The 144179-nt window shown below is 34.7% G+C and overlaps 1 protein-coding gene across 5 annotated transcripts; it reads left to right on the top strand.

The window, feature by feature from the left end:
- The first annotated feature begins 25458 nt into the window (after positions 1 to 25458).
- LOC105212329 (uncharacterized) lies at positions 25459 to 121989 on the top strand. 5 transcript variants are annotated; one of them, XM_054229416.1, is made up of 24 exons: positions 25460 to 25732; positions 34435 to 36497; positions 39874 to 40078; positions 42663 to 42785; positions 42851 to 43180; positions 43243 to 44023; positions 79021 to 79973; positions 82491 to 82713; positions 83578 to 83844; positions 84266 to 84795; positions 84894 to 85031; positions 85140 to 85274; positions 86700 to 86891; positions 89608 to 89730; positions 91160 to 91570; positions 91640 to 91980; positions 93253 to 96323; positions 96939 to 97061; positions 101550 to 101721; positions 107426 to 107606; positions 107677 to 107844; positions 108377 to 108508; positions 115470 to 115591; positions 116057 to 121989. In XM_054229416.1, exons 2-23 carry the CDS (start codon positions 36388 to 36390, stop codon positions 115542 to 115544), a joined length of 8784 nt encoding a protein of 2927 aa, XP_054085391.1. In that variant the 5' UTR covers positions 25460 to 25732; positions 34435 to 36387; the 3' UTR covers positions 115545 to 115591; positions 116057 to 121989. The 5 variants fall into 5 exon arrangements, 3 of the variants coding, with proteins under 3 accessions (XP_054085400.1, XP_054085391.1, XP_011182531.3); XR_008470969.1 differs by lacking the exons at positions 101550 to 101721; positions 115470 to 115591 and adding an exon at positions 97631 to 97802 and having other exon boundaries at positions 25462 to 25732; positions 108377 to 109373; XM_011184229.3 differs by lacking the exons at positions 101550 to 101721; positions 115470 to 115591 and adding an exon at positions 97631 to 97802 and having other exon boundaries at positions 25462 to 25732.
- Positions 121990 to 144179: the final 22190 nt, after the last annotated feature.

Here is a 144179-nt window from a genome sequence, read left to right as displayed (position 1 = left end):
TGATTCACACCACTCCTTTGTCAAATATGGCAACGCTTCTTGGTGTTTAAGGCTCCCTTTTCCAACACCCGCTTTTATTTCTGTATAAAGTTTTTTATGTTTTTTAAGCGATATTTTCACCTTCTTCGTACTTAAAAATAACACTTTTTATGCTTTTTTGTAACAAAAGAAATTCAGTAGCACAGAAAATATTAACAAACATTTCAATATAAGTAATTAGAAGAGAGTAATTAGAAGAGGTTTTTATATTTCAATATAAATAATTTTTGTTTTCTAGTAATTTGCTTTGTTATTTTCTTTTTCGTATTTTTCTAAACTTTTAATTAACCATTTGCACATCACAAGTCACAAATTTGCTTAAATCTATTGCATTAAATTGTTAAATCCAAAGCCCTAGCGCCTAAAACCGCACTTCACAACAATTGATTTTTATACAGAATTGTTCTGTGCACGTATGTGTGTATATGCGTCGCATTTTTTCAATCCCATTTAATGTATACTTTTGCGGCGTGTTTCCCGACTCAAAGTCAATGCAGCACATCAAAGTTACACAATAATCCCAAGTAGACGGCACTTTTGCGAAATATATTTAGAATTTCGGTACACCTATAGGGAGCTCTATTCCAACTTATTAAATGAATTATGTTTCATTGCTTATTTTTGTTTTACATTTAATTAGGCCCAAAACGTTAGAGCATCGGTTTTTTCGAATACTTTATGTACTATTTGCAATTACTCACTGATGCTGTGTCTGCGTCGAGATGCTAAGCCTACATTTATGAATTCTTCATGACTTTTCATTAGACTTTTGCCGTGTGGAGATTGCGTATAGTGAGAGTAAAAGCGTTGGCGTCGGTAAGTTGGGGGTGGCTGCAAACACACACATGCAGACAAATTGGTTGGGAGAGACTTGTGAGTGCGCTGTAGAAGTAAGATACCAATGCCGGTTGGCTAAATTAATATAAATATTAGATTAAAATATATATTTTCTTATCAAAGTTTCAGCGACAATACGCATCTCTATAAATTTCACATACGAATTTAACACAAAAATGAAAAAATCGTCATTTATTTTTTACGAATCGATGTTTACATTATTGGGGGTTGTTTGTGGCAGAGATATGTATATAAGGGTTGGGGGACTTGAGCCGTTTATGGGCCCTTCATGGCTAAATGTCATATTTGACAGTTGCAATTCCACCTTCCACATTCTTCGCGCACTGCGCATGACAGGAGAAAATAATAAAATCTATTACAATTAAACATAAAGCGTTTTAACTGCCCTCTATTGGAATTCGCAATAAATTCATGCAGGTTCGTGTATTCGTTAGTGATGTAGCTTTCAAATAAAGCTATAAAATCATTGGCAAGTTTGACCGCAACCGTGCTTTATGGAATTGTCTAATTTAAGTGTTCTAAAGTTCATAATGCCTAAGACAGACATATTGTTTCAATCACTGATACAAATAAATTCAAGAAATATATATTTATGAATAACAGGCAGAAAAATGTGTCCTGACTTAGTTATAACTTCAAGCAAACTTAAAATATTATTGTTTGTCCATTATAATTATCACTTCTCAACATATTTTTCCATAATTCTTTTAAAATTTGTTTTTTGATTTTATTTTTTTGAATTTAAATTATTTTCTGTATGTTTACTTTATGTTTTTTTTTTGGCTTTTTTTGAGCTATTGTCAAATTGTGCGGGATCCAACGAAAACAAACCTTTTTTACGGCCGGGTGTTCATGCAATATCGAATGTATGCTGGTGGGAGAAATGCATAGGCATGCCTCTATCTGAAGGTATGTTACATGGCGGTCTTGCATTATCAGTTCATGTACGGCATCGATGTTTTCTGGCACAACGACTGTTTTTGGACGACCTTCACGGAATTCGTCTTTGAGCGAGCGTCGGCCACGATTGAATTCGTTGTACCAGTTTTTCACAGTGCTATAGGATGGTGCTTCATAGCCATACAAAGATTTTAGTTCATCGATGCACTCTTGTCGCGATAATCCACGTCGAAAGTTGTGAAATATGATCGCACGAAAATGTTCACGAGTTAATTCCATCTTTTGGCCGAGATGATTTTTTAATTCCCTGTAAATACGATTAAATGACAAAATGTTCTGAGTAATGTTATGCTAAAAAATGTCAAACTTTCCAATGGAAATGTCAGATTGCACCTGGCAACACTTAGTGTTGCCTAGGCCAGAAATAATATATAGCAGCCCTCGGAAGTAGTGTGTACCTTTCCTTTATCTAATTAATGCTTTTTGTCTGTGGCGCAACCGTAGAAATTTAGTATTTAACAGCTCTGTGTTTTTCTGAGTGGAAATTTCAACAGAAAGTATTTATTCGGGCAAAATCAATTTACAATTTCTCATAAAACATATTTTGAAATTCCATCTGATATGTTCACTTTAAAATACATATGTATGTATATGAATAAAAATCCAATAAAGATAACAGAATGAAATCTGCACTCTGCAGATCTGGCAACGCACATATATGTATGTGATTGGCGTTGAAACCGTTTAGCTGGTTATAGCCGAATCGATGATAGCGCGCCGCTCCTCTCTTTCCCTCGCAGTTCGGCGTTAGTTGGAGATCCCAAGTGTAACCAGGTCACTCTCCACCTGGTCCCTCCCACGGAGTGGAGGCCTTCCCTTTCCTCGGCTTCCTCCGGCGGGTACTGCATCGAACACTTTCAGAGCAGGAGTGTTTTCGTCCATTCAGACAACATGACCTAGCCAGCGTAGCCGTTGTCTTTTTTCATAAAATCGAGCATTACCTCTGTCGGCCAGCTTCTCGAGTTCTTCGCACATATGTATATACATTGTCGAAATTGGACTATAACTTTTCCAGGTCCCAGATACCGAACATGTGGGCCTCATATTTTGTTTGCCGAAAATATCAGTGAGTTAGTTATTTTATAAAAAATTAGATAGTTTTTTCTCTAATATTATGAGGCTGTGCGAATAATGCGTAAAATCGGGTCATTTCCTTTGCTCCCATATACCTAATATAAGGATTTGTACACATCCGGTAGCTTATTTAGCATTTAGCTTATTTCATATCTTCGCTTAAAAATGAATTATGTTGAATGCCGGCTCACCTCAGCTGAAATGTAATTTATTTAAAAAAAATAACGGTTGAATTTATGAATCAAATTTCCATTTGTTTACCGCTTTTCTATAATATTCTCATCTTTTAAGGAATCTTCAAGCATTATTAGATCCAGGATGGTCAAAATAAATATGGAAAAAGTTTTTATTTGCCATTTTGTACATCGATAGAATTTAAATTTTTGGTTTGTTTACACTTTTATCTGTCAAAATGGGGTTTCTCGCTATTGCCAACAATTTTTTTTTTTGGGAAAAAACAAACTAAAGCGATGAACTTGCAATGCCTCTAGTTCAATATACAAGCTATGCTAGTTTATGATAAGCCAACATAAATATGTTGGCTAAGTCTTTCATACAAAATAAGCTAAAAGCTTAATTTGCTAGTCAATTTAAACACGCCTAATATATGTATGTATGTATGCATGCTTACTTTTCAACTGCGGATAATGATCTTATTGAGTTTGCAGATTTTCCCACACGAAAACTATTCACCAGTCGTTCCACTACAAGAGCTTTGGTGGTTCAGAGCAAACCAACGGTCAAAGAGGATTCATTATTTTGCACTGAACCATATGCTTACTTGTGGTATTATCCTTTCAACAAAAGGAAAGCAGAGATTAAAGCATTAAATTACTAATCGATTTGCTCTCTTTCCATTATTTAATGCGAGCAATTAACAAACAATACCAAGTTTGTTAAAACTTAATTAAACAGGATAACTGCATGAATGTTCATGTTCATGTTCATATTCGTAGGAAAAACTTTTTTCTTTAAATTTGTTTGTAAAATTATTCTAGGTGCATTATCTTAATGAATTATTAAAAATTTTAATACATTTATTTAACTTTAAGCCTAAAATGCCTCGTGGTTCTAGTTTATCAGCCGAGGAACAAGGCATAATCATAGGAATACACGAAAGCGGTTCCAAAATGGCTCAAGACCAAAGCGACATCGGAACTGTATCTCAAAATTTCTTAAAACTCTCACTAATTATGGTATACTGCGACGCAGCGGTCGAAAAACAACATTAATGAGCGGTGCGAAAGGATGATTCGACGGCTAGCAGTTGCGGACTTGATAAGCAACGATCACATATGATCCTAGTAAAGACAGAAAATCACAATAAAAATAATTCTTCCAATTATACATAAAAATCAGTTTCTCAAACACACATGGCACCTAAACCAACGCTAAATAAAAGCACAATAAAACACATGTGAGGTTTTCAAATAAATACCAATTCTGGGCCGATGAGTGATAGAAACAGTCTTTAGTGACGAAAAAAAATTAAATTTGGTCGGCCCAGTTCATTGCAAGAAATATTGGAGAGATTCGCACCAGGAACGACGGTCCTGCTACAAGATATATTGAAAGGGTTCCTTGATTTCATGGGCTGCATTTTGTTGCAGTGGAAAGCCATCTATCTACATGTTATATATACACTCAAATGAATACTAATATCTATGTAGATCTCTTGGACAGCGGGTTACTAAAATTTGCTGGCAATATTTATGGCATATAACTGGACATATCAGCAGGATAACGCTGCAATCCACACGAAGAACATCTTTAACGACCGGAAAATTCCGGTATTACAATGTGCAGCATTGAGTTTGAACCTAAATCCTATTGAGGATCTTTGGATCTTTGCTCCTGTTTTCCAAAACGGAAAGCAGTTTGAGACAGTATGTCACCTTAAATTAGCCACAAAGCAAGAATTTGCCAATATTTACATAACTATTCTACAGTCAGTAGTTAATTCTCTGATTAAGCGGCTTAATTTGGTTTTAAAATATAAAGACAATTCTTCTGACTATTAAAATAAACATTTCTTTCAATTAAACTCAAATGTATAGGATTTACCGGTAAAAAAATAATGTGCACATATAAATATTGACTATTAGCCTTTACTTCAATTCTGTTTTACAGTTTAAAATTTTTTTTGAAATTTGTTAATTTTTTTTTTTTTTTTTTATCGTATAAATTAATAATAACAAACCTGCATACCCAGAAATATTTCGGAATTTTGTAATCTTTTATTTTTTTGCAATAAGTTCATGCACATATAATTCTTTGTATGAGGTATGAGCGTTCAAAATTCATATTAAAAGCCAGTAATTAATTTCATACCAAATATCGCTCTTACTGTGAATATTTCGCAGAAAATTGGTACTCAAATTTACTGAAAATTTGACAATGGTAAAATATGCTTATAACCGGAAAATAACAACGAAAAACCAAACTGTTTAGGTGTATAAATTAGCTCATTCGGTGCGAAACATTATCAGATTTAAGTATTATGAAAATTAGCTAACAAAAGCAGCAGCATTGTATTATGACAGTGGTGTGTCAAAAGAGCCCAAATGTGAATGCTCCTTTAAAAAGGCAAATCCTAAAATGAAACTCACAGCGTTAACTTCTATTGAACTTGAACTTAGCTGATAGTATATGAATCTGCTTGTAGAGTTTGACTTCTTCGAAGCATACTTGCGTTTTTCTAAATGTCTTTAAATATATATTTTTCGTTAATCAATCAGTAAATAAAAAACAACAACATATATATTTAACTACTTACTTACTTATTTAAACAGTTTGCCGCATAATTGTGGTTTGTCAACATAAATATCAATGCATAAACATATCAGTAATACTTACAACAACAGTTCAACATTTATTAAATGCAAAACACATACACTCCTGAAAACGAAGTAGTTAATATGCAATCAAATCTACCAGTGTGTGTGTGTGTATATGATAATAGAAACATTTATGTATATAATATATTTCTATTTGTTTTGTATAAGTGGCAAAGTATTCACTACAACTTCCCATCATTTAGTCTATGTATGCTACATTCACAAGGAGTCGGACTTCTGTTTGCTAAATGAGAACGGTATCGGGGATAACGCTATATATGTATAAGTACATATAAACGAGGGTAAAAAATCGATGAAAAAGCTCATTGACGTCAGCCGAGTGCATGAAGCGGGAACAGAAGCAGAATATAGCAAGCAACACTTCATAGATTGAGGAACCGCAAGAGATACATATCGTAATCAGTTAAAAACAAAAACAAATGCTAACAAAGCACGTGACTATTTGTGTGGTTAACTAGCTAAAAGCGCAACAACAGCAACAATAGTAGTAAGTGTGTACGCGTAAATACTACAATTACAAGTAAAAATGTTAGCTTTTCATTCAGGAGGTTGAATATTGTGCTTATGCGTAAATCCACTATTATAATTATAAACAAGTAAGTAAGGGCTAAGTTCGGGTGTAACCGAACATTTTATACTCTCGCAATTTATTGATGTAATTTTATTAAGATAACACACAATTTGAACCATATATAATATTTGGCATAAAGTCCACTAGAGTAAAAAAAAAGTATCAAATATTGTATATGAGGGCTTTTGTAATTATTAATCCGATTTTGCTCATTTTCACCACCAAGGTTCACTATATCGACGACTATACGCTCACTTAATTTGGCTAAGATATTTCAAATATTAACCGATATATGCGGTATAAACCCCACCGTATTTTTGAAAAACCTATAATTAGATACATGGTTAATATACATTAAAATATCTGTGAGATTTATCGATATTTTCCGCAAAAAGATACGCTTAGGCACTGAGTTCTTCGTGTTCGATATACGGCGCCTTGAAAAGTTATAGTCCGATTTCGCTAATTTTCCCACAAGTGATGTCACAGCTCAAATATTATTTGTCATTTGTTTCTAATATATATTACTAGCAGTCCTCTCCGGCTTCGCACGGGTTTAAACAAAGATTTTAAAAGTTATAGGTGTTTACACACTTATACATACTCTCCCATACATATATATGTACTTTCCCGTTTCTTGCGTGGGTTCATATAAAAAAAGTCAAATGAGGAAAATTCGAACATGAAATTATATTTTATTTGCAATGAGCTAAAACTTGATTACGACCTCTAGGTGTCCGATGTCTTTCTCTCTGATTATGAAAGCGTTGGGAACGCTCAGAGTTCGACTCCATAGTGCGAGCTAGTATATTTCTAATATTTTGTTCTTCAAGCAGCTGCACACGCTCCATACTCGACCCTTAAGCGCGTACTTGGGAGGTTTTGAAATTTTGATCAGCAAGCAGCTGCGAGCGCTTTTTACTCGACTCTCTGGCACGCGATTGCGTTGCGAAGAGAATGTCTTGCAAGACGATTTTCAATTTCAGAATAAGATTCTCCATCACGGAGTATTTTCAATACCCTCACCTGGGAACTATTTCCAAAAAGTTGAGATTCTAGCAATAAATATAGCCTATGTTACTCGGGACGAATGTAGCTTTCCAATGGTGAAAGAATTTTTGAAATCGGCACATTAGTTTTTGAGTTTATCCATTACAAACATACATACAAATCTTTCCTCTTTATAATAGTAGTATAGATAATGTGAAGGAATCAGATGGAATTCAAAATTGAGTTATATGGAAAGTATGGGTGGATCTGAACGGATTTCGCACATATTTCAGGGTGTCAAGAAAATATTATATACCAAATTTGATAATATTGGTCGAGTAGGTCCTGAGATATGGTTTTTGATCCATAAGGAGGCGATGCCACGCTCATTTTCCTTTTAATTTTAAATCTGAGAGCAGCTTCCTTCTGCAATTTCTTTTGTACAATTTAGTTTTTCTGGCGTTTTTCGCACTTTAAAAATTTTCCACATAACCTTTGTATGGGCGTAGTTATAATCCGATTTCATCTATAATGTAATGTGTAATGGGATACATAAGGGAAACGAATGTGGAAAGTTTGGTTTAAATGGCTTCATTAGTTTATGAGATATAAACAAAAACCCTATTTGGGGCGGGGCCACGCCCACATTACAAAAAGAGTTACATTCAAATACTCCCCTCCCTAGTGTGATACTCTGTACCAAATAACCTCCTCCAAGGAACACGTGTTTCATCAAAATATCTTCATTATACTCTCGCAACAAAAGTTGCTAAAGAGAGTATTATAGTTTTGTCCACATAACGGTTGTTTGTAAGTCCTAAAACTAAACGAGTTAGATATAGGGTTATATATACCAAAGTGATCAGGGTGACGAGTTCAAATCCGGATGTCTGTCTGTCCGTCCGTCCGTGCAAGCTGTAACTTGAGTAAAAATTGAGATATCTTAATGAAACTTGGAACACGTATTCCTTGGCACCATAAGAAGGTTAAGTTCTAAATGGGCGGAATCGGACCACTGCCACGTCCACAAAATGGCGATAACCAAAAACACATAAAGAGCTATAACTAAGCCATAAATAAAGTTATGAAAATAAAATTTGGAACATGGGATCGCATTAGAGAGGGGCACATTTTAATGTAATTTTTTTGGAAAAGTGGGCGTGACCATGCCCCCAAATTGGTTTTTTATATATATCTTGCAAACCAAGAAAGCTATATAAACCAAACTTTCTGCAGTCGTTTCTTTTAGCCGTTTCCTTATACAGTCCAAAAATGAAAGAAATCGGATAATAACCACGCCCACCTCCCATACAAAGGTTAAGTTGAAAATTACTAAAAGTGCGTTAACTCACTAACGAGAAACGTCAGAAACACCAAATTTTACATAAGAAATGGCACAAGGAAGCTGCACTGAGATTTTTTAACAAAATGGAAAATAGGCGTGGCATCGCCCACTTATGGGTCAAAACCCATATCTCAAGAACTACTCTACTGATTTCAATGAAAATCGCTATATAACACATTCTTGACACCCTGATGACACAGGTGGAATATGGACGAAATCGGTTCACAACTAAGCCTACTTCCCATATAACTCAATTTTGAATCCTTCTGATTCTTTCACTTTATAATGTATACATAAGGAGCCGATAAAGATAGCGAAATAAAACTTTACACAAATACTGTATTTGAGCTGTGACATCACTTGTGGAAAAATTGTCAAAATCGGACCATGACTTTTCAAGGCCCCTGATATTAAACATGAAGAACTCAGTGCCTAAGGGTAATTTTACTATTATCTATAAAAGGTGTATTGTTTAAACACATGAATATGTACATATATAAAGATGATATTCGTTTACAAAAAATATTTGTAAAGTTATAGTATTTTTTGTCTTATTAAATTTATTAATCAATAGTCAAGTTAGATTATTTTGTTATGCACTTTACTTTATCCGCATTACTCATAGGTCATGTGAGCGAAAGCAATGCTTATTTACGCTTGTGCTATACTCGTATGCTATTGCATGTAAAACAATGCAATTTTCGTAAGATGTGAATAAAATATTTAATTAATGTTTCCTGCATACTTTTACATTTCGTTAAAAGCTCTGCATGATGCATCATAAAGTAATCAGTTCATTTCATTTTGGATTTTGTTAATAAAACTCTCAGCAAGAAGCCCTGCTACAAAAAGCATAAACATATTCCGTTATGTAAATGTATTTGAAAAATTAAGAGATGATAATTAGTTTTTCCATCTTATATTTAATAATAATATGTTTTTTACAATTTATATTACATATATATTTTCCCGTAGTTCCTAGGTGGATAGGTCCTCAATAAACAAATTATAATTAATTTTATTCATAGCTAGGAATTAAATTTCTCTCCAAGAATAACCACTTCTCTGTGCTTCTGCTTCGATTTTCCGGTCTCCAGGCTGGTCTCCCGCGTCTACGGCTTCTTGAGGATTCCAATCTAGCGCTATTCTACGAGTGTCATCGTGAGGCTTTCGCAAAGTGTGGCCGATCCATTTCCATTAACGAGGTCGAATTTTGATATGGAACGGTAGCTGTTCGGTAACGGTCTAGAGGTTAGCTTTACTAATAAGGTAAGTCCAGAATATCCGCATAATTTTTCGAAGACATTGATTAAGAAAGAAGTGCAGTGATTGTAAAACATTCGCTGCCATATTCCACGTCTCGCAGCCATATAACACAACAGATTTCACGCTTGAATAGAATATTTTTTGCTTCGTAGGTATATGTGTCGATCTCCAGACTTTATCCAACATGCCGAAGGCAGCGCGACCTTTGGACATACGATTTCGTATATCAGCTGCTGATCCACCATTTTTAGTTATAATGCTACCTAACTAGCAAACCTAAAAACATCGACTTCTTCGTGATATATGCCAGCAATCTGTAGGTTTGGCGTTTCGGTTGTGTTGATGCACCGGAGTTTTGTCTTCGCTATATTGATTTTAAGTTCAGTTTGTGCGGCGAGAGCACTAACAGCTTCAAATATTAAGGAAATGTGCGAATATTTATGGGACAACAGACAGATATCATCCGCATAATCTAAATCTTCTAGACAACCGATATTCCTCTGTTAGTTGCATACGCTTGACGCATCACCAAATCCAATACCAAATTGAATAAAAGCGGAGATAGCGAAGATTTTTACAATTTAAAGAAGAATAATTTAAGTTCCTACAAAACAATATTACAAGAAAAGCTGATATTGTAACTTCAATAGTGATTTCGAATATTCACGCTTTACAGTTATTCTCTCCAAAAATTATTTCTGTCTAATTCTGATGGATTCGTGGCCCCTGCTTAACTAGTTTCAAGGTTTTCGTAGATACTAGCTAAGTATGTATGATACTAGCTATGTATGTATTTATTCTAATGTTACCGAAAGTGGCGGCTACAGAACCGTGTTTAAAATAATTTTCGCAGTTGCATATATCTGCCGTAGTAAGTAAAATGATGTTTCCATTTCTATTAATAGCAACTGAAACAGAAAACTGGGAACTCTTCCCGACTTTAATTAACTCAACATAAACTCATGTAAACATTTCCTACGAACAGTAATAATAAGCTTTAACGTATTTTTTCTGCAAATCGCCATCGCACGAAAATTGGCGAATAATAATTCAATAAAATGCGTGCGTGCAATAATCGTCAACAACACATCAGCGGGATAGGCCACATCAATCTATTTGCGTTTCAACTGTTTAGTACGAAAGTTGCATCGCGTGGACCAGACGTGCTAGCCGGCATGCCGGCGCTTAGAGAGAGAGCGCGGGAAGAGGTGTATGAATGCGTATGAGGACATTTGCGTGTGCACTCTCAATGATAGTGTTGATTCGTTGTCAAGGTCATAAATCTAATTGTTATTTCATATTTAAATAACATTTGTTTAGTCATAACAATTCTATATGTTTACCAACACGTACGAAAAACTGGTATAAATCAAATATACTGGTATAATAAATTAGAGATCAAATAGTAAGCTCTCTTGCATTTAATTCATCAGAATAAAAATAACAAATATTGCTTTCACAAGTAGATTTTCGACAGCAAAGTAGAGCAGAGAGAAAAGGATAAGTCGGAAGATAAAGAATAAGTAGAGCAGTGGGGAAAGGAAAAGGCATTATGTTATCTTCATTGTGGTGAATAAGAAAATTCATATCATAATTAAAGTATAGGATATCCGACGATTCTATATTAATTACCGATAAAATGTTGAGAATTGTTGTCGGATATTTTAGCGGTTAATTACATTCATTATCATTCTTATTCTCGGAGCCAACTTGTCCAATAATAAATTGACAACTCTCAGCTCAGCCTATTCTTAGTCCAGTTATGTTTTATAGGAAGTGCATATGAATGTATATTTATTTATTTATTTATTTTTTTTTTCAATAAAAACTATGTTTTATAATCACATAGCCTCAGATTTCTGCGAACGATTCAATGAATCATATCCTGCGACTATCGACGTATTTGAAATTGTACTAATTCTCTACATGTATGCCAAAACATGCGTTAGTTTTAGCGAAGCTTTTAAAAGCATTTGCACTAACTGTATACGTATTATGAGTACGAGGAAGTGCAGTGTCCGAAGCTTAATGCATTAAACGATTTGTAACAACAAAAGAAAAGAAAAACAAAGCATAGATGAAGCGGTGGCATGAGGAGTCGCACTTCATATTTAGCATATTATTTGTACATAAAAAACAGCATAGAACATAGTGTAGTAACCAAAAGCAACTACACTTACTATGTACACACATACATACAAAAACAAATAAGGAAGGGCTAAGTTTGCGTGTAACCGAACATTTTACACTCTCGCAATTTATTTATTTTGGCCCACATATTCGTCATATATATGGTATAAAGTCCATTGAAAGTTGGAAACCCTAATATTAGGTATATGAGAGTTAGGTAAAGTTATGACCAGATTTCACGCATTTTAGGCACGTAAATATATTATTATATGAAAAAAAACCCTCTTAATTTCTTCAAAATACCTAAGAGACTTACCTATATTTTCGGTAAAAAAAAGTTATTCGAAGCTCTGAGGTCCTCATGTTCGCTTTATGGAGCCTTGAAAACTTGTGGTCCGATTTCGACGATTTTTAGAAGAGCGATGCCACACTGTAAATGTAGTATTTATGGAAAGTTCTGTTCCGGTATGTTCATTAGTGCTTACTTTATATATTGTAAAGTAAACGATTCAGATCGACTTCAAAGTTCCGGTATATAGGAAGTAGGCGTGGTTGTGAACTGATTTGGCATATTTTCACAACATATCATTGGGATGCAAGGAAAATATCGGATTTGAACTCCACTCTTCACCCTGATCACTTTGGTATATATAACCCTATATTTAACTCGTTTAGTTTTGGGTGTTACAAACAACCGTTATGTGAACAAAGCTATTATACTCTCTTAGCAACTTTGTTGCGAGAGTATAAATATCTATAATATCTATAATATTCAAACTATTTTGAAATAATTTCTGTAGAATCGACAGTTGAGTAGAAAATGTTTACAAATATTTTTGAAAATATAAATACAGTATACTCTCGAAAAGTAAATTCTCAGAAAGTAAATAATCGCGGAAAAGTTAATCACCTTTAAGATTACACATGCACCTCGAAAAAGTAAATTTTTTAATTTACTTTTCAGAGAGTGTGATAAAAAATTCGAAACGAAGCAAGCAGCGTTTTTTACGATGTTGCAAAAACACTTACTCTCTTGTTTATCGCTCTTTTTAGTAAATAAACTCTCCTACTTGATCCACTGGTTTAAAAATGAAAACGATGCAAATCAGGTGTCAGACTTTTTGAATTGTCGTACAAAAATGGTCAGAAAATATATTGCAAAAGAAAAAAAAAAACAAAAGAATATTCAAGATTTTTTCTCTTCATAGTAAATACATATGTATGTATGTAAATGTAAATATGTTTTTCATGTAAATCCATATGTTTTATTGAAGCAAATAAATGAATGAATTTTTTAAGTTTAGAAATGCATTTAATATTATAAAAACAGATAATTTATGTATATATTTGGAAAAGTAAATTACTCAAAATACCAATCGATTTACTTTTCGAGAGTATACTGTATTTAATACATTTTGAATATCTTTAATAAATTGCAAATCAAACTCAAAACGTATTTTACTAAATTTATAAAAGGTGTATTGTTTAAATACATGAATATGTACATATAAAGGGTGATTTTTTAAGAGCTTGATAACTTTTTTTACGCATAAAATTTGCAAAATCTCATCGGTTCTTTATTTGAAACGTTAGATTGGTTCATGACATTTACTTTTTGAAGATAATTTCATTTAAATGTTGACCGCGGCTGCGTCTTAGGTGGTCCATTCGGAAAGTCCAATTTTGGGCAACTTTTTCGAGCATTTCGGCCGGAATAGCCCGAATTTCTTCGGAAATGTTGTCTTCCAAAGCTGGAATAGTTGCTGGCTTATTTCTGTAGACTTTAGACTTGACGTAGCCCCACAAAAAATAGTCTAAAGGCGTTAAATCGCATGATCTTGGTGGCCAACTTACGGGTCCATTTCTTGAGATGAATTGTTCTCCGAAGTTTTCCCTCAAAATGGCCATAGAATCGCGAGCTGTGTGGCATGTAGCGCCATCTTGTTGAAACCACATGTCAACCAAGTTCAGTTCTTCCATTTTTGGCAACAAAAAGTTTGTTAGCATCGAACGATAGCGATCGCCATTCACCGTAACGTTGCGTCCAACAGCATCTTTGAAAAAATACGGTCCAATGATTCCACCAGCGTACAAACCACACCAAACAGTGCATTTTTCGGGATGCATGGGCAGTTCTTGAACGGCTTCTGGTTGCTCTTCACCCCAAATGCGGCAATTTTGCTTATTTACGTAGCCATTCAACCAGAAATGAGCCTCATCGCTGAACAAAATTTGTCGATAAAAAAGCGGATTTTCTGCCAACTTTTCTAGGGCCCATTCACTGAAAATTCGACGTTGTGGCAGATCGTTCGGCTTCAGTTCTTGCACGAGCTGTATTTTATACGGTTTTACACCAAGATCTTTGCGTAAAATCTTCCATGTGGTCGAATAACACAAACCCAATTGCTGCGAACGGCGACGAATCGACATTTCACGGTCTTCAGCCACACTCTCAGAAACAGACGCAATATTCTCTTCTGTACGCACTGTACGCATTCGTGTGGTTGGTTTAATGTCCAATAAAGTAAACTGAGTGCGAAACTTGGTCACAATCGCATTAATTGTTTGCTCACTTGGTCGATTATGTAGACCATAAATCGGACGTAAAGCGCGAAACACATTTCGAACCGAACACTGATTTTGGTAATAAAATTCAATGATTTGCAAGCGTTGCTCGTTAGTAAGTCTATTCATGATGAAATGTCAAAGCATACTGAGCATCTTTCTCTTTGACACCATGTCTGAAATCCCACGTGATCTGTCAAATACTAATGCATGAAAATCCTAACCTCGAAAAAATCACCCGTTACATATCGCTCATTTACTTGAATAGTGTCACAACTGAAAAAACACGATTTTTGAGTTGAGTATGCAGAAATGTGCGCAATTTCATCGTCCATATTCCATAAAAATTTCATTTCGATGCGCAGAAAAATAAGCGGTGAAATAAGAACGTGCCGTTATTAAACTTGTTATGTTGCAATATTTTTTAACCACAATAACGACACTTCTCAGTTGTGCCAGAATTAGTCATACTTTTTTTACGAAACAACGACATATTTTGTGTTACAACACATATTGTCATAGGGTGAAGTTGGTTTTCTTTTCAGAAAGAACGACATATTTTGTGTTGGAACGATATTGGTGAAAATTGATTAAATTTGTCATATTGCTTTTTTTCAGTTTCAAAAACGACACATTTGACTCAAGACGGCGAAATTGATTTATATTTTTCACAAATAACGACATAATTCAAAATAGGTCACATTTATGCCCAAGGAAAAGCATTAGTACACTCTATTTGGTCCATTTCTGCTCAACATTGTAATTAATATATCACAGGCCACTAGATTTGTCAATAAACTGATGGCAGTTTTCTATATTTGCTAATTAAGAGACAATTGAAAACTTTATACCGCTCTCCTGAAAAATCGACTTTTTTGAGTTGTGACACGATTCAAGTAAATGAGCGATATAATGATTGATATTCGTTTACAAAAAAAGAAACGTTTCAAAATATTTTTTCTTTTTAACTACAATAACCCAAGCGTTACAAATTGTCGGAAAATCTAATAAGTGAGATTATTTCGATATGAGCTTTACTCTATAATCATCATTACTCATACGACGTGTGGTCCGAGTACAATATGCTATTGCATGTAAATTCATGCAATTTTTGCAAGAAGTTAATAAAATATTTAATTAATTCTTCCTGTATACTTTTACAAGTATTTAATAACGAGTTCAGCATGATGCATCAAAAAGCAATTAGTTTTGTGAAATAACATTATCTCGGAATTTGTTAATAAGACTCTCAGTGAGCAGTTGTGCTTATTCAATAATTATATTATTTTAAGGAAAATTTAAGTTCCCACAAAACAATATTACAAGCAATGCTAATATTTATCGAATATTTACGCCTCGCTCTGAGTACCACTTCTGTTTGATGCTGACATATTCGATGTTCTTCCTGAACTAATTTCAAGTATTTTCCTGAGGTTTTCATGAATACTAGCTAAGCAAAGGCAAATATTTTTAGTCCATTGCTGCTGAAAGTGGTTTTGGAATGACATGTGTTTGAAAATATCTTTGGCATTTATCTTTGCCAGAGACAAGTAAAATTATTTTGAAAATTGCCTATAAGCTGGAGAGAGTTCGCACTAACTTACTTCTGAGTTTATCACAACATATTTCCACTGAAGATATGCTCTTCTCTTTTCTTATTTTCGCACAGCTGGATCAATTTCATATTAAACGTATATTTGGAACCTATAGGAGCTTACAATGTGATTCATGTGAATAACAATTGTCGTATACGGTTATACGCCAGCACTTCTGTAAGCAAGGTCAACTTCTTTCAATAAGTTTTGTGTGCCAACAGAATGCCGTGTCATGTCAACATTCACAGAAGTGGAGTTAAATATTATTATTATCCGGTTTCAACTGAGCATGTAGTCTTTTACCAAGCTTTGAGATAAAATTAACTTTATATTTTACGTGCAACTGCAAACGTAATTCATTTTTCCAATTAATAAATGAGTTGAATTGTCTATCCAAAATTTTCGCTGAAAGCTTTAACTTTATTGAACATAAATAATTTGTAAATATTTCCTACTAACATGTACATCGCCATTGCGCTTAAAATGGCGAATAATAATTCAATAAAGTGCGTGAATGCAACAAGCGTCAACAACATATCAGCGGGATAGCCCACATCAATTAATTTGTGTTTCAACTATTTAGTATTTACAGCGCGTTGTGCCTGTGTGATTAACGAAAGTTCATAGCTGGCTGGCCGGCATGCCGGCATGCCGGTGCTTACAGAGAGTGCTACGGGAAGAGTTGTATGAAAATGAAAATGTTATGCGTGTGCGTTCTCAATGATAGTGTTTATTCGTTATCAAGGTCATAAATTTAATTGTTATGTGATATTTAAATAACATTTGCTTAATCATAACTAATTTGTATATGTGTATGTATGTGTATGTGTTGTTAAACTCACGATTTGCAGAAATTGACCGTGAAATTCAACAAGAAGTAGTATTAATAGTTATAACGTAATTGTTGTTGTTAATTTTAACTTGTACTAATACCACTTTTCTTATATTGTACCAAAGAAAGTAAAATAATTTGTTGTTGTATTCATGTCAAGTTCAGACTAAAAAATTAAATGACATAACTAAGCCATAAATAAAGTTATAAATGTAAAATTTGGTTTATAGGATAGCACGAGGAAGGAGCATATTTGGATGTAATTTATTTGGGGAAGTGGGCGTGGCTGCGCCCCCTAATAGGTTTTTTGTATATATCTCGCAAACCAATAAAGCTATATAAACCAAACTTTCTGCAGTTGGTTCCCTTGCATACCCCACCATACACCATGAAATTAGTTGAAGTCGGATAATAACCACACCCACCTCCCAAACAAAGGTTAGGTTGAAAATCACTAAAAGTGCGTTAACTCACTAACGAAAAACGTCAGAAACACTAAATTTTACAGAAGAAATAGCAGAAAGAAGCTGCACTCAGATTGAAAATGGGCGTGGCTTCGCCCACTTATGGGTCAAACATCATATCTCAGGAAGTACTCGCGAGATTTCAATGAAATTCGGTATATACTATTTTCTTGACACCCTGATGACATGGATGAAAATCATTCGAAATCGGTTCACAGCCACTCCTACTCCCCATATAACTCAATTTTGAATTCCATATCATTCCTTCACTTTATAATATATACATAAGAAACCAATGAAGATAGCGGAATAAAACTTTACACAAATACTGCATATCATCTGTGGCTTGACTTGTGAAAGAAATGTCAAAATCGGACCAAAACTTTTCAATACCAATCAGCGAAAATATCGGTAAATCTCTGAGATATCTTAATTTAATTCAGAGGAAATTTTTTTCATCTAATAGTATGTCTCTGTACTAGAAATGGATAAAATCGGGTCATAACTTGCCCCAGCTCTCATATACCTAATTATAGGATTTTCAAAAATACGAAAATAATAACTTATAAATCGATTATAATAATAATAATAAACCGAAACGATTGCCCTCCTCCCGCCCAACCGACGCGTGGGGCGCAGTCGGCATACGAGCGGAATATGCCGAGTCTAGAAAGGCAACAGATTTTTAAGCGTCCAGTTCTCAAACTGCTCAGCAACAGAAATAAACATTTCAACAGCTGAGATTTAAAAATGTATAAAAACAAGAAATTAAAAATTTCTGAATATTACTTATTAAGAGAAGACAAAATAGTTTTTTTGATGCTAAATATTGAGTCAGATGGATCAAATGTGCTGGAATGAGAATTAAAATCCTGACATATTCGGCGGAATGGTTCATTTAACTAAAAATTTGTTCTAGAAAATTTTAGAAGTAATGGTCTAAACTGGCTAGATGAACGAAATGGGACATTAAACTTAATATCAGACAAAAGGAATGAACTACAAACTAAACCATTCAGAAGTTTTACTAGGAATATTATACCTAGCATTTCTCTGCGACTAGTGAGTGTGGGAAGATTTATAAGTTTTAAGCTACTAGTATACGGGGTATAATTCAATCTTGAATCCCAATGTAAGTGACCTAAAGCAAAAAGTAGAAATTGTTTTTGAACGGACTCAAGCTTATCAGAATGGGATTGATAGCAAGGATTCCATACCACAGAACCATACTCCAATATAGGCCTTACCAATGTTGTAAAAAGAATTTTAGTAATATACGGATCACTAAATTCTGTAGATCAACGTTTAACAAAGCTAAGAGCACCTTTAGCTTTTAAGACAATTGAATTTACATGAGAATTAAAATTTAGTTTAAGGTTCATAGTAACTCCTAAATCAACAAAGCTAAAAACTTACTCTAAAATATATATGTGAAATATCTTTGCCAAATGAAATGAGCATATAACCTTAGATATAATGTATGTCGATGATGAAAATGAGTGAAATCAGTTGAGGAATTACCTCAGCCTATATACTATATATGATGATTTTCGTTTTCCTATTGGACTTTATACCGAATATATGAGTCAAGTTGTGTGTTATCTTAATAAAAATATAGCAATAAAATGCGAGAGTATAAAATGTTCGGCTAAACCCGAACTTAGCCTTTCCTTACTTGTTAATTCATCTCTGCTATTCAGATATGGTTTTCACAAAAAAATATTTTTGCAGCAGAATATAATGTACAGAAGAAAATTCGTTCCGGTTACCTAGACAAAACTGTTTTGTTAGCATCGCATCTATCCTAAGATAATTTTAATATGCTCATAAAGAAGATTCTTATAAAAGCATAGTAATTTTCGATAAAATATTGAGAATTGTTGTTAGACAATTTAGCGATTAATTACATATTTTCATTCCAATTTTCGGAGCCAACTTTTAAGCAATAATTTGATAACTTTAGATTGAGATAAAAAAATCAGCTATCAAAATAAAAATATATTTATTTTTTACAATGAAAACTCACAATCGCCTCAGATTTCTGCGAACGATTCCATGAATAATATCCTCTGACTATCGACATATTTGTAAAGTGGCAGAAATTCTAATAATTCTTTATTTACATTTGATTAATCTTCACACGTGTATGCCAACACCGGCGTTAGTTTTAACGAAGCTTTTAAAAGTATTTGCACTAACTGTATTATGCGTACGAGCAATTGCAGCGCCTAGAGCTTAATGCATTAAACGATTTGCAGCAACAAACGAAAAGGAAAACAAAAAAAAAACAACAAAACAAAGCATGGAAAGGCGTTGGCATGAAGCGTCGCACTTCATATTTAGCATATTGTTTATAAATAGAAAATACGACAGCGTAGACAGTAGTAAACTAAAACAACTACACCTGCTATGTAAAAAATAATAGAAGAAATGTAGCGTAAATTTATTTTTGTGCCGGGAGTCGCGACACGAAAAAATAAAAAATCCACCGTACGTTGCGTATAATTATAAGCAGTTAATGTGGTTTACTAACAAACAACGACAAAAGCAACAACAGCAGCAACATCAACGGTGGCAATCGCAGCGAGGTGAGAAATTAAAAAGTAACCGAGTGTATAAAGGGGAAAATGAAAAAATGGGAAAATGTCCACAAAGTGTATAATGCAGTAGTAACAATAATAACAACAACAAGTAAAGGTGTTGCTGTAAGCGATAAGCATGCACAAAGTGGCCATTTTCACCGCCTATCCTACCAATACCAACACATACGCGACTCTACAACCATATGATATACTATGTATGTATGTACATATAAGCATTGCGTTCAACTTTGCTGGCGCGTGGAGTGGAGTGAAGTAGAGTGGCCGCATTTCATTTGGTATGGGCGCAGCAGTAGTTATATTGCGCAGGTTCCCAACTCATACTGGCGCGCACCAGCAGGCGCAGGCACAATGGTAGCAGAGAGCGCCAATGCCAAAGTGCCACCCACAACGCCATGTGTTCTATGAAAATTATATATGTCAATATGTAGGTATATATGTATGTGAATGTGTTTTCACTTATAAATGAACACAAAGTGGAGCAAAGGGGGCGCCAGGAAGCATGGTGGCGGCTACATTTGAGTAGAAAGCCTTAGTGCACAGCTGCTCTTATGCTCGCGCTTATATTCACCACAGCACATCGTCCATTCAACACACACACGCACATACGTACGTACATTGTGTGGCTCCCAATTCAGGAATATTAAAGTCGGCGAGAGTTAACTACTACCGAGCGACAACAGCTCAAATGGCCAGGCAATGAAGAGTCGTCGCACAGTAGTCGTTGTCGTGTAGTGGTGCGTCGTCGTTGTGCGCTCGTCTAGCGTTCAAGAAATTAACTAACAAGGAACACACAGGAGCAACTGCTCTCTACATTAACAAAAGAACTCATATATATATATATATACATATATATATGTACATATATAAACACACATACACGTAAAGCAATACCAAAGCAACACACAAACGTGCGCTACACGCACACACACACATACGCATAGAGTTGATGAACTTAGTGGGAAGAAAGTGCAGAAGAGCGCTGAAAAAATGAAGAAAATGAAAAATATAATCGAAAAAGTATGAAAAATGATTATTAATGAGAATATTATTAATTTAAAATAATTGTTTCATGAATTGTGTGCTTTTTGTTGTTTCAAATACATACAATTGTATACGAATTTGTGGTGTAGTGCATAAATTGTTGGTGAAAGCTGTGACGTAGCCATTTTACGCACACCCCCTACTACAAAAAAAAAATACAATATATGTACATATATGTAGTGAATACATAGAAACATGTCAGACAAAGACAAATACCCTATAGCGTAATTACATATTTTCCAGAAAAAAAAAACGTCACACTGTGTTAAAATAAATGAAAAACAGTATTAAACATAAGCTGAAAGCACAGTTCTTGAAAAAATTTTTCGGTACATACACGCGCACCAAACGTGTCCATGAAATCTTTTGCCTACTTCTTGGGAACAAAGGCACTTACGAAGGTGATACGACAGTATATGGTGGTTTAAATACAAATAAAAGTTGTGTAAAAAACAGAATTTCAAAAAAAAAATTGTCAGCCACAAAAATCTCAACTTAAAAGAAAAAATTATAAATTATAAAAAAAATTAGATTTTCAAATGAATATCAATATAGGTCATAGCTATAACGAGGCAAAAACAACATATATATATGAACAAAGTAGTGAAATGAAAATATCTGGTTGTATGTTGATGAGTTGATGTGTTGGATGTTGAAAAGACGAGCGCAGTTAGAAAGGCATGCGAGCAAGCGAGTGGAGTCGACAACTTTGTGCGAGCAACGCATGCAACGATGGGTATAAAAATATTATACGTACTACGAGCGAACGAATTAGCGTACAAAAGGAAAAGGAATTAGAAAGAGAATAGCGCGAAAAGCGTTTAAAGATACAATGAAAGCATAATGGTTTAAGGAATATTAAAAATATGAGAAAATGTGTTATAAGAAAATAAAATAGTTGAAACTGTGTTAATATTACTAAGGAAGTGTCAAGCAAACTAAAAAAATATTACAAAAAATTTAAAAAATATAAAAATATTAAAACATATAAAATCATATGTGATATGTGAAATAAAAACAAAAAAGCAAGAGAATTAAAAAAATAAAAACAATTAAATATCTTGGCATTTTTTTTAAGAATTTTATTTCTTTGATTTTTTTCTTTACGGTCATTTATTTACTATAACTACAACACCCGTTTGAAGCCCATTTTCTTTGCAAAAAAAAATAAAGCCAATACACTCGCATTTGCCCTACTGCCAACAGCTTCACATAAATTATTCCGCTCTATATATTAATTCCACGAACTCAACACTCAGCGTCTGCTCTCCAACTGTCGCTCTCCCACACGCTCCAAAGCCACCACAGCTCAGTATGTGTCAGAAAATAGTGGTAACAATCCTACACATACACACACTCGTACGCACATGCTCCTCTTTAACATCTGTGTCCTTATCGCACGCAGCTCATGGAGTACTCACACAAACACCCAAGCATAAGGTGTACAATATGAACTCAGTTGCCATCACCTTCAACATTGTGTCAGTCAACAATGAGCTACAGCTCCACTCGTGGCTCATCGGTAGCTTCAACATCACCACAACCTTTAAGTGATTTGAAATTGTCGTTTGGCGCCGACAAAATCTCATTCGGTTAACGAATCAAAACACATATGTACGTACATATATACATACATACGAATGCAGTGGATAGAGTATAAAAGCGTTGTGATGAGCAGTGAAATGGCCAGTTAATCGCACATCAGATCACACAAACGTGTGTAGGGTTTCTGAAACGCGGAAAACAAATTCTGTGCTCGTGAAAAGTGTTTATACAGTTTATATATTTTTGGGATTCAGATATTAACAACAAGCTACAACATATAATATTAGATAAATAATAATTTTTCGAGCAGATTTAGCACAATTGCATCAAAAGATAAGTTATGAGAAATTAATATTTAGAGAAAATATTGCATTTTATTATTTCCAAGCGCGGCTTAGAAGCATACATTTAGGCTGAATTTGTTATTTTCACACTTTTCAGATATTTAGCTGCATTATTTTTTTTTTGTAAATTATTATTAAACTTAATTAAAAGATTTCTTAATTGAAAAAAAAATTAATTAAAGTTTGAGTATTTATTTCTCAAAGAAAAACATTTTTGAAACAAATTGAAGAGGCATCGAATATTAGGACAGCTTTTATATACCGCAAGTGCAGGTTGGTGTCTAAAAAATTTGTTGTAAAAACATAAATAATTAATATTTCAATTTTTGAAATATCTCACCAGTGTTTTTCTTAATAAAACACAGTAATTCTCTGAAAAACCAAAAAAATAAATCGCAAGGAGTACCAAAGTTTAGAAGTGAAGGTAAAAGGAATAAACTTTTATGTATAAATAAAAAATAGTATATCCGAAATATTTTTATGTATCAAAGCATATGATGCAAAAATTAAATAAATAAACATAATAAAACTATACTAACTCTTATATGTATAGACAGTTATGTGAAAAAAAATAAAAACACATCTTGTTTTATAAAATGTTCACTCAATTGTGTTAATACAAATTTCTAATTATTATAATTTTTTTTGAAAGTACAAGCCTGTTTTAAACTGAATGATATCGCTTGGACCTAGATACAAAAATGTTTTGTCAAACGCAACAGGTTTGTGAGTTTCAAAAATTCTTAATAAATAGCCAAAGCTTACCATTGTTATTTGAACTTTTTTCCAGGGACCGTAATCATTATAAGTTTTATTATAAAAATCACAAAATAATGATTATATATTGATTTTTATGATTTTCTTCACAGTTAATGATTAATTTTGAGTAATTTGTAAAAAATCATATATAATCATCATTTTTGAGCAAAAAAACAGCAAAAAATAAAAATCATAAATAATCATTATATTTGATTTTTATATTTTTTGCTCGAAATAAAACTCACTTTTGGATTACATGTTTGTTATTAAGTTTTTTGGTACTATTTTTTCATGTCCTTTTAGAACATAGCTGAAGGATCAAATTTAAGATATGATTTTGCCAAAGCCTAAATGAGTCAAAAACCATATCTCAGGAACTACTGGACCAATTTCAATGAAATTTGGTCCATGATATTTTGATGCCATTCCAATATTTTCATGTCATTCTAAAAGGACATGAAAAAATAGTACCAAAAAACTTAATAACAAACATGTAATCCAAAAGTGAGTTTTATTTCGAGCAAAAAATATAAAAATCAAATATAATGATTATTATTTTTTTTGCTCAAAAATAATGATTATATATGAATTTTATTTTTTTGCTCAAAAATGATGATTATTTATGATTGTTTACAAATTACTCAAAATTAATCATTAACTGTGAAGAAAATCATACAAATCTGTATTTAAAAAATCATTGTGGAAATGGATAGATCGTCCAAAAAGGATTACAATGACGTTATCCTTTTGTTTGTGTGACGATTCTAAGTGATTGATTTTTTTACTTAAAAATCGGAACGATAATCATTATTTACGGTCCCTGCTTTTTTCAATTGGAATTATATTCGGGGATCACGCCACCGAATTTAACGGTCTTATGTACTTAGGTAGCTGTGATTGGTTCAGTCTAATTGCATTATTAATTAAATTAAATAAGTTTACTTTTTTTTGTCCAACAAAAGAATTTTACGCCTTTTCTATTTAGGTCAAAGCACATTTTTTCAGCAAAATTCTGACTTGTTGCACATCCTTTCATCATATTTGATTTGTTTTGAAGACATAAATAGATTTTTCATAATACATCGAACTATATTTATTTACACAAACTGCTTCCTGTCGCGTATTTCAATATATAAATAGGGGAACCCACAAAATTTGAAGTAAATTTCCTAATTTTCTTTATGATTTATTCTAAATAAAATGCTTTAATAATGTTATCGAGTTTTCGAATCGCGGAGCTAACGCTTTCCTATATTTTTCAAATGACTGACTTTGTTGTACAAAGTATTTCTAATTTCGAATTTTTATAATTTTAATGTTAACTGGCAAACTTCATGATTTATAAGAATTTGATTATTTTTTTTTTACACTTTGTCTTTATTAATTTTCACATAACTGTATATTAATATAAAAAAATACTCATTTATAAATATGTATGTATGCAGAAATTATGTAAAGTCATCGACCGTTTAAAATAATAAAAATATATCTGTGCATAAAAGTAGACGAGCTAAAAGATATGCTAACATTTAACAAATATTTATAAACAGATACATATGTAGTTGTGTGTGAGTAAAATTCTTATTATTTTTATATATAGTGTTGGTGTATGAAATTAATCGACATAGAAAGATTTTAAATAAATGTATGTATATAGATACATACATACTGCATACAAATATTGCACAAATAGATGAAAAATTTCAATATAATTAATGTTTAAACAGACTTATTGGCATAATATTTACTAAATGTACATACCTACCGCTCCCGCTACACACATAGATAAATAAATATATATGTACATATTAGATATATTTGCTAATTTTACAATTTAAAGTCTTAACTAACAACGAATGAATACACAACGCCGTCTTAATGGACCTAATATATGTAAGTACATGTAATTGAAGGTATTTAAGAAAACCAAATGTTTTAATGTGCAATATAAATACATTCAGATATGCAATTATATTTATTAGTTTATGTAGAACTACTCATTTCTTCGAAAAACTTCTGGCTTAAAAAAATGTTGACCAATCTTAACGAAATTGTCTTAAAATATTTCCAAAATAGTCAAACACGAAACACCAACATTGACTCTCATCAAGTCATGCGACCTTAACATACTTAGTAACTCGAGTAAGAAATTAAAAAAAAACTTACTAAATTGGACGCACTTATATTACTTTCTAATAGTTATATTTCCGATCTCTAACTTTCACTAACCACATGTAACAAATATGCAGCTTAGATTTTAGATTCGGAAAAATATTTATTTTATAGTATATCTTTAACTGAGACATTTAAGACGTAAATTTACTCAATTTATTTGATGTTTCAATTGTTCTATTCAGCTCAAACAGTTAGCAGTTAAGTGTTAACATTTAAACGAATTGTGTAGATATTTTTTTTTTAATTTTGTTTTGAATAAAATACATAAAAATGTAAGCAAAGTATCGAACTACTTTTGTTAAATATGGTAGATTTTTTACAGGGATCATATTTATGAGAAAATCGAATAAATCAAGTTTTATTTATTTGAAGCAGTTTTATTAAAAATTTTCTCTATCTGATATTATACCATCCTTTGGATTACATTTCAATTTGATGAAATGCTGGTTGATTTTACAAAATTTTTGATCAATTTATTGGTAATTAAATACTAATTGAACAACTAGTTAATCATACTGCTTTGTTGGTAAATTGAGTTTAAATAATGATTTAATTTGCTGACATTTTCTTAATAGAGAAGTCACTTTGAACAATTTTTCCAAAGTAAAGTATAAAGTGTCACATCGGCTTAATCGATTATATTGAATTTCGATAAAAACATTGTGACGTGATTTTTTTTTTTTGACAAACATGATGTGAAAATTAAAAAAAAAATAAAAAAAATTACATCCAAATATGCCCCTTCATAGTGCGATCCTTTGTACCAAATTCTACTCTCATAGCTTTATTTATGGCGCTTTATGTGTTTCCGGTTTTCGCCATTTTGGAGGCGTGGCAGTGGTCCGATTTTGCCCATCTTCGAAAGCAAACTTCCTATCGTGCCAAGAAACAAGTGTGCCAAGTTCCATCAATATATCTTATTTTTTACTCAAATTACAGCTTGCACAGACGGACGGACAGACAGGCATCCGAATTTAAACTCCACTCTTCACCCTGATCACTTTGGTATATATATGTACCCCTACATCTAACTCGTTTAATTTTGGGTGTTACAAACAACCGTTATGTGAACAAAACTATAACACTCTCTTAGCAACTTTGTTACTAGCTACTTTGTTGCGAGAGTATAATAATAATAACTACATGCAACACATTGGCGAGAAAATGCACTACAATGAACTTTTCCTAGAAGCTTGTCAAGTTCAGGTGTTAATTTGATGCTAAAATATTTATACAATTATCTCTCTATTTGATAAATGTTATCAAAGGCAACTGTAAATGCAAGCTCATACTTAGCTTAGGATATTAGTATTATTTAGAGAGCTGAGTATATACCCCGACAACGGAACAGCGACACTAGTCGTAAGCTCACTGACCGTGCGCTCGAGACTAGTACACTGGGCTACTTAATAAAAAGCACTCACGTCTTAATATCATCGCATTGGGAACAAGTCGAAGTGCTGCTGTCTTCTTGGGTTTTTCTAACTAGGCGGGTGGCGTACGCTGTTCAATTGTCAGTACTTAAGCATGTTTTCGCAAGGTTCTTCTGACCAGATTTATATTGATTTATAAAATGGGAAGCACAATTATCAAGTTTTATTAATACAACACTTAATTTGATCCATATATTCTAATTTTCATCACGAGCCATACTATTTCCAAGACTATACACTCTCACATATCTAATGTAGTAATAGTGCAATCTTCATAGGTTTTTGATTTATATAACGTTAGGTGAACAAATCAGATGAAATTCAAAATTGTGTTATATAGGTAGAAGGCGTGGTTGTGAATCGAAGTCAAATAGTTCCCGAGATATGGTTGTCTCATAAGTGGGCGGTATATTTTTTTCAAGTCAATAGTATAGTTATAGCACTTTATAACTCTTCGGCTAATAGCATTTTGTGAGCGTGACAATGGCCGTTAGGAGAAAAAACTATGACAATGCGTGCAACAAGTAGCGAGAGTATAAAAACTTTTCCTGAAAAGTTTGGTTAATCCGTTAATAAGCTCCTTAAAACTCAACTGCAACGCCCATATAGGCATTAAGCTAGAAATGCTTAATTCCTAAGAAAATCTGGTAGCCAACCAATTCATCGCTAATCGTATGAAGGAGTACAGTGCAGCTGTGGTTGCGCAGAGGCTTTGTTTTACAAAGATTTTGCTAATTGCGGTGCCAAACCTTGCGGATGTATTTCTGTATTCTGATGTATCAGAAGAAACCAAAGTCGCAATTGCAAGAATACGCGCTGCGTAAAGTATTTAGCAAAGATATGAATAAATAATTATACATGAATTCCGAAGTATTCCTTAAACCACTAGGTTCTCGGAAATTCTCTCCTGATGCTTCCAGTATTTTACAGTAGCGGCTGCCAAGCTGTTTAATCAAATGAGTTATTTTTGTTTATTATAATCACGAATTCATCAAACAGCTGTTTTCATAATTTGGTCAGTATATAATATATAACAGGTTAATTTTTTGTTTTGTTGTTTATAACTATGCTTATTTTAGTGGAAATATGTGGATAACGTAACAAACAATAGGATGTCTTCGTCACTTTCCGTCATGGAGGCTATCAACAGCAACTCCAGCAGATAAGCTTATGCATATACAAAAATTAAATAGGTACATAGTTGAACTAGTATATACAAGTATATACAAGTATATAAGCCAATGAGTGTTGGGTGCTTTCAAATAGGTTTTATCATGCTCATTTGGCATCGGAAATTGGGAACGTCACCAGTGTTTTACTGTTTATCATGAGTCAAAGGAAGTCAGCTGATAACTTCTGCTTAACTACAAATCATTTGAAGTTCTAGCTAATGAAAGAAATTCAGCACTTTAAAAATTGTACTGAACTCCTCTGGGGTTCAAACGGCTGGACGTCGCATAAGCATACAACCAATTGATTCATAGACAATCTCATTTGTCTATTGTCATTATACATTTTGGCTACAAGATGGTGTATCAACAGATCTCATGCCACCAAAGAAGTCAGCACGTGCGCCCTAGCGTTAATGTCGTCACTGTCACAACGGGGAACAATGGAGGCTTGCATTCGATGATAACGACTGCGCTTACAAGTAGCTACTTGTATCTGTGTATGTTATGTTACATGGAAATGACGCGAGCCAAAGCAGTAAAACGACGCCTGATGCTTTGTCATTTTATTTGTATGCATTTTCTCAAAGAGTACTTTGAACTTGCGCTTGAAAATAACCGTATCGGTTTTGTATCTAATAAATTTGTTATGTTGTTGCATAGTTGTTGCAGTCAATGACCGCTGTCGTCATATCGTGGGACTTTGTAGACAAATTCTTATATTCTTATATTGGTATATTTATATTTATTTTATGTTTTTATGTTTTTATGTTTTCATGATTTCATTTGATTTTATTATTTGAAATACTTAGCGCACAATTGGTAGCAAAATATTTAAATAAACATATGTATGGTTGGCTTATTTGAAAGTATAGTATATATACATATACAGTAGTTTTCCGAAATAACGAATATTCGTTTTATCGAAAACCGCTTATAACGAACAAGCAAATTTGTTACATTGAGTACCCTAAATAACGAACATCGAGAATTTGTAAGTACTCAGTTTAACGAACAACATGAAGAAGACATATGAAGAAAGAGGAAAAAATCAAATAACATCGAACCAGTCCATTTTGGAAGAATTTAGCTGATTTGGATTGTTTTGTAATGGATTTTCATTTTTTAACAAATAATTAATAAAACAATTCATTAAACTGCAATTTACGGATATTTATCTAATTTTTATTGAAAAACATACCTCTATGTGAGTACTCGAATTAACGAAAAATTCGATTTAGCGAACAGGCCTGACAATTAATATGTTCGATATTTTGGAAAACTACTGTATATGTCCATATGCTGGGCTTCAGACAACATAAACTATTTAAAGTTAACTAAATATACTGCAATGAAAATATAGTATAATTTCTATTTATGCAACGTTAAACAAATGACATTAACGTTACTCATACGCACTGTTGTACACCGCAATGACTAATTTGCTTTACTTTGGCTCATGTTTTCAAGATATTTTAATGGACATAAAAGTAGTGTTTCTTATGATGTTTGAACTTCAACACTTTTGGGATTGGATGTACTATAACAATTCTGCATTTTGTTAGAAAAGACATCATCAAAATATGGTTTGGTCCCCTGTCACGTTTCTACTCTGTACATCAAAATGCAAATCTCATAAATTTCCAATATTAATATTTATAAAAATTTGAATCTTATCCAAAATACAAACCAACATTGTGGCACATAGATGGTTTACATGCCTTTCATTTTCTTGGAAAGTGAGGGCAGATGCCAAAGCTGAATAATTTCATATGAAGCTTCACTTTATTTAGCATTATCTATGCATGAGCTCAAAAATGCCAAGCGCTATATTCAGCGACATTTTCTACGCTACAATATATAAACCTTTGACGGCCAACAATTATCGCCACATTTGCCGCTATCAGTGGGCCGTTGCGATACATCACGCACCACTCCACCATTACCTCTGTAAACTTGCTGGTATTGTCATTGACATTTCCAAAACGCTATTAATTCAGCAGTTTGTAGTTTTGTAAATGCATGTGCAAATGTATGTCGGTATTTGAATGTGGGTTGGCTTATTTGCACGTAGCCCGGGACTTGAGGTGAAGGCTATTGCTGTTGCACTTTGACCTTTTTCCACGCGAAACTGAAATGTACCATATTAGGTCGCGATTGTTGTTGATGGTTTTGCAAAAGTATTTTTTAGTTTAGAATGAAAAAGATAATAAAGAAGTTAATATGTTTTGAAAAGAAAGATTTTTTGTTTATGGAATTTTTTATAAATTCATTAGAATGCATTTGAAAGTAAATACATATTTTATAAATGGAAAAAATATACGCCACTTTATTTGAATTTTACCACAAACATACTTAAGTACTTACACACATATGTATGTACTCCTCCGCTAATATTTACAAGTCTGCAAAAGTAAACCTATGATTTTATTCCATTGCAGACGAACCAGTAGTGCATTTGCCCTGTGAAGTCAACCAAAGGCGACTTTCATATTCATATGAACTCTTCTAACCTAACACGTTTTTCTACAATAATAATAAACACAACAAGGAGGGTTTCATACAAATACAAGCACATAGATATGTATATATGTAGATAATATAGCATAAACTCTGAAACGGTGATTACAGTGTTGATGGGGGTAATGGTTAGGTTGTGATAGTACTTTTCTCTCTACTCCTCCTGTTATCTCTTTACTCTCTTTCTTTCATTGTTCTCGTAACGTGCGCTTTTCACCACAATTTAATTTCAACATACTAGTGAAGTGAACAAACAAATAGAAAACAAAAAAACATAGCGAAATAACGGGAAATATTCCCGTGTTCAAATTCAAAACGCCTTGAGAAATAGCTGAGCGTGTTGTATTTACTCTCACAACACATTGTTCAGCTATCAGCCTTCTTAGAAACACATGCCTCTTTCTATGCACGTATGAGTGCGCTAGCAACAAATAAAAAATGGAAAATATGAAGATAAATGTAATGAAAGAAAAAGTAATACAGCACATAACATAACTATTTATGGCAGCACAATCAAAGAACGTAAATTGAAAAGCTACTAATTTAAATTGTTTCTATTATTAGCGCAATATTATTGCAAATAAATAAATGCATACGCACACATTATATGTACAATATATACTTACAATATTATATTATGTACATATGTTGCAAGTGTGCTTAGTAATTGGCGCAATTGCAATGCTACTTATGTATGTGAGTGCATAAACTTGTTTGTATGTACAAAGGCATTGCATACTTTTACTCATTTGTATGTATGTATATAAGTATTGTATATTTATTTATGTAAATATGCACTTGATCAAATGCTCCTTCAGGCATACGGTTGTAAATACTTATCTACTTTATTTAAAGCAAGCAACAGGGGGACTCTAAGCATTTCTTTATATTTTTGTTTTATTTATTAGGTCACATGTTGTGTATTGGGGTCAAGTACATTACATTATATTATATACCGACATATAGGCATTGAAGTACTTTGAAAAAAAAAATTAACAACTATCCTTTCTAAAGTTTTCATTCATTTCATTTGGAATTCATTTTGCAGCATTATAACAGCAATTAATAGCATAGTTCTATAGTTTTGCTAGTAATATCATTGCTGCCGCATTTTGCTAATCAAGTTCCATAGAAAACATCTTAAAATTGTTTACTAAATTTTAAAACAAAATCAAAAAACACAAAAACACTACAATTTCAAAGTATAATATCTTCAAAAAGAAGTATTCACTTATTGGTCGTCCTTTTGGTGTTTGTATTCCGCTCATATAATCACCAATGCCTATAACGTACTAGTTTACGTAGATAAAGTAAAAATATGTATATACCGCCGGAAATATGCAGCAATATTATTTGTGTGAGTGACATACTTCCTGAGATCCATCCGTTAATACGGAAATCCGGAGTTTCTCACTTACTTTATGTCTATCACATAAATTTGCATATTATATAACCAAATTGGATTGCATATCAAAAGGATATCGACCTCAGTTCACTACGCCAATGCACCACAATTGAATGCAGGACTAAATTATGTTGTGCAACATTGCAACGCTAGTGGCAACTGCAGCCAAGCGGCAAACATGGGACATTTTTGTAACCGTTAAAAGTAACATGCGAGTTATACTCATAAAAACGTGCATTAGGGATGTGCTTAAAAAACTAAACAATTTTGAAATTTTAAAATCCTTATATATAAGTAAGTAATCATATGTTTATATTCCCCACTTTTATATACAGTATGCAGAATCCGTATTCGTACACCCTACATTTTGAGCGAAAACAAAAAATTTCAAACCACTCATGAAAACAAAAACTAAATTTGGATGAAAATTTGACTGCAGAATTCCAAATGTATTGATTTTTATGTAAAAGTAAATAATATTTCCACAAAAAATAAAAATATAGCATAAACACATGCAAAATGCGTATTTGTACACCCCTAACGATACCTATAATCCATAGCATAAATTAAATGTATACTTAGTGGAATATTCTTTTTGTTTAAAAACTTAAAAACTTCGTATAATCGACGATGCATTGATTTTCAAAACTTTTTCACAAGTTTTGGGGACAACTTCTTGCAATTCTCTTACAATGCTTTTTTATCGGTAATGCTTTTACCGATTTCGGCGATTTTTAAAATGGGGCTGCCACACTATAAACATAGTATTTGTGCAAAATTCTGCACCGATATCTTCACTAGTGCTTACTTTATATATTGTTATGTAAACGATTCAGATCGTCTTCAAAGTTCTGATATATAGGAAGTAGACGTGATTGTGAAGCGAGTTGGCCTATTTTCACAACATATCATTGGGATGTAAGGAAACTATTACAAACCAAGTTTCATTAAAATCGGTCGAGTAGTTCCTGAGATATGGTTTTTGACCCATAAGTGGGCGACGCCACGCCTATTTTCCATTTTGTTAAAAAATCTGAGTGCTGCTTCCATCTGCCATTTCTTGTGTGAAATTTAGTGTTTCTGACGTTTTTCGTTAGTGAGTTAACCCACTTTTAGTAATTTTCAACCTAACCTTTGTATGGGAGGTGGGCGTGGTTATTATCCGATTTCTTTCATTTTTGGACTATATTAAGAAGTGGCTAAAAAAACGACTACAGGTTTATATAGCTTTATTGGTTTCCGGGATATGTACAAAAAACCTATTTGGGGCGGGGCCACACCCACTTCCCCAAAAAAATTACATCCAAATATGCCCCTTCATAGTGCGATCCTTCATACCAAATTTTATTTCCATAGCTTTAGTTATGGCACTTTATGTGTTTTCAGTTTTCTCCATTTTGTGGGCGTGGCAGTGGTCCTCATTTTCGAAAGCAACCTTCCTATGGGGCCAAGAAATAAGTGTGCCAAGTTTCATCAAGATATCTTAATTTTTACTCAAGTTACAGCTTGCACAGACGGACGGACAGACAGACAGACATTCGGATTTGAACTCCACTCTTCACCCTGATCACTTTGGTATACATAACCCTATATCTAACTCGTTTAGTTTTGGGTGTTACAAACAACCGTTATGTGAACAAAACTATAATACTCTCTAGCAACTTTGTTGCGAGAGTATAATTAAAGAATTCAGTTCCTAATTAAAGTTAGAGCCAACTGTTAAGGGAAGCTGTGCTCAGTACAGTATCACTCAAATTAATTACTCAAAACACTGCATTTCGCTTAAGATTAGAATTGAGATTTAACATAAAATTCAATATGTTTTATATACATAGTTTAAATTGATATATCTTTAAAACAAAAACAATTAACTTAAGCCTTGTATCATTACAGTGTCAGCTATTCTACAAGCAAGGTGCCAATGAAACCCCGAAATGAATTAAACGTAAAGGTGAAGAAGTTAAGTTGCACAAAAGCCAAAGGAGAACACGCTTACACGACAAATTCCAACAACAAAACATACAAGTAGTTGTACAATACCGAGCTTACGCACTGATGATTAAGCAAGAACAAATCCAGATACTGCTCTTAAATTAACAACAACAACTACAAAACAAGCAAAGTAAGAACAACAGCAAAGTACACGGCGAAACACCATAACTGTTATTGGGACCCATTGTTAAAGAGTTAAGTTACACGGAGCCACAATAACGGCAACAAGATTCAATTTGCAAAAGTTCGCACATACACAGCCATATAGAGACACACGCAAATACAGATACGCAAACACGAGCAGCTTAGAACAATAGTAATACCCCAAGCTGATGAACTGAGAGTGTTATGAAGATTTTGCAATAAAAATTGCGATTTGCTACGGGACAACCAACAACAGCAACTGTAGCAACCGCATACTGATTCAGCATACAACAACAATAGCGGGCAGCAACTAGCAGTCAACGTGGCACACTGACATGTTCATCAAGAGAGTGAAGTGATATACATCAACAACAGCAACAGCACTTATACAAAAATATTATTGTGGTATTTTGAAAGAATTAATTGACAAAGGACATAATTCAACGAATTACAACAAATACCAAAAACCAAAAGCCGAAAACAAGTATAACAGAAACAAACTAGAATCAACAAAGATACCCAAAAATAGTAGCATAACACAAAATCATTTCAACAAGGCAAATTAGCAAACCCAAGCAACAAAATATACGCAAAAAAAAATTTAAAAAAATATACATATAAAAACCTATAAATATATTAAATATGATCTTATCTTGGGCTGTGATGACCAGCAAACGCAAGACACAATAAAACCCAGTAACAGCGACTGCACCACGCAAATTAAATATAATTGGCCACACTGCTGTCTAGCCAGTGACACAGCGAAGCGTACGAAGTTAGATGGCAAAATAAAGCACAATAAATGAAAAGCAGCAACTTGTAAAGGCAAACGGTGGTTTTCTACAGAAAATACATATATGTATCATATATATAAATATATTTTTATTCATAATAATTAGACTACGAGGACGGTTGAAGGTATTACGGCGTAGAAGAAGTAAGAACTAGGCGAAAACTGCAAAAGCTTTAAAATATTAATAAATAATAAAGACAAATATATGTATACATATGTATTATTAATGAACAAAATTAACTACAAAATAACCAATTAATTATTTAATAATTGAAAAATCAAATACAAAACATTTAAATACACTTAAAATAATCAGAAAGAAATCTTAAACAAAGAACATAAAATAATAACTTCATAAAAAAATTTCAAACAGCACTTGCTCACCTTCAAATAACACACGACTAACGGTATAAAGCAGTAATAAAATTGAAGTTAATACAAATAAAAATTAAAATAAAATTTAATATTTAAACAGATTATAAAAAATTTAAAAATATATGCAACACTACAAGTAAGCCAGTGAGTGAATGACGTCATTGGTCACCACAACAAAACGAACTACTGCTACAACAAACTACAAACTAATTCTATACGTGCAAGTATAAGCCAACACTAAACAAAGCATAAACAAATTAATCAAAACGAAATAGCGGGACAGCGGATATTGTAAACTAAATCAACGAAATTATTTCTATATGAATTTTTTTTCACATTTCAAAGCCTTATTGAACTTTAAGCTTTAAGCTATATTAGAAGCTCTAAATAACTTACAATTTGCGAATTTGCTTATAGCCTAGCGAGTTTTGTATACGGTCCTTACGCTACGCAACATACATACAAACCAAAAAAGAAACGTACATACAAACAAACAATATATATTGAGAGTTGATTTCGAAACGTCGTAGTAGTTAAGAAAAATGGATGATATGCCAGATCTGTCGCATCTAACGCCACATGAGCGTATGCAAATCGAAAATGTACTCATGCGACAAAAGCAGGAGGAGGAGGCGCACAATGAGATAATGCGGTTAGTAACAAGTGACTATAAATGTGTAAATGTGTGTTTCTTTGTTGATAGATAAATACTTTGAAGATAGATCAATCTTTATTCACAAAAAATATAGTATTTGTTGAGATACTATTCTTAAGGACGTAATAAGGCATCCGGTAGATCTTATAACCTACCAATTTTCATTCAACCTTTGCATATTTTATTCATGTTCTATTTTTTATTGTTAGATGTTAGTAAGTAGTATTTAAAAAAACAAAAACATATACTATGCTAAAAGAAAAAGTAACCAAATCAATAAAACTTAAATTTTGTGCCAAATTTAAATTTTTGGTTAAGTATTAACTTTTAAATAGGTAAACAATTTGAATGAAACGTTTTCGATTTATTAATATGAAATGGGGCCCCCGTTCTTGTTTTTCAAAAGTTTTAGCCAATTTGTCATAGAATTGGCCAACTTTACGGTACCGGAACGTTTATCTTCGCCCATTCATCATCAACGATGAACAGCTGTCATACTGCTTTGTTCAGCTAAAAAATGTTGCGGAAAGTATGTCCCATAAATCCTCTATCGAATTCCGATCTAGACTTAATGACGGACACCGAAGTTAGATAATATTACGCGTCTCCAAAAAGGCTTTACGTGCAAAAGCGCATTATCCTGCTGGAAAACCCAGTTATCGCCATGATATGCCACAGCAATCGTGATAAATTCACTGTCCAGCAATTCCAAATGGGAGACTTCTCTTTGGCGCTAAGAGCAGCCCACGTCATTAGAGATCCACCGCCATGTTTGCGCTTATAGTAAGTATGGCGAGGGTGCAGTAAATCCCTCCAATACTTATGATCCATCTAAATTTAATGTTTCCTCATCACTAAATATCAAATTTTGAAACTCTACTTCTTAGAATTTGTATTTTTCGAAAAATATACCTGCGCTTTTGTGGAGATTATAAACGCGGGTTTAGACACTTTGGATTCATATTTAAATTTAAATTTGTTGTACACGTTGACTTGGCACTTATAGTCCAAATTACGCTTTAATTTGGAACAACTCATCATGTCCTGAGTTGCCAACTTGCGAATATGCCAATTGGTACGTTCATTTACCGCAGATTTTGGTCCAGTATGCTTACGTTTTTTGTATTCCTCGGAATTTGCACATTACATAATGCACAGCAGTATTTACATAATATTTTAAACCATCTTTGTTCCTATCTCAGTCTTGAACTGTTCCTCAGACGAAATTCGGTTCCATGTCACATTTTTAACTAAAATGAAGGTTAGTTGTTATTTTTATATAAACATTTTTATTTTAAAATTATTGCTTACATCCTCGTTAGTTTTTTTTATAGTCGAGACGTTGACACCGCGACAGGCAAAAAAAAAACAACCATTTTGCACATACACATATTTGAAGCGACACGATCTGCATAGTGCACTAATACTAACTGTATTATGAGCAAGGTGTTGTCGTTGATTTTTTGTGCGGCAAACAGAAATAAAGCATTAATAAACATAACTGCGTACTCAGTATTAAGCTATTGTCTTTTTTCTTTTGAAAATTACAAAAAAAGTTTTGCACAAATATCAATTTTTCTGAGGTATATATAATACTCTAGCTGACACTTCCTTATTATATAAATAGTACAACTTTGTTAAAGTTCAGTGATAAAAATCTATAAGAATGTTGAATCCAACGCATAGTTTGTCGAATTATAAACGAAATAGTTGCTGTAGCGAACCGTACAAATTATACTAGTTGTTCCAATAGGCTGTTAACAGTAGGCATGCTATCTTGTACTGTGATATCCTCTGAAGCATGCGCAATTTTATTATCAAATCAATACCACACATTTAACCCTTTCATGCCTAACGTTGCCTATAGGCAACATTGTACTCGCCGGCTTCTAATTTTCGTTATTTAAGTGTTATACAAGCTTACAGTTACATTTTTTGTTATGAGCTGTGCACGTATTCATTCAGTAGTCGTTCTCCACAGAGTAGAATTGTTAAAATCGGTTTTGCGAAAAAAGTTATACTAAAATGGTTATACAAAAAATGTTCAAAAACATAAAAAATATTGTTTTATTTTAAAACAAAGCGAACTAAAATAACTAAATAAGTAAAGATAAGAGAGTTATTTAAAAAATAAATTTCATGAGAAAAGGTTTAGTTTATTTATAATAATTCAATTTGTGCCTATAAGCAACATCCTGTAACTAATGAACCAGGATACATAGGACTTTGAAATTTGTATCATTTCATATTTGAGTTAAGACTAATATATATCTATCCTAAAAAATGTTAGCTCCGCCCATTTTAATTTAGGCATGAGAGGGTTAATGAGGCACATCATTAATCTCATGTACCTAATTAAAAGCACTGACTTTGTTGTTGATTTCTTATGAATTATTATGTGGCAAGTGTACAGTTCTCGAAGATATCGTACAGAGAAATGCCGAATCGAAGACTCCCAATTGCGCACACCATAAATCCGTTAAATACACCTGTTTTGCTGCCAGACAGAAGTATGTCTTGAATTCGTCGCAATTTTTGAAGTATCACAAAGAAAAATGCAAAACTTAATTCATCGAGCTATCAGATATTTGTATTTTCATATTCTCCATATAAGCGCTACCGCTTTATTCATTCACTTCGAAGATGCTTTTCTACTACAATTTCAATTCTCGATAATGATCTGCTAATGCAGTTGTTGGTCTCAATTGCAGCGAAAATCACAAGGCATGTGTGCTCAGTCTACTGCGTTGCAGCGCTGCCTAACATCGTACTAATTAGCTGGCTTGAATTCGCTAATTGCAACAACATTTTCAAGGACACGAATGGTGTGTAGGAAATGTGAACACAACGCGCATTTACAAAATGCTATTGAACATCGCTCGCAGAGAGCAGCAGTGAGTTGCCAATCTGCCGGTCTTTTGTTATGTAAACAGTTAGTTTTCTATGTAATGTAAAAAAGTGTGCTTCCAGCTATTGCACTTTGAAGTCAAGCCTTTGGACATTTTTGATTTACTAATCAATTTTGAGGTGTTTACAGTTATCCTCGAACTGTTATCGAATTCCCAAAACGAAGATAATTTTTATCTCGTCTGGTGTATTCAATAATTGCTTTCTGGACTTAGGAAAGCATTTTTTCAATGAAAATTTTGAAAAATAACCAACGTATATAGTCACACTTATTGGATCGACAGACAACTCGCTCAGAATGATCGCAAACGTTGCGCGCAGTACGCATGCGTATGTCATTAGACCGAAGCTAGGTAGTTGAAACTACGCAACCGCACACATATTGAACTAATTTTTATACCAAAGAATGCGATTTACTTTCATAACGTAATTAATAAAACTATGTACATTTAAAATATGTTTTCAGACGCAAACAAGATGAGGTCGTCTCATTAGAAATGCAAATACGTCAACGCTCCGAGGAGCAGAAGAAATCAGGCATCGAATTGGGTGCAATTTGCCACATATGCCTTCAAACGAAATTCGCCGATGGTATCGGACATATTTGCCATTATTGCAACATCGTCTGCTGTGCGCGTTGTGGCGGAAAAGTGACACTGCGCAGCAACAAGGTAAGTGCGTGTAATCGGATAACTGTACCGTTGTTTAATTAATACTCTGGCACCGGCACTGCCACTGACGGTGAATGACAGGAAGCGAAGCAAAAGTCCAATTAGCAGTACGACTACGAAGTTTATGAATAGGTTAATGCTAGTTGCGCAAAATTATATGAAACATGAGTGCATAAATACGCAGGTGGTTTATTATGCAGCATATGTGGGTATGCATGTGAATATGCTTATGCACATATGACAGGCTGATAAGTTTTAAAAGCAAATTTGACAGGCAGGTATTTGCAGGTATTGCAACGTGTTACAATATGCGCACTTGATTTTGGAAAGTGCATTTAAACTGTTTAATTTATTTTTTTTTTAAGATTCACTTTCAAGGCATAGAGGTGTTTTTTGGTTATTATTATAAAAAAAAATAAAAGACCTCAAATTGGGGAAAATACAGTTTTTGAATACTCCAAGTTGAAGTTGTTAGATTGGCATAGAATATATAAAAAAATTTTGAAGAAACACAATTCTTCGTTTGAACGATTGTCGATATTTCTAGATTATCTATTAATTTGTGACGAAAGATCATAGGACTGGCTTGAATAAAAATGAAATCTTAAATATGTCACCAACAAGTCTAAACTAATAATATAATTAAATTGATTGCAAATAATATGCTTCAAGGACATACATATATATTTAAGTACGAATTAGTTGTCAAGCGGTAATATATAGCGCACACGCTTATAATGGCATACTGCGGACACATACTCATACATACAATTATATGCACATACCACATGTAATTCTCGTCTGTTTATGATTGCTTTCTTTTCGACATTGCCATTGTCTTAGCGAAAAGTATTAGCACTTACATGACCTTGATTTTAACTTAATTTATGTGCTGGACATAACGCATGTGATGCCGCGATGTCTTGCGTATGTGGGTCAGATGAGAGTGCGATAGGCGAGTTAAAAAATACATATGTATATGTATATGCTTTATTGTGGATAACTGGTTTTGGCAATATATCGAGTTCTAAACAGCATAAACACACAACATAAAGTGGTGCCTGTATGCATATACATGCTTTGAAGGGAACATGGTGTTACATGGCGTATGAGTAACACATTTTTTCAAACTCTTCACTATACATTTATGTGTGGTTATCAGTTATTTTACTGTAAAAATAATGTTTTAATGATAACCTAACGACGACATACTGGCTGCCATTATGATTTCACGCTAAGCAATGTAACAGCATTTCGTGTAAATATTTATTTAAATAAAACAGTTTGCGGAATTTCTCAGTATTATAACATTGCATTTAGCTGTAATTTTAGTTAACAGTGTCCTGAAACCGTTGTATTCGTTACGAAGAAATGTTATGGTATTTTGTTGTTTTTTTCTGTTACTGATTTTGTATTTCGCCACTAGCCATCGAAAATAAAAGTTAAATTTGAATTGTTATTCGCGTGTGCTCGCTGAGTTGGATTTTCCACTGTTTTTCGGAACCCATAAATCAGCTATAAATTGACTCACATTCATATTTTTCAGAAATCATGCCATGTATTTCCTACTTTTTCATGCAAGACAGCTACATATATGTATATTACTTCGTTTGACTTTTTGTTGCTTTGGCCCTAATCGAATACAACTTCGTTCCCCGAAGCGAATATTTTCCAAACATTAGTTTTTAGTTCAGTTTCTTTAGAAAGTCAACATTTTACAATCTCTATTTTTTGCAATTTTTTTGCTGATGAAGATTAATATAATATGTCGATGTAGGCATCTGTTCTTTATATATATATTTTAAGTCGCATTTCGGGCGGCGAAAGCACTCACAGCATACATAGTACAACTGACAGATAACGACCACATAATACGATTCTAAACCCCAAGATATTCCTCTGTTCGCCGCACACGCTTCATGCATCACCAAATACCATACTGAATTCAGTAAAAGCGGTGATAGCACACTCATTTGCCTGACACCAGTTCGAACTTCGATGTCACTTTACGTGACAGCAGCTCCTGAGCACAGCCGTTTTATAAGTTTATTTAATATTTCCAGAATTCGCTTCTATGCTAGGGCTCTCCAAATCGCATCATGTTTGAGAGTGTGGAACGCTTTCTCAAAACCGATAAAGCACAGATGGAGAGGAGTTCGCCACTATTCTATATGTCTAACTAATTTTCGGGATTATATTATTTTTAATAAAATTTTCAAAACCAAACATGTTTAATAAAATTGTATAACTTTATGTGTGAACTCGAATGTGTTGACTTGGATTTCTTTTAGTTCTTTTCACAATAATGTATATGATGACAGCTATTTGGGAAAGAATTAATGAAGTTGTTAAGAAATAGGGTTTAAAAGGTGATAAAGCAATAACGACCAAAAATAACTGTTGTGGATTAAAGAAACAAAATAAGTTTTCTTATGTTGTTTATTCTACAAACTCCATTCAAATTCAAAGAGCAACGAGAGCATCGGTATTTCAATATTAAGTTAGTTGTGACATTTTAATTAAAGAAACACGACTATCCTATAGAGAATAAATTAAAATAATATTTTTAATATTTTAACTTTAGGTAATATGGGTTTGTATACTCTGCCGCAAGAAGCAGGAACTACTTTCAAAGACTGGACAATGGATGAACAAGGGACAGCAACAGGATAGCTTCCTGCGACGCATCGAGCCCGATGGCAGTAGTGTAAGTGCAACAATAAGAATAAAACATATTAATTTAGACAACTTAAATATATATTGTTTGAATAGGATATTTCGCAGCAGGCAATAGTCGACACGCATGACACGCTGGACAAACGCCCGAAATTGGAGCGAACGCGCAGCGCTGCCGAGAAAGAGAATCTGCCCATGCAACGAACGGGCAGTGTGCTGCGCCGGCAATATTCCCAACAAGAGACGCCCACAAATCGGCGCATGTCGGTCACCGACAGCGGCGCCGATGTGAGCCCTGGACAACAACAGCGTCAACGGCCCATGCATCAGCAACAGATGCAACAACAATACGGAGCGCAAGGTGAACAACAGCAAGCGGGTGGCGGGCAGCGTCCATATCCAGACGATGATCCACGCTACTATCAGGTATGGTATAGGAAAATCATGAAGTGAATTATTTAATTATTTATGAAATGGTAACCGAACAGGGTGAATTGGACGGCTTGATGCGACAGCATCCACATTTGGCGCATCCAAGCCAATTGCAAAAACAGCAGCAGCAAGAACAAAGCTATCATCAGCCGCAGTTGCATCAACCGCCTCTGCAACAACAACAACAGCCACATGCACAGCACTCGCAATATCAACATCAGCAGCAACATCAGCAACAGCAACAGCAACAGCAAAAACTGCAACAACCAGCCGTATCACAACAACAACAACAACAGGCGTATCATGGCGCACAGCAACGTAATTTACCACCACAGAACCAACAACATCCGCCGCCACATTCGGTGCAACAACAGCAACAACAATTTCAACAGTCACAAGCGCTGCGTTCGCATATGCAATCGCATCAACAGTTGCCCACACAGGCGTCGGCTGGTATGACACAACAACAGCAACAACAGCCGTTGCAACAACAAAGACTTCCATATCAGCACTCATACAATCCACAAACGGCACAACTGCCGACGCCGCCGTTGAGTGGCGGCCCAAACGCCGGAGGCGGCGGCGGCGGCGGCGTCGTCGGATCATATCAGAAACCGGCGCCACTGTCGCGCAATCTCACCATTAGCGGTGGTCACGCCATGGATATGGCAAGCTATCCGCAACAGAAACAACTTCAACAACAACCACAGCAACAACGACGCCCATTAGTCGGAGCACAGTATGGTGCACCGCAACAGCAGCGATCCTTCAGCAGCTCTGAAGAGGAAATCCAAGCTCACATGCTGGCGCCACACGCCGCCGAATATGATTACGATGGTAAGTCGACTCGTTTTGTCCAATTTGCGTATGTTCTTTTACCCTCACTCTCTGTCTTTCCCTCTACAAAATACACTTGCCACTATTTACTTACTATAATGAAACATTTGTGAACTAAAACAATTGCTCGCACTCACTACTAATTGAGTATTTGATTAAACTTTTAATGATATATTTTAATTTTATGTTTAACAATTTTTTTATTAAAATTGCTTAAATGAAAATCTCGTGTAACATATTAAGATAAGTATTAAATTGCAGAAATTTCTAATTCGGTTCAGCGGTATTTTTGAACTCGCTGCAAAAGTCCCTAATAACCGCCTCACTGGTTTGTTATCTCTTTCGTTGGGCGTAACTGCTACCATTTACAAATGCAAATGCAAATTTCGATTTAAAAAGGAAATATTTTTTTATTTATTTTTAGTATATTCTTCACATGAAAATCATTTCGTTTGTTTTTCAGCACAGATTGTACACTTATACTTAATAACACGAATAGATTGCTAAGGATTAAGTTAAGTTAAGATACTAGTACTATTAGTATTGTACTATATTGTATTCTTATTAATATATATTAGATATGTATATATTTATCCTGTTAGTATATATCTATAGTGTCAAGTTTTAAAAACACATAAAAAGCTCGCTTATTTTGAGGTTGTCGTTAGTTTAAGATTTAAGTTTTAATCCTAAATTAGCAGTAGTAGTAGTATAGTTAAAAATCGTCTTTACCCTGCAACAAAAGTTGCTAAGAAAGTATTATAGTTTTTTTGTATGTCATATCACAATGATCAGAGTGACGAGACGAGTCAAAATCCGAATGTCTGTCTGTCCGTCCGTCCGTGCAACGGATAACTTGAGTAAAACTTGAGATTGAACTAACGAAACTTTGTACACATATTCCTTTGGACCGTGAGAGGGTTGCTTTCGAAAATGGGCAACCACTGCCACGCCCACAAAATAGCGAAAACAAAAAACACAAAGAATCGTCCTAGTAAGGGCCATATTTGGATGTAATTTTTTTGTAGAAGTGGGCATGGTCCCGCCCCCAAATACGGTTTTTGTATATATCTCGCAAACCAATAAAGCTATATAAACCAAACTTTCTGCAGTCGGTTACCTTACGTACCCCACCATACTCTATGAAAGTAGTTGAAATTAGATAATAATCACGCCCACCTTCCATACATAGGTTAGGTTGAAAATTACTACTACTACTAAAAACGTCAGAACCATCAAATTTGACAAAATGGAAGTGGCGTCGCCCACTTATGGGTCAAAAATCATATCTCCGAAACTACTCGACCAATTTCAATGAAATTCGTTTTGTAATATTTTCCTAGCATCCCAGTGATATGTTGTGGAAATAGGCCAAATCGGTTCACAACCACGCCTACTTCCCATATACCAGAACTCTGAAGTCGGTCTGAATTGTTTACTTTACAATATATAACTTACACTAGTGAAGATATCGGAACAGAACTTTGCACAGATACTACATTTATAGTGTGGCATTGCCCTTCCAAAAATCGTCGAAATCGGACCATAAATTTTCAAGGCCCCATATATCGATCAATCTAATTTTTTTTTACCGAAAATATAGGTAAGTCTCTCAGATATTTTGAAGAAATTCGGAGGGAATATCTTTCTTTTAATAATATGTCTCCGTGCCTAAAATACCTTAAATCGGGTCATAATTTCACCTAACTCCCATATACTTAATATTAGGGTTTTCAAACCTTCAATGGACCTTATACCATATATATGACGAATATGTGGGTAAAATTGTATATTATTAATATAAATAAAGTTAAATAAATAAATTGCGAGAGCATAAAATGTTCACTTACACCCGAACTTAGCCCTTCCTTACTTGTTTATAAATCACTTGTCATTTTACGGTTAATAAGCTTCGCATTGGAAATATTGCCGCCTTCGGAATATTTTGCATATGAAGGCTAATATTTATTTAATTATGTGGGATGGAACAATTCTGGCTGCTTGAGGGTCTAGTAAGTTGCATTATTGCTCTTCAATATGGCTGGAAAAGTGCATCACTGGAGAAAATGTAATTAAACAACGAATTTTATTCATTACGAATTGCTGATGACAATTAACCACATATATTTGCTTTGATAAATTGAAATCAATATATGACTAATATATGGTAGTCTTCGGCATTGTAAGGTATTTTGAAATTTTTATACTCTCGCAACCTGTTGCTCAGAGTATTATAGTTTTGTTCACATAACGGTTGTTTGTGTCACCAAGAAATAAAAGAGTTAGATATGGGGTTAAATATATATAAATGATCAGTATGACGAGTGGATTTGAAATCCGGATGTCTGTCCGTCCGTCTGTCCGTCTGTCCGTGCAAGCGATAACTTGGGTAAAAATTAAGATATCTTAATGAAACTAGGAACACACATTCCTTGGCACCCTGAAGAGGTTGCTTTCAAAAATGGGCAAAATCGGTCCACTGCCACGCCCACAAAATGGCGGAAACCGAAAACCTATACAGTGTCATAACTAAGCCATAAATAAAGTTATAAAAATAAAATTTGGAACATAGGATCGCATTAGTGCATGTAATTTTTTTTGAAAAGTGGGTGTGACCCCGCCCCCAAATATATTTTTTGTATATAACTCGCAAACCAATCAAGCTATATAAACCAAACTTTCTGTAGTCGATTCTCTTACGTATCCCACCACACACCATGAAAATAGTTGAAATCGGATAATAACCACGCCCACCTCCCATACAAAGGTTAGGCTGAAAATTACTAAAAGTGGGTTAACTCACTAACGAAAAACGTCAGAAATACTAAATTTCACATAAGAAATGGCAGGAGGAAGCTGCACTCAGATTTTTTTACAAAATGGAAAAAGGGTGTGGCGTCGCCCACTTATGGGTCAAAAACCATATCTCAGGAACTACTCGACCGATTTCAATGAAACTTGGTTTGTAATAGTTTCCTTACCTCCCAATAATATGTTGTGAAAATTGGCCAAATCGTTTCATAGCCACGCCTACTTCCTATATACCAGAACTTTGAAGACGATCTGGATCGTTTACTTTACAATATATAAAGTAAGCACTAGCGAAGATATCCATTCTAAAAATCGCCAAAATCGGACCATAGGTTTTCAAGGCCCCATATATCGAACATGAGGACCTCGGTGCTTCTAACCTAATATTATAGTTTCCAACTTTCAATGGACTTTATACAATATATATGACGAATATGTGGGTCAAATTGTGTATTATATAATATTAATTAAGTTAAATAAATAAATTGCGAGAGTATAAAATGTTCGGTTACACCCGAACTTAGTCCTTCCTTACTTGTTAGCTTTCTTAATTTTCCCCAGAATATTTGAATTGTTCGTGATCTGGGGATGTTAATGCAGCTAAGAAACTAATTCACACAAAATAGTTCAAAAATGTCCATGAAATGGTATGATGGCTTACACAAACGTATAAGTCTATAAGTGTTATCTGCGAGCAAGGTGCACTGTAGTTATGTATCTCTTCAATATGTGAACATATACGATAAGAGTTTCAAAGTCGTGTAGACTGCTGTTAGGAGTCCCCCTTCTTGCCGCTGTTAAGTTGTACATATACATACATTATTGGGTTATTGGTTGTTGGTAGCTGCTGCCCTCCTTGCTGACCTGAAAACACAATTTGCAAGCGCATAACAACAACGAAATGCAACAAAACAACTGGGACAAAAACAAATGGAAATTGTATGTTAACCACAACTACAATTATGACCACCGCAAAGCTAGAAGACGCTTCTTTCTCTCATTTTGGGGCAATTTCCCGTAACAACACAGGCACACCGACCCATACATCGTAACAAACGAAAAATGTAGAAACTTTCGTTTTTGACATAACAGTAACACAACAACAGCGTTAGGCCGCGTCAACTGCAGGCACAGCAGCAGCAACGTACAATATGCATGCCGTTACATTGCTAACATGCGATCGTGTGTTTTTCTGTGTGTGTGTGTCTATCCGTGCATTGTGAGCACAATACTACCAGATTATTAATTTTTTTGTGGTTATATGCATTCTTAATCAATTTTTTGTATCGAATACTGAAACATGGTGTCGCTTTTTTGCTTTTTTAATTATTTGCCTTTTTATTTTAGGCATTTCCTTAGCTTTTGGGGAGTGCCAATTTTTTGTTTCTCTCCACTTGGCGGCGCCATCGCCATCAATGCGGCTTACACAATTTTAGCGGGTAACATTTACTTTTGCAGCCCATAAGATTTATTACGCTAATTAGAGAGCAGAAGCGAAGCGGTCGTGCATAAAAAACGCTCACACACACAAGCACACACGCATTTATGTATACATTTGTGTATAACTTTGTAATTTGTAATTGTTTGAAGGCGACTGCAACAGCGTCCAGCACTTGTTCTTGAACTTGAAACCAATGTGACTGTAACTTTTCGCAGTTGCTGTTTGGCTTTGTATTTAACGTAGTTCCCGGAAGTTGCATTAATGATTGCAGTGAAACACCTACACTCCAAGTGTAGATGTATATAGCACATATGTATGGAAATGATATGCATGTGCGCATTTGCTTTACCGTTAGTATGTGGCTTGTAATAAAAGTTATTTAATGACTATTTATGACAATGATAATTATTGTAGCACTGCTAACGAAAGTCAGACGTCCAACACATATGCAATGCATTGCGAACTTATTATCGAGTTTCTGCAGTTGTTTCCCCGTATGATAAAACTCTGCGCAAATTAGCGTAATTTTGCGCTCTCTCATATTGCATGGAACTGTGATGAACTGGTGTTCTAATAGAAAAAATATGAAACTAGCGGTGTAAAACTTTTAAGTGGCGTTAACCACGGGAGTTGTTTCTTTATTGAAAAAACATGTTCGTTTGAAAAACGGCTTTACAGAGTTGAAAAATGGTTTTATGGTTTCAACTATTACATTATCGAGATAAAAGAATTAAATAGGCACAGAGTATGGTGACCACAGAAAAAAATGTAAAAATTAATTATAACTCGACAATGGAGCTGTCAGAAATAATTATCTCTGATAAAGCCTTTAATATTTTTAAAAGCAAAACTTTTACTTTTAATTTGAAAACACGCTTTCATTTTCAGAAATAAGCTCACACCTAACCCATCCCATGCCCAACCGTGCCACCGCAGTCGCCCTTAGCGAAACTTTTTATATACGATTTTTTGTTAAGCATGCCAATCGTAATCACGACAGTTAGCAGTTAAAATGTTGGCTGAATGTTGCCTTCTAGAGGCGTTAAATCCCATTATATTGACGGTAATTTTACTGGGCCATTTCTGGAAATTAACGAGTCGCCTTCATGTTTAGATGTGAAGCATGCGCCGGCACCGTTTTGTTGGAAATGCCGCATCGATTTGATCAAATTCCGGGAAAAAAGTGGGTCAACATCATGTTATAACACTCACAGTTGATGGTATCGGCATTTCCTGTCTCATTTCGAAAGAAATATGGCCAGATGCTGCCACCATGCCGTCAATTTTTGGGGTTGCAATTGCGTTTCCTGAACCACACGAGGATTTGACGCAATCCAATAGAGACTATTTGATTTGTTGACGAAGCCATTAAGTCAGAAATGAAGAGCCCTTAGAGTAGCCAATGGAGAATATGAGTTTGCATAATATTATTGGACAATTTCCAAGCGTTGCCCAATTTTTTTTTTCAATATTCATTCATTTACTGAATCTGCTCTTTAAAGCCTAACAATAAGTTATAAAATCTTAAATCTTAGTAAAACTAGAAAAGCTCAACCAGGTACTTGAGTTGTTTTGTTGAAACGTTGCTCTTTAGTATGCAGGCATATCTCTTCTTTTTAGACGTGATTGATTACAGGATTATACTAAAACATTAGCCAACGGGTTTGGGTGATCACGGAGTTTAGATATATATTTCAATCTGCTGTCCTTTACTCCTTTCTTTATCATAGGGATACTAAGATCTTTATGGATATTATCATTGCGCATGTACCATGGTGAGCACGTAATTGTTCTAAGCATTTTCGTACCATAGTGACGTCAAGTAATAAAATACTTACTGAACTTCTTCTTCTTGACTGGCGTAGACACCGCTTACGCGGTTATAGCCGAGTCCACAACAGCGCGCCACGCATCTCTCCTTTTGGCAGTTTCCTTCTCCACCTGGTCCTTCCATCGGAGTGGAGGCCCCACTCTTCCTCGGCTTCCACCAGCGGGTACTGCATCGAAAAGTTTCAGAGCTGGGGCACTTTCGTCGATTCGAACAACATGACCTAGCCAGCGTAGCCGCTGTCTTTTTATTCGCTGGACTATGTCTATGTCATCGAACAACACATGCAGCTCAACATTCCATCTTCTGCGGTATTCGCCGTTGCCAATGTTTAAGGGACTATAAATCTTCCGCAAAGCCTTTCTCTCGAAAACTCCTAGTGCCGTCTCATCGGATGTTGACACCGTCCACGCTTCTGCACCATAAAGTAGGACGGGAATGCTGAGGGACTTGTAGAGTTTAGTTTTTGTTCGTCGAGAGAAGACTTTACTTTTCAATTGCCTACTCAGTCCATAGTAGCACCTGTTGGCAAGAGTGATTCTGCGTTGAATTTCAAGACTGACATTAGTATCGGTGTTGATGCTGGTGCCTAGGTATACGAAATTATCTACAACTTCAAAGTTATGACTGTCAAAAGTGACGTGGGAGGCAAGACGCGAATGCGCTGACTGTTTTTTTTTTTGATGACAGGAGATATTTCATCTTATCCTCGTTCACCACCACCAGGCCCATACGATTCGCTTCCTTATCCAAAAGCAGAACTAACGTCGCGGGCGTTGTGTTCAATGATATCGATAACATCGGCGTACAACAGCTGATGTACACTCTCATAGAAAATTGTACCTTCTCTATTTAGCTCTGCAGCTTATTTTTTCTCCAGCATCAGCTTAAAGAAGTCACCTTGCCTGAAACCTCGTTTGGTATCGAACGGCTCGGAGAGGCCCTTCCCGATCCTGACGGAGCTTTTGGTGTTGCTCACCGTCAGCTTCTTAATTCTCCCAGCGAATATTTCAATTGTTGGTGATCTGGGGATGTTAAATGCAGCTAAGAAACTAGCTCACACTAGACAGAAAATAGTTCAAAAATGTTCATGAAATGGTATTGTAGCTTACACAAACGTACAAACGTGTTATCTGCGAGCAAGGTGCATTGTAGTTCTGTATGTCTTCACTATGTGAACATATACGATAAGAGTTTCAAAGTCGTATAGACTGTTGCTAGGCCTTGTTCTTGCCGCTGTTCAGTTGTACATATTTTTACTATACGGTATTGTTGTTGTTTGGTTGCGTTTTCATTATGTTTTCTTTTTGTTGGTTGTTTGGCCGTACATTACTGGGTTATTGGTTGTTGGTAGCTGCTGCCCTCCTTGCTGACCTGAAAACACAATTTGCAATCGCATAACAACAACGAAATGCAACAAAACGACTCGGACAAAAACAAATGCAAATTGTATGTTAACCACAAGAACAATTATGACCACAGCAATGCTAGAAGACGCCACTTTCTCTCATTTTGGCGCAATTTCCCGTAACAACACAGGCACACCGACCTATGCACCTTTACAAACTTTCTTTTTTGACATAACAATAACACAGCAACAGCGTTAGGCCTCGTCAGCCTCGTACAATATGCATGCCGTTACATTGTTGAAATGCGAACGTGTGTGCTCGTGTATAGGGAGTACACAATATTTCGAGATTATTAATTTTAGTTGTTGTTATATGCATTCTTAAGCGATATTTTTTTATCTAATACTGAAACATGTTTCCGTTATTTTCCTTTTCATTTTATTTGCTTTTTTCTTTAAGCATTTCCTTTGTTTTCAGGTTGTGCCAATTTTTGGTTCTTTTCTCTTGGCGGCGCCATCGCCATCAATGCGACTTACACAATTTTAGCGGGTAACATTAATTTTGCAGCGTTTCCCATAAGATTTATTACGCTAATTAGAGAGCAGAAGCAAAGCGGTCGTGCATAAAAAACGCTCACACACGCGCGTATACATTTGCGTAGAATATTTGTAATTATTTGGAGGCGACTGCAACAGCGTCCAGCGTCTAATTTTCACTTGAAGCCAATGCAATTGCAACTTTTCACAGTTGCTATTAGTAACAGTATTCAATACGGTTCGCTGAAATCGCATTAGTTACGCCATTACAGTGAAACACCTACACAATTAGCGTACATATATGTATATATGTATGTACCGTTAGTAAGTGACTTGTAATAAAAGTTATTTAATGACTATTTATGACAATGACAATTGGTGTGACACTGCTAACGGTACTCACGCGTACCGCTCACATATGCGCTATATTGCGAACTTATTTTCGAGTTTCTGCAGTTGTTTGATAAAACTCAGCGCAAATTAACATAATTTTCCCATCTCTCATGTTTCGTGGAATAATAACGAACTGTGATGCTGATAAAAAAGTCTAACATGAGCGGTGCAAAACTTTTAAGTGGCGTTAACCACTGGAGTTGTTTCTTTATTAAAAAAACATGTTCGTTTGAAAAACGGCTTTCCAGAGTTGAAAAATGGTTTTATGGTTTCAACTATTACATTATCGAGATAAAAGAATTAAATAGGCACAGAGTATGGTGACCACAGAAAAAAATATGTTTGAAAAATTAATTAAAACTCGACAATGGAACTGTCAGAAATAATTATCCCTGATAAAGACTTTAATACTTTCAAAAGCAAAAGTTTTGCCTTTAATTCGTAAAAGCTCTTTCATTTTTTATTTTAACTTTAATAGGTTTAACATTGTTAATAAAATTACTGAGTTTTCCATTAGTTTCACACGACTAGTTGCAGTTTTGCCAACAAATGAGGGGTTCACGCGTTTTAAGCCACATTCGTAGCTTTGTGGATTTCACATGAAACATTGTCACTTCAGAAATAAGATAGAAGCTAACCCATCCCATGTTATATACAGTTTTTTTAATCATGTCTATTAAAATCACGACCCACCTAGAGATAGGTGTACACAGTACATATTTATGCATAACAAATTTTCAGTTAGCTGATATGTACATATGCAGAAATTTACAAAGAATTTATAATAATATAACATTTAACATGGAAATCGGGGATACAATTGCGTTTCCTCAACAACGCCAGGCTTTGATTCACACCATAATTTTTTTTTTTGTTGATGAAGCCATTAAGCCAGAAACGAAGAGGCCTTACAGTAGCCACAAGAGAACGTGAATTTGCGTATGCGGACATTTCCAATGAGTCAAAGCCATTTTTAATTTTCGTCTGCACTTTTTAACAAATTTCTCTCTCGAACCAATTTATCGAAATAATTGAGTGCTATATCTATCGTCAAAACATATGAGACCAGTTCTTAAAAAATCTTCTTTTAGAAATAGTATATGGGTGATCCTACGATAAGAGGTTTCCATTGCATAGAGAATACGGCCAATGAGAAACGTTGGTCCCATTTATTTATCTTCTCACATAAGAGCAAGTCACTTTATATATATTTTATTTTCGACGACAAGGGTAAATACATCGGCCAGGGGAGAGACGTAAAGTTTATGGTAGATAATTATTTTATCAAAAGCAAAAAATAAATTTAAAATAGTACGAGTATTACAAATTAGAGGTACTTTCTTTCCCAGATGAATAAACCCAAAAATTAAAATAACAAATCAATATATTCACTCTTTATCCTAAATAAATGAAACAAATCCATATTAATATTATAAATGCGAAAGTAACTCTGTCTGTCTGTTATTCTTTCACGCCTAAACGGCTGATGGTGATAGATGATAACCTAGAAATGGTCATAGGCTATAAATAATCACGCCATCGTTCTTAGGGGGTAGGCAGTAGGCAGATAACTAAATTGAGTTAGTGATTTTTAGTCGCTTTTGTTGGGACTTTTGCTCTATCACGAACAAACGGCTGAACGGATTTTGATGAAATTTAATTAGGAGATATTAATGATTAACAATTTGTTTTACTTCTAATTTACAGTTACATAAATATAATATAAACATGAATTGCTGTTCGTTAGTCTCGCAAAAAGTCGAGAACGGCCAAACCGATCTGGCTAATTTTAGTCTTGAAATATTCGTGGAAGGCCAGGAAAAGATTATAGAGTGAGTAAATATGGAAAAATTGCGAGGAAGATAATAATAAGAGAATTTTATTCGAGTTGACAAGAAAAATATAAAAAGAGAAAAAAAAATTATATTTTTAAGGTTGTCATTGTTGCTTTGTTAAAATATTTTTGTTATTGTTCAATTGTATAAGGTTGTGTCGATAGCCCAAAACAATTTGTAACAAATAAGGAAAGGCTAAGTTCGGGTCCAACCGAATATTTTATACTCTCGCAATTTATTGATGTAATTTTATTAAGATAACACACAATTTGGCCTATATATTCGGCATAAAGTCCAATAGAAAATCATCATATATAGTATATGAGGGCTGATGTAATTCAAGAACCAATTTCACTCATTTTCGGGAATAGGGACATCTAGGCACCTGTTAGTAGGCAAACAAACGGCACATTCGGCCTTGAAATTACTCCTAAATTGCTCATGAACGAAACGCCAGTCGGCAAAAAAGATCTTGATTGTCGATGAACGTTTATAGTGATTTACGCTAGACTCTTCCAATTATTCCTGGATCAACCGTTACTAACGGGCTAATCGCATGCATAAAATCATTTAATTTGTGATGACACATAAAGAATCGCCAACTAACGACTAACATATGAGTGCTTTTACAACAGTATCAAATTGGGATTGTAGAATCAGTTGGAAATGGTAGGGTCGCAGTTGACACCTCGATAGATTAATAGCATTTCCAACAGATTTCTGTCACTTCATTGACTCGAAAGAGAAGTTTTCCTGACATGAAACCTCGATATGATAACCATAAATGACTGATTGAATGACCTATATTGGTGGTAAAAAAAATATATCGATGAACTTAATGCGACAATTTAGAATTTCGGTCCAAGAGAGTTGACACAGCTACAAACCAGGATGACGTAGTCAATTATCCCAAACTATTTAAAATTGCTTGAACTATCAACACTCACTTTGCAATTAAAAGTAGTGTGAGTAGTCATCATGCTGCGTAACATAAATCGACCTCGAGTAATCAACATCGTCGCCGAAGCCAAGATTGGACCAACTGAATTTAATGTATACCTAGCCACAAAAACGTGTGGCCGGGTCTGCTAGTATTAAATATATTATAAAATCTTAAGATCTTTCAAAATGTTTTTGACTGACTTTTTAAAGTAGTAATATATCCTCCATTCGAACAACATGACCCAGCCAGCGTAGCCGCTGTCTTTTTATTCGCTGGACTATGTCTATGTCGTCGAACAACACATACAGCTCATCATTCCATCTTCTGCGGTATTCGCTTTTGCCAATGTTCAAGGGACCATAAATCTTCTACAAAACCTTTTTTTCGAAAACTCCTAGTGCAGTCTCATCGGATGTTGACATCATCCATGCTTCTGCACCATAAAGCAGAACGCGGATGATATGGGACTTGTAGAGTTTGGTTTTTGTTCATCGAGAGACATTTAAATGTCCACTTAGTCCAAAGTAGTACCTGTGCACCCTAAGAGCGATTCTACGCTGTATTGCGAGGCTAATACTTTTGGTGTTGTTGATGGCTGGAGGTAGGGAAGGGGTCATGTTCAGAAGTTCAAGAAAGAAAGTATCAAGACTCAAGCAGCACACGACTTCCGGTCCAGATGGCATGATGAATAGTAACTCCCCTGGTCTCTAACTCTCTCCCCTGGCAGTTATTTTTCCAGGGGAAATACGACAGGGGAGAGACGTTTTCATGAAAAATTTAATAGTTTTAATTGACTGACTTAATTTTTGGGCTAATTATTTATTTGACATTAATTATCACAGTATCAGTAATTTAGGACAATAAAGGAAAATAATCAGTTTGCGAATCCAGTACACCACACAATCGGGCCGCAATAACTAAAAAACTACAGCGCTCAAACGGATTTCGTGATTAGTATTATTAACTTCAATCTGATATATGCTCTTGAGCACTTTTTTCAATGCGACCGACTTTGAATTTATGTCGTACATCGGGACAAAAGTTAATTTTAACAAGTAAGGAAGGGCTAAGTTCGGGTGTAACCGAATATTTTATACTCTCGCAATTTATTTATTTAACTTTATTTATATTATATAATACACAATTTGACCCACATATTCGTCACATATATTTTATGAAGTCCATTGAAAGTTGGAAACCATAATATTAGGTTAGAAGCACCGAGGTCCTCAAGTTCGATATTTGAGGCCTTAAAAACCTATGGTCCGATTTCGGCGATTTTTAGAATGGGGCTGCCACACTATTAACATAGTATTTGTGCAAAGTTCTGCACCAATATCTTCACTAGTACTTACTTTATATATTGTGAAGTAAACAATTCAGATCATCTTCTAAGTTCTGTTATATAGGAAGTAGGCGTGGTTGCGAAGCGATTTGGCCTTTTTTCACAACATGTCATTGGGATGTAAGGAAACTATTACAAACCAAGTTTCATTGAAATCGGTCGAGTAGTTCCTGAGATATGGTTTTTGACCCATAAGTGGGCGACGCCACGTCCATTTCCCATTTTGTAAAAAAATCTCAGTGTAGCTTCTATCTGCCATTTTTTATGCGAAATTTAGTGTTTCTGACGTTTTTCGTTAGTGAGTTAACCAACTTTTAGTAATTTTCAACCTAACCTTTGTATGGGAGGTGGGCGTGGTTATTATCAAATTTTTTTCATTTTTGGACTGTATTAAGGAGTGGCTAATTAAAACGACTGCAGAAAGTTTGGTTTATATAGCGTTATTGGTTTGCAAGATATGTAAAAAAAACATATTTGGGGGCGGTGCCACGCCCACCTACCCAAAAAAATTACATCCAAATATGCCCCTTCATAGTGCGATCCTTCATACCGAATTTTATTTCCATAGCATTATTTATGGCTTAGTTATAGCACTTTATGTGTTTTCGGTTTTCGCCATTTTGTTGGCGTGGCAGTGGTCCGATTTTGCCCATTTTCGAAAGCAAACTTAGGCACTGAGTTCTTCATGTTTGATATCAGGGGCCTTGAAAAGTCATGGTCCGATTTTGACAATTTTTCCACAAGTGATGTCACTGCTCAAATACAGTATTTGTGTAAAGTTTTATTTCGCTATCTTTATCGGCTCCTTATGTATACATTATAAAGTGAAAGAATCAGAAGGATTCAAAATTGAGTTATATGGGAAGTAGGCGTAGTAGGCGTGAACCGATTTCGCCCATATTCCACCCGTGTCATCAGGGTGTCAAGAAAGTGTTATATACCGAATTTCATTGAAATCGGTCGAATAGTTCTTGAGATATGGTTTTTGACCCATAAGTGGGCGACGCCACGCCCATTTTCCATTTTGTAAAAAAATCTTAGTGCGGTTTCCTTCTGCCATTTTATGTAAAATTTGGTGTTTCTGACGGTTTTCGTTAGTGAGTTAACGCACTTTTAGTAATTTTCAACCTAACCTTTGTATGGGAGGTGAGCGTGGTTATTATCCGATTTCTTTCATTTTTGGACTGTATTAAGGAGTGGCTAAAGAAAACGACTGCAGAAAGTTTGGTTTATATAGCTTTATTGGTTTGCGAGTTATATAACGGGTGATTTTTTTGAGGTTAGGATTTTCATGCATTAGTATTTGACAGATCACGTGGGATTTCAGACATGGTGTCAAAGAGAAAGATGCTCAGTATGCTTTGACATTTCATCATGAATAGACTTACTAACGAGCAACGCTTGCAAATCATTGAATTTTATTACCAAAATCAGTGTTCGGTTCGAAATGTGAAATCCGCTTTTTTATCGACAAATTTTGTTCAGCGATGAGGCTCATTTCTGGTTGAATGGCTACGTAAATAAGCAAAATTGCCGCATTTGGGGTGAAGAGCAACCAGAAGCCGTTCAAGAACTGCCCATGCATCCCGAAAAATGCACTGTTTGGTGTGGTTTGTACGCTGGTGGAATCATTGGACCGTATTTTTTCAAAGATGCTGTTGGACGCAACGTTACGGTGAATGGCGATCGCTATCGTTCGATGCTAACAAACTTTTTGTTGCCAAAAATGGAAGAACTGAACTTGGTTGACATGTGGTTTCAACAAGATGGCGCTACATGCCACACAGCTCGCGATTCTATGGCCATTTTGAGGGAAAACTTCGGAGAACAATTCATCTCAAGAAATGGACCCGTAAGTTGGCCACCAAGATCATGCGATTTAACGCCTTTAGACTATTTTTTGTGGGGCTACGTCAAGTCTAAAGTCTACAGAAATAAGCCAGCAACTATTCCAGCTTTGGAAGACAACATTTCCGAAGAAATTCGGGCTATTCCGGCCGAAATGCTCGAAAAAGTTGCCCAAAATTGGACTTTCCGAATGGACCACCTAAGACGCAGCCGCGGTCAACATTTAAATGAAGTTATCTTCAAAAAGTAAATGTCATGAACCAATCTAACGTTTCAAATAAAGAACCGATGAGATTTTGCAAATTTTATGCGTTTTTTTTTTTAAAAAAGTTATCAAGCTCTTAAAAAATCACCCTTTACAAAAAATCTATTTGCGGCGGGATCACGCCCACTTTTCAAAAACAATTACATCCAAATGTGCCCCTCCCTGATGGGATCCTATGTTTCAAATTTCATAACTTTATTTATGGCTTAGTTATGACACTGTATGAGTTTTCGGTTTTCGCCATTTTGTGGGCGTGGCAGTGGACCGATTTTGCCCATTTTCGAAAGCAACCTCCTCAGGGTGCCAAGGAACATGTGTTCCAAGTTTCATTAAGATATCTTAATTTTTACTCAAGTTATCGCTTGCATCCCGATTTCAAATCCACTCGTCATCCTGATCATTTATATATATATAACCCCATATCTAATTCTTATATTTCTTGGTGACACAAACAACCGTTATGTGAACAAAACTATTATACTCTGTGCAACAGGTTGCGAGAGTATAAAAATGAATTAATTTTGTTTTTTATTTAACAATATATAATTTTAATTATTTTAATTCGGATTGAATTTAGTTTAGGTTTAATATCTCATACAATAAATATATATATTGTCCGAGAGTGAAATAAAAAGTAGTAAGGGGACAAGCCAGGGGAGATACTTTTTTAGACTTTGTAAGGAATTTCAGGAAATTCAGAAAATTGTGTTAATTATGCCGTAAATAGTAATGTTATTTAATATACTCCATTAATATGATGTAATTCATTAAAAAAATTGCAACATAAAGGATAAAAACAATACTTTAAGCTGATTGCCGCACAAGTTACCTCTTATCAAAGAATCACCCATATACAAGTTGGCATAGTATAGGCTGTTTTAGGTATGATACGATTACTTCCTTTTCCAATTTGCGCCAAGATAAGGTCCTACCACTGATGTCACAACTCAACACAGCAACTGTGGTGAATTTAAAATCGCACCTAACTCAAACACCCTCAAATCACTTACTCACTCATTCAATACAGAAAAGCATGTGACTTAATGAATTCGACTCATTCGCGTAGCATGTGTTGTGGCAGTTGCACGGTGCATGTGGCGCGCGTATGCCATTGCCGGCCACCAAGCCCCGCATGACAGACAAGTCCTCTGTGAAAATCACGCTGAAGTCTCGTAGTGAGCTCGCTGGCTAGCTAGGACTACGGTTGACCAACCGAAGTTGGCCAAACATTATTGTGATTGAACGCCCATTAAAATGAGTGTGGGGACGGCGAATTGGAATACGCTCGTGTGTGGCGCAGTGAGAGCAGAGAACAGGTTACGGCGAATTACAAAGAGAAAAATCTAAATAAATATTTTCATTGTCATTGGAAAGCAAATGCTTTTGTGCGAGTATTCTACGCTCACTGGTTCGCTACTATTTTTTTTATTCTGGTATATGCAGTATCACTTACTCAAGCAGTAACTATGCATTTTAGCACATCTAAACATACAAACACAAACATACGCTGGTTGTAGTTATGTACAACGTGATGTGTATGAGGTGAAGTCTTCCTTTTATCTGTGGAATGCTACGCATTGGCTTTGTATTCTAAAAAGCATGTCCTCAGTTGTTGGCTTTGTTGCATTTTTGCTTAAGAAACATATGAGGTAGTGTGTGTAAGCATAAAATGGGTTTTACAATGTGTCTTTTGTTTTTGTTTCGCTGCACCATTTCGACATATCAGTCAATCAAACTGCCACAACGCGTGTGATTGGCGTGCCCCTGCTGTATATTGACGTTTAAGTGTACATATTGATAATGTAAGAACCCATTTAATAAGTAAATTGTGGAAATGGCGCAATAATAAAGATGAATTGCGAAAATATGACATAAAGTTCGTTAACTTAGCACTCAAAAATATGCTCAAAATTGTTTTTTTTTTTGTGAAGAAAATCAGTGATTTCTGATTTCTGAATTGTAATTGTGGTGTTACTATTGAGCTTACAAATTCCTGTTCTTATCTTAGAAGCCTTTCTAAAAACTGATTTAGTTAGTAGTCATGAAGTAAAGTTTTCAAAAGTAATTTTTCCTGACTACGGACGGTACCACTATTCCGATATAAAATAATTTTTAAAATTAAAATTGATAAAATAATATCAAATACTCAAAGGTTAAAAATTGTTAATGATTTTTTCAGTAGTTTTCACTAGAATCATCATAATCCACAAAAAAAATCGAGTTAGAGATACTTCCGAGTTACGGAAGGTAATTTGTATGAAATGTAACCTATATTGCCCATTCAAGAGTTTGAGTTATGGAGGACTTTAAGTTATATAAGTTCGAGTTATGGAAGTTCAACTGTATTTCGACGATATTTTTTTCAATTTTATTAGATACTATATGCAACATAAAGTTATGAATCCACACAGCGGAGCGGATATGATGATTTTATTAACATTTTTGTTTTGATGTCATGTAAATTAAAATGCATTTTTGGACCGAACAAGTGACGTTGTTATTGCTTCAAACTCTTTCATATCTTTATATGACTTATTTACAATACTTATACTAAAGAAAATTACAAAAAGAAAGAGTTCCTTTTCACCAATCACTTTTTGTTCGATACAAGTATAACTTTCACAATTCACTTTGATACGCCATCGACTGTAAAGCACATTCTTCTTTTTTCTGCAAGCTGACCCACATTACACGCTCGATAAGGGTACTATTTCAATTAGCACATAAAGATGTCAACAACTATGAAGCCAATGGCCAATAGCCAAATGTCGCTGCATACGCACACCATAAAAACAACAACAATGAACGCAACATTTAAGAAATATTTAGTAGCAAAAAGCCAAATAGCAGACAACTCATTCACAATAGAGTCAATTTCCAGCGAAATAGCCTAGAAACGGAACAGACACGAAACAGAAACAGCAGCTGTACATACCTACACGTGCAAGCCATTTGGTATGTCTTTGTTGTTTTTGTTGCTATGTTTGGCCGAAATAATTCACAAGAAAACGAAGCGCTTATTTGTATTACCAACACATGTAAAGGTTTCTTTTTGTATGAATGAGTTTATGTGTGTGTGTGTGTGTGTGTGTGCGAGCTTGTGTTAGCGTGACTATATTTTTAGTTGAGGCATCTCGTGGAAACATTGCCGTGGAATGTTACTGGAAGTGAATAAGAATATGCTGCTACAACTTTTAGCAAAATCGAAATGAAATTAGTTTCCGATGAACTTCAAAACGGTATAAACATTTAGGGCGAGCGTAAAATGTGTGCATCCAACACTCAAGTGTTGAAGGGGGCTGAGTGTTACAGTATAACATCATTGGGAGGAAAATAATATAATTTCAGTGAAAAAGTAACACAAAATCGCAAAATAAACAGTCAAACATAAAGCAAATTTTGTGGCGAGCGCTGTGTGCCAAATGTACAGCGTGGCGTATGAGTAACTTATATATTACCTTTATATCGAGTATTTCGTTTCGCTGCAATATGTGCGCGTTGCGCGTGGCAAATATTTTGCCTCAAATGTGCTAAATAATGCTAACTAATGCATAAATATTTTTGTGTGTGTTTTTTTAATGAATATAATTGTTGTTGTAGCCATGTGCATTTATGCAAAAATGCTAAAAAATATGTATATTAAAGTGTTCCAGCTAAATGTCCTTGAGTTGACGGGCATTCAGGAGGTGGCTCATAGCAAGCATCACCACAAATGAAATGAGCAGGCCTAGCGTTACCTTTTACGCACAGAAAGGTGTAAAACTAAATGTATCCACATACTTGTATACATGTCGCAAATTAATGGAAAATGAAATTATGTGCGTGAAAATGTTTTATAGGCAAAACTAGAAAAAAAATTATTTAAATTCAAATGTAAAAATAATACTATTAATAATCGCAAATATGATAAACACAAGCAATTCAGCAACAAACAATAAGCAATAAAAAAGTAACAATAAATCATCACACAATGGCATTAACTAAGGCGGCGTATATACGAAATGAAAAAATCAACACAATTATTTAATGAGAAATAGGTAAAATATGTAAGCAGCTTAACCCACAAAAGTCGAATAACATATGTGCAGCACATGTGTCGCGTTTTCAAAATAATATAAAAATAAAAAAAAATAAATTTGTTTAAATCAAATTCATTTGAAATAGTGTGCAAAAGTATAGTGTAATGCTCGCCGTGTAAAATACTCCGACAATAGAAATAGCAGCTGTCACGCCAAACGCAAGGAAAATCAATGAAAGCAATCAATTTTGCGCGTGGTTTTGTTAGTTTCACTATTTTTTCAATTCTACTTCATTTTAATTGTGTGGCTGCTGAGTTCGTTGCGCTAGGGTGCTGAACGATAGGCGTTTACAAACACATAAACGGTCAACCCATTTAAACTTGAAACAAATAATTAAACAATTATCTTTGTTTTTTTTTTTAATACTATACCGTTATAATAGCTTACGAACTTAATAGCTAAACTCCAACTCTTTCGTTTTCCATTGAACTTCGTACCACAATATTTGCTGCGGCATTGCCATATGCTTAGTGTCGTTCACAGCGCAAATGTACTTTATTCCTCCCCCTGAGTAGGGCTAGTAGAAGTTGCTGATTTTTATTTTCTTCTTCTTTATACTGTGCTTCTGTATGTACAAACTCACTTTCTGCCACTTCGTTATTTTCGGTTGCACCATTTACGTCCTACGCCAGCTGGCATACCCACACATACACACACACACACACACATACGTGTGTTGAAACGACAGTGACTTGTAAAAATAACTCGCATGCTCAATATATATATATAATTTATAGTATATATATATAAATATATATATACTAATAATATAATATAGATATATATATACTAATTCGCGTCTCAGAGTTGTGTTCGTATTGCACGCTTGACTGCTTTGTGTTTCTTCCTAAGGTCATCCGCTTTCTCTAACCAACCACTTTGCACCGCCCACCATTGGCACATGCCACATGTCGCCGCATTTAGAAACGACAAAACGTGGAAAAAATGTTAGCTCCTCCGTATGTGTTTGTTTCATATAAATATTTGGCGTCCACTTTATATATAGGGGTGTGTGTGTGTGTGTGTTGGAAACCAGCATTTAATTTGAGTTAGAGTTACTTACTGTTGGTGGTTATTTTTAACATTCGAAACCTTAATCATATTCCACTTATATATTTGAGTAATTTTAAAATGATGTAGAGTGTACATAGTAGTACATAGATTTTTTGCTTACTATCTCTGTATATGGTTGAACGTACGGAGAATTATAAGAAACTTAAATTCCTATTCAAGTTACCCTGAAAGGCTTATTATTTGAACTTATGCTTATGCTTGGAGGACCCAATTAATTGTAGAATACCTTTGAGTTATTCGTAGGCTTCTCCAAAAAAAATTCTACCGAAAAGCACTATTTTGCAATACTCGCAGCTCTTCATACATATTTAGTTACATTACTGAATATCATTCACGAGACTTACAGTGCTAATTTTAGCGGTTTGTGGTTTCCATATGTATTATATTGACCTTGATGTAAATCAGATTTGAAAAGCGGAAAAAGCGAAAAAAGCGAAAGTGTCCCTCATTTATGAGGACCCCCCATTCTCGATTTCAAATTTTGACGACTTTCAATGGGCTGGTAAATGAACATAAATTATTTTTCAGGGTTGTAACTTTACATACATTTACGAGGGCTATATATATTTCTGGCCTAATAAAGAAAATAGGAATATTTATCAACGAAAATGGTTTTATTGTTTTTCAAAATATTCTCCATCAAGATTTATACACTTTTGCATGCGCTCAAACCAATTTTCGAAGCACTTTTTTTGAGCCTTGTTTTGAGCGATTGTCAAATTGTGCGGGATCCAACGAGAACAAACCTTTTTTACGGCCAGGTGTTCATGCAATATCGAATGTATGCTGGTGGGAGAAATGCATAGGCATGCCTCTATCTGAAGGTATGTTACATGGCGGTCTTGCATTATCAGTTCATGTACGGCATCGATGTTTTCTGGCACAACGACTGTTTTTGGACGACCTTCACGGAATTCGTCTTTGAGCGAGCGTCGGCCACGATTGAATTCGTTGTACGGTTTTTCACAGTGCTATAGGATGGTGCTTCATAGCCATACAAAGATTTTAGTTCATCGATGCACTCTTGTCGCGAAAGTTGTGAAAAATGATCGCACGAAAATGTTCACGAGTTAATTCCATTTTTTGGCCGAGATGAATTTTTTAATTCCCTGTAAATAAAACAATTCACTATTAAATGACAAAACGTCATGTCAAACTTTCCAATGGAAATGTCAGATTGCACCTGGTAACACTTAGTGTTGCTTAGGCCAGAAATATATATAGCAGCCCTCGTTGTTTGTTGTTAGTGTTGTTGCTGTGATCAAACAAAAGCCCTTCCTTTCGCCAGCGCATGTGATTTCCGCTCACTGGAACATCTGAAACCAAAAATTCCAACGAGATTAGAAAGAGTACATGTTTGGCTCTGGCATGAACTAGGATTATTAATTGTGCACAAAAATTAAGAAAATGGCGGACTTTTGAATTTTTTTAAATCGCTTTTTTTCTGCCATAAATCAAGTTCAAAAGTAAAGAAGATCTTCACCGATTTGATTTCTTGGGTTGAGTTTCTTGGGTATAAAACCTACCTACGTTCAATCTTCAACAGCTTTCGACATTTTCACTTTTAATGGAACATTCTTGAATAGTTATAGTTTCGAATTAAATAAAAAAAAATCGATTTTTTGATACCGAGAATGTCATTCTCCTAATAATTGTTTTTAAATATTATCCTAAAAGATCTGCACTGTTTTCACATTCCTAAAATTTGGTTAGGTTAACTGTAAAGCTTTTATATGTTTTCCTCAGTGATAGGAGAAAAGATTTTGCAGCCATTTTGCGACTGATAAATATTTGATTTTGCCACCAACTTTTTTCAGAATTTTCAAAAATCTTATTAAATATATACTATTAACACTTTCAATGAAAAGCTATCAAAAATTATAAAAAAAATCAAAAATTTTATACGAAACGTGAAAATAGTTTTACTATAAATAAGTAAAACACAAATAATAATGTAAAAAAAACCCCAAAAAAGTAATTAATAGCGCGTAAAGCTACAAAAAGTTTCAAAGAATATTTAATGATAAATAAGCTACAACTGTGTGCGTGAAATACAGAAACATGCCATAGAAATGCGACATGATGAAAAATATTTTTTAATTTAAATAAAAGTCTAAAACAAAAACAAATCCTTTCACAAAAACCTACAAAAAGTTCGCCTTTGGATATAAGAAGCGCAAGGTAGGTCGAAACAACAAAAAGAAAACATTTTTTAAACGCTGTAGCAGAATTACTAAATGACTTACATTGAATTTAACTGCTCAAAACATATCTGCATACTTGCATTTAAATAAAAATACGAATTGATTGTTTTTGTTTTTGTACACCAACAAATAGAAAAGTGCTTGTGCCTGCTATTGAAAACGAAAAGAGCAGAACACGCTTACTTTGCATTGCTGTAAACGCCTCAATGCCAGAATTGCACCAACTACAAAAACAACACACAAAATATAGACTAAAAAAATATGTAAAAAAATTCACACAAAATAAAAAAAATATTTTGAAAGAAGCAAGTCATTGCACACACAGAGACATCTAACTAATCACTTATTTGTTGTCATTATTGCCGCCATCAAATATTTATAACTGTACAAAAAAATAGCAAAAGCAAACAATAATTAATACCAAATGTAAATGACATAAATCAATAACCAAATAAAGACACGAAAACTAAATTCATACAGACTACAACAAAAATGTCAATATAATATTTCATGCATTGATACCTTCAAACCAGAATACATGCATACATATATACATATTTACATATGTAGTAGTTGCATTCATATATATAAAACTACAAATCCATTAAAATATATACACGCGCTATAGTTACTAACTATATACCATAGATATGTTTGCTTGTATATGTTAATAAACAATTATGTAGGTATTTGGTCTCAGTTGAGACAATATGTGCGAAAGCGGATCAATAGAATTGTATGCTACAAATAGTGTAGTCTGAATGATTTATGCACACCACACCAGCGTCGTTAAGCAAAGTGAAAGTACATAAGTGCACACAAAAGTAAATACAATGCACCCGCACAGACAAACATACATAAATTGTACAAGTTTTTAGTGAAACAATAGCAAACATTTAAGTTTCTATGCGATGATTTTAAATTGATTTTGCAAAACAGCTACAATATTATTTTGTATGAAGAGACTTTATCCACAAACTTCTATGCTTCACTGACAACTAATTTCACCTACTCCATTAACCCCCATGCGAGCAGAGTGGAATCATTTCCACCATTTTAACTTACTCAGACATGAGAAACGATCTACAAACCTGTGGATTAAATATTATAAAAGAAAACAACAAAATGTACAGTGACTGGTTTGCAAAAGTAACTTAGTGACCATTTGATCACTTAAGGGTTAAATATTACATTTCATAAATGAAACGTTAAACAAAGTAATTTTTTGTGCAATTTTCGGGGGATTGAAGTGTTAATTTTTTTAATGTACGTGTTAATCAATAAAATAAGTTCCAAATATAATTTAAAATAAGCGAAGGTACCTAAATGTATGCTAAAAATTTACTTTAACACGTAAGGAAGGGCTAAGTTCGGGTGTAACCGAACATTTTATACTCTTGCATTTTATTTATTTAACTTTATTTATATTAATAACACACAATTTGACCCACATATTCGTCATATATAGTGCATAAAGTCCATTGAAAGTTGGAAACCATAATATTAGGTTAGAAGCACCGAGGCCCTCGTGTTCGATATATGAGGCCTTAAAATCCTATAATCCGATTTCGGCGATTTTTAGAATGGAGCTACCACACTATAAACATAGTATTTGTGCAAAGTTCTGCACCGATATCTTCACTAGTGCTTACTTTATATATTGTAAAGTAAGCGATTCAGATTGGCTTTGGCCTATTTTCACAACATATCATTGGGATGTAAGGAAAGTATTACAAACCAAGTTTCATTGAAATCGGCCGAGTAGTTCCTGAGATATGGTTTCTGCCATTTCTTATGTGAAATTTAGTGTCTCTGACGTTTTTGGTTAGTGAGTTAACCCACTTTTAGTAATTTTCAACCTAACCTTTGTATGGGAGGGGGGCGTAGTTATTATCCGATTTCTGTCATTTTTGAACTGTATAAGGAAATGGCTGAAAAAAACGACTGCAGAAAGTTTGGTTTATATAGCTTTATTGGTTTGCAAGATATGTACAAAAAACCGATTTGGGGGCGGGGCCACGCCCACTTCCCCAAATTACATCCAAATATGCCCTTCATAGTGCGATCCTTCATACCAAATTTTATTTTCATAGCTTTATTTATGGCTTAGTTATGGGCCTTTATGTGTTTTCGGTTTTCGCCATTTTGTGGGCGTGGCAGTGGTCCGATTTTGCTCATTTTCGTAAGCAACCTTCCTATGGTGCCAAGAAATAAGTGTGCCAAGTTTCATCAAGATATCTTAATTTTTACTCAAGTTACAGCTTGCACAGACGAACGGACGGATGGACGGACAGGCAGACATTCGGATTTGAACTCCACTCTTCATCCTGATCACTTTGGTATATATAACCCTATATCTAACTCGTTTAGTTTTGGGTGTTACAAACAATCGTTATGTGAACAAAACTATAATACTCTCTTTAGCAATTTTTGTTGCGAGAGTATAAAAATATGCAACAAATTAATTGGACAAAATGTTATCTAGTCGATATTAAATTTTTGAAGCATACATTTAGGGACATTAAGCTTATTGTTGCAGCAAATACTTCAACGATTTACGAAAAATCTCATAATTTCAAGCTTCTTTCAACATTATTCGCCACATATTTGTGAGATTTAAGCTAAAATAACATCTCTGCTGGCAGTATAACTACATAACTACATAGTATCTGCATTCACTGTAGCGTTCTCTTCCAATTTTGGCGTGGAAATTAATCCCTCTTTAATTGTAAAGTACAACATATTTCATAAATTCATATGAAATTCATACTACTTACCTATATAAATTATTAACCATCCAATTTAACTTAATCGATTTCAAAATTTCGTACCATCTTCTTTTGAAAGGAAAATAAAATAATACCTCTCAAAGCCACAATTCCGTGTATCTGTATGAACCATTCTGTTAATAATTATATACGCCTTTCAATAATTTATTGTATTCAATCGAGCGTTCATTTGTGGCGCAGACAAGAATTTCATGTTGCACTAATTGATTTTCTTCCTTGGGTTTTAAGGTTGCACGCATTACCAATTGTCAATGCTGTAACCGTCGAATTGCATTTGTCTTAAGACAACATTTACGCCCACATGCAAACGCAACGGTAAAAGTACGAACCAGTTCCACAGAAATCTTGGAAAAATACACTTGCCATGGCATTAAAAGTATGCCAACAGCAACAAAAATACAATTTAAGAACAACAACAAAGGCAAGCAACTGCTACGAGGTTAAAGTGAAGGAATACTATGAATACGAATGCAAAATAAATTTTTAAATCAACGAAAGTGCTGAAAACAAAATAGACATCAGAGATATTTAAACGTAAACGAAATCGTATTTATAATGATAAAATAAAACTAAACGACACACAAGCATACACAATGGGTGTCTGTCTACTTATATTATTTAGTCATGCGCGCTAATTTCGATGAACTTGCTTGGGTGTGTGTATGTGTTTCTACAAACAGCGCTTGTGGCAATGAAACCCTATTGGTATAGTAAATAGAACCGACTTAGAAAATTATTTTGTTCTATGAAGAATATTTCTGCTTGATATTCGGCTTTTGTGATGCTTGATAAGAGCGAAACTTACTCTTTTTATGAGAAAATTCGAAAATTCTAACAACGTAAGTGCAGGTTTTCTTGCTTGCAGCATGTTAATAAGAAATTTAACATTATTTTCGAAGAGTAACTGTTTCCTTCCTAACACTCCGCTTATCGATTGACTAGTTGAGACTCGGTCTCGGTCAGGATAACCATTTGTAATTTTGAAAATTTTCCAAATGTACTCAACCCCGTGAGGAGAGTGTCACAAACTTAATGTGTTTTAGGCAAGCAATTGCTGTGTTATTCGATAATTGGACTGATTCTCCGCTATAATTTAAATAATTTTTGGTGCTACTACAGTAAAAAAATATTTATATAACTCTTGAACAACACTGTTTTTCGAAACCAGTCCACACCCACTTGACGCTCTACTAATTCCAGCACAGACTTATTGTGATACAAGATCACAGAGTAGTTGAAGTTCCTGACTTGATAATCTCGACTCAATGGTAAAAACTGTATCAAAAGCAACAATAACCGAGAATGTTAAAAGACAAAACAACGTATGATCTAACGGCAATGGAAAATCAGAAAAACCTTACTTGAAATGTCAGTTCTCAGTTCTTAGAATGAAAGCACACAGCGAAAAACATCGTGGACACATTCCAATATATGTATATGTTCTTATATTCTAGCCCGGACCCATGGCATAGTTTTGCTTGACTTTGGTCACGACACTGCAAAGACGAACAAAATAACAACACAGCATTGTTATTTCACTTGCAACAAAGAGAATTAAATAAATAACCAAAAATAACAAAGCTGAGGATAAAAACTGAATTAACACAGTGAGATATATTTTTAAGAATATACAAGTAAATAGTGACAATGAAATAATATACAAGTAAATAATATAAAAAGGTGGGTGGCTACGAGATTCATTTACCATTTTTCCAAAAGTAACAAATTTAAAAATATTTCAAACTGGGTAGAATAAAGCTCACGAGAAAACACTGCTCTTTATGGAGCTTGAATATCAATCGATGGTTTGACAGTTTAATTTTTCCCAATAGATGAGCAAAGTCAATCATTATTTATATTAACATATAATTATATTTACATCTACACTATCGGACAAAATAAAGTGCAAAGCTTAAACAATAATATCATTTGCTTATGAACATGAAAATATATGAATAGTTTATCAAAGTAAAGACGACAATTTTTACTTAATTTCGAAAGAATTTAAAATAAATAATAAAGATAAAAAAATGTCTTAAACTGTGCACAGGAATACACTTATTGGCCGAACCTACTTTTTACATTGGACAAAATAAAGTGCAAAATATAATATATAAAATTATTCTTGATTTCATTAAATATTCAAACAAACATGTTTATTATTACTTGGAATTTGCTCTTTTTTTAATGACCTCTGCAAATATTTTTGGCATACTGGCAGTTAAGTTTTTGAATGTATACTTTGGTTTTTTTCGCCATTATTGTTGCAACCTTTAACAGAAAGTGTTTATGTTAACCCGAACTTCAAATGGAATTTTTCGGTCCAAAATAGTCCAAAGATGCTTAATTTGATTTTTATTGAGAGTCTGAGTGGGTCCGTCCAATTAATCAATCGCCATTTCAATAAAAAAATATCTGTGACATCTCGCTCTTGCGCTTGAGAACATTATGCTCTTGGAAGATAATATCATTTAAGCCCATTTCCTCAGCTGTTTTCGAACAGGTTTTCCTTTAATATGTCATAGTAGAGCTTTTTCAGTCAATTGTAACCAGTTTTTCAACTCTTGGCGATGAAAAACAATATCAGGCTATAAGAGGACTACCTCCGGGCTTGGCTGTGGGTGAAATATTTTTTGACTGACAAAATAACGTGTAAGATAATATCAGAATTTCTGTTAATTGCTTTAAACTTAAAGCTAAATACCAATTTTGTTAAGCACTTTTGCACTTTATTTTGACCGATAGTGTATGTGCATCAAATCATATAAAATCCGTCGTATTAGCACCATAAAATACAAAAAAAAAAAAAATTTAATTTAGTACTCAATCTTTTTTGTTGCCTTTATTTGGGAAAATCCATAACTTAATTCCCTACATAACGGAGCCAACAAACGGCAAGTTAACAGCCGACCAATTGCACACACCCCATTGGACGTCAACAGAAATAGCAATTTATATTTCGTTCATTTGGCAGTCAAAAGGCTGTCAAAGCTTGCGTGCTAGTACGCACATTGAAGCGTCAATGCTGCTGTGTTTGTGACTTCAATTGCGACGCTTATAAATTTGGCAATATAAAGGACGAACACAAAGCTCGTTCGTACGTAAAACATAAATCACTCGTTGAAAAGTAGGCGATAAAAATAGCACCAATACATACTGACGTCTAATATTATATAAACCATATATTTTAAAGAATATTTTAGTTTCAACAAAGCAAACACAATAGCATGCATGGGCATATGTATGTGTGTGTAGCTGTACATGCATGTAGCTAATATAACGTATGTGTGTGTCCGACATGTACGTAATGCGGCAACGCATGAAATCGGTGAGAGAAAGGTCAGTCCTTGATATACATAGCCATAGAAACGAATACATCGGTAAATACGTACTTATCCACATACAAATGTGTGTGTTTGCATGTGTGGCTAACTGTTAAAGCGCTTTCATTGTAAGCTAAATCATTTCAAAGGCAACTCAGCTCTAACACTTTCGCCACTGCTATTGTGACTATACTGTTCTTAATAGCACACCCGTGCGTATGAGTAACATCAGCATACAAGGCACATTTTTATTCTCATCTTGACCCAAACTCAGTTCTCTAGCCGTTAAAGCGCGTACATGCAGCAAAAAATAATAATAGCAACAACAACAATAAGGCGACGTTTGCCGCAGTCTCTGTACACAGAGCGTTAGCGCCTGTACGAAGCCGTTGCGTTTGCACATATGCGTGTCACAAATGCTTTCCACCGCTTGTTGTTGTAATGCGCGTGAAGTGAAAACACACAAATAAAAAAACGAACAACAAATTAAATAAATACACTTCACTGTTCGATGCCTCGTTGCATTTAAGCTGCTGCTTCACCAGCATCATTGGCGCAATGCGTTGCCTCACATTGTGAAATATACTATACCCGCCTTCCACTGCACCACATTGATGGACGTGTAATTTTTCGTTGCACTCACTTAATTGTAAATCCACTGGATCGAAACACGTTTGCGCCAGAGCAATGTGTGAGCAGCCTTTGACGGATGCCTGCCGTGTTTGTGTGTGTGCGCGCGTAGGTGTAGCATTTATGTACAACAGCCCACGGCGTGTAACATTTTCCGCTTTATCCCCACAGACTGTGGGAAAGCTTGTGGTCGCTTCAATTTAATTTCACACTGTAAGTGACCACAACAAAGCTAAATGGATTAACGTGCAACTCCACACTGACCGTATTGTTGACCGTCTGTTATTGATGGTAGTACAGGGGCATATTTGCCTATATGGACGCAAATATTTACTTTGCGTAGGCGTTTATTTTTTACAAGCATACACCTGTGGTTACTTGCATGTAATCAAACATATACAAAAGGTTATGCAATACATTTGCAATTTGAATGGAGAGTAATATATGATTTTTATGGGTGTTAGTAGTGAAAACAATTATATTTATATGGTCTTATTTTTCTAAAATGCCTTACTTCTCGCTTCATATATATTCTAACCAAACTATTTCCGTTGTGATCCCGTTATTTTTTCAGCTATTCAAATGAGTCGATTTTGAAATTTTTTTTTTTCAAATTGGATACTAGTTAAAAATTAATTTAATTTAAAATTTAAACAAAATTTTTGGCTAATTAAACTAATTATAAATATATAAAAAATATATAAACTAATAATAATATAAGAACAATTTAGTTGAAAAGATAGAAGCTAAGTAAACAGTTTATAACACGTTTTTAGGTTAAAAAATAAAATTATAATTATACGAGTGCTATAAAATTAAAAAACTTCGTTACATTTATTATTACTTTTAGTCTTAGTATATTCGTATCCGTTTAGGATATACTATAGATATAAGTATAAATAATTATTTATAATATTATTTAAACTCTATTCCATTGCACTTTTTCATATATTCTCTTCATATAATATAATTTATACAATCTTATTTTAATTAATTTAATAAAATCTAAAAAAAAAATAACTTTACAAACAGTGTAAATGAAGAAAAAATTATAATATTTCTTTATCGGCATATTTTAAATGAGTTAGTGAACATTGAGTAAAAAATTAAATATATATATATTTAGCGTAGGAACCTCTTTAAGCGATTATAGCCGAATCCACCAGAGCGCGCCACTCATTCCTTTCTTTTTGCTTTTTGGCGTCAATTGGAAACACCAAGTGAAGCCAGGTCACTTTCCACTTGGTCCTTCCTTCGGAGAGGAGGTCGTCCTCTTTGCGGCTTCCTCCAACGGGTACTGCATCGAACACTTTCAGAGCTGGAGTGTTTTCATCCATCCATACTCGTACAACATGACCTAGCCAGCGTATTCGATGTCTTTTTATTCGCTGGACTATGTCAATGTCGTCGTATGAATCGTACAGCTCATCGTTCCATCGTCTGCGGTATTCGCCGTTGCCAATGTTCTGAGGACCATAAATCTTGCGCAAAACCTTTCTCTTGAAAACCCCCCCGGAGCTTTTGGTGGTTCTCGTCAGTTTACATAGCCGTATTAGTTTTGAGACATAGAGGCAACTCCTTTTCGTGCTGTCGAAGGCAGCTTTAAAATCGATGAAAAGGTGGTGAGTATCGATTCTTCTCTCTCGCGTCTTTTCCAAAATTTGACGCATGGCGAATATCTGGTCCATGGTGGATTTTCCAGGTCTAAAGCCACACTGATAAGGTCCAATCAGTTCGTTGACGGTGGGCTTTAGTCTTTCACACAGTACGCTCGACAGGACCTTGTATGCAATGTTGAGGAGACTAATACCACGGTAATTAGCGCAGATTGTGGAGTCTCCCTTTTTACGGATTGGGCAGAGCACACTGAGATTCCAAGCGTCAGGCATGCTTTCTTCCGACCATATTCTACAAAGAAGCTGATGCATGCACCTTATCAGTTCTTCGCCGCCGTATTTGAATAGCTCGGCCGGTAATCCATCGGCCCCCGCCGCTTTGTTGTTCTTCAAGCGGGTAATTGCTATTCGAATTTCTTCATGGTCGGGTAATGGAACATCTATTCCGTCGTCATTGATTGCGGAATTGATAAATCTCCGGTCTTGAAACCTTCTGTAAATCGCCTCATCTGTTCATAAAATTTTCGAGCGTTACTGATGTCGGCCAGCTTTTCAAGCTTTTCATACTCACGTATTTCGGCCTCTTTCTTTTTACATCTGCAAATGCGTCTCGCTTCTCTCTTCAGTTCTAGTGGTCGATTGCAACGTTGCGTTCTCTACAACAATTCATACGACAATTCTCATCGTACCAACTGGTTTTTTGGTGTTGCCGAAAACTAAAGATTTACAATTTATTTAGATCACATCAAAATTAAACTCGTTTATCCTATTCTATTACATTAGGATCACCTCGGGCGATTAAGTGATGATTTCAGCAGAACTGTTTACTTAGAGCTTAGATTAGTGGTTGGGGAAAATCGAATTCGTAGATTTGAGGTACCAGTTAATATTTGAAATCGCCTTTATCTTTCTATGCTCTGCTCTGCAGTGATCTTTCATGACCTTGGATGGCTCTTTCTGTTTCGAAATATACGGTCATACCTGATATACTGATTTTCAAATTTTTAGTGCGCTTTATACCATATACAATATCGGCTACTATGTGAGATATCTTAGCAAAATTAAGTGAACGTAAAATATTGGATATAATGTAGCTTTGTAACAAAAATAGTTATAATCGATCGAAGAGTTACGCCACCCGCATATACTATATATAACGATTTTCGTTATTCTAGTGGATGTTATGCGGAAATACGGGTCGAATCGAGTGTTACCTTAATAAAATTAAATCACTAAATTGCGAGAGTATAAAATGCTCTCTTATACTCGAATAGCTAAATCCTTCCTTTCTTGAATATTAGTACAAATTGGAACTTAGGTAATTCAAAATTGCGTAATAGTTCGTAAATCTGCTTCCGGCAGTTGCTGTGTTTGTAAACTTAATTAAAATATAAAAAGTGTTTTAAGCTATTTATTTCTAGTCATACATTTTTACTTAAAATACCATACAAATGGTAAACAAATATTATTACTACGAATATTTTTATTTCACATATTCTTTATACATACATGTATTCGCCGGGCTGAGCCATTTCTATAGAACTTAACTCTAAATTAATTGAAACCAACAAATTCTCCACAATTTCAAAATCAAAGGAAAAGTTAAATTAGTTTTATTTTTATTTACATTTCACTTTAATTTGGGTGCAAAAAATAGAATTTTGTCAAATAAATAACCACATAATTGCAATGAAATTGATAAATATAAATAATAGCATACCCACGTACATAAATGACATAATAAAATGCAACCCACAAGTGCACGCCCACACACACACATATATACTCCAACGCTTGTGCGTGCAAGCAGGAAAAGTCCAGTTAACATGAAGCAACCAAACCCCTTAGTAAACAATATTTGTGGCAATGTAATCTTGCACAGACACCACCACACAATTACAACACAAAGGCAAACATATACTGTTCATATGCTTATATGTGTTGCTACAATTCGCAAACACAAACAAACCAGTGCACGCTGTGTTTAACAACGGTACGTGTTAGCACACACCCACATGCATAGCACACATACATATGTACATGCAAGTAAATTGTCACCAACTCAACACTACCAAACTCTGAACTCACGAGTGCAGCAAATACATATGCATACATACATATGTATGAAGCTATAAAGCTGATTGCGTTGGTTGCTCTTTGATAAATTGAATTTAATTTGATTTCTCTCCTCTTTCTTTTCTTTTCTTTTCTTTTTCACTACCCCCTCCACCCAACTACAATATAAATGTCTATGTGCTCGTATGTTCAACACAATTAAAACAAATTAAAATTGAAACGAATGCAATCATATTGAACGGCCCACTCGTGAAATTGTGCCACACATCTCCTCCACAAACTTCAGCAGCAGGTATTACTATTGGTGGTAGTGTTGGTGGTGTCGGCGTTGGCACCGGCAACAGCATTGGCGTCGGTGTCAATAATGCCGGCGTACATTTCGTACTATCGCCGAGTGAACTGCAAATCCATGGGAATGTAAGATAATTAATTAATCTACAAATAACTAAAGATCTTTGTCTCTCTCTCTCTCTATACGTGTATATCTCTCTACTTCCCTATATAATTGTCACACTCAAATGTCGTTAGCTAGCTCGCACGCTAGCCTGCGCTCATTAACAATTGTTACTTATTTAGTGTGTGTTAAATGTTTTGTTGTGCTGAGTTTTACGCACTAATACTTATAAATAAATCACGCTTTATTAAATTGAATTGATTGAATTGAATATCGTACGGCAGGTACCTCTTGGAATGCTGCAAGTGTGTTTAATTAATTAATGTGTTTCTTTGAAATTCATAAAAAGCACAACTTTATTTATAATTTCCATTTAATTTGGTATTTTTTTATTTTGGTTTTCAATTATTAAAACTTAAGTATATAAATTAATTTTCATTCGCTTTAATTTTACATTGTGTACTGCAGTTTTATTTTGCCTTCACTGTTTATTGTATGACAAATGTTTGTCGTCTTGTGTTTATGTGTATGTGTGCGTGACAATTTTTTTTTTTGCATCGCAGCGCAGAAAATCAGTTATCTGTGTTGTGCAATGAAGAATAACACAATTTTTGACATTCTCTACACGTACTGCTATCTGTTTCTCTCTCTTGCAACACCACGAAACACTTCTCCTTCTCACCTCAACACACGCTTCACGCGTGATATAATTACTATACTCGTACGTATTTATTCCACTCGTTTACACTTTGTTTAATAAATTATTATAAAATTATTATACTATAAAATATAAAAGTTATATATATATTTTTATTCAAACTCAACTTGTTAAGTGTTTCTTCATTTCTTAAGAAAATGTAATATATTGATATGGAAATGTGGAAAATTTGCATGGCATCGTAACTCTACTACTTTTTTTTACTTATAAATAACGCTTATACAGACTTAAAGTTAAACCTACATTTATTACTAAATCTTTAAATAATACTACTATTAAGTCACAATAACAAAAAATATATTTTTTTAAGAAATTTATGTTAAATATTCTACCAACAAACAATTTCACATTATTACCAGGCTTTTGTTTCAGTTTATTATTTGTAAAAACATTTTTTAACCTTATTAAAAAAAACCACGGATGTTAAAGTGCCGATGCTTCTACATCTAATCGAATTCAAACTCTCCGCAGAAAAAAATGCTTAATTTTATGCCATTTCTAATCAGAGGTCTTTTAAGTCAACAGCCAGCCAACATTCAAATTACGAATATGTTACCATACTTCCTCTCTTTTTATCACTGCTTGCTCTGGAGGTCCAAATTAATTAGATTACTAACATGAAATATGTTAAACCCCACATTAAAACCTGCAATTGGTGTGTTAATAAGCTAACCCAACTAAGATGGCCAATCAGGGGGGTTTCATGGAACTCGGAGTTCCTTCCATTCATACAATACATCCAAAGCCATGAGTTCAGTTGAAGCGATATACATGCGTTTTGATTATGGCGGCATATCACAGCCAAACATATTTGATAATATTTGTCTGGTTTTTGAATCCAAATCTGAAATGCATTTTAGTTCTCCAAATCAGTTCGACATTCATTGGATTAGTTTTTGAACATTACTTTTTCTTAAGGCTGACTCACAAGAAATACATACATACGTACATTTTTGAAAAGATGATTTATGAAATGTATATCAACAAGCTTATGTTTTAAATTTCTGATCACTAGTTCACTGATCTTTCGTCAAAAAATATTAATGTGAACGAACACTAGAGGATATATATTCCTTAACTTAAATATTTCTCAAACTCAGTGCTGCCAAACTACTTCCTTTACACGTAAGACAAATGCACGTTCGTTTGGACACTCGTTTAGTACTAAATAATCGAACGGAATTTCGGTTTTGTACTTCAGTGCAGGATAGTAACGTTAGGAGTAATTTCCAAATGATTTTAATTAGACTGTGTCATTTTTCTTTTGCTTTAGAAGAGTTAAATTTGAATGAATTAATGAAAACAAATTTGATATTATAAACCGCGCAAACAACGTCATGCGCCAATGGGCTATTGGGCGAAGGTGATAACAAACCGATGAGTATACGAATTGAAACTTCAATTTCCTCTCCGCCACTAAAAAAACACTTCCCCCGGCTATTTAATTTTAAGAGCAACAACAACAATTTAGCATAAACTACTTAAACTTTCACTCAACAGGCAACTTACGTGAACCTTGGAGACAGCAGCGCAGCCTCAACGAGCGCGATCTCTTAAGCGTGACAAACTCTTACGGTGCTAACGACTATCGCTTGACCAACACAAATCGTTTGTACTCGTCAGCCGATCGCGACCGCTACGATTTACATCGCGAACGACTCGAACGCTACCCGCTAACACGCACCGCACGCTTGGACGTACAACAGCAGAACGTCTACAATCGATCGAATCACGAACGACAGTCTGTGAACGCTAGTAGTGGAGCGTATACGGCGCGTCGGGCGCCAACTTTAGCCACGGCTACGGCAACTACAGGTGGCGGTGGTAGCAGTAGCAGCAGCAGTGCCGGTAGCTACCACCACCAAAAACAACAACATCATCCACAACATCACCAATCAACTCCACAAATTGTAATCGATGATAAGCCACTGCCTACAAGCGCTTACGACCGCTACGGCAGCACAATTGGTGGTGGTACACGTGGTGAAGAGGGTAGCGCACGACGCATTGGCGCCGCTGCAACACGTAGTCTTGGTCGCGATCGAACGCTAATGTCGGACCCCTATTGGGATGAGGCAATACTGTCGACGAATGCGTCGCAGGACTCACGACGTTATACCGAGCGTAGAATAAAGAAGACAGTACGTTTTGATGGGCATGATGAACCGTTGCTGAGTTCGGCTACTACAAAATCCGGTTCATTACCGCCGGTAACGCAAATTTTACCATCTACGGCTGTGGACGTAGGTGCGGCCACTATACTGACCAGCGCTAAATTGGGCGCAAATGCACACACTGCCAATACGATTAGCATTTCGGATGCGGCTGCCGATTGGGCACGCTGGGACGTCGAACGGCAGGGTAGTCAGGATTCGGCCACCAAGGATTCTGGCATCGATACATGCAGTACGTTTACCAGTAGCGAAGACTCGAATCGCGGCGATGGCCCAAAGGTAGAATTACTGCTCTGTGTATAAATAATTGTCGCCTGACTTGCCAAGGACTCATGAACATACCTCTCTGTCTGCTCAAAATTCCTATCAATACCCGAAAAAAAATACATGTTAATTGTATTTGTCCTTACTGTGTCGCCTTAAGTGGTAACACATTTGTCTTATTTTTGTGTGAATCTGAAGGCTCTCCCAGAATTTCAGCGAATCTTAAACCTTGAGTTCCTCGCCACTAAAATGATCACATACCGTGTTTTACATCCTTAACTTCGTGTTTCCTGAGCATATACCTTGAAATGAAAAAATACACATTTATTATCAGTTTTTATCAGCTTATTTACTTTGATACATAAATACAGCACATAATTGCATGCCAATTTGAATTTAATGTTGTCGAAATCTGTGTGTGTGGTCGTTCTATTATCTGCTTCCATAGAGCTGATTTTTTTATGCCATGGTTTTATGTCTACTATATTTTGACTTTTATCAATATATAATATTTATAAATATACCATAGCAAAATTTAAGCAAATATTCACATAGTCTGAAACAAATTATCAAATACATATTTATATATAGAAATTGTAAATACATACAACCAAAATAATTGCAAATATTTATAATCCATCATCCAACTAAAAACTACAAAGAAACTAGTAACAATGAAAATCACATTCTGCTCTTCAAATAACATCTTAATTTAATAAATTGGCCTTTTTGACTAAAGAGCATCAATGTGAACAATTTGCAAATTAACTTAATTTAATTAAATAAGTCGATGAAATGTTTAAACATACAGTAAATTGCATAATTTCAACCAATCAACCAATTAATTTTCGATTAATGTCAATCAGGTCGACAACTCTATACTATAAGGTGTTATAATTATGAAGTTTTGTCAGATTTTAGTTATCAAATTATTTGGTTTAATGAATTATTACTCAAGAGCTGAGCTATGATTTGTTTTCCTGTGATTCGGTCATTAGTATTTTGCTAATGCGACCAAAATTTATTGTTTTCTATTCGACAGTGGTCCTATAAATAGATAAAAGCAAGTAAAGTAAATAGACCGCATTTTTCTGAAATATTTCTTCCTACTATATACCTTTTTACAAGATTTTTTTTAAAGATTTCAAACGATTCTGATATTAGTAAATTGTTCGTTAAATTACGTTTGATACATTGCATTAATTAAGTCTATTATATGCAGTTATAATAGATAAAGCGTGTCAATTAAGAATGTTTTTCAAAAGCTAATCAGACTATTTATAGAATCGTGCTATATGTTTTTTTTTGAGAATTTTTTTTTTTTAAATGCTAATAAGCTAACAATTATTAAATATCATAACACTTAATCAGATGCATACATACAAACACATTAACTAACCTACATTACACTGAAAAAAATATATCATAAAATGCACTAATAACAAACATCAAATAAAAAACTCATGTATTTATCACACATACTATTCAACTACCGACATACACAGATATAAATAAATTTAGCTATTTATAATAGTATATGTGTCGTTTTATTGTTGCAATAAATGTTTCGCTGTACATATAAATACGTGTCTATATACATTTTTCATTTGTTAAATTCCTAAAAAATTTTCACAAATATCGCATGCTATACAAATTATCTCATGCAATATTCACACTACACTTTTTTAGATTTTTTAGTTACGAATATTTAGAAAATTATTGAATCCTGAAAATAATCTCTATAATTTTGTATGTGTTCTCATGAATTTTACAAGAACTAAGCGAAATAAGTTTATATTTTTAGGCAGATATTTCATGTATTGAGGAAATGTAAAGGCAACATCCTTTCTATAATGTAGTTGAAACTCTATGCTTATCATTAAGTGTACTAAGTTCATTAAAGTGTATGTATTTATGTAAAATTGTATTTATAAAGAGAATGTATTGCATACGCATTGAACTGAACATTTGTTTAAACTTTTTTGGTTTTTTACCTCTAATTGTAATATAAATAACAAAATAGTATGCATATGTATATAACAACAAATACGAAATGAAGGACGATAGCGAAAATAGGGCTGTAATAACTTTAAGCATAATGTAAGAGTCAGCATTCATTCATTGTTTGTTTGACTCAAAATAAAAATATTTCAATTTCTTTATGTACTAACAATTAAAAACAGCGCATATGTACAACTATAACAATTGACGAACAATTCTCTATGCAAAAATATATTCATAAATTTTTCATTTACCCTGTTTTATGCAACTTCCATCTCCGCCACCTACTCCTACCCACAAAACAAAAATAAATATGAAAATAACCAAAACAAACAAAAAACGTAAACGATTGGCTACACCTGTACCATTCCATCAACGCACTCCACCACCACCATAAACATCATAACCAAATATGTATCAACTGTTCAAATGCCCGTCCAAACAATCGAATTTCCACGAAATTGTACACAAACCGTTAACGATTTTAAAACAAAAAAAAAACGACTTTTTGAAAATTACAAAACTACACAGCAACCGGTGAATTGGCAAATATCCACGGATAGTACATGCCTAATTGGTCGTATGTTATTACGAAAGTATTATGATGGTGAGGACATACTCGGCTTGAAGGTGACAAGCGGCCAACGGCTGACAACAGCAGGGGACGCGCATAATAAATTAAGCGATTGCGGTGCGATCGTCGAAAAGGTGAAACGCGGCTCGGTAGCCGATCTTGAAGGACATATACGACCAGGTAAACAGTATAACATACTACATAGCATAAAAGCACTCATAAGCATGCATAGTTGATAGACGAGATATTTTATATGCACATACATAGACCATGAAAATCCTCCTATGAATACATTGAGACCTACAAGTTTCGACAATTATAATTATGTATTACAAAGAGTATAACTGTAAAATAATTTACTTATATAAAGCTTAGATCCATTTCGACAATCGTCTATTACAATCAGTATAACTGTAAAACAATTTACTTATATAAAGCTTAGGTCTACTGAGTTCCAAACTCTGCATGAATTCTAAAAGTACATAACTTTGAAGCTTTCCTTTGCTTAGTAACCATCTACCTAGAGTTCTTCTAAGTATGTTAGTCATAGAACAAACGTTATATAAGAACGATCAACTTCGGTTCTATCTACTTATTGTCTTGAAATCATTAGTTTTATATGGCATATCATCTGATTTATGGTTCAACTCTAATCCACTTTGGGAAACTTTTCTCACTATCTCCTATAATCGTACACCAAATGAACTGGGAAGTACAATATCGTAATGCCTAGTCTTATCTTCAGAGACTTCAATAATAATCAAGAAATACTAAATTTTTATACATAAAACGGCCAGAGAATAATGCAGAAAATCCATCATTCGAGAGAGGGCTTAGGATATTTCCAGCAAAAATTCTAAAATATAACAGCTCTCCGAACTGCGATATTCAGTTACTGATTATTGATTTACACTTGCACGCATTTATATTTCTATCAATATCAACCGCCATATTTTACTTACCCATCTTTTTATCTCACTTTCTCTCTCTCTCTCTGCCCCTATCTCTATCTCTTTCATCGCATTTGTATTTCATTTGCATCAGGCGACGAAGTCATCGAATGGAATGGTCGAGTGCTGCATAATAAGTGTGCGGACGAGGTTTACCAGATCATAGACGAAAGTCGCTTGGACGCACAAGTCGAATTGGTAGTTTCGCGACCTATATCCGCAAACACCAGCGACGGCAATGCACTACGCAGAGGAGTCGGTCAGCAGCAGCAAGGCGTGACGTTGCATAATCAATGCCTCGCCAACACCATTGCCAGCAGTGCGGTGGTCAGCAGCGGCGGACGATATTACACACGAAAAGGTACACAGCACAAACTGAAAAAAAAATCAAAAAATATATAAAATCTTAGAGTTATTTAGTTAATTTATAAGATGAAATCTCTTGTAGTTAAGAGTTAAACATATACACAGTAGCTCAGAATTTTACTCATAAACATACTCAAAAAACGAGTTTAGACATCCGTCACATGAGAAGAAAACATACATTTACGTTTCATTTAACACTAAACAACCACGGCATCTGGTATTTGAGCGCGTTTGCAGCTTAAGTCTATATCTATGTACTTGAAGTGTAAACATTTGCAACAAGAACAAACTAGAAACACCTGGTTAAACAAAGACACACATTACCGTAATAAATTGCTTTGCACTAGGCACTTCTCCTTAAAGTTATACCTTATACTCTAATTTTATAAATTTGTTCCAACATTCTCTTCACACAGCACCCGGTGCCGCTGCTGCGAACGAACATCATCGCGACAAGCCGAGCGTACTAATCACATCGCCCGGTTCGCCCGATTTACACGCCACTAGCGGCGGTGCGCACACATTGCGGCAGACGAATGTGCAACAACGTGGCTACAGCGGCGACGCCGGTACGTATCAGCAGCAGCACTCAACGCATCCACAACCGAAGCAGCAATCGCCACAATCACAACAACAGCAACGGCACGGAGCGAGCGGCACGAATACAGCCAGTGCATCTGCAGCCGGTACACCAATTACAACGACGACGGCGAGCCACCATCATCATTACCACCAGCCACCACCGCCATCGCACACGCATCCACATGCCGCCGCACACCACTTGCCAACAGTGGGTGTGGCGCATGCACTGTCCATGGCTGTCGAGGGTCGCCTGCAGATGAAACTCGGCTACGATCAGAATACGCTGCAGCTGATAGTTACTATCGTCTGTGCGACGGGCCTAACGGTGCGTCAGAGCGGTGCCGCACGCAATCCTTATGCAAAAGTGAGTGTGCAAATACAATAAGGAGAATCGCATTTAATTAATCCACGTAATACCGCAAGTGCCTAATCGTATGTTAATTTTCCCTATCGCACAAATAGGTGTTCCTTCTACCCGATCGGGGTACAAAATCGAAAAGACGCACCAAAACCTTAGCGAATACATGCGAGCCACGCTGGGGTCAAACGTTCGTTTATACAGGCTTAAGGCGTTCCGATCTCACCGGTCGCTTACTTGAAGTAATTACAAGTTGCTCAAATTCGAATTTATTTTCAATTACGGATATTTTTTCTATAATTTAATTTCATTTCAATTTTACGTGCCGTTTCAATTGCCGCTTATATTAGGTTACGCTGTGGGATTATGTGCGCTACGGTGCCAATGATTTCATCGGCGAAGTGGTCATTGATTTGGCGCATCACGTGCTCGACGACGAGGCGGAATGGTACCAAATGCAGCCCCACCAGGACACTTCGTATCTCGTATGTGTGAATTTCTACCTTTCTATTTACAGTCGTTTTATACTCGTTCAAACTAGTCAACAATGTTAGCATAGCCGAATGTCAGTATTAATTATGACAGTATGACAAAAATCATATAAACAATAAGAGAATACTGAAAATATTGTACACCGAAGGAATGTACCCAAGTGTTTATATTAGTCACACTTATAATACGTACTACTATATTTCTAACGAGAATGATTACTTTAATAATTATATAGGCAACAAAATTACCGAACTTAACTGTAAAAAACTGGCACGCTTAGGTCTTAACATGCATACTCTTATTTGATAAAGAGCAAACCAGCAACCTATCTCAAATAAAAAAAAATGTTTACATAATATGGACCGTGCTAGTCAAACCACTACCTAATATAGCCACAAAGTTGTAATTAACTCGTTAGGCTCGAGAATTAGTTATACTTATCCAATTATATACATATATATTCGCATATGATGAACCCCCACAATAAGTTCTTATTTAATGACTCTTTTCCTTTTGTTTTGAGATCAAAACAGCTATTTACTTAAATATACAGATGGTGGACAATAACTTTCTTTAAAAAAGGTTTCTATCAAAGGTCATAATCATTTCGTTAGAATGTCTTAACATGGTATTCTACCCAGTGATAAAATAGCAAAATTTTCTTTTATTAACCGTAATTTCTTGTGAAATATTTATATTCCTCCAAATGATAGCAATCTAAATATTTAGTTTTTATTATTAGTTCTTAAATTTGGCCAATTGTTATGTTGTCCTCAGGAAACCCACACTCTCTGTGTGCTTAATATAACATCAATTCAATCCGTTAAATTTTTTTTTATCGATTTTAAGAAGAAATATCCCTGTCTCAAAAACTGATCTTGCCTGTGGAGTGTTTCATTTGGTTTCAAAGAGAGAGCGAGAGAGACAAACAGAGCGAGGGAACACTTTTACGTTCCTTAGAGTACAGCTCCATATCAGTACCTCCGGCTTTCAGCGTTAAAATTCTCTTATGCTTAATAAGCACTGAAAAATAATAAGCCAGAAAAGCTGAGTTTATAGTTGCATAAAACTACAACTATTTAGTATTCTCTACTTATATTACACAGTTTACAAGCACGTTTACTTTAATGCTTGTGTGTGAATGAAAGAATATAAATTACTTAAAATTAAGAACTGATGAAATCAGAGTGCCGTATACATAAGTCATTTCAATATATAATTAATGATCTCATAAGCGAAAATTTCACACATAGCACTACAGCATATCATACTCTACATTGAACACACATGAAAACTAAACCACACCAAAAATCTAATGTACATGTACCAACATATACATACATATATGTATATCCCCCACCATTTTGTGTATGAATTTGGACTAAACACCGCCCTCTCCCTTTCCTACTCCACCATAGTTGCATCACGACGACCATAATGAAGGGGACATTATGATTTTGACACCGACAGATCATTTATCACCACCCAGCACAATGTCACGTCTTAGCGACTCTGATGCGACGTCTGAATGTGACATCGATGGACTGACGCCGGGACGTGATGGCGCAAGCATATCCTCACTGGGCAGCTCATCAAGTCCACCACCAGAGGTAACTCATCCACACACAATGACACTCATCAGTCAACGCATTATAAAGAATGACATAAGTCGAATTCAAATTCAAATATAATTCATGTTTTATACGAAATGAATTTTATGTGCGCTCCACACATTGCTAACCATTCAAATTATATCAATCATATAATATAGCCATTACATATTAAACTAATGTAACTAAATACACACATTAATACTATACAATCTCAGGCGATATTCTATATTGAAAGATACCTTCTAAAATATTCATTTCATATAATTTGTGGAAGCTTAAAAGCTCTCTAAAGTACTTAAATACTTCGATGTACAAACACAACCACACATCATATGTATATACAATCATGTAGCCAATTCATATTAATGCATTCATTGGATTTGTTTCATCTCAATACATATCCTCCTTTGAAATCGCATGTGTACATTCACAAATACATTACAGCTTTCACTAATATAAGTAACTGGGAAAGCTATTTTCCAAACAAGAAAATTCAGATTCACGGCGTAGTTAAGGAGAAACGGTAATTTGTGAAAGCTTTATTTAAAGCAACAAAGCTAGGCATTCACAAATACAATTGCATTGTTTGAAATTGCATTGTTAAAAAGCTTTCACTTAACTAGCGAACAGGAAACTAGAAAGCTCAGTGGCACTGTATTGTTAAAGAGTATTATCTGCTGTAAGTTGCGAAATTTCACTAAAGCTTTAAATTACTATTTTATTTTTAAAGTTAAGTCTCTACAGAGCATGCCACAAACATGCATCCTATAAGTAAGCACATAAATTTTTATTATATATTTTTTAATTGTCATTTGGCTTTCAATGAGATATTTCGAGTATCTAACTATTTTTTAAACGCAATATACAAAGATTTTAAAGCTTTCATAACACACAAAATTTCATACTGTGCCTAATGTAAGTTGAAGTTTCTCGGATCGCACCACCTTCGAGGCACTTCAACTAAACATTATAAGTCTCTCTGAGTTCTGATTTCCTGAAGCTCTCCAACATTATACTTCATTATCATTATGTATTCATAAAAAAAACTGAAATCTTATAAATATAAATAATATATTTTTATTTTAAATCCTTTGTTTTGGATTGTTGTCGTGTAATATATTTTCTCTCAAAGTACGAATTTCTACAAGTATTTGCTCGAATAATGAACGTTTCGCATCGCTTGTCTCTGCGTCACGTGCCTTAAAGCTCGTTTACATACACATGAGCACGCAAACTTCCTTTCTCTAATGCTGCCAATGTTTTCACACACACAAATACAAAGACATGCGCTCTTATAAATGCAACTATATAACTCTCTCTCTCTCTCTCTCTCTCTCTCTTTCTTTTGACTGTGTGCTTGGATTTTAATGGAATTTGTGCTCTTATTGAGCAAAAAGCGCAGTTATAGTGTTTTGCGCGTGTTCGCGTACTTTTGTGTATTTTTTATGTATTTTAGATCGTTTTGACAACTACAAAGCAACCACATTTATTATTTATGTATGTTTTTATGAAAATTGCTAGCGATATAAGCGAAACTGACTAGTATTCCATGTATGTGTATAATTGTACGAAGAGAAAAATACGTCTATTTGTGTTGAAAAAATTGATTTATGTAAATTTAAGAATTATGTACTAATTAAGTAAAATTTAAGAAATGTCAATCATATAAAATGTGTAATGAGAACACATGCATAAAACTATTTAATAGCAAGCATTTGGCTTTGAAAACAAATGCTTTTTCAGTTCAAATAAGTTTAAGGAATATCTATCAACTCACCACATTAGTGTCTGTGTTTCAAATACATTTTTGGTATTCGTATTTAGTTTATTGTTGCATGTGTAAGTGTATGATGTACTAATTGTATTATTTTTAGTTTGCATTGTTAATTTAAATGTGCTAATTAACATAAAAAGTGTGTGTTTTAGCTTTGTGCCTAAAAGGTATGCCTCGTCGAACCGCTAAACTACCCATAAAACCCCACCCTATTTGTCAATACGCTATCCGTGCAAATATTTCGTATGTAAAAATAGCTGAAAGTAAAAAAAAACATCTTCACATTGCCACAAATCACCGTGATCACCATTACTCACCATTTCACCAGCCAAACACATCTAATATTACACTTGTTAATGTTTTCAAACTCAGTCATATCCAACTATAAGTATTCCACTACCACACTTTTAAGATCTACATACACACATATGTAGATCTGTGCATAACGGTATAGATATATGCAACTGCAATCGTGTCCACACCCATTCAATTGTAAAAAATTATGCATAAAAAAATAAACCGCATTCCATGTATACCGTGTATTTTAAATTCTGTAAATTGTACCCTCGTTTGTATATAGTTACCCGAAATTAGTCCTCCTGTAGCATATTTCATGTATATTACTTAATTGTTAATTTATAGTTCTCTCGTTTACTTATATTACTTTTTTCTCTTCTCTCTTTCATACAATTTTAATGACATTCAAAATAATCACGCTCGCCTCTAACCTAAAACAATTGACAAATCACAAAATTGTCCAACCTTGCAACGTTTTGCAAATTCCAAACCTACGCTGCACCAATATTCATCCGCCTTCATTTCAAAATATAAAAAACTGAAAATATTAATATGTATATATGTACGGTCTTGACACTTTTAATGACATCGAAAAATTGGACTGCAAACAACAAAACATTTCGAAATTCACCACTCCTGCAGATTGACTTGAATGAGCGTCGCTCAAGACGCGATATGTCACCGCAAGGTCGCAAACGTGTAGCTGGTATGGTAGCGCGTGATTATCGTACGGTATCTGGCATTGGACAAAGTTATCATAATCAGGTTTGAAAGCAATTACAAATACATGCAAATGTATGTGTATATGTAGATGGGATGTTCATTGTGACAGGTGGCAAGTCCTTAAACACCACTCAATACAAATACTAGCGATTCCGTTGAATTGAGTGAGGGAAATTAGTTCTTGGCTTGGTTTAAAGCTATATTAAAATATTACAACAAATATATTTATTTAAAAAGTAACTTAGGATTTTAAAAATGTTTGTGAATAATAATGTATGAATATAATAGAGAGTCCACAAGTAGGTCAAGAGGAAAAAAATTATATTCAGACGAGCGAAGCTACCCATAAATGTATTTCAAAACTAATGAAACTTAAATTTTTTTCGTAGACTTAGCATTAATAGTGAACTGAACAAAAACCTCTTCAAGATGATTCTAAACGCTCAAGTATATCCGATTCATGGTGTGTCATCTTCTTGGTCACCCATCGTTGTCTCATATACGATTTTCTATACATAAAATAAAAACGAGCATTCAAGATAGACGTACAAATGGTTATTATGGAACCTTCGATCTTTGGCATACTGTAAAATATTTAACAATCCCTCCCCTGTACGCCCATAAGACAGTGACCCTGATAACTTCTATATACAATGTTCTCTACCAGATAACTTTACAAGTTTGTGAGTTCTTGACCTAATGGAGATATAAGCGCTATAACAAAAAAAATGATTGCCCGAGGTAGGACGCAGAGGCACTAAGCACGCGATCACAGCAATCACTTTGAAAGACGGTCGTGGTTGTACCAAAGCCTGGCCCTGCCTAGCTTTATGCAGGCCGAAACTAAAAATAGCTAGCTAAAAGAAGACTTAAAAAAAAAATTGTTTCAACTATCATCGCTTTCATTAATTACAAACAGATGTCATTTTATACATTCTAGTCCGACGCACAACCATTACGCCAACGCATATGAATAACCGCATTTGCCGCGTCGCTACAGCCTTTGAAGCAAAGTCCACACTTGTATGCCTTTACTAGTAGAGTTGTCTTATAAATAAAAAAATAATTTTTATCAAGCTGTTGTACTGTAATTTAACTGTTATTAATGCGAATTTCCCAACTACATTTTAGAAGTTTCTACTGTAAGTTATTGTCTTTATAAGTGTGTAACTATTGATTGCAATTATATTCGATTCCTTTAACGTATTCCACACAAACATACGAACTTTTGCTTGTTTTTGAACATTTTAGAGCTTACACCGCCAACTATTTCATTTTCAGTTTAAACAAGTTTCCTTAGTTATTAAGCGAGAAAAGTTTCCCAATTTACAATAAGCACGAGTGAGGCGCTTCATGTGCGCTCCAACGAAAATATAACTTCATTTTCGACACTTATCTTCAATAATCCCAACAAAATTAATTTTTATATATATTTATAAATTTCCGCTACCTCAACGCATTTTGCCAACAGCAGGTGAGCACTGGTTACTTGCGTCGCAATGGCGCCATCACTGGTCCCAGTGGCATGAGCCTGAGTCAGCGCAGTCACTCTGCTGCACCGACCGACAGCTATCACGGTGTGACCGGCAGCGGTCACAGTTATTATCGCAGCAGCAGCCCCCGACGCGGTTCACTCTCGCCGCCTGACGATCGTTACATAGACTATCCAGTGCTTCCAATACACGCAACCGGTGGCTCAGCATACGGGCATTCACTGTCGGGTGGGGCGAGCTCTTTGAGTGCCAGCGCTGGTGGTGTTGTCTTGGGTGGCATAGGAGGCGCTGCAATTGGCCCAACGGGAGCAGCACAGCAGGGACGCTTTCAGTCGCGTTCCGCAACCGCCACACCGACGGGATCGCCCAAAAAACGGCAGCTGCCACAGGTGGGCGTAGCAATGAACGCATCACTCTTAATGGAACAATATTTTTATGTTTCTATATTTGTGTTATAGGTGCCGCAAACTTCACGCAGCGCCATGCTACGCGATCGCTTGGGTCAAGAATTCGATGAACGACCGGGTGGCGGACGATTCGGCCGTCATCGCACGCGTCAAATGCATCATCAGGCAACCTACCGCAGCACCGGCATGGGTGGCTGGGAGCGTCACTACACCGGACTCTCCGACAGTGATCTACAGTCGATGGAGACGCGTGCACGCCCGCGACACTCGCTATCGCCTGATAAGGACTTCATGGGTGAATTTGGTGATTCTGATATGGAGTCGGTGGTTAGCGTAACTTCAAGCGCCTTCTCAACACAATCGGAACGGCCGCGCGGCTCACGTGGTCTGAGGTAAGTAGATGCTGATTGGCTTGCGAGCCGAGCGGCTTTTCCCTTATATCCCACAAAAAACGCTTTCGTTTTGGGTTGCTGTGTGTTTGTTGTAAACAGCCGGGAAACAAAATTTCTGCACCAAAACCATAATCAAGCCAAAAAAAATAAAAAAAATTAATATGAAATCGTGCCAAATCACAAAAAAACCTAATAAAGAATCAAACAATTCAAATCAGTCGAACAATCAGCCGTTACAAGCCGAAATTAGTAGTTCTGGAATTAGTTTTGAATTGAAATCAGACACGTTTTTGAACCAAATCAGTACAAAATTTTTACATTCTTTATTTTACACGATTTAATTTTATTTTATTTCATTTGAAAAAAAGCAAAAACAATTGAGTTGTAACGATATTCGGCTCAAGTAAATGCAACCCTGTCATTTTTTGTTTTACTTTACTGACATCAAACACTTTTCCTCAATATGGCAACTTTTGCTGGAAAACAAACAAACAATTTGGTTTTCTTTTCTTTATTATTTTTTACATACCTACATACCTACTCTACTCAACTCAACTCAACTACTCAACTCAACTAATTCTCAACCCAAAAAATCTACTCTACTTCACTTCAATGACGCCCGCTAATTTTATGTTGAACTGCTTTATATATGCCAACAACATCAAACTACAATTAAAATGTCAACAAAACAAAAACAACAACAATATATATGGTATATACCACATCCAATGGTATATAAATAATACACACAAAAATACAACAACTTTGCATAATTTCACTACACAAAATGACTGACTGATGTGAACGCACAACAACAAACAACGTACAAATTACCACATCACACAACCGTTACTTGGCAATATGTTAAACTTATTTGCAATTTTTTCTCAAAATAAATTATTTGTTTTTTAACGCAAATTATACGAAATCAACACCAACAATTACAACAACAAAAACACCATATTCCAACAAAATTACAAACAAACAAACAATAATCAACTCGAAATGATCCCTCATTGATCATTTTGCATTCTTGCATGCGCATGCGGATTAAATCAACACACAATAACAACAATGAAAACAACAAAACTTAAAAAATTGTAATTCAAAATTGAAAAAATACAAAAACCAAACAACTTAAATATACTACCACCAACACACAACCGCTCTCAAATGCACACGCGGCTTCATGAACATACCGTAAATCGCAATCCAAATTTGAAAACGCAACAACTACAAAACCAACCAAACAATCGCTCACACCATCAAAAGTTTGCCACGCAATTGGCGCACCTTGTACGGCGCCGATCAAATTCCTGGCGGTGTCCCCACCACCACGCTTGCCGGTCACCACGCACACGCTCGGGGCCCCGGCTTCTTTGAACGCTATCGCGCCAATACGATCGAGGTCGATGATTGTGATTTTTTACAAACCAGTTTAACAGGCGCATCACTGTACGGTATGGGACAGTCGCCGCCACACCTCAACACAGCGTCACAGCAGATGTTGCTGCTGGAACAGTTAGAGCAGCTGCAACAGCTTGCCGAAATGGCGGCTGCCGATTCACCGCCGAACACAGCAAATTTAGTGGCTGCATCTAATCCACAAAATATACTAAATGCAAATGCGCCATCACATCACCTGTTACCACCACACCGACAATTGCAAACACAGCAACAACTACATGAACCAATACAACTGCCAAGCCAACTCGTCATGACCGACAATAGCGGTAATTTAATAGTGGATCCGTATATGCTTGACGGGAGCAACGAAACGGGTCTACTGTTAATGGAGCCGGCGGGCGTAACGGTTATACCGCCAACACCGCCATCCACAATACCGCCGCCGCTGCCGCCGCCAGCGCACACTGTCAGCACACAATTGCATCAACAGCAACAACAACCATCATCACACCCACATCCCCATATATTTCATCCACATCAATACTTACCGCACATACCGGATCCCATACATTTCCCCGAGTTTCTAACTCATGCTGCCGATTTCAGTCCCTTCGCCGACAAGATTTTTCCACGTGATAGCTCCCTAGGGTCCAGTAGCCAATATCCATTTTACGAACATCTGCAACGTATCACCACGCCCGTAGTGAATCTATTTCGTCATAGTCCAAGCTCCACAAGTACACCAACGGCTGCTGCAGTCAATTCGCCGCATCAGCACGCCCATTCGGTCTCATCATCGCCTTCATCTTACATTGCCTATGTGCGCGATCATTATGACAATACATGTAGCCACTGCCAAAATGGCAGCCAACCGGTCGTACTTTCGACAAATGCTGCACTTACCACACCCGGCATTGCAATAGGTGCTTGCGAAAATCCATTTTGCATTGCTGAATCCCATCCTCATCCACAGCATCATCCGGTCGCCTATCCTTACACAGCCGAGCAACTACTGCGTAGACCATCATTGTCCATGTATCAGCCATCGTCAGAGCCTTCACTGCCAACTATGGATCCGGCAATATGCGGCGAATGTGTGGATCAGCATTTCGTGAGCGGTCTCACCGCACCACAAATTGACTTGGGCGCTGTGCCCACCTATCATGTACACACACCAACACCAACGGCACACAAAAAGGCCAAGTCCACATTGGCACCGCCACCTCAACTGCCCACACAATCGATATTGCGTCTATCGCGACAATTAAGTGAAGACGCACTTGTAACGGCTGTACCAATTGCCGAATCGAAAGCGCAACCTCCTTCTATATTGAAAAAACCGAAAGTGGGCGTACCAACGGGCACTTTAGATCGACGAAAAATGTTTCATGAGGGTCAGTCGCGTTCACTAGATTACGATGATTTACATGCGAAAAGTTGGGGCCGTCGTCGCATAAGATACGAAGACGAGATATATAATCCGCCGCTGGAGGAGCTATCTCGTCGTTATGGTTCCGAAACAAATATACGACAATCTTATATGGGTGCCAATGTTGACGCAGTCAATCCGCTTAGTCACTCACACTTTCTTGTAACTGACGATAAGATCGTTACTATTACCTACGACTCGGACGTGGGTTGGACGCGCCGCGGTGTTGCACCATCTGTATTTCACGATCCACGACGTCGCTTCGATGGCCGCGAGCGTAATCATATGTCTCTGAATTTACAACGCACCAATCAGGAAAAGCTCTACGGAGCTGCACTGCCATACCAAAAGCGACGTCGCAATCTGCCACATCCACCAAGCGCACAAAATGCTCACAATTTCTCACCAGTTGAAGGTTACGACGACGATCCCATGTTAATGGATCCCACCACACATTCGTCTGCTACGCTGCCACCGCATAGTGGCGAACCAATATCCATGAATGGTACAGGCTCCACCGATCGACCGGGACCAATTGGCGAACATCGCGATCAACGTGATCCTCGTGATCCACGCGATGTACGTGATCCGCGCGATCTCAGTCGCTCGGTGGGGCCAGGCTCATCACCTAGTCAACAACGACATCATTCATCGATTGTCTCGAAACGCAGTAAATCATCGATGGCCGCCGTTGGTGGTCATCGTACACGTGTAGAACAGTTACAGCATGAATCGGGCAGTGATCGCAGTAATCTCGTTAGTATCAATGACCAACCCGAATATTTCGAATACGATGATTACGGTGATCAATATACAGACTCGCACACTAATCGTAATTATACAACAACAACAAATGCAAGTAGTAATAGTTTTGTTAGTAGTAGTGGTAGTGGTAGTGTTAGGCAAAAAGGGAAAGAAGTTTCATACGGCGCGGAACAACAGACGAAATCTAGTAGTGGGAGTGGTAGTGGTGGTGGTGCTTCTTCTACTGCTGCTGCTGGTAATATCGTCGTCGGTGGTAATATTTCTAATAATGCTTCTTCTTCCTCTTTTGCAAATTCCCATCATGGTGTCGCTAACTCCACATCACCTAAACGTGCCTCATTGAAACATACAAATACAACTAACGACGCTAACCAAAACGTAAACGTTGACGGAACAACAACTACAACTCCCATACAAACAACAACTACATCCACAAACATCACAACCACATCATCGTCGAATACAACAACAACCGCTCTGGCAACAACAACTTCAACCTTAACAACCTCAACAACAAATACTGCTGCCACAACAACAACAACGAATACTGGTGATACAACAATATCCGGTGGCGATGCCGCTGCCACGGATGATGCCGACGCGCCACTCGACGTCATCGATTGGGATGCCATCGACGCTATGCTGGATGATGATTTCAGTGAATATGACAAAGACAAAAACGGTGGTGGTGAGGAGAAGAAGGACGATGCGAACTTTAGTCAGAGTGTTGATGAGAAAGTTGGTAAGCAAATATGTATGTAGATGTGTATGTACTTTCATGAATGTCGTGTAGCTGTAAACATATATATGTGTGTGCGTATTGAGAACTTAGTATGTGTTTTCATTTACAATTACTCGTAAATTGAAAAATGTATAAAAATTATAAAAATCTTCATAAGAAAGAAGTTGCAAATATTCTTCTTCTTGACTGCCGGGTCATTGTCATATCAATACAGTGGCAAATAAGCTTTTCACTTTGGTGTCATATTTAAGCTACCTTTTTCTCTGCTGTCGGCAGTTAGTTCAATCTCCCTGCAGTCGAGTTTACGTAACTGAAGCCGGATTTCATCCTTGAACTTTGTAGTCTTTATAAATTTAAAATAACTTCTAAATCTCATATAGAATGTTTAAGTCAAAGACCACCGAATCCGAAATTCTATTCTTCTCAATTCTTGAAATCAGAATTTTCAAATCAAAAAATTCAATCTAATACAGATCGAAAATATGAGATCCAATGTTATTGAACTCCTAAATTGAAATGTATATATGTAGTCTAATTATGTTTTATATCGTAGTTTTCTTCTCAGTGTATTTTTATGTATTTTACATGTAACTAATCACACGATTATTCCATCAGATGGCAGCTTATCTGATACTGCAACAGATCGCAAAAAGGGTGGCGTAGAGCAAGAGCGTTCCCCCAAAGGCGGCAGCGGTATGGGTAAAAAATCCAACTCCACCTCCCAATTATCGGCTACAGGTAAGAGCACGCCTTGTTTAACTACTGTTATCCGCTTATTCATAATTCAAAAGTTGTATCCTGCAAATTAGTTACAAATCATGCAACATGCATACTAACCATTTTAAAAAGTTAAAGAATGATATTCATTCAAGTTAATTTTTGGTGCGATATTTTCAATACGAAAATGGAGCAAGTAGATTAAAAATCATATGAAAAAAATAAACGATTTTTTATTGAACACGGTGCCCTTAGTTAGTATTTTTCATTTGACATTTTCATTTATTATTTTCATAATAATGTATTCGAATTCAGTTTTGGTATCATTTGTCAACACTGTTCATCTTTTGTTTTTACTAAATATTTCATTATATACACGTCAGTACATGCCAAAGTGTAAATACTACGTAATTTAGAGTCATACTTAAAAGACAAAAATATAAAATACAACAATATTTCCATAAAAGCTAGTCAACTTTTTGGAGAAATTAATATCATTCAGCACTTTTAGAATCGAATATTAAAAATTAATTAAAGCGAAAAATAGTGAAACCATCAATTATCAATGTACATACATGCTATATATAAAGGTCGTAAAAGACGTATGGGCTTTGGAAAGAAGGGTAAGAACTCATTTACGGTACACCGAAGCGAAGAAGTTCTGCCAGGTGAGATACGTGGGGCGCTGTCGCGCGGTTCGTCATCTGAAGCCGATGGCGGTGAGGCATTAGCTGATGTCGGAGCCGGCACTGGTGGGGACAGGTTCGCAAATTCTATTGCTATTTTCGTTCTTATATCTCTCTCTCACACTTTGATTATCTGTTTATTTTTTTTCTTTCTATTGCGTTATATACAAGTTCTATAATTTGTTACCAGTTTTATTTTAAATTTAATTTTCATTTTTTTATGCATTATTTTATTAATAAAATATATACTTGAAGGTAAATGCGAAAGTGCTCACGAAAAGATGATAAACATTAATAAATTATTGAAAAAGTCATTAGGACATATTATATATAATACACAAAGTGGACTTACAAGGTGTTGTTGTGTCTTTTGGTTAACTCAAAATAGTACACTAACTAAAGAAACGAAAAAGCTGCGCAAATAAAATTTAAAAACTGTTTTTTACTCTTTTATTTAAGCATTTTTAGTTCGTCAAAGGAATACCATGTACCGCAACTCGCTCAAATTTTTCTTGCTTTCTATTCGCAAATCGATTTTAACACACCTTGTGAGTCCGCAATTATCAATCAAGCTTTATCCTCTCTTAGTTTTATATACAATATGAGCTAAGCTTTAACCCCCAAAAGCTTGATTTTTTCGAAAAGTTTTGGTAACTTAAAAGGGTCTCATAAAACCACACTTCCACTGTAAATAAAAAACAATATATGTATTTATTTCTATATGTATACAAAAGCTTATCAACTCCCTCAGAAGCTTGGCATGGCGGTTTACCGCGGTTAAAAATCAGCTATGATCGCCCCAACGCAACACATGCTAATGAAAGCTCTATACATATACAAAAATGAAAGCTCTACGGAAAACGAGCATCCTTACCCAAATCTTGAAATTTGAATCAATAACTTGACTTCAATGTCATTTAACGTCCAAAGTCGATACGTATTTTTAGGCTCTTACTGTCATTCAAACAAATGGCAAAGAAATATCATATGCAATTTAAAACGAAAGCTTTTCAAATATTTACTCTGCAAAACAAAATGTTTTTGAAAAGCTTTCGAATTTGAATCGCAGCTTTTACAATAACTTATGCTTCATTCTATTAATTAAGCTCTCACACAATGATTAAGCTCTGCATTAAGCTGCATTCGATGTGTTCATATTCAATACATTCGAAGACTATTAACGGTTTAATAGTACTCTAAAAACCATTTTTTTCATTTCATTAGTAAAATGCTGTAGTTAGTAGATTGAATTCATAGTTACTTGGTGAAGTGTGCCATTACGCCATTGCAATTTCACACATATTTATTTCTAGAACGGCCTTGCTTTTTGCAACAAATTACAGGAGTTAATGATATTTTCCTCATTCATCAATAATACTTAATAATAAATATACAACCAACAATACAACCGCAATACATTAGTTAAACACTTTGCATGCTTTTAAACGCTTTACAACAACACCTTACCTTAAAAAGCAAATAGAAGAAATTTTTCAGCCTATTAAATCAAAGGATTTAGGTGATTTAAGGAGTATACGGTAAGATCGCTATTTATTTAGCTTAAAGCGTTAGCCTTCAACTTACAACGGATTCTGAATTAAGCAAAAGGAAAGGAATTTTCCGATTTACTGTTAAATTGGAAAGTATTTCGAATTGATCTACAAAGTGTTCTGCGTTTCTTTTTTCCTTCTCATATGTACTTTAGTTTTAAGAAATGTTTGAAAAATATTCAGTAATATAATAGAATAAATGTTTATACATATGGTATACAATCCAGCGAAGTTTTCTGTTCAAAAAATATTTGACCATAAGTATATAAGTGTTTATATTAAGTAAATGTTGCAAGCCCTCCCATCCCCCCATCTATCATGTGTTCTATCCTAATCTCAATCAAAGAAAATATTGTTTGTTTTAGCATCTTAAGATAATAGAAATAATGAGAAACCAGAACAGAAACTTTATAAATAAATAATTCTCGAATTTAATAAAAAATTCTTGGAAATTGGAAAATTCTTAATTCCCAATCTCAAAATTTTTAAAGCCAAACAACTGTTAGCCGATTAGAAAATAATGTGCCAGAGAAATATTTTAATGTTTATTTAGAAATGTAATATTTTTATGTTTTCGAATGACATGATTTCTTCAGTACAACGTTAACTTCGAAAAATTTCGTACTGCGTTGATGTCTTTCACTTATGAAAGCTCCGGAATTTGAGCTTTTCTCTCTAATGCGAGTATTCACCATTCCGTTATCTAAGAGAATACTTAAAAATACTTTGGAAAGAGACAAATACATCTGCATGTGTTATATGTTCGAATGTAAATCGATGAATCGTTTTACGGTATGACGATTCCTCATTCCCTGTCGGAAGTGTTCATAACGGATACTTCATTTGTTTAGTTTGTTAGTCTCTTATACCGGATGTTAGATAATGATACTAAAGTTGAACTCTTTTTCAAAATCATTACTTCGCTGGATTGTTGCTACGTTAAATATTTCTATTGTATATGCTTGATTACGTTTACTTGGGAACAATGCTTATCAAACACTATAATAATTCCTTTTTTGCATGCTTTAATGAATTATTGAGAACTCTAATGTTTATCATCTACAACTATCGCAAATTAATTATATTTTCTTTTTGTTACGACCAAGTATACTTAACAATATTACGCAACCACAGTTTACTGTAGTATAATATATACAACCATACTTATATGCAGGGAGACATAGAAGGGCGCTCATCTCGTACTACTCGCTCACAAACCACTTCACTCACTCGTACACAACCAACACGAACATGCATATGTGCGTATGTGTGTAGGTGTGACCTTAGAAGCTAAATTTTTTTGTGAGAAATTGGAGAGCAATACACACGATTGGTCGACAAAAGTAGTTCCGATGAAATTATGTAATGGAATTGGAGAGATTAGCAATTGAAATGTATTGGCTTGAATACGCTAAGGTTACGCCGACTAAAAGGCATTACAATATATATATACATATTTTAGTTGCAGGTTGCTTTTTAATTAATATAAAATATTTATAACTATTTCAAAATGTTTACTCTGCGATTTTATATTCAATATACTAATCATTCAAATGTTTTCAAATATTTACTGAAAAATATTCAAAATATTTTTCAACATTTATTCTTCATAAACCTTATGTATAACAAATATTTTGTTAGACTGCAAGTATACAACTTTTTTATTATTATTATTTTTTTCAACCGCTTTTCATGCTATACTTTGCGCTATTATCTGTCCTACTAGTTTTATTCAATTTACGTTTAAAGTACTCAAATGTTTGTACTTTTTTTGTTTCTGTATTTTTTACAAATATTTTTAATCATTCTTATTTGTTTGTATTTTTGTAAAATTTGTTGGTTTCCTCTTCTGTCGAGTACATGTACGAAATAGCAGTGTGTGTACAAAGATATAAATTCGCTCGAGCCTAAGTGTATGCATATGTATTTACATGTGTGATCGAAGTGATCTTGCACAGGGGCTTGCTTGTGTATTTTGGAAGCCCATTTACATTACAGCTGTATTGTGCCTGCGATTATTGTATATACGTACGTATTTACTAACAATATAAATTCAAACATACGTACGCAATGTTATCCATTTATTCTAAATGTGTAGTAAAAAAAAGAAGTAGAAATAAAACAAATGCAGTACGCACCAGTACAAGAGGAATGATTTGAGGCAGTTTAGCATAATTAACGGCATTTACCATCATTTTGCATTATTGAGTACATCATACATGTGTAATCAGTGTTAATCATTCAATGTCTTCCTACCACTCCCGTTAATGCAGACCAATATAATGCAGCTGCCGCTTCCAATGCATCTCATCATCATCATCATCTTCGTCAGTCACGCGGCTCTGCCGGCAGCATACAACGTTCTGTGGAGGTGCCGCCCACAGCATCGAGCACACAATATCGTACCGGAAGTATACATTCCATATCCAGCTCTGAGGGCTCATCGTAAGTGCATCATCTACTGCGTGATGCGCACGCAAACGATTTTCGTACTCAAAACAAAACTAAAAAACAAAAATAGAATAATAATAATAACAACCATATCGACAGTTTATTAGTAAAATTTGTTCGTGTAGTTGCATCTCGCTGTATATACATTTAACGGTTAACCGCATGAGCGCACTCAACTCTTTTTGTGAACGTTTTAATCATATTTACAACCATGCATCAAATAGATAGTTATTTATCGACCGATCAACATTATATTAATACCGAAACCGCAAATTATAATATAATATTTGCAAAGCAAATGAAGTGTTTTAACAGTCACCAGACGTCCAAATGGTTACAAAAATTTTAACTTTTAATACATATACAATTTTGGAAATAAGCGTAGTATGCTTTTTGGCAAATACTTTAAACATTTTTAACAACAACAAAATACGGAATATAAAACTAACTTCAGAAACATTAAATTTTGGAATAATTTGAAGACGCAAAAAGTTACATCAAGACTGGGAATATTACAAAAAAAAATTTTAACTTTGACAATTTATTAAAAAAAGAGTTGAGTGCGTTTTAAAAAATCAATAACGATAAAATCATGCCATATACATAAGAAAATAAGTGAAAGTGAGCCTTGACGTTGCTGCTGCCTGACTGTGAACCACTACATGATTTCTCTCTGTCTTTCTCTCTACTCTTGTTAATGTAAAAATATGTTTCTTATTTTCTTTTATTCTAAATCTTTCGCCAACGTCTATCTATCGCCATTTACTGCCTCAACTGTGTCGCATTGACCCCTTTCACACGGGCAATTTTTGTCGAGGCAATTCTTAGTTTTATAGGAGTATTGAGTATTGAGTATTTCATTTTAGAATAACAATAAAAATTAGTTAATGAAATATATTTTTTTGCTTGGAAACGATGCGTACAAGAAGTTGAGAAAATTATATGAAAGAAAATGACAGAAAAATACGAACAGAGTTGTCGAACAAGAATTGCTCGTGTGAACGCAAGGGGCGACAGCAAAAGAGAATCGCCCGAGAATTAGCAACAGAAGTTGCCTGTGTGAAAGTGGACATTTGTGTTGAACTGTTCAGTTAAATTTCTTTTACTTTTCGCTTCATCTGTGCTCCTTTCTTCGTGGTCGCATCGCGCAGCGGCAATCAGCACGAAATTTGATATTCTCTATTCGTTGTGATTCAGATATTTCGCTCAACTCTTTCTGTGCTTATGTGCAATTTGAAGTGACATTTGTTTTCTCTGTTCGCTGTAAATCTATATTATTTTATTTTTCATTATGCAATCTATAAGTATTGTGCGTATATATTTGTATGAGTAAATATATTATTTTTTGTTTTTTTGTTTTTTTGTTTTTTTTTTTATTTAAAACTGATTTTTTTGCTAAAACCAATTTTAAAAATAAAAATATTAACAATTGCTTACGTATTTATGTATATATGTATGCACCTTCAGCTTTTTCGAAATATTTATGCTTAAGAATTTTTTATTTATTTAGCATGTACACTAAAACTTTTTCTACATATGCTTCTACAGATAACATATTTTCCATTATTAAAGACATAATTAATAAGCTATAAGCTAAATGAATACATATTTTTAAAAATATTTATATATCATTTCATTTATTTCATTTTTCTTTCTTGATATACGATTTTTTCCTACCGTGATTAAACATTATTCATGAGACAACATATTACTATAAATAAATATATATAAAATATGAAGAATATGTACAGATTAATTATTATTTTTTCACAATACCAATAAAAATACATAACGCATGTCACTAGAGGATAGGCAAACGAAAAAATAAATAAACATGGTGATCTAACTACTCATTTTATACTCTCAATTTTCACTAAAATTTTGTAAGGTCACTAGCGGGGGTTTAGGGTCCGCTGGGGAACGGTCTACCCAAATATACATTATGCATGTCTACTGAAAAGTGATAACAGACAACTAATCTACTATCTACTCGCAATTTCTTTGTTTATTCATCATTTTTTTAGTATACATAAATGTCAAAATTAGCCGACTGCTCAGAACCAGTTGTATACATTATCATTTATAGTTTGAACATATTAAACACAGTACATACAGTAGAAAACCTTATTCGTGGGGAATTCTCGGTAGTAAGATAGCCGCCATCTTGGAAAACACAGAGCTGCATATATTGAGTATTTCATTTTAGTAAAACTTTAGTTATAAAATAGCAAATTTTATATACATATATTGCTGTCTTATATAAAATTATTTATTTATGCTATATTTCACTTATAGAAGATTTTAACATCAATGTGTGTCATATTATATGCAAAAAATTGATTTACTGTAAATTAGATATTTTATAAGTGGTGAGAATAAAATACAGCTCTCATACAAGCACTTCTCTGTGGTAAGTTATTTTTGGCCACATTTATTTAAACTTCACTGACACAAAATTAAAAATAAAATCCATTTTTGCTATTTTTTACTTAGATTATTTACAAATATTTATATTTAAAAAGCTTTGAATGACAAAGCTTTGAAGTATACAAAAGTTTTATGAGCTTGAAATGATACGAGGTCGCCTCCTTATTAAAAATTTTTAAAACAAAATACATCATGATCCTATTGAATAGGTATTTCAAACCATCGGGTCCAAAGTAACAAGAATCAAAATAGTCATTTAATACTAGTACAAGTTTTTTTATGAAATTTATAAAAGCTCAAGAGCTTTTACTAAGTTTGACGAATCCTACATTTTTTATTTTGTAAAAGTATAGGCGTCTACCCTTTCTCGAAAAGTGTTAAAGACAGCAAACAATTGTGCATTTTAAAATATTCATTATTATACATATAACCATATAAATATGAAAATGAATTTCTCTGAAGGAAATTGTTTTCAATTATGTCAATTTACATACAATGTCTAATAGATTGCTTACTATCTATGGAAGACATTGCCAAACTTGAAAAGTTTGCCAAGAACTATATTGAACCAGACATACATACTCTTTCAAGGTTATTTAGTGAAACTTATTCAAATTGTTTCATAGTAATATTAAATCTTTTAAAATTTGAAAGCGCAAAATTCAGTGTCACTAACCCAGGGATGTTTTTATTTTAATGCAAGATTTAAAAATTTGTTGAATCGCGTTATACACTTGTATCTAAAATATAACTAACTTATCAATAAATAACATTTAATACCACCATAAAATTTAATAGATATGCGAAATAATTTAAAATAATTCCAATAATAATGAAAAAAATTATTTTATTTAATAATTATTTAAGTACTGTTCATCGGACTTTAAAATTTTTGTGAAGATTAAATGCTGGCACAACACCCGAATTACTACAATTGTAGCAAACAAAGCGTAGCACACAACCCAAGTACGCCTCGGTGGTGTGTTAAAAGATGAAAATTAATGTAAACAAACCAGAGGTTTTCTACTGTATATACTGAGATATTAAATATCTTTAAAGAAACTATATATATATTTCACGAACGTTTCAAATTAACCATTTTTTTAAATAAATTCACCACAAAATACGTTATACATATGTTAAACACTATTAATCGAATTGCTGCATACATTTGAGCTATGCAGCTAAATGCTTTAAACAGTGCTTCTCAAAAATGTAGACGCATTTCTCTTATTTAGATATACAGATCATAGAAATTAATATGTCGTAAACTTTCTATAGCTTCTTAGAAAAAAGATACAATTTTTACTGAAATATGTAACAAAATCGAAGAATCCTTAGATATTCTGCTCAAAAACACATCCCAATTCTTGTTGCCACAACATGAAACCTCAAACAAAGTAATTCAAATGACTCCAGTAATTTGACTCCATTCTCTCAGAAAATGAAGCATTAGCTGGTGACGCTCTTTAACTATAATGTTAATTTTAATTTTATGTCATCCTTTGCATATCTTACTGCACTTAGTTGCTTAGTATTGACCTGGGTAATCAAGAGATAGTGAATCTGTTGTCTGTATGGGCTTCAGCTTCAGTGTTAAGGGGTCATATGGTGTAAAAAAGGCCCATTTTCAATATTTTTTTTTCTATGTAAAGAATTATTTATTTAATTCAAACTTTTTTCTGAAATTTAAAAAAAAAAAGAATTAAAACTCCTCCAATGTGACGTCATTTCAGGTGACCTATTGGTGCGTCCATGGTGACAGGATCATCTAAAATTAAAAAATCAAAAATTAGTGTTCTAGTTAAGATCACAAACTCGTGCTTGAACGAAGGAAAGACCAAAAAATTACAATTTGCAATTTTGGCAGATATTAAAAAAAAAAATGTCAGTCAAATTTGCTTGACATTTTGTTTTTTTTTTAATAGTTGTAATTGAAAAAAATCCTTCGTCCAAACCCGAGTAAATTGTATCTCTAACACCTGTGCAATATTTCATCAAAATCGGTTGAGAAGTTTTCGAGAACAGAAGACAACCGACTTTGAAAACATGATTCCGAGAAAAACGCTTTTAAAGTTTTGAGTAACAATAATAACTGACTTGGAGCGCACACCTTCCTGTATCTCCGAAACTATTATTCGGATCGTGTTGAAAATTTATGATAATAATCTTGAGATGTAGTAGAAATTAATAAGCCACTTTTTTGAACCCACGAAACCCATGTAACCCCTTAAGCATAACAGAAAATAATATTTCCAGTTAAAACCAAATGTACCTCAAAACTGAAGTCAGGTTAAACTCGTTAAAGCATGTTTTTTGCCTTTTTAAGGTTTATTTTCAGATGAATAAATATATTATTTTTCCTACAAATATTTCCACTAAATTTATATACAGAAGCCCACATAAGTATACATACGGTAACGATTTTAGCCATATTTTAAAACAAATTAATAAAAACGTAGTTTTGTTTTGAAAACAAACGAAAATCGTTACCGTAAGTATACTCATGTGAGCCTGTGTAGCTAAAGACTAAAATTTTAAGTTATTAAATTATATATTTACAATATTCTATTTAAAGGCTTTTCTACTGTTTTCCTAAAATAAATTTATTACATAATATCTACATATATTACTAAGCATGTATTTAAAATATTGTATCTATATTAAAAAAAAAAAATATATATATATATATATAAAAAAATATATATATTTTTTTTTAATATTTTCTACTACCACAGCCACCTTTAGAGCACCTAAGGCACTTAAATATGCATATTTATAGATGAAATATTCCAGATAGATTGCAATTTTTCAAAAAGCATGCAACAAATCACTCTTATAGCTTTGTGTGAATTTCATTCAAATTTACAACAATCTACACCCCTACCACAATCACCATTTACCATCTACATACCAAGAATAATAAATGTCACAACCCAAATACACTTACAAATACTCGTATACTCACATGCATATATAAATCTCTATATCTCCCTGTGTATAACTGGAACTTGTAAATTGATATTGTATACTTGCTCTTCAAATGTTATTTACAATATATAAATATTATTTCTTTGGAAATTTCTCAAATCCCTATTTTATCGTATTTTACTGCAATATTTCTTTGTGTATTTATATGTATGTATTTAAATACACAGACACACACTTTGCACAAGTTAATTGGCACAATTGACTACTAATATGAATTTTCTCTCTTTTTCGAAAAAATTATACAAATAAAAAAAATTCTGCGAAATTGTGAAATGCGTAGATTTTCCCCATCATTGCGCGGCAACGACGGACAGCTGTCGGAGTTCATAGACGGTTTGGGGCCCGGCCAATTGGTTGGACGACAAGTGTTGGGCGCACCATCACTAGGTGATATACAGTTATCAATGTGCCATCAAAAGGGTTTCTTAGAAGTAGAAGTTATACGCGCTAGAGGCTTACAGGTAAAGAAAACTGCTAATTTATTGAAAGCAAAACCGTTGATTGATTTTTTTTTTTCATTGCTTTTCGCAGCAAAAGCCGACGTCGAAAATGCTTCCCGCTCCTTATGTTAAAGTGTATTTGGTTTCCGGCAAACGTTGCATTGACAAGATGAAAACTTCGACGGCAAGGCGCACATTGGATCCGCTATATCAGCAACAGTTGGTATTCAAGCAGCCATACCAGGGATGCATTTTGCAGGTAATTTAAATATATATTTGTTTTGTAATCGTTGGAACAAATTAGTTTTAGGTTAAATCAATTAATCTTTTGTGGGCGAAATAAGAAGAGTTATAAAGGGTTTGTATAAGAAAATTGGTTTATGTTTAAAATCCTTAAGAAATATATGATATAAGCATGAATCCAAATTCAATAATCCGGTCAAAGAAGTGTAGCTTTAACTCTCCGGATTTATCAGATAACTGACTGCATTAGCGAGAGTGCCTTGAGTAGACTCTGCGAGATATCACTCTTATTTTGGGATGAAAAAAAGTATAACATACAATTAGGCGCAGGACGTATAACTCAGTTCCATCGCACAGCACCGCACCGCAATTGATAACAGTAACAATATTAAGGTTTTGAAAGTGTGATATCAAGGCTAGGATAGTTTAAGAGCTCTAGTATTAGATCAAAATCGCATATAGATATATTTATTATTACAACATACAGTTCTCTTTTATTAGAGCATTTAGAAATTTTAAATTGTTTTTCTTTTCTTCCTCTTTTCAAGGTGACCGTTTGGGGTGACTATGGCCGCATCGAGAAGAAAGTTTTCATGGGTGTCGCACAGATAATGCTCGACGATTTGAACTTATCAAATATCGTCATCGGCTGGTACAAACTCTTTGGAACAACATCACTGGTCAGTTGTCCCACTAATTTAGGTCTATCTAGGCGCTCATCAATTGCATCACTTGACTCACTCAAACTATAGAGCACACAAGCTTTCTAGAAAAAGAACAAAATGCAAAAGGCACAAATAGAAAAATTGGTTTATACCAAAGAAACAAATCTAATTTCAAAAAAAAATATTCTTGCAAACTCTTAGCGATTTCAAACAAAAAACTATGCAACTATTAGTTTACACAATTGGACTCAAGAACATTTTTTTTGTAGCTTAGACATCGGCAAAGCAGCGCAAAATTAAAGATTACCAAAAAACTAGTTATTGCAATTGTTGATACAGCAACATATATATTTAAATATTTCACTTTACTTATTTGAAATTTATTACTCTCAACATATTTTGTACTTACTTATAACCTCTTTCAAATGCTTCGTTATTGCTTGTGTCCACATATGTAGTACTCGTTCTCCAAGCTCGAACTAGAAACAGAAAAATCCAATTAAGCAAACAACATTTATGGGATTCCATATATTCTACATTTACACATATATATGTATATACTTATATACGAGGCTATACCACACATAACATGTATATGCACTACACGACAAGCACTACAATACTTTAATATAAAACAACTTAACTCTAGCGAACATATAAGTATACTATATATAAACTACAACAACACTAAAATTAAAGATGAAACTTAAAAACAAAAACTAACAACAAATGTAATTCGCAACAATAAATTCGTAATGTAAAATTGTAATGGAAATATAATTAAAAAGTGCTAAATTACCGTAGAGCCCACACACGTTTAGTAGACATTTCATCGATCGTTTTAGTCGTTTGGCATTGAATCGCTCAACGTAGTTTCTAGGTATGTCCTACCCACCTTTGAAACATGATAACATTACCTATGTCATACAATTTGTACTTAATTTTTTACTCTAACATTTTGGTAATGTTTTTCGGAATGCATGCATGGAATGTAATTTAATTCAATTCCTTTTTTATGCCTTGCGAAAAACCCTTGCAACAACCTACATATACACATACTTGGTGAGATATTTGAAGGAGTAAATGAGCATACAGTTCTAAATACACATACAAACATAAATACATGCACATTTATATTTTAATTATATTTTCTAAACTTTTTTTTTAATTATAAAATGTACGACATAAGCCTCTAAAATTCCAATTTAGTACGAAAGCTGTACATATGTATATATATTTTTAAATACGTTTTTATTGAGAATTCACTTGCAATTATATCATTTATCATTCCTAATAATTTAATCGAAACATAAAAATCCACTGGAATTTAAAAATAAATATAATACAAGTGAAAAGGAACCTGTTTCTATGGAAGTCTCTCCACTGCCATTATTAGGCATTATATTTAGTTATATTAGGTTGCCAAATATCTCCCTTCCACTTTTTTGCTCTTTATTCAATGCTTAATAAAAAGTGTTACAGTGATCGGTTCAAATAATCTGTTTCCATCTAGACAGCAACTTCATAATACCCCCTTATAGAAGCCTCCTCCTTATTTGCGAAGAACTCGGACAGCCACTTTTCACAAGCCTCTTTTCAGTTCAAGGTGGTAATCACTGGGCGCTATGTCCGGGCTATATGGTGTATGCGATAAAACCTCCCATCAGAGCTGCCGTAGCTTTTGACGAGTCACCAATGAAGTGTGTGGTCTGGCGTTGTCCTGGTGGAACACTACACCCTTCCTGTTGAAGGATTCTGGACGCTTCTGCTCGATCGCCTGCTTCAAGCGGTCCAGTTGTTCGCAGTAGATGGTAGAATTAAGCGTCTGGCATAGTGGATGATTCCCTTCCAATCCCACCAAACACACAGCAGAAACTTCCTGGCCGTCAATCCCGACTTGCCCAATGTTTGGGACGATTCACCACCCTTCAACCACTACCGTTTTCGCTTGATATTGTCGTATGTGATCCATTTTTCGTCGCCAGTCACTATCCGCTTCAAAAATGGGTCGAGTTCGTTCCGTTTCAGTAGCATATCACAGTTGTTGATTCGGTCCAGAAGGTTTTCTTGCGTGAAATCATGCGGCACCCAAACGTCAAGCTTTTTTGTATATCCAGCCTTCTGTAGATGGTTTAAAATGGTTTGGTGACTAACTCCCTTCTCCTGGGCCACATGCCGATCCAACTCGATGTTTTATATGATTTGATCGGTCTTTACAGGTCTTCCGCCGGATGGCTTATCCATGGTGTCGGATTCACCCGCTCTGAATCGTCGAAACCATTCTTCCGGAGTTCGAAGTAATAGAGTACCTTCCCCCAAAATACCATTAATCTCACGGAACGTTTCTCTAGCGGATTTGCCTTTAACGAAAATTTGAAAATAGCGCGAATTTCGGCGTTAGTGAACTCTATGTTTACACGTCTATAACTGTTGAACGCAATATCCAAACTATTCATGCATAGCGTCGTTTTGTAGATTATGTCAAGACCTTTCAAAGATGTATAGTTTTGCCAGATATGAGCTCTGTAGCGCTTTATACATATCCGCGAAATTCAAAAGATATTTGACAACCTAATATATCTGATTGCACGATACATACCAATCAAAGAGTAGAAGATAGTACTTGTCAACAAAGCCTTCCCCCCAATTTCTTTCATGATGTCACTAATATAAATATACTAATATAAATATAAATTATATGTATTTTCAAAATGAAATAAAAAAAAGTAAGGAAGGGCTGAGTTCGGGTGTGACCGAACCTTTTATACTCTCGCAATTTATTGATTTAATTTTATTAATATAACACACAATTTGACTCACATATTTGGTATATATATGAGTGATATAAAATCTATTAAAGGTTTCAAACCCCTAATATTTGGTACATATATGGGAGCTAGGGGAAGTTATGACCCAATTTTCCTCATTTTTTGCACGGAGACATGTTATTAGAAGAAAAATATTCCCTCTGAATTTTTCAAAATATCTGAGATTTTCCTATATTTTCGGAAAAAAATGTATTAGAAGCCCTGAGGTCTTCATATCCGATATATGGGGCCTTGAATACTTATGGTCCGATTTTGGCGACTTTTAGAAGGGCCTACGAGATATGTACAAAAAACTTAGTAGGGGGCGGGGTCAGACCCACTATCCCAAAAAAATACATCTAAATATGCCCCTTCCTAGAACAATCCGTTGAACCAAATTTCACTTTCATAGCTATAAATTAGGCTTAGTTATAGCTCTTTATAGGCTTTCGGTTATCGCCATTTTGTAGGCGTGGTAGTGGTCCGATTCCGCCCATTTTCGAAAGCAACCCTCTCACGGTGCCAAGTTTCATTCAGATATCTCAATTTTTACTCAAGACAGACAGGCATCCGGATTTGAACTTTACTCGTCACCGTGATCACTTTGGTATATATAACCTTATATCTAACTCGTTTGGTTTTACAAACAACCGTTTTGTGAACAAAACTATTATACTCTCTTTAGCAACATTTGTTGCGAGAGTATAAAAATAACGACACGAACTGTTCTACTCTTTATTGTATATTAATACAAGTAAGGAAAGGCTAACTTCGGGTGCAACCGAACATTTTATACTCTCGCAATTTATTGATGTAATTTTATAAAGATAACACAATTCGACCCATATATTCTGAATAAAGTTCAATAGAATAACGAAAATCATCATAAATAGTATATGGGGACTGAGGTAATTCCTGAACCGATTTCACTCGTTTTTACCACCAAAATACAATATATCGAAGACTATACGCCCACTTAATTTTATATTATCTATAAATAGGTATATGGGATCTGGGGGAAGTTATGACACCATTTTAACCACTTTTGGAACATAGACAAACTGTAATAAGAAAAAAATTCAGAGGGAATGAATTACATTAAAATATCTGAGAGATTTACCTATATTTTCGGTGTAAAATTATTCTTAGGCACCAAGTTCTTCATGTTCGATATCAGGGGTCTTGAAAAGTCATGGTCCGACTTTGACAATTTTTCCACAAGTGATGTCACTGCTCAAATACAGTATTTGTGTAAAGTTTTATTCCGCTATCTTCATTGGTTCTTAATGTATACATTATAAAGTGAAGGAATCAGAAGAATTCAAAATTGAGTTATATGGGAAGTAGGCGTGGTTGTGAACCGATTTCGCCCATATTCCACCCGTGTCATTAGGGTGTCAAGAAAATATTATATACCGAATTTCATTGAAATCTGTTGAATACTTCCTGAGATATGGTTTTTGACACATAAGTGGGCGATGCCACGCCCATTTTCCATTTTGTAAAAAAATCTCAGTGCAGCTTTCTTCTGCCATTATATATATATATATATTTGGCGTAGGAACCGCTTTAAGCGATTATAGCCGAATCCACCAGAGCGCGCCACTCATTCCTCCTTTTTGCTTTTTGGCGCCAACTGGAAACACCAAGTGAAGCCAGGTCACTTTGCACTTGGTCTTTCCACCGGAGTGGAGGTCGTCCTCTTCCGCGGCTTCCTCCAGCGGGTACTGCATCGAATACTTTCAGAGCTGGAGTGTTTTCTTCCATCCGTACAACATGACCTAGCCAGCGTAGCCGCTGTCTTTTTATTCGCTGAACTATGTCAATGTCGTCGTATAAATCGTACAGCTCATCGTTCCATCGTCTGCGGTATTCGCCGTTGCCAATGTTTAGAGGACCATAAATCTTGCGCAAAACCTTTCTCTCGAAAACCCCATTTCTGCCATTTCTTCGGTAAAATTTAGTGATTCTGACGTTTTTCGTTAGTGAGTTAACGCACTTTTAGTCATTTTCAACCTAACCTTTGTATGGGAGGTGGGCGTGGTTATTATCCGATTTCTTTCATTTTTGGACTGTATAAGGAAATGGCTAAAAGAAACGACTGCAGAAAGTTTGGTTTATAAACCTTTATTGGTTTGCGTATTATATACAAAAAAAAACCTATTTGGGGACGGGGTCATGCCCACTTCAAAAAAAAAATTACATCCAAATGTGCCCTTCCCTAAAGCGATCCTATGTTCCAAATTTTATTTTCATAACTTTATTTATGGCTTAGTTATGACACTGTATAGGTTTTCGGTTTCCGTCATTTTGTGAGCGTGGAAGTGGACCGATTTTGCCCATTTTCGAAAGCAATCTCCTCAGGGTGCCAAGGAATATGTGTTCCAAGTTTCATTAAGATATCTTACTTTTTACTCAAGTTATCGCTTGCACGGACAGACGGACGGACAGACATCCAGATTTCAAATCCACTCGTCATCCTGATCATTTATATATACATACATATATAATCCCATATCCAGCTCTTTTATTTCTTGGTGACACAAACAACCGTTATGTGAACAAAACTATTATACTCTGTGCAACATGTTGCGAGAGTATAAAAATATTAATAATTCCACAGAGAACTTCTTCTTCGAATACTTTTAAACCGTACGTGTGTCATGACAACATTTTAAAATAATTTCTTTTTGAAATCCAAATTATGAAGATATTAAAATATAATATATATACATATGAAGTATACTATAAAATACACGGATTTCAACGCATGCCTTTTATTTTTCAAATGAAAAAAAATTCTTCAAAGAATTCTGTTATATTCAAGGCATTAGATTAATTTTTTATTATAATTGTTGTCTAATTTTTGCATTATTTTACATAACTGCTTTATATTCTATAGACTTCAACATTTAACTTCAATACATTCAATTCCAAACTCAAATTAAACACTTAACTTCAAATCAAAATGGCTATTTAAAATGTAGAATAACGGCGGAATTCATCATTAAGCAGTTAAGCTGGCAAGATAACGAATACTACTGATATAACCATTAAACATCTAATCTGTAAAAATATACATAGATGCAAGTATATAGCTGATTTAGAGCTAGCTGTGTACATAAATACCTTCAACATACGAAAAATTTCCCTATATATAATATCCAATTCAAACATGCCACTGATTCTCTAAAGCTACATAATGCATATATACCATATAACAGAAAAGCTTGGAATTCTTCTATCTAGTGGATTGATAATTATACATTCTTTCTAACTACTATCCAAAAGAATTTGTTTCGAAAATATTTTTGAAGCGGCTAATTGATTGCCAACACTTTCAACAAATGGCTCTGATGCAAATAGCGGTTAAATATTTTTCTTTTTCTTTAATTATTTTCAGAGATTTTATTATAACTGATTAATCTAGATGTTTTCCATGTTCAAATTTTTGAGAAAATCTTATTTTTGTACATAAATACAATAATCCGATTTCAGCAAAAGACGCGCTACATATCTTTCACGTGTGAATGCTTTCGAGCTTTCACATGTACCCATGAAACTTTTGTGTTTTCGTCAGGTTTGTCCTTAGTATACATTACTCTGACAAGTTTTTATAGCATCTCAAAAATCCATTTATATAAAACAAAAACGTTGTAGCGTCAATATTTTTAGCATACCTATGAAATGGGTTCACCTTACAAAGGTAGTTATTGTATCTAATAATAGAGTTAAAGAAATACAAATAAAACAAGAATACTAAAGGTGCAAAGAAGCTCCCGCAGATTTATATTCTATACTGAACAGTTGGAAATATAGTAAAGCTACATTAACTTTAGCCGAGCTTTTTTCTGTGTTAAGCTTTTTTAGAGCTTTCAAATCAATTATATGCTTTTTAGCCTGAAAGAATGTATATACGAATATTTGTAAATAATCCATTATCTAATTAAGAAAATTAATATCCAGCTTGCTTGCACATAGACTGAGTGCTTTTAAACAATAGCTAGGTTTGTCTTAAAGAAATATGACAATCATATAGTGATAAGAGATAAAAACTAGCTCTCATTAATCACAAAATCATATTTATAGCTAGTTTTGAAATGATATAAGAATGCATCCATAGAAGCACTCGAAAAGCTTATTAAAAAGTTTCACAACTCAAAACTTAGGGACGTCCAATTGTTTGGCCTGGTGAATCGGTCATACTCGAAGAGGAAGGCGAGGATGCAATGCAGGTGAACTAAAGTGGCTACAACAGAGCCATAATAAAATCAAACAACTACTTGGCGAAGTAAGTGTGAAGTACTAACCAAAAGTGAAAATGAATAAATGCGCTGCGCTCTTAGGCAGTTTATAAACTGAGCTAGTTAACGCCATTTTGCTTTGAAACGCTGCATTGCTGACACTTAAATGGTATTGCGTATAATTTGAAAAAAATAAACCTGTTTAACATACAAATACATTTTCTTTTTCTCTGTGACTTTTAATTTTTTTACATCAACAATTCGCATATAATCAATAATTGAAACTAATTTGGCCTGCAAGTCCTATTGTATCCCCCAAAACTCACACTAAAGCACCGTTACGAAAATTGAACAACCAAATACAATAATAACACTAAAACATTATCCTCGAATGTACTAAATGGTCTTCACGTTTGCCAACCACCAATGTTTGCTCATTACCCATCATAAATCCCCAAAAATTACAACACTAACATAACGGCATTACTGACAATATTCATATGTGCTTACAGTAACCCTTGCATAGAGCTGCTTCCACAGCAGCGTCGCGAACCTAAATCGCTGGCATAGCTGGGAAACGAAAAGCAGAAAGAGAGTTTACAGCCAAATACCGAACGAGCCGACACGCAATACGTCGCATAAAGTGGGCATGTACGTCCGATTCGCAGGTGAGCGCATAATGGTGCTCGTGATTTTGATGTCGAGAGCAGCTCAATGGTAAAATTTTGAATTTAAACGAAGTAGGAAGCACAGAAAAACCAAAAACTATAAAGAAAAAATTGCATATAAATATATATAGAACATTTTTAAATTATGTTTTTCTAAGCTAAATATTATAATAACTATAATAATGATTATAACGTTAAAGATAGATATATATACACACATATATATTGAGCTAAAAGGAGGAATATAAAGTAAGTAATTGAAGGTGAGCGTCGACTTGGTGATTTATATCATAGTGATCTAGTTCTAGTGCTGACAATGAATGACGTTGTTTAAGATGAGAACAGTTAAAAGATGCATTTAATACTACAAAATTGTAAAATAACACACGCATACACACACATAATTAGATACATACATATGTATATATAGAGCAAAGCAAATGAGATAAAAAAAGGATTTATTATTACACACATATATTTAAATAGATGTAAGAAAATTATTGAAAGGTGGTGCCGTTTTGACGACATTATTTATTACATCTTATTCTGGTAATTATAAGTGACAGCATGTGTAATGCACTACTGTTAGAAAATATGCTAATAAAACCATACTAATGTTAATATAGAGACACAACTAAAAAACCAAAAGATAAACACAAATTAATTGGCTAATGATTTCAAAATACATAATATTGTTAGAAAAAAAAAAATACTTACGAATGAGAGTTTTGCGATAGATATTTATGAAAAAGGCAAATCGAACAACACTCAGTCAAAATAATATTCATACGTTTCTAACAAAAAATTTATGCTGTATTATATTGATATGGGACATAGTAGAAAGCGGAAAAAAATGTTTGTAAATAGTAACTGAGCGGTTATCTTTATGGAAAAATACACACATACTTAAACTAATACATATAAAAAGATAAAAATCAATATTAAATGAATTTTGTCATGCATAATTATTATATAGAATTATGATATACAAACATTTTCTACAAATAATGCAGCTCACTCACATAGCAGAGAAAGCAGGTAATAATAACTATTGCACATACATGTACATATCGCTCATTTACTTGAATGAGCGATTTAAAGTTTACAATTGTCTCTTATTTAGCAAATATAGAAAAGTGTCATCAGTTTATTGACAAATCTAGTGGCCTGTAATATATTAAATACAATGTTGAGCAGAAATGGACCAAATAGAGTGTACTAATGCTTTTTCTGTGGCATAAATGTGACCTATTTTGAATTATGTCGTTATTTGTGAAAAATATAAATCAATTTCGCCGTCATAAGTCAAATGTGCCGTTTTTGCTGAAAAAAAGCAATATGAAAAATTTAATTAATTTTCACCAGTATCGTTCCAACACAAAAAATGTCTTTCTTTCAGAAAAGAAAACCAACTTCAGCCTATGACAATATGTGTTGTATCACAAAATATGTCGTTGTTTCGTAAAAAAAGTATAAATAATTCTGGCACAACTGAGAAGTGTCGTTATTGTGGGTAAAATATATTGCAACATAACAAGTTTAATAACGGCACATTCTTATTTCACCGCTTATTTTCTGCGCATCGGAATGAAATTTTTATACAATATGGCCGATGCGCACATTTCTGCATACTCAACTCAAAAATCGTGTTTTTTGAGTTGTGACACTATTCAAGTAAATGAGCGATATGTATCTGCATGTGTTTATGTTTGGTTTTAAAAATGGTTATAATATCGTATTGCAGGAAATATAGCAATATTGTACCCTAATTTCCATATTTTTGCAATGCAGAGAATTTCGCACGCTAGTCTCTTATAGGAACGAGCCTTTTTTCAATTTCGTGTGAATGAAAACTTATACTCGAATTTCGGCATTGTGTCGCTCATGTGTTTGTTTTGATTCTTTCATTACTCGTATTGGAACTGTAAATGAAGATTCCGTTTATAAAGCCAATTACGCGACTGTTTTAGCATAAAAGCATAAATTATCCACATAAAAATTTTCAGTGCTGGCCCGACTTGCATTCCCCACCATGGAAAAACATGTATATTTGAAGGGATAATTTAATAAAATAACTTGAACGGACGCACATTGGACAGCTTAAAAATCTCGTTCTTTTCTGCAATCGATTTCGATGGTGGCCCCATGATATCCAGATTATTCCAAACTGTATTCACTTTCTCCTTATTTTCTATGTAGAAGCTGTTTACTATATCAGGATTTTCCACCAAAAACTTCAACTGTGTTTTGTTAATATATCTTAGGTTAGGTTTAATGGCTGTTTCCCACAAGAGGAGGAATGCACTTTGATTATAAGGATAGTCCTTTAGGAAGTCCGCAAAAAAACCCTAATAGATATTAAAGCTCAAAAAAACGCAGTGAACCTACTACAAATCTGCATATGTTTTTTACTTCTAAATTCGCTAATTCGCAAGGATAAAGTTTTTAATGTGTCAATGACCCCCATAACTAAAGAAGTATTACTGAGGGCGAAGAGCGCCCTAGACATCTTACGATTTTCCTTGGGTCAGAAGGATCTTGTGACTGACCAGCTTTTATCCAGCTCAGCTGAAGCCCTAGTTCAAGATCCTTCTGACCCAAGGAAAATCTCGACATTTTACGAGTTCTCGACATCTTGGGAGCTCTTTGTCCTCAGTAATATTTTACAACAGTCGCGTAATTGGCTTCAAAAACGGAATCATCATATGTAGCCCCAATACGAAAAATCAAAAAACCAAAGCAAAAATATTTGTTACAGAATATCGAATATAAGTTTTCATTCCCACGAAATTCATGACACGAAATTTTCTTTCGTGTGGAAATAAAAATTTATGGTAATGCTTTATTCAAATGAAATTTACAATAGGGCTGAATAAAATAAGTATATTTTTTTTTGTTTATTTGAAGTAATCAATAGGTGGCCTAGTCAGCAATGTTTCTATGTAACTTCTCTGTTAAAATGCATACAAAAGCAAACGCATAACACAGTTATTGCGCATACTTTGCTTTTCCATGGAAATACACCCCCACATATATATAGATTCATACATGTAATTATACAAATAATCTATGGCAATGTATGTATATACTAAAAGCATATGAAAAGTGTCAGCAAAATTGTAATCACACACAATTTAAATAGCTTTCTTTTTTTAAATAATGTAATGCTTAACACTAATAAAGAGTATTTAACAGAAAAAAACACAAAATGTAAGAAATACATTTAATAATAAAAATCAAAGTACCTTTTAATAGAATGAGCTGTAAAAACGATACCTGCTTGCTAATAAAAATCGAAGAAAAAAACAAAAATATCATTGCACAAATACATACATTCATACACATATACATATTAAATATGAACTGTTTTTAATTTTCAATATTTCTTATTTTCATTCAAAATTAGTATGCAAATGAGCAGGCTTATAATAGTCCCTTATAGCGCGATATGTAGCTACAAACCCTATTTGACTCTTTATGAAATATTCGAAAATTTTAATTTTTCAAATAGTCAAAATTTGGTAGCCCTCAATAACTAAAGATATCTTTGGCTTGGTAGCCATTCTTGGACGAATTTTCTCAAATATTATAGATATTGTATTTTTAACATATCCCGATGCACATGCAATCATTTTTTAGCCCGAATTTTCAAAAAAAAGTATCGCTTCGTAAAACTCACTACGGTGAAACTACTTACTAGCAGAGAGAGGCAAAAAGTGCCACATTTAAGGTGTTACATGGGTTTTGTCGCGTAAAAAAGGCCTATTTTCAATATATTTTTTTTTAAAAAAGTAAAAAAAAAATAGTAAAATTTGCTTGACATTGTTGTAATTGAAAAAAAAAATCCCTCGTTCAAACACGAGTAATGTATCTCGAACACCTGTGCAAAATTTCATCAAGATCGGTTGAGTAGTTTTCGACAACATTTGACAACCCACTTTGAAAACACCGTTCCGAGAAAAACGCATTTAAATTTTGAGTAACATTAATACGTGACTTGGAGCGCAAACCTTCCAAAGGTTGTATCTCCGAAACTATGATTCGGATCAACTTGAAGATTATGGACAATATTCTTGAGATGTTGTGGAAATTAATAAGGCAAAATCGATTTTTTGAACTCCTTAAGGTGTGCAGTGTTAGTAAGTGAGTAATTTTAACGTCTATAATGTTAGTAACTAAAACGAAGACTTTCTTGATGCATATTACTTCGTAAATTGGGTTGAATGAAGAATTGAAGACGTTTTAAAACGAAACTGAATATGACCTTAAATAGGATCGCAAATTGCTCCAGTAAGTTTAAAAAAACCGGGTTTTAAAAATTATTTAAATTTCATTATGAAAATGTTTATTTGTTTAGAGTTTAACTTGGCACATAAGGATCTAGCGAAAAATATATTATAATTACCAAACTTGTTTCAGTTCAGCTTAAAGAAAAACAAATTCAACCGCATTCACCAAAATTTTTACCAGATCTGAATTTCTTGAAGTCTTATAAGAATTCCACATTCATTTCAGAAAAGTTTAAAAATATTTGTAAATTATTTTCCAAACAAAAGACTCGCAGCTTTGATACAACTAAGGCATTATCCGTTTCTAAAATAAAAGGAATCAACTTTAATCAGTATGATCCAGCAACATTAAAAAGGTTTTCGAACAAAGAACGAACGCACAAATGGAAAGTGAGATGAGTTTTGAGAATTTTGCAAAACCACAATTTAAGCGGTTATTAATATAGAAAATTTGGATATGGTTAAATGAAGCGAAAATCATATACAGAGATGTCATACATACACATTATTTACATACACACACATGCACATACTGCTTTTCGACATTTCTCCGTCCATACATTGCATACTCAAAGGAGAAATTGTAAACTCGACAGAATTTTTCATAAGCACAAAACATGAGCCATCCATTGAATGCATCCTACATACAGAAAGTGTATGCAAAAAGTATGTGTATATAAACTACATAAAACAAAATATAGGTATATTTTGGCGAAAGAAGACATACCTATCTACATGCAAATGCAACAATATATTTACATATATACTTTCGCTTAAGCACCTAAATAAATACATGCATACATGAAAGTAAAGTACATAAATACAGAAACACAACCATGCATACTTATAGTATATACGCTCAAAAAAGTTTACATACATGCACTTATACTTGCATATGTAATTTGAAATTATATACCGTTGTTATGCATACAATTACATACAGTCATACATAATATGCTGCTAATATTTATAACCAATAAAAATAAAATTCAATAAATTAATATAGATATAGAGTGCTTTAATTTACATACAAACAAAGTTTTTCGTAAATATATTAAAATTTATGAAATCAACTAATTAAAAATTTTCGTACAAACCCTTACATAGAAACGTTGCCCAAATTTATGCAACAGTTAACCCTTTTTATATTTTCCAATTAATACATACACACACACACATATGTAGTAGTAGTGCAATTCTATTGGAATTTCTATGACGAAAATTCATTGGAAAAAATATATATAGTAAGATGACACAAAGCAATTTATCTTATTTTTTGAACTCACACACATGCATGCAAATTTATTTGAATTTTCTTTGAGCTTTACATAAAAAGACATTTATCAGAGATTGTGGAATTTTTATCTTATTTAGCAATACTTTACTGTGCAAAATTTATAAAATTCTTCGAAGAAAAATTATTATCAAAACTATTTTCCATCACAAATTCGAATATTAAATAATTCAGCACAAAGTCAGTCAAATCAAGTCAACATACATACATATACATTATACTGAGAAAATAAACCCAAAACAAAAATATATTTTCATTATTCATATGCTAAACACGTGCAAATTGTCACAAAAGTATTACAAAGCTAACCAACACATTTCTTGTCATATAAAAACAAGCGAATCAACATAAAACATTTTTCCAAAATACAAAAATTAATAATTTTTGAAAGTAAAAACAAAAACAAAAAACACTACTTAAAACTTTAAAAACAAGCAAATACATACACTAAGAGCATGGTACTAATATATAAAAAAGAAATCAGCAAGAAAACAAAAAAAAAAATATTTAAATACATAATATTAATTATATTTACACTATTATTATTAACTATAACTATTCTTTTCTCTCTCGACGCTAGAACGAATGTCGAGAAACGACAATAAACTGTGAAATGTATTAAAACCAAAAGAAAAAAATTAAAAAACCGTAACACAACAAACTGAAAACTTATAAAAGTTATGATACAAAGCAAAACTTCAAATAAAAAAAAATTATATATATATATATATAAATAAAAACAAAAAATTGAAACAAATATATGTATACAAATATATATATATATATATATATATATATATATATATATTTAAATTTAAAACAGCTGATACAGACGAATATTAAGATGACGATGCAGTTGACGATGAAATTTTCTTGCAAGCAATGCGAAAAAGTGTAAAACCAAATATTATTGAATATATAAAAAAAAACTTTAACAATAAAAAAGAAGAAATTATTATTACATATTAAATAAATGAAAAACCAAATTGTTTTCTAATAAAGAAAAAATCATTAAAAATATCAAGTTGTTTTTGTTTTCTTTCTAAATGTTTCTCAGCTGTATCAGAGCAATTACTTTCAAATGTATCTCAGAAATAAACAATACATTTTCATATTATGGTGAACGTCGTAAACAAAGAGTCAAATTTGGTTAGTACTTGTAAACAGAATATTTCCATCTGTACATTCATGGCGTGTAAACCTTATATTAAGTTGGCAAATATCTCCTTTATTATTTAATGCTTTGTAAAAAATTTGACAGTGATCGGATTTTGTTCAAGTATGCGCCGTTTCGTTTGATAATCTGTTTCCATCATAATACCCCACTGCTAGACGACCTCCATCTTATTTGCAAAGAAATCGGACAGCCACTTTTCACAAGCCTCTTTTGAGTTCAACTACACACCACCAACGACGTTTGCCATGGACAGAAACAAGTGGTAATCACTCCGGACTATATGGAGGAAACGATAAAACCTCACATCCGAGCTCCCGTAGCTTCTGACGAGTCATCAACGAAGTGTGTGGTCTGGCGTTGTCCTGGTGGTACACTACAACCTTCCTTTTGGCCAATTCTTGACGCTTCTGGTCGATCGCCTGCTTCAAGCGGTCCAGTTGTTCGCAGTAGATGGTAGAATTAAGCGGCTGGCCATATGGGAGCAGCTCATAGTGGATGATTGCCTTCCAATCTCACCAAATACACAGCAAAACCTTCCTGGCCGTCATTCCCGACTTGCCCACTGTTTGGGACGATTCACCGCCCTTCAAACACTACGGTTTTCGCTTGATATTGTCGTATGTGATCCATTTTTCGTCGCCAGTCACTATCCGCAACAAAAATGGGTCGAGTTCGTTCCGTTTCAGCAGCATATCGCAGGCGTTGATTCGGTCCAGAATGTTTTCTTGCATCAAATCATGCGGCACCCAAACTTTAAACTTTTTTGTGTATCCAGCCTTCTGCAGATGGTTTAAAATGGTTTTATGGCTAACTTCCATCTCCTGGGCGATTTCACGAGATACCACATGCCGGTGTAACTCAATGTTTTCCATGATTTGATCGGTATTCGTCGTCACAGGTCTTCCGCCGACTGGCTTATCCATGATGTCGTTTGCACCCGCTCTGAATCGTCGAAACCATTCCTCCATAGTTCGGAATGATAGAGTATCATCTCCCAAAACCCTAGTAATCTCACGGAACTTTTCTCTAGTGGTTTTGCCTTTAACGAAGAAAAACTTTAAAATAGCGCGAATTTCGGCGTTAATGAACTCCAAATTTACACGTCTATAAGTTTTGAACGCATTATCTAAACGAGTCATCCATATCGTTTTGTAGGTTATGTCAAGACCGAAATTCAAAAGACAAAAATTTACAACCCAACATATGCTTCTATCAACACCAGAAAATGTCTAATGCGGTTTTTATGTCTGAGTTATTATTATTCAAACCTACTGCTCACCTAGCCTTTAAAAATATCAGCATAATGTCAGCTCGAGATACCTATGTATGTATAAAGCGATAACACAAAATATTCTCCTATACGTATGTATGTAACAACAAATATATATAGGTATGTACATATAAACATCTAAACGAGAGTTTCCTACAAACTGGAATATGCACCAAACAAATACAATTGGCGCGGGGTAACGTTGCAAATGGCGAGTCAATAATGCATTCCGGATTGTGAGCAAAACGAACAGTAATTGCAAAAGTAACCAGCTACTATCGCCTGAAAGCCTGTTCTCTCTCAGTACATGTTGTTACTCGGTGTGCTTGACGGTTAAATTTTATCGGAAAACGTTTTTCTGTACACCACAACAACGATTTCAACTAACAGCGTAAAGTAACTAAATCAAAATCTAGAATGATAGGGACTTTAGAGATATTGGAAGTAATCAAAACTATAGTGTTTGGCCTATAGTAACCTGTTTAAAATCGAGAGCGAAATATAATTATATTCGCGACAATAATTGCGTTCAGCGATCCTAAATAAAATAAATCTAATGTTAAATATAAGGTTAATTTTAGAGCAAAAATTACTACACGGTCACGATGACCAAGCACTTTTCAAAAAAAATTTCATCCGGTCTCTTTGTCCGATAGGCGATCGTTAAAAGGTTAATGATAATAACGATAATTATAGCATGACAACGAGGAAAACTATACACAATGTCACGTAGTGTAGAGGCAAAAAATGTGAATGTCATTAGACAGTGACGAGAATGCCGCACACGCATATCCATGTGTTGCTATTGTAAAATACGTAAGTTACTGAAATCGACACGCTTATACCCTCAACGTATATAAATATAGATTTAGTATAAAAAACAGCAAATGGATGCAGTGACACCAAAAAAGTGCCAAGTAGCGGATATTACTAAAATGATATCTGATAATGATTGCCTTCTCACTTTTCAAATACCTACATACAAATATTCCCTTGAGGTTTTCCGCCAATATAATGTATGCAGGGTATAGCGCGCTTTCTAAACACTCTTAGTTGTGTCACTTTATCGCGTCGCAATGACAACGATAATTCCGCGCATAACAAACGCAGCAAAAAAATAAATTCCGCTCGTTACAGAGGGGCGGGCAATTGTGATATGAATAGAACTGGCGAAAAAAGTTCAACATTTCAATGAAACTTCAACGTGCACTTGTTGCTGCTAGCCTGTTCAGCTTGTTGCTCTGTGACGCCGCAAAAGCGCTTTCGAGCGCTGAAAAAGCGAATTCGAAGCGCCCGAAGAAGGAAGGCAGGCGTCTTTTGTCAGTTAGCACGGGAAGTGAGCTAGCGCGTTTCACTGGGATGTATTTGTATGAAAGCCGTAAAAGCGCTTGTAGGTTGATATTTTAGACGCTGTAGTTCACATAAAGCGTTCATAATTTTTAGTTGACTGCGTATTTGATATGGCTCCTTTCCTAGATCCAGACTCCATTTCCTTTGTACTTTCCAACCAATCCAGAGATTTTGTCCCAAGTCTCTCTAAAGCAGACCAACAGCAACCGCAACAAAAATTTGGCGTTAAGACAGAGTGTCGAGCCATTCAGATTATTAGACTCTAACTGTAGTTGACTTGATTACATCACATGTTATATACGTTTTCTATTGTAAGCCAGTACCTTGTAACAGTGTAGAGGCGCTTGCTATGCCATCAATCAATTACATTTAAACATTACAAATGCCGACAACAAACGTAGCTTAACAGCAATAAAGTTAAATAGCTGGCTATTTAAGGAAATGATACAACAACAAAAGCATAATATACAAAAACATCAAAGGTTAATGAGATCACAAATTAACAAAAAACAAAAATACAGAAAAATTGATGGAATACAAGCGGGACATTGATGAATGAAAATATATATGTATGTATGTACACACATATGTTTAAGCTATTTGTAGAGGGTGGAGTGGGGAATGCACGTCGGCACTTAGAAGCGTACCGCGTACTGCAGCGCGCTTCGAACAAAAGAAACGTGCTGTGTTTGCAAACGCTTGGCATTCAAGCCGCGAGTCGAGCTCATTGTTAAGTGATTTGAATGATTTTTTGTGTATATGTATATATTTTTTGTGTTCTTTTTTTTAATTTTTGTGGTTTATTTAAAGGCGCGTTCATACACATGCATGTTTGTTTTTATTTACAAACAGATATATTTGTGTGTATATAGTCGTATATGAACATGAGTAGAATAGACGATTTAAGGCGGTACGCTGTGTTGAAAAAGAGGTGCGCTATTCAAAAACGCAAAATTCACGCGAAGTAATGAAATTTCTTCCTACACCAACTGGCTGTCAGCCTGTTCCCACTCGGTACAACGCATTACCCGGTAATGCCATTACACCATACGGCATTGTAAAGAAGGCATTCATTGTAGCCTCTTTCCTCTATACGCGAGATAAGTGCACAGTCATCGCGGTATTTGAAAAAAGCAATGACTATGAAAAAGTAAATAGCTGAGGTAGGCCGTTGATTTGTTTATATTTGTGTACATATGTGTATATAAAAGTAAAAAAGTTTACAAAATGGTATATAACCCTGGAACGGTTTTTATTTTATTTTTTTTATTTTTATTTTATTTTATTTTATTTTATTTTATTTTATTTTATTTTATTTTTATTTTATTTTATTTTATTTTATTTTATTTTATTTTATTTTATTTTATTTTATTTTATTTTATTTTATTTTATTTTATTTTATTTTATTTTATTTTATTTTATTTTATTTTATTTTATTTTATTTTATTTTATTTTATTTTATTTTATTTTATTTTATTTTATTTTATTTTATTTTATTTTATTTTATTTTATTTTATTTTATTTTATTTTATTTTATTTTATTTTATTTTATTTTATTTTATTTTATTTTATTTTATTTTATTTTATTTTATTTTATTTTATTTTATTTTATTTTAATTTTATTTTATTTTATTTTATTTTATTTTATTTTATTCGTAAACACATTTTCTTATTGTGTAAAGAACACGGGAAATAATCCAATAATCTAAAAATCTTTAACTGAGAAGGGTATACAAATAACGAAAAATAATTAAATTCAAAATCAGCGAAGAAGTAAAGCGGCTGTCAGCTGTCAGTCACACCATCACTTAAGCCGACAGGCTGCCTTATTAGAAAAAATGGTTGTCAACAGATGACGAAGAGAAATAAAAACAACAACAAACCAGTGAAATATTTTCAATAAACTTTAGAAACTGCAAAAGATGCTGATGAAGTGGAGGCCAATAGAAAATTTATGTTGTGTTCATGTAAATACAACATACATATGTATTTACTTTTTTGTTTATGTAGATAATCAGACTTGTTGCGGGTGGAGCGCGCTAAATATATAATATATACATACATATTTACACTCTAGTTGTTTATATATTATATACCTACATAGGTATATTCATACTCGAAGCGTTTACCCGAATTTTTTTGTTTACTTCACTTCTTTGTGCCTAAGTCTAAAAGGAGGTCTGTCCGCTTGAATCCCAACAACAATATGAATATGTATATTTGTACATTTGTTGTGTATGTTTTTTGTTGTTTTGTGTAATTTAGGGCAATTGTACCTGTGCACTGACTGGCAGTCGAAAACTGGAAAAAAATTCATAGCGAGTACTTAGTTAAAAATAGGCTTGTTTGACTTGCTGTTACCCTATTCACTCTCAGTACATCTCATTATTCGGTACCGACACACCACTAAAACCAAACCTATTATACCGTCAAAACACTACCGGCATGAAGATACTGCGGACGAGTGTTAGAAAATTGTAAATACACGCGGTCATTGCACGGATATTTTTCAGTGGTGTTGTTGTTGTTATTTTTGGCACACTCAACAATTGTAGTCATACTCGTTCTTTGTTTGTAAGTGTGTATGTGCACTTTCTATTTGCAATTCCTGCTTTGCTCTGCACAATTGCATTGTTGCCATTCATGATATGTGTGTGTGTGTGTGTGAAATGGAAAGTGTGGTGAAGAGCTTCTCAATTGCTTGAATTTGTAATGTAAAATCGTATTGCCTGCGTTGGCTGCTAGCCTGTTTACTCTCATTACGTCTTTTTACTCAGTGCTGGCATTAGAAACTATAACACACACACCAAATACAAATGAGAATGACATTGAGTTTCTTACCGCTCCATTTGTACACAAACACACACGTAATTTTTGGTAAATGCTTTAAGACCGTCAGTGGGAAGCATTTGGCGCTTGATCGATGATTTTCGTTGTTTTTTTTCGTTAATACATTGATGAGGTGTTTGAAAATTAGATATCACAGATATTCCCACGAGATGAACAAATATACCAAACAAGTTTACTTACACTCCAACAAATTACAATTTACTAGCTTTAGAAAGCAGAGAAAGGTATAAAAGGAAAGATAAAATCATAAAGTACTTTTTATTGCTGAAATTAATTGCAGAGGCTAACTCATATACTGGTCGGGTATGCCATAGTGATAGATTGTTTTCTCGTATCGGTACTCTTCTGGGACGATTGAGCTTGAGTTAAGACGCTTGCGTCATTCAGCAACTGCTAAGGATACTTACGCTTCGGTCCCTCTTATTAGAATTAAGATTTTTGGGAATGAACATGCCTCATACCGAAAACAATACAACTCGTTAATTCATAGAGTTCACTAGGCTAATTCATCTTTAGATCTTTTTATCAGCGGTTGTGGTGCTGCTTTAGTCAAGTGAGACTATAATCTAAATTATACTCCACAGAAATTTTTGTTGTAAGCAAAAACGAAGAAATAGTCTCAAACCGGAGGATAATAAACAGAATTATTCTAATATTTTTTTGAAGTAATAGTAATTTGACATCCAAAAGGATTAGCTTTTGAAATTTAAATTAATTTATTATACAATATTATTCGACTCTTCATATTTCTTTCGGTATGTTATGTGAAATTCGTTCAACTAAGTCTACTTTAACAGCTAAAAATTTCAAGCCGACAAAAATCTTGAAATTATGTGCTTTTGTTGATACTCTAGAGGGATCCCTTAATAGAATCTTCAATAGATAATTGTAGAGTACAATCCAATTCAGTAATCCAATTCTTATTTGACGAGTTCTATCATTAAAGAATGAAGATTGAGATTGTCATCTAGATAATTCCAAGAGGGTAATATATCAAAAACTGGTATGGGTATACTAGTACCGCTTCGTATTATGGCGAAAGCAAGAATGAAACCATGGAAAAGTTGGCACAAATCTGCAAATAACGTTGCTTATATATGTAAAAGTAGAAGCAGAAACATGACGAAAGTATATACGTAAATGTAAATAAAACTTTGCGGTATATAAAGAAAGTATAAATATGCAGAGAATGGCAACTCACTGAAGCAAACACAGAAATTTCGCAGAAGTATGTACTTCTGAAGCGCCGCCGTTAGAAGCAGACTCATTAATGAATCAACCCACCACCTTATTTCAAAGCATTTGCATATTGAGTACCACCTCATTTATGCAAAAATACAAACACTTACATACCTAAAAACGTATGTATAGAATGGTATAACACCCCACTGTGCACTGTGCATTTTGAACTTGAGTTGCCGCTTTGAAAGCTGGCGTCGCTGTTTATGGTTCACCCGTAGGCGATTTTTTTCTTGCGAAGCTTTGTACTTTTATCGCAATTACTCGTGGGGGTCGCTGTGGTGTTGTGCCTATTATACGGCTGCTTATATACGAGTATATAAGTCTGTATATAGAGGATATTGTGAGTGGCTGTCGCGACACGCAGAGGTGTACGATTCTAACGCGAATTTTAACAAATTTTCAGCCGTGCACTTTATGAAAAATCAACCTACACCAAGTGCTGTTAGCCTGTTGACTCTTCGTACATCTCATTACATGATGTCACAGGCAGTGATGTGCCAGACAGTTAGTTGTGATATTTGTAATTGAAATCTGTTGTCATTGTTGTAGTAATTTTATGTAGAAGGTACTGTGACAGATTTCTGTTTTGGAAAATGGATGACGTTTTTCTCAGTCTCGTTTGTACTCCGAGTAAAATAATATGAAGAACTCCTCAGTTTCCTCTGGTTAGTTGGCCTTAGCTTGTATTATGCGTAATTGATATTTAAAAACAAAATTAATAAATTCGAAATATTTCGTTTGAATGAACGTGTTAGTTTGAAAAGTGGAATCGTTCAACTTTTTTAGTTTGAGTACTGAAGACAGCCCAAAATATTTTTTATATCAAAAGGAAGTACGATTACTTCTTATTCTGAACATCCTTGCAGTTCTGTTAGAATCTTTCTCTACTTATGTTTATCACCACTTGCGCTTATATCATTTGGACGAGTTTCCATTTGTGGTGTCGAACTTTGTCCGACGAATTTATTTTAAGTTAACTCAAAATGTCTAATGGATTTTGATCAGAAATTTTTCTAGAATATTAGGCCTAATCATTGAATCCGTTTCGATCGAAAAGTGGTTCTATTCGATCGCAATATTTTACGTCGGAATCATTGAAACCGTATCGAAAATAAAATTTACGATCACATTGAACAGACTTACCCACCCGAAAAAATACATTCCGCGGCTAATAGGTGACGGGATCATTGAATCCGCAAAATCGAAAATGTTGGTCGTAATCTATCCGTTGCAACGGATGAGTGAGTTGCGGCAATTTAAAAGAAGTAAACCATTTGGATAGATTACCGGCAGAACTATTCAAATACGGCGGCGAAGAACTGATAAGGTGCATGCATCAGCTTCTTTGCAGAATATGGTCGGAAGAAAGCATGCCTGACGATTGGAATCTCAGTGTGCTCTGCCCAATCCATAAAAAGGGAGATCCCACAATCTGCGCCAATTACCGTGGGATCAGCCTCCTAAATATCGCATACAAGGTTCTATCGAGCGTATTGTGTGAAAGACTAAAGCCCACTGTCAACAAACTGATTGGACCTTATCAGTGTGGCTTTAGACCTGGAAAATCGACAACTGACCAGATATTCACCATGCGCCAAATCTTGGAAAAGACCCGAGAAAAGAGGATCGACACACACCACCTTTTTGTCGATTTTAAAGCTGCTTTCGACAGCACGAAAAGGAGTTGCCTTTACGCCGCGATGTCTGAATTTGGTATCCCCGCAAAACTAATACGGCTGTGTAAATTGACGTTGAGCAACACCAAAAGCTCCGTCATGATTGGGAAGGACCTCGCCGAGCCGTTCGATACCAAACGAGGTTTCAGACAAGGTGACTCACTATCGTGCGACTTCTTTAACCTGATGCTGGAAAAAATTATAAGAGCTGCAGAGCTAAACCGAGAAGGTACAATCTTCTACAAGAGTGTACAGCTCCTGGCGTACGCCGATGATATTGATATCATCGGAAGCAACAACCGCGCCGTTTGTTCTGCTTTTTCCCGCATGGATAAGGAGGCGAAGCGAATGGGTCTGGAGGTGAATGAGGACAAGACGAAATATCTCCTGTCATCAAACAAACAGTCGGCGCATTCGCGTCTTGGCTCCCACGTCACTGTTGACAGTCATAACTTCGAGGTCGTAGATAATTTCGTATACCTGGGAACCAGCATCAACAACACGAACAATGTCAGCCTCGAAATCCAGCGCAGAATAACTCTTGCCAACAGGTGCTACTTTGGACTGAGTAGGCAATTGAACAGTAAAGTCCTCTCTCGACGAACCAAAATCAAGCTCTACAAGTCGCTTATCATTCCCGTCCTGCTTTACGGTGCAGAAGCTTCGACGATGTCAACATCAGATGAGACGACACTAGGAGTTTTCGAGAGGAAAATTTTGCGCAAGATTTATGGTCCTCAGAACATTGGCAACGGCGAATACCGCAGACGATGGAACGATGAGCTGTACGAGTTATACGACGACATTGACATAGTTCAGCGAATAAAAAGACAGCGGCTACGCTGGCTAGGTCATGTTGTCCGAATGGACGAAAACACTCCAGCCCTGAAAGTGTTCGATGCAGTACCCGCCGGAGGAAGTCGAGGAAGGGGAAGGCCTCCACTCCGTTGGAGGGACCAGGTGGAGAGCGACCTAGTTACACTTGGGATCTCCAACTGGCGCCGAACTGCGAAGGAGAGAGACAGGTGGCGCACTATCGTCGATTCGGCTATAACCGGCTAAACGGTTGCAACGCCAATCACATACAAACCATTTGGAAGTTTTTATGTAAACAATTACTGATGGTGGTCTAAATTATTCTTCTAAATTCTAAAATTCTTATTATGATCAGGTCAGCGGGATAATAGTTTGATAAATGCAGATTTGTTAGAGTCTCTCGAATATTTCTTTTTTTTTTGGGGTAAATAGCTATTTTAAATACAACTTATGTCTATCACAACTTACGCTTATATCATATATTTTTCTAGAATATTTAACATTATGTAAAAAGCACTTATTAAACCACTTAATCACGGAGTTGTTTCGTTAGTACAACCATTGTTTTTACTTACTGTGCAATTTCTTCCAAGCTTTTTGACATTTATCATTTCTTTACTCTCTTAGGCAAAATTAGTGAGCTATGACCTAAAAGACCTTAAAACCCTTGTAAAACTTAGTGTCACTTTAAGTGTTTGGAAAAGACTCTAGACTATCTATCTTTTCTATATAGTCGGAATAGTGAAATTTTACATTTTTGAACCATAAAATCGCACGTGTAATGTACGAAGATCAAGCAAACGAAAACTTCTTTTTTATTTCATTGTGGGTTAGAAGTCCAAAATCTTGTGCCATCTAACTTTGACATCGACCGAAGATTCTGATAAGTTAAGATAAGATTCTGAAGATTGAACTAAGTGTTCGATGATTTGATGGAATTTATGCATAATTTGATTGGAAGAAAGATAGTTCAAACATATCACGTCTCTGGGAAAAATATATCTATATTGTGTGCTCAGTGAGAAATAACAACAAATAAACTTTGTTAATACATAAAAAAAATATTTTACTTTGTAAGGTTTAATTTTTTTATTATTTATTTTTTTATTGGTACTGCACAAAGACTTAAAAAACACTATTAGCACACACTCAAATATTTATATAGAATTTTATTTCCAAGCGAATTCGTTTTTTCGTGTCCTTGTAATCTGAAAAAATACTTAAAAAATAAACATAAATTCAAAATTTTAAAAATAAACACTGCAATATAAAAAATTTCCGATTCTCAAAACCTTCCTACGCAAGCTGAGCATGCCGTCGGCAAACATAAAGCCAGCCATCATTTACTAAATTCAATTGCGCTGACCATTTCATCAAAGACGTTTACATTTTTGCCTAAGCTTTATGCTATAGTCCTTTATAGATGGAATACTTTTAACAAAGAACCTCAAAAGTCAACAATGACTGTCTCGCTAATATCCAATGTTATTAAAAAATGTTGGGGATTTATCTTCTCTCCACCACTGCTAGCACTGGAGTTCTTTTCGCTTCGACTGTAAAAATGCGACTGGCAATGCATTGCTGCCAATGTCGACCGGCGAGCCCACAAAGCCGCATAGCCAATGCACACTCGTAGGCTTTTGAACAGCCGGCCTGGGGGTTGCTTCACTTTCGTTGTGCAACAGGCTTGGTGTGTGAGAAGAGCAGCAAGAACAACAACGTAACACGATAGGCAGATGTAAAGTGAAATTTGTTGACTGTGCACGACTAACGGCATGCGCCGCGCGACGGCAGAGTATTATCGGCAATGCACTTGTTCGCGGCGCACAGTGTTCACATTCTGTTGAAATTGTTTGCGGAAATTAAATGTAAAAAAATGTTAGAGTAAAACAAAAAATCCATGAAATATATACATACATAAATTCCTATAATAAAAACTTTTTTTTAAACAAACATTACCCTGGTGTGTGAACCTCAGGGGTATAAATGATTACACATTTCTCACACTTTTATATTTTAGCTGGGGGTTTATAATTTGTGTGGAATTTTTTTTTTCGAAGTTTGCTTTGAAAAAGTCACACCGTGCGCGAAAACTCAATTCCACCCATGGGCGTATTTTTATATACCAATGTACATATGTATATATTAGAACCAATATAGCAAGCATATAATAGCTCTACTTGCCTGCATTGTTGTTGTTGTTGATATTTTTGCCGAGTTGCATTTGCGCTTGGACTGCACTGCTAAATATACTCAAGAATACGTACAGACATACATATATAAGTTGTTGGCGCACTGGGTGGAGGCAGACGACGCTCAAGTGCATTGCGAAAATGGAATAAAGTAAATCGAGTGGACGGTGTAAAATCGGCCTACTGCAGTCGTTGTGCGCCTGTTACCACTCCGTACATGTTGTTACTCGATGTCCATGTTGGATACGGCGAACACTATCAGTTGTGTAACACAACAAACATCATCATCATCATTCATCCATCCAACCAACAACGTTCAGTGAACTTTGCGAATCGGAGGAAAACTGGTTTATGCCGGTCGTTTGACGGCAAGGAAATCGCTTTTGCTCTTCTTGCACTTGTGGTGTAGCGGAGTAGCACAAGCGGTATTAGGCTTTGTGTGCAAATCTAATTTGATACAGAATATATTTAGCGTGTTGTTGCACTTTATTGCATTCTGCGCTTTTTAGTATACACATTTAGGTGTGCACCTGTATATTTGGTGTTGTTGTGTTTAAAATAAGCCACAGCGTGTGCATTGTGCAGCTGTTTGCATTTTTGGTTTATTACATTGGAGGAAGTGTGTTGAATAACTGCAACAGTTCAAAGCGGACTACTCCGAAAACAATGGAAATTCATAAACAATGGATTTAAAACTTTTATATTGAACAGCGACTTACATACATATATCCAGTAACTTGTCTGCAATAGATCTTATATATTATCTACAAAAAAGTGTTGAGTTGAATCATAGACGAATTAAAACATTTTACATTACATTTTTATCAGCTCAGTAAACACAGTATAATATATGTACATCCATAAATATATATATCTATATGTAACTGCTGGGTTAAGAGTCATTCCGTACTGTGCACTCAGTCACGATAGCAACAAAATAGAAAGACACCGAGCTATCTAATACTAGTCCATGCACTAACATATATACTTCAATATATACATACATATGCATGTCCGAACAAATGCATGTATTTTGATATATGGAGACGTGTGGCGTCGTCAGAGCAGCGGGTAATTGCAATTTGTTCAAACTCTTGAAATTCATAGCAGAGTCGCTCTGTTCTCATGCCTGCAAGCCTAGTAACACTCAGTACATCTCATTACTCGCTGTGACAATTTGAGCAGCGGCCATCATTATTATTAAAAGCAGATAATAACAAAACGGTCACTAATGGCAGTTCAGTACATGAATGCACTGTATTTTTGAAGTTATGTGATTTACTCATTTGTCAATTTAAATACATACAGGGTGAGACCAAAATCATTAAAATAATTCAACATATTCGCAAGTAGAAGAGCAGAACATTTCTCAAAACACCTGTCAAATAATTGGCTGGCGATCCGAGGGCATTAAAAGGCATATAATAGTTCAGCTTTCTTTAAGATGAATCACTTGTTGTGCAACATATTACAACTTGTTGGGAACTTGTCGAATATTTATTTAGAAGAAATCTCAAGAGAGTATATATCATATAGGGTATAATAAACCAATTAATAAGCAACAAATAACTACAACAACAGCATACAAAGCAGAAAATTTCAATGACAATTTTTACAAAACTCAGTCCACTACAACAATAATGGTAAAAAATATATATTTCTGAAAAAAAAAATCAAATGGTTAGTGTGTGGAAAACACTGCCGCTTGCCAGCTTCATTGCAGGGGATAGGGTAAAGCGTATGTAAATGAGCTGCTAGCGAATGGAGGGGATAGGGAAGTACACAAGTCGCTGAGGAATGGGGCACAGTTGTGCTGTCAGTCATGCGAACGCGCTGACATTTCACGTTTCGCACAGTGGTCCGACATTCCATGAATTACCAACAATATTGGCAGGAAAAGCGTGAATGATCTATTGCATTTCTTTATTTATGCAAACGAAAATAGACTTCTGTGCGCTGCTTTGGCTGGTTTATCAGTAGAAAATGTCAACGAACTTTCGCAATGGCGGCTCGACAATCACATACACACACATATATAGATGTATGTATGTCGCCTTGCTCTAGCGCTGCGGTATGAGAAGTGTAAGGAGATGGAGATGCGCAATTGAAACGCGACTTTTGAGCAGAAACTCATACATCGCATGAAAAATCAGCTTTCACCGTAATTCTGTCAGCCTGTTCCCTCTCGGTACATTGCGTTACTCTGTGCCGCGTCAAAGTGCTGTCGCCGACGACATAAACGTCAAATGCGATAAGCCGCAAACGTTTGCCGCGGCTGTGAAATCGGTGATATGACTACATGAATCGGTTGCGGAAAAGCAATTGAACATTTACAATTCGTGTGAAATATCACCGAGAGCCGGAAAAAATTAGTACAATTTTATTAGTACTCTGTAGTAGCTGGCAAGGTCATCTGTAGTTAGTGTATTTATTGCACACTTTTTGATAAAGCGCGCGTGCACTGCTGCAAATACAACAAGTGCAACAAATATTCATATAATGAATGTGTATAAGGTTCATATTTTCTAAGTGCGTATAACAATGTACGAGCATATAGCCACTTGCTATAAACTTATACCAATATACGCACATCCACTTGCAATTACATGTTTACTCTTTGAAATGAGGGGTAGTAAGACGGGTGGAAATTGTGATTGCATTGCAACTCACAAAATTGTCGAGTACTTGATGTAAAAGCAACCTACACCAGCATGCTGTTGGCCTATACCCACTCAATACGACTTGTTACTCGATGCCGACGTCAAAGAAAGCCGCATTCAATTAAATTCAAAATGAACAGGGTGGATTTACGTATGAATACTTAGTCATTATAATATACCAAAACCACATACAATTTTATTTAATTTATTTAGATTTGTTAGACAGTCGTTTAATTGAGTCGATTAGCTTCAAGTATACCATATTCATAAGGTAGGTAAAAATTATAGTTATAATATCGTTTTGCGCCAATTGGTAATACCAAGTGAAGACTGGTCCTTCTCCACCTGGTCCTTCCATCGGAGTGGAGCCCTACCTCTTCCTCGGCTTCCACCAGCGGGTACTGCTTCAAAAACTGTTTAACTGTTTAAGGGACCATAAATCTTCCGCAAAACCTTTCTCTCGAAAACTCTTATCGGATGTTGACACCGTCCACGCTTCTGCACCATAAAGTAGGACGGGAATGATGAGGGACTTGTAGCGTTTAGTTTTTTTACGTCGAGAGAGGACTTTACTTTTCAATTGCCTACTCAGTCTATAGTAGCACCTGTTGGCAAAAGTGATTCTGCGTTGGATTTCAAGACTGACATTATTATCGGTGTTGAGGCTGGTGCTGGTAATTATAATATTAGTTTGGAAAATATCTTCCTTCCGCCTTTTTGTCTTTTGAATTTCGCGGCTATATATAAAGCGCTACAGAGCTCGTATCCGGCAAATACTACACATCTTCGAAAAGCCTTGACATAACCTATAAAACGACGCTATGCATGATTAGTTTTGATATTGCGTTCAAGAGTTATAAATGTGTAAACATGAAGTTCTCTAACGCCGAAATTCGCGCTATTTTCAAGTTTTCCTTCGTTAAAGGCAAATCATCTAGGTAAACGCTTCGTGAGATTAATGATGTTTTGGGTGATAGTATTCTATCACTTCGAAATGCGGAGGAATGGTTTCGATGATTCAAAGCGGGTGAAAACGACACCATAGATAAGCCAGATAAGATGTAACGACGAATAGCGATCAAATCATGGAAAAGATCGAGTTAGACCGGCATGTTGCACCTCATGACTTCTCCCAGGAGATGGGAGTTAGTCACCAAACCAATTTAAACCATCTGCAGAAGGCTGGATACACACAAAAGCTTGATGTTTGGGTGCCGCATGATTTGACGCAAAAAAATCTTCTGGACCGAATCAACGCCTGCGATATGCTGGTGAAACGGAACGAACTCGACCCATTTTTGAAGCGGATGGTGACTGGCGCCGAAAAATGGGTCACATACGACAATATCAAGCAAAAACGGTCGGAGTCAAAGGTCCCAAACAGTGGCCAAGCCGGGATTGACGGCCAGGAAGTTTTTGCTGTGTGTTTGGTGGGATTGGAAGGGAATCACCCACTATGTGCTGCTCCCATATGGCCTGACGTTTAATTCAACCGTCTACTGCGAACAACTGGACCGCTTGAAGCAGGCGATGTATGTATTTGGCAACCAATATAATATTTTGGTGATCTTGTAAAAACTGAAATTATACGAGGAAATTTTCTAGCACAAAATACATATTTAGATTTTTTTCGGTTAAGCATGATTTTTCAGTCGAGTTAACCTTTTGGAATAACGTTGAATAGTTGAGATGTATGTTAAGACTTAGGTTGAGAATTCCAAATAATTATACGATATTATATAAAATTATATGATTATTTTCCAGAAAATTATAATTGTCTTTGTCTTTGTCTTCTAAAACAAAAAAGACCATTTACATGATTAAACTTATGAGCATGAAATAGTCACTTTTGTTGAGATGGCAATGATTCTTCTGAGATACTATTAAAAGACCACGCTATAGGGGACAAGTAGCTTCTTTCGTAACTTGAATTCAATGTTTAAATGGTGTTTGTATGTTTATATGTATATATGTATATCATGTTTGTAGAGTGTATTTTATTAGAATAGGTCACAACAAACTGTTGTCTTGGCAATGTTGGTTCTAACCTCAATAAAGACGACAATTTATGATACTTCAATAATATTTCGTATTTACCATTACAAAAAGCGCTGACGTTGTGCCCTGCTCCCACAATATATAATTAAATGCATATATACACCAATTTAGATACAAGTAGGTACACTTTTTCAGTGGAAAAAATGTCAAAAAAAGCAAAGCTCACCCACAAAAATTTCGCTTGCAGGGTATAGAAATATACACCACCAACAGAAGCAACAAGCTCAAAAAGACAGTAACCACAGCAATTTGTGTGTGACAGTGTGTATGTATGTATGTATTTATATGAAGACAGCCAAAAGTGAGATTGAAAGCAACAGCCGTGTCAGTCGTCAGACATCAAGCGACATTTTTTACGAACATTTCCAACAACAACATAAAAAGCAAATACCACAAAAGTCGTATAACGGTTGTGGAAAAAAATGTGACTTTACTCTGTTGAAATTAGTAGTTGGAGGGGCAGAGAGGGCGAAGTATCGCTTTGACTGTATATTCAAAGCGTACTTTTGTATATAGTAGATATGTATGTCGCTTTGTAAGCACAAATTCGCTCGTGGGGTTGGGGTAAATTATGAGTTTCGTTGGGGAGTAAAGAAAACGCGCAAAACGGCAGTAATTGCTGAGATCAAACAGTGGTGTAGAAACAGAAATTACAGAGAACAAATTTTCAAGCACACAGATTTCAAAATAATTAGTGGCTCCTTACACAAAAACTAGGTAAAACGAAAATACAGTGCAATAATTCGATGAGTAAAGATATCAGATCTTTTTTAAACTATTCATGGATTTCAAGATATCAACGAATATTTTTTTAATGGAAAAATTCGATTTCAAAACTATATAATCTGTTGGAAATGCATATCTTTTCGAAATTTTCGATAAATCTGCTTCTGATGAATATTCTTATATTAGTAAGTTCGTTATACAACAGTATAAGCTCTAACTTGAAAATCAATTATTTGCTCCATTGGTGTTTTTTATTCACCCAAATTTAGAAATATTCAAATGCAAATATTTCAGACCGTATGAGAATACTAAAAAAATGCATTGTTAAATTAAAAAAAAAAAATTGCGTGCAAACTTGTTTTTGATTTAGGTCATTGGCAGTCTCAAGGCTGCAGCATTATTCCCGTTGCTTTTGTATTAAAAACAAATCAGCATTTATTTGCGACATTTTATATACCAAACTTTTGAAGTCACTGTCTATGTATATATGTATATATGTATGTATGTATGTACGTGTGTAAATATATTTGCTCCGCTTTGAAAATTCAAGTCTGCTCGTTTGTAAGACTGTCTGGTTTTTTATGACTGAAACTCGTAGCTGGAGAATCGTCTGTAGAAACACACACTTATACACTCTGTATGTACGTATTTGTCTGTTTGTTGGTATTTATGCATTTTATATGGGGGATCTCCGTGCGCTTGCCTTGCTAGTGTAATAAAAGGAGGCGGAGGGCGTGTGGCGCGCTATGGGGTGGAGCGGTACACAGTATGTATGTACGTATGTATATATTTCTGTATTCGTTTCTGCCATGCCAACGCGAATTTCAGCTAAGTCGAGCAGTTCATGTAGAATCAACCTACAATGTAAGGCTGCACTCCTGTTAACATTCAGTACATCTCATTACTCGGTGTTGTCGTCGTGGTCTCGAAGTTGGTAGCGCTTCCGTCACACAATCGAAAATGGGTGTTACTGTGACTGTATGAATTTCAAACAATTGTAACTGGGCGTAGAAATGCAATTCTATATGTATGCACATATAATCTTAGTTCCATTGCAAGCGATACCATGCACTGTTTAGTTGGCAATTTTATGGGCTCTGATTTCCGGCGCGCTCAACAAATTTTCACCAGAGTGATATTGAAAATGATTTTTACAAACCTACATTCATACATACATAAATATGGATATGTAGGGCAGCTCACCTATTAATACCGAAATTTTGGGCAGTGTTAAAAACTATAGAATACCGTGAAGGTCATCATACATATCTGGACTAAGAAGGAGTGCAATGGAATGTAAGAAATGGAATTGTGAAAATTTCGTCAAGTTACTTTGATGTAATTACGAAGAATTTAGAAATGCATTGCCATAGGAGAGGATTAATTAATAATCTAATGAGTGTCAAACGAATTGACGACAAAATTGGTATGCATACATACATACATATATATGGTGCAATGGCTTTCGTTTGCCATTTGAGATATATAAATCAAGGGAGGACTTCATCAATAGCTTCTGAGGCATGCAGTATAAACAGCTAAGTACTACTTGCACAATTACATACGCTTATACACTTATCACATGTATCATCCATACATATCTCTGTTTGTATATATCCACACATGCATGCCTCAAGTCCATATCTATCTTCATTTCTGCAGTTCTATTTCTTAAATGCACTTTGACTTTCCATTGTATTTTACAGTATTTTCTGAATTTCCATTACCATTGTTTCAGATACAGCAACAACAGAGCGAATAACCGACACTATATGTTCATATAAATATGTATGTACTTACATACATACATACATATGTATAAGCAATGTACATACATATGAGTTGTTGTGGTATTTTTTTTAATTTTAATTTGTTGCTGTTGTTTTTGTAATTTTTTATGGTTTATTTTTTGTATTGGGATCAACAGAGGCCACAGCAATAAAAAAAACAATCTTGCAACATCAACGACGAAGTGGCGCGCATAAAAACCACCAGCCTGCAACGTCGCAACGTATCCAATACAAACATACATACATACATACAAACACACACCCATGAACATACAAATATATGTATTTTGATGAACGAGACACAGCGTTGACAATGGGGAAATGTGCACGATTGCAGATAACAGAGAAACGATTATGAGCGCGGGATAAGAGCTGATTGCTTGGCAGCAAAAAGCATGCAACATACAGCAAATAACAAACACACGTTCACGTAAGCATGATTGCCTATATAGAACGTGATACGACAAACGGCTTGTGTTGCCTTGCAACCACGTTGCACAATGCTGCCGTCACGTGCAGAAATCGCCTATGCCGACATACATATGTATGTACATACATGATTATATGTTGCTGGAACGGAATTGTGCGGTTTGTGGTCGTCTCGACGTTGCAAGCAACATGCCTGCATGCCGCAACAATTATGTATACACATACATAGGCACAAACATATATACATCCGACAAACACCACTGACATACGGTGGTAGGCTTCGGTTGCAATTTGACTGTCTGGTTGTTGTTGTTTGTATATTTGCACATACGTTTGTGTGCTTATTAACTGCTCTTACGTGTTTACTGTTATGCGACAATTTCCCAGTGTGCTGGAAACGTGTACATTCACCTCTTCACCACTCTGCGAGACGACGGACGGCTGGGCAATTGCTTGTCGAGTTTAAAAACTTGCCTGTGGTTTATGAAAAATCAGCCTTCAACATTTGCTGTTCGCCTGTTCACATTCAGTACACTCGTTACTCTGTGAGGTAGACAAACTACAGCGACTACGCGATATCGCTCACTACCACCAATGGTTGGTTGGTGTTCACCATAGCAACACAGCGGAAACCAAAACAAACGGTGTAGTCAAATGAAGATTGCATATATATGTACATCCATATATAAATATTAAACCAGGGGTTGTTTCGGTTTCTAGCAAAAATTGCGATTCTTATTATTTATAACGATGGACAATCGCAAAGCAGGAGCTTAGTGAGTTCCTGTCGACCGGGAACAACTTTTCGATATAGAACAGGTAGTGTCCAGCTATCGAATATAAGACTTCTTAGCTATATAAAGCAGCTTAAAATCCGTAAACCCTCTGTATGGCGGAGGTCAAATATCTAGTCGAGGTTCCAAAGGAAGATTCTACAAAGGATTTACTACTGCGTTGGCGTTTACAGCTGAGAAAATTGCATAGATCTCAGAGCTAAGCTGACATCTCCGAAATGCATATAGATTTCAGTACCGTTTGAAATAGCTTGTAGTAAGAATTTTACTTCGTGCGAAGTCTCGATTTGACGTAAGCTTGCAGAACGGGTGCATGTTCTATTGGTTAAAATTCTAAACTCTCCAAAATATAATAATAATTGGTAAAGCTCTTATACCAACTCTACAGAAAATTTGAATATTTAATACGAAAATTTGTTTTTTGGAATCACTACGTTAAGGTTCCGAGATAATTTGAATATCAAGAAGTACTTTGAGTAGGATTAGTAGTAAAATATATGTCATATTAAGTAATTTAACAACAACAGCGATAAAAAAAAATATTTTAAACCTGATCTCTCTCCCCTTACTTTTTCCATTTTTTCTATTTCTTTAAGCACATTTTTTTTTCAGTTTTTTTGCGGTTTTCTTTTCACATTTTGCAATAAGTCTAAGCAAATAGTATATAATTACTCGTAATTTCAAATGAAGTCAATGTGCTTTAACCACAAGTAAAAATGACGATAAAATAAAACAAATTTTCATTGGAAGACGATACGCCTCTTCCGCAGTTCTGTTAGCCGGTTCCCACTCGGTACATCTCATTATTTGGTAACTACCTCCAAAAGCGGCAAAAACCGAATGTAATGACGGAAGTCGATGAAATGCAGTCGTTAAAAAGGTGCTTGGGAAATGCTTGGAAAGCAAAAACAACATTACTCGAAAGTCATTTTGCAATTACCGAGAATGAAGTATACGAGTACACACATTATTTACTTGCGACAGAAGATTATTAAGCAAACAGTTCTTGAAGGTTCTTTTATTGTACCTTTTACGCGATAAGCATGCACCTGAAAGAGCATTAAGCAAAGGTGGAACAGTAAACTAACATCAAAGACGATTGAAAAGAATTTATTTTTGAGGAATAGATGAGAGTGAATACGACAGTTTTATTGTCTATTTAAAAAAGTGGATTGTGGAGACTCTAAATGGGACAAGATCCAACAATGATATACATATGTAAACTGTGTACTTATAAATCTATCATCTTTATTTCGTAGAACGGCCTTTCGTTTTACTATTACATTCTGAATAAAAACTTTGTTACCTTTTTTAACCGCATCCCGATACTACCGGTACCTGTACTGCTTCTTCG

The sequence above is a fragment of the Zeugodacus cucurbitae genome, chromosome 2, assembly GCF_028554725.1.
Source record: "Zeugodacus cucurbitae isolate PBARC_wt_2022May chromosome 2, idZeuCucr1.2, whole genome shotgun sequence".
Lineage (NCBI taxonomy): Eukaryota > Metazoa > Arthropoda > Insecta > Diptera > Tephritidae > Zeugodacus > Zeugodacus cucurbitae.
The sequence above is the reverse complement of the archived record's forward strand: the minus strand, read 5'-3'. Positions and strand labels throughout refer to the sequence as shown.

Bases quoted from the DNA above. Each gene is read 5' to 3' on its own strand.
- LOC105212329 (XM_054229416.1), top strand. From the start codon at position 36,388: ATGGATGATATGCCAGATCTGTCGCATCTAACGCCACATGAGCGTATG. The intron at 42,786-42,850 runs GTAAGTGCAACA...TTGTTTGAATAG, and splicing joins TCGAGCCCGATGGCAGTAGT to GATATTTCGCAGCAGGCAAT. The intron at 107,607-107,676 runs GTAAAGAAAACT...TGCTTTTCGCAG, and splicing joins TACGCGCTAGAGGCTTACAG to CAAAAGCCGACGTCGAAAAT.